This window comes from Pseudoliparis swirei, chromosome 5 (assembly GCF_029220125.1).
Source record: "Pseudoliparis swirei isolate HS2019 ecotype Mariana Trench chromosome 5, NWPU_hadal_v1, whole genome shotgun sequence".
Taxonomy (NCBI): domain Eukaryota; kingdom Metazoa; phylum Chordata; class Actinopteri; order Perciformes; family Liparidae; genus Pseudoliparis; species Pseudoliparis swirei.
In genome coordinates, this window is record NC_079392.1 from 1,711,799 (window position 1) to 1,829,298 (window position 117,500).

The 117,500-nt window shown below is 45.9% G+C and overlaps 6 protein-coding genes and 2 long non-coding RNA genes across 10 annotated transcripts in view; 6 read left to right on the forward strand and 2 right to left on the reverse strand.

Moving 5' to 3' along the window:
* Positions 1-40,129, reverse strand: part of adamts10 (ADAM metallopeptidase with thrombospondin type 1 motif, 10) — a 48,365-nt gene extending 8,236 nt beyond the window's left edge. The window contains exons 1-19 of one of the 2 annotated variants that reach the window (XM_056414940.1): positions 40,044-40,129; positions 32,876-33,253; positions 28,317-28,376; positions 25,275-25,357; positions 24,550-24,759; positions 21,884-22,052; positions 17,933-18,135; positions 16,479-16,562; positions 14,173-14,318; positions 13,269-13,312; positions 12,860-12,965; positions 12,457-12,603; positions 10,555-10,696; positions 9,844-9,951; positions 9,605-9,750; positions 9,138-9,201; positions 8,900-9,002; positions 4,443-4,576; positions 2,278-2,401 (exon numbers count right to left, since the gene is read on the reverse strand). In XM_056414940.1, the coding sequence (XP_056270915.1) occupies positions 2,278-2,401; positions 4,443-4,576; positions 8,900-9,002; positions 9,138-9,201; positions 9,605-9,750; positions 9,844-9,951; positions 10,555-10,696; positions 12,457-12,603; positions 12,860-12,965; positions 13,269-13,312; positions 14,173-14,318; positions 16,479-16,562; positions 17,933-18,135; positions 21,884-22,052; positions 24,550-24,759; positions 25,275-25,357; positions 28,317-28,376; positions 32,876-32,975 (2,173 nt within the window). In that variant the 5' untranslated portion in view covers positions 32,976-33,253; positions 40,044-40,129. Of the gene's footprint in view, positions 1-2,277; positions 2,402-4,442; positions 4,577-8,899; positions 9,003-9,137; positions 9,202-9,604; positions 9,751-9,843; positions 9,952-10,554; positions 10,697-12,456; positions 12,682-12,859; positions 12,966-13,268; positions 13,313-14,172; positions 14,319-16,478; positions 16,563-17,932; positions 18,136-21,883; positions 22,053-24,549; positions 24,760-25,274; positions 25,358-28,316; positions 28,377-32,875; positions 33,254-40,043 lie in introns of those variants that run through there. The other variant, XM_056414939.1, reaches the window with a different exon arrangement.
* On the forward strand, positions 1,084-11,675 carry LOC130194067 (uncharacterized). Its single transcript, XR_008831786.1, has 3 exons — positions 1,084-1,116; positions 1,569-1,595; positions 11,575-11,675. It is a non-coding gene; the product is annotated as an uncharacterized LOC130194067 (long non-coding RNA).
* Positions 40,130-41,136: 1,007 nt separating the features above from the next.
* LOC130194061 (tyrosine-protein kinase ZAP-70) lies at positions 41,137-59,353 on the forward strand. Of its 2 annotated transcripts, XM_056414943.1 has the most exons (13): positions 41,137-41,328; positions 48,087-48,514; positions 49,880-50,040; positions 50,141-50,279; positions 51,981-52,062; positions 52,195-52,217; positions 52,295-52,328; positions 52,896-53,058; positions 53,154-53,360; positions 54,158-54,350; positions 57,631-57,771; positions 57,850-57,962; positions 58,828-59,353. In XM_056414943.1, the coding sequence occupies exons 2-13, from the start codon at positions 48,110-48,112 to the stop codon at positions 58,934-58,936; spliced, it is 1,770 nt and encodes a 589-aa protein (XP_056270918.1). In that variant the 5' UTR covers positions 41,137-41,328; positions 48,087-48,109; the 3' UTR covers positions 58,937-59,353. The 2 variants fall into 2 exon arrangements, with proteins under 2 accessions (XP_056270918.1, XP_056270916.1); XM_056414941.1 differs by lacking the exon at positions 41,137-41,328 and having other exon boundaries at positions 47,887-48,514.
* A 960-nt stretch (positions 59,354-60,313) lies between these two features.
* Positions 60,314-65,484, forward strand: mob3a (MOB kinase activator 3A). Its single transcript, XM_056414948.1, has 5 exons — positions 60,314-60,419; positions 60,490-60,558; positions 62,133-62,702; positions 64,029-64,231; positions 64,886-65,484. Exons 3-5 carry the CDS (start codon positions 62,285-62,287, stop codon positions 64,913-64,915), a joined length of 651 nt encoding a protein of 216 aa, XP_056270923.1. The 5' UTR covers positions 60,314-60,419; positions 60,490-60,558; positions 62,133-62,284; the 3' UTR covers positions 64,916-65,484.
* A 5,127-nt stretch (positions 65,485-70,611) lies between these two features.
* LOC130194066 (uncharacterized) lies at positions 70,612-72,418 on the reverse strand. Its single transcript, XR_008831785.1, has 2 exons — positions 72,331-72,418; positions 70,612-71,260 (listed from the first exon to the last, which is right to left on the reverse strand). It is a non-coding gene; the product is annotated as an uncharacterized LOC130194066 (long non-coding RNA).
* mknk2b (MAPK interacting serine/threonine kinase 2b) lies at positions 72,356-82,135 on the forward strand. Its single transcript, XM_056414946.1, has 14 exons — positions 72,356-72,456; positions 72,920-73,122; positions 73,488-73,557; positions 73,706-73,807; positions 73,934-74,031; positions 76,080-76,159; positions 76,254-76,327; positions 76,407-76,511; positions 76,591-76,646; positions 76,756-76,851; positions 78,990-79,184; positions 79,295-79,459; positions 79,534-79,574; positions 80,051-82,135. The coding sequence occupies exons 2-14, from the start codon at positions 73,072-73,074 to the stop codon at positions 80,325-80,327; spliced, it is 1,410 nt and encodes a 469-aa protein (XP_056270921.1). The 5' UTR covers positions 72,356-72,456; positions 72,920-73,071; the 3' UTR covers positions 80,328-82,135.
* Positions 82,136-87,303: 5,168 nt separating this feature from the next.
* rexo1 (REX1, RNA exonuclease 1 homolog) lies at positions 87,304-105,597 on the forward strand. Its single transcript, XM_056415169.1, is given in 16 exon segments — positions 87,304-87,648; positions 88,373-90,003; positions 90,073-90,174; positions 90,394-90,598; positions 95,846-95,982; positions 96,281-96,393; positions 98,249-98,397; positions 98,828-98,953; positions 99,668-99,808; positions 101,252-101,365; positions 101,510-101,583; positions 102,213-102,323; positions 102,641-102,756; positions 102,838-102,976; positions 103,482-103,602; positions 104,817-105,597. Coding segments are annotated over 16 exon segments (3,576 nt in total). The 5' UTR covers positions 87,304-87,440; the 3' UTR covers positions 104,906-105,597.
* Positions 105,598-115,195: 9,598 nt separating this feature from the next.
* The window catches only part of zgc:101100 (uncharacterized protein LOC445169 homolog), a 3,836-nt gene continuing 1,531 nt past the window's right edge, over positions 115,196-117,500 (forward strand). Inside the window, exons 1-4 of the mRNA XM_056415013.1 lie at positions 115,196-115,296; positions 115,745-115,914; positions 116,282-116,505; positions 117,083-117,500. The exon at positions 117,083-117,500 is cut by the window's right edge and continues 1,531 nt beyond it. Coding sequence (XP_056270988.1) covers positions 115,196-115,296; positions 115,745-115,914; positions 116,282-116,505; positions 117,083-117,500 — 913 coding nt within the window. The remainder of the gene's footprint in view (positions 115,297-115,744; positions 115,915-116,281; positions 116,506-117,082) is intronic.

Sequence of the window (117,500 nt, forward strand, 5' to 3'; positions counted from 1 at the left end):
TGTTCTCTTTAAAAGCTCCTCTCCTCCTCTCCTCTCCTTTTTTATGTTTTACATGTTTTATATTTTACATGTTGTCTCCTTTCTATGGAGCCCGTGAAGATTAGCGGCCGCTAAGGCGTTAGCTAACGGGGTTCCAGTTAATTAACTAAGCTACAGGGTTCATCCACATGACCAATGAACAGGGTTCATCCACATGACCAATGAACAGGTTCATCCACATGACCAATGAACAGGGTTCATCCTCATGACCAATGAACAGGTTCATCCACATGACCAATGAACAGGGTTCATCCTCATGACCAATGAACAGGTTCATCCACATGACCAATGAACAGGGTTCATCCTCATGACCAATGAACAGGTTCATCCACATGACCAATGAACAGGGTTCATCCACATGACCAATGAACAGGTTCATCCACATGACCAATGAACAGGGTTCATCCACATGACCAATGAACAGGTTCATCCACATGACCAATGAACAGGGTTCATCCACATGACCAATTAACAGGGTTCATCCACATGACCAATGAACAGGTTCATCCACATGACCAATGAACAGGTTCATCCACATGACCAATGAACAGGTTCATCCTCATGACCAATGAACAGGTTCATCCTCATGACCAATGAACAGGTTCATCCACATGACCAATGAACAGGTTCATCCACATGACCAATGAACAGGTTCATCCACATGACCAATGAACAGGTTCATCCTCATGACCAATGAACAGGTTCATCCACATGACCAATGAACAGGTTCATCCACATGACCAATGAACAGGGTTCATCCACATGACCAATGAACAGGTTCATCCACATGACCAATGAACAGGTTCATCCACATGACCAATGAACAGGTTCATCCACATGACCAATGAACAGGTTCATCCACATGACCAATGAACAGGTTCATCCACATGACCAATGAACAGGTTCATCCACATGACCAATGAACAGGTTCATCCACATGACCAATGAACAGGGTTCATCCACATGACCAATGAACAGGTTCATCCACATGACCAATGAACAGGTTCATCCACATGACCAATGAACAGGTTCATCCACATGACCAATGAACAGGTTCATCACATGACCAATGAACAGGTTCATCCACATGACCAATGAACAGGTTCATCCTCATGACCAATGAACAGGTTCATCCTCATGACCAATGAACAGGTTCATCCTCATGACCAATGAACAGGTTCATCCACATGACCAATGAACAGGTTCATCCTCATGACCAATGAACAGGTTCATCCTCATGACCAATGAACAGGTTCATCCTCATGACCAATGAACAGGTTCATCCACATGACCAATGAACAGGGTTCATCCACATGACCAATGAACAGGTTCATCCTCATGACCAATGAACAGGTTCATCCTCATGACCAATGAACAGGTTCATCCTCATGACCAATGAACAGGTTCATCCACATGACCAATGAACAGGGTTCATCCACATGACCAATGAACAGGTTCATCCACATGACCAATGAACAGGTTCATCCTCATGACCAATGAACAGGTTCATCCTCATGACCAATGAACAGGGTTCATCCTCATGACCAATGAACAGGGTTCATCCTCATGACCAATGAACAGGGTTCATCCTCATGACCAATGAACAGGTTCATCCTCATGACCAATGAACAGGTTCATCCTCATGACCAATGAACAGGTTCATCCACATGACCAATGAACAGGTTCATCCTCATGACCAATGAACAGGTTCATCCTCATGACCAATGAACAGGTTCATCCTCATGACCAATGAACAGGGTTCATCCTCATGACCAATGAACAGGGTTCATCCACATGACCAATGAACAGGGTTCATCCACATGACCAATGAACCGGGTTCATCCACATGACCAAGTACTTTTCCATATGTAGCCACGCATGGTTAAACTTTCCCTTCCCAGCCATCGTGGATTATCCCGACCACTTCCCTGAGCTACTGTTGCTATGGCCACCAAACCTTTCAGTTACGGTGCGTTCACTTGCAGTGCGAAAAAACCCACAACTTGTGCCGTGTGTATGAAAGAGCGTCCGCCGGCTTATATTTAGACATTCATTTAAAAGCATATTAATTATTAGAAACTCAGCGTGTTTTGGGATTTTTTAAGGACTTTTCCAGGTCTGAAAATTCCAGGACTTTTCCAGGTTTTCCATGACCGTATGAACCCCGAAACTAACTACAAGACAACGTTGTCTCTCTCCGTGTGCAGGAGAGCTCTGAGGAGTGTCGTCGTGCTTCACCTCCTTCGGGCAGCGAGTCGTTGAAGAGGCCCTCCACCGACGTGCAGCCGCTCCCATCGCCGCCGCACAGCCGGCAGCGGTCGTCACGGACGTCCGATCCCAGGACCCGGTCGCAGCCGACGTGCTGCAGGAAGAAAAGGGTGAGAGAAGACGAGTGAGGCTGCAGGGGGGGTCACTCGGGGTCAAGGGTCACCGGCGGCAGGGCGAGCAGTGTCTGAGGGATTACCTCAAACGTCTTCCAGACTCAGATCAGATGGTGAGTCCAGATGTCAGACATAACGCTCTGAGCTGAACTCATGTCAGCATAAAGAAGGTTCTTGATGAGCGGAGCAGGTGGGTTCACGCCACGAAAGACCGAAACAGGTGTGTGTGGAACGGCGACGCTCACACACACACGTACGTCTGTGTGGCAGCTGCTTATCGTAGAGCGGGGATCACGACACTGTGATTCAGCCCCGTGGTTATGGGATGGATAACTAGTACGGGTGAGTTATTTAAAAGGGTTCAAATTATTTAAATACAGACCGCGTTTCCCGGAGCTCAGGACCAATAGCTGAATACAGAATATATATATAATATATATATATATATATATATTATATATATATTATAGATATATATATTTTTATAATATATATTATAATAAATATTATATATTATATATATTCTAGCTTTTAGTACCAGGTGCAGTGCAGCAGCCATCTGCACCACACATCTGCACCTGAACGCACCACATATTTAAATGCTTTGCGAACGAGAGAAACTGTCTGAGAACAGTCACGAGAAAAAGGAAGTGAAAGGAAGGAAATGGGAGAAAAATGAGGGGAATGGATGTAGAGAGAGAGAGAGAGAGACACACAGAGAGAGAGAGAGAGAGAGAGAGAGAGAGAGAGACAGAGAGAGACAGAGAGAGAGAGAGAGAGAGAGAGAGAGAGAGAGAGAGAGAGAGAGAGAGAGAGAGAGAGAGAGAGAGAGAGAGAGAGAGAGAGAGAGAGAGAGAGAGAGAGACAGAGAGAGAGAGAGAGAGAGAGAGAGAGAGAGAGAGAGAGAGAGAGAGAGAGACAGAGAGAGAGAGAGAGAGAGAGAGACACACAGAGAGAGAGACAGAGAGAGACACAGAGAGAGAGAGAGAGAGAGAGAGAGAGAGAGAGACAGAGAGAGAGAGACACAGAGAGAGAGAGAGAGAGAGAGAGAGAGACAGAGACAGAGACCACAGGAGCGAGTGGAAGCAGACGAACACGGAGCTGGAGGGTCAGCGGGTTCATCTGGAGCAGAACTCAGGGAGAGAAACCAGAGAGGAGAGAACAATGAGGAGATCGTGATGAACACAATCCTCTTCTTGGACCCACTTCAACACACACACACACACACACACACACACACACACACACACACACACACACACACACACACACACACACACACACACACACACACACACACACACACACACACACACACACACACACACACACACACACACACACACACACACACACACACACTAAAGAGAGAGAGATCACGGGGGGTAAAGAGCTGAAAAATAAAATACTTTGGCATCGAGAAGTGAAACCACAGAACAACAAGCTGGAGCTCATGAAGCCTCTCTCCTCTCTCCTCTGTCCTCTCTCCTCTGTCCTCTGTCCTCTGTCCTCTCTCCTCTGTCCTCTCTCCTCTGTCCTCTCTCCTCTGTCCTCTGTCCTCTGTCCTCTCTCCTCTCTCCTCTGTCCTCTGTCCTCTGTCCTCTGTCCTCTGTCCTCTGTCCTCTGTCCTCTCTCTCCTCTCTCCTCTGTCCTCTCTCCTCTGTCCTCTCTCCTCTGTCCTCTCCTCTGTCCTCTGTCCTCTGTCCTCTCTCCTCTGTCCTCTGTCCTCTCTCTCCTCTGTCCTCTGTCCTCTCTCCTCTGTCCTCTGTCCTCTGTCCTCTCTCCTCTCTCCTCTGTCCTCTCTCCTCTGTCCTCTGTCCTCTGTCCTCTCTCCTCTGTCCTCTCCTCTGTCCTCTGTCCTCTCTCCTCTGTCCTCTGTCCTCTGTCCACTCTCCTCTGTCCTCTGTCCTCTGTCCACTCTCCTCTCTCCTCTGTCCTCTGTCCTCTGTCCTCTCTCCTCTGTCCTCTCTCCTCTCTCCTCTCTCCTCTCTCCTCTGTCCTCTCTCCTCTGTCTGGTCTCACCTTACACTCCCCGTTCACGCACACGTCCAGCGAGTCGTCTCGGCACGGCGTGCCGTCCACCACGGCCGGAGCGCGCTCCGTGTAGAAGTTGTATCCCTCCGCCAGGCAGTTGAGGGAGCAGGTCTTCACCCCACCTACACACACACACACACAGACACACACAGAGACACACACACACACACAGAACTGGTGTTTATCCTTCATTCAACGAGTTGCTCCACCGGTCGAGGAGCTGTTGACATCATCTGGGATGATTGTTTATTTGTGCTGGCAGAACTGAAGCAGGTACAGTATGTACCGGGGGGGGAGAGAGGGAGAGAGGGGGAGAGAGAGAGAGGGGAGAGAAAGAGAGGGAGAGAGGGGGGGGGAGAAAGAGAGGGGGGGAGAGAGAGAGAGAGAGAGAATGTACTGGCACAGCCTGCAGACTATAAAGTGGTCAGACCATGGAAAAAACTACAATTCCCATGGTGCATAGCTTTGGCCGGCCAATCGTAGCCTGCAGCAGGGTGTGTGTGTGTGTGTGTGTGTGTGTGTGTGTGTGTGTGTGTGTGTGTGTGTGTGTGTGTGTGTGTGTGTGTGAGGGTTGAATGTGAAGACCATTAGAGTGAGAATGTGCAGCAGCTTAAAAGACAGACTGTATTGATGAACTGAGAGAGAGAGGGAGGGGGAGAGAGAGAGAGGGAGGGGGGAGAGAGAGAGAGAGGGAGAGAGAGAGAGAGAGAGATTGCGTCATGGTGAACTAAGTGAGAGGTAACCCAAAACCTAAAACTGGCAACATGGAACGTAAGAACCCTCCTGGACTCCTATGGCAGAACCGAAAGACCTCACAGAAGAACAGCACTGATTGCGGCCGAGCTGAGGCGTTACAACATCGACATCGCCGCACTTTGCGAGACCAGGCTCCTTGATGAAGGGTCGCTGATAGAGGAAGGGTCTGGTTACACCTTCTTCTGGAAAGGCTATCCCCCAGGTGGACAACATCTGCACGGTGTGGGACTGGCCATCAAGAACACACTGCTACCAAGACTCACTGAAACACCTGTGGGCATCAGTGAAAGACTGATGACCCTCCGTATCCCCTGGCGAAGAACCGCTTTGCTACACTTCTTAGTGTGTATGCGCCAACACTGCCATCCGACACTGAGGTTAAAGACTCATTCTATCAGTCACTGGATGAGGCTCTCCACTGGATCCCCAAGACCGACAAGATCCTCCTCCTTGGGGACTTCAATGCTCGTGTGGGGCAGAGTGACAGGATATGGAAAGGAGTGCTTGGCAGGCATGGTATTGGTCAGGCCAACTCAAATGGCATGAGATTACTTACTCTCTGCTCTGAGCACAACCTGACCATAACCAACACCATCTTCCAGCAAAAGACCAAATATAAAACATCATGGATGCACCCACGCTCTAAACATTGGCACCTGATTGACTATGTCATCGTGAGACGTTGTGACATCAAAGACGTTCTCATATGCCGGGCCATGAGAGGTGCAGAATGCTGGACAGACCACAGGATGATCGTGGCCAAAGTCCACATGAGCGTACGCCCCCCCATGCGGAAACGTGGGGTCAGTGTGAGACGCTTAGACTGTGCCCGTCTGAAGGATACCAGCACAAGAAATGAGTTCCGATGCTCCCTGGCTGAAAAACTTGAAGAGCTTGAACTCACCTTGAGAGGAGAGAATGACACAGACCTACAGTGGACCGCTATCAGCTCAGCCCTTCATGAAGCAGCAGCCCACACAATCGGCTATAAGACCAAAACCACCAGGACTGGTTTGACAATAACTCAGACACCATCCGTAACTCACTGAACGTCATGCACAAAGCACACCAGGCAACCCTGAAAACCCCTCATTGAGCACCGCCAGACAGCAATGGCAGAGGCGGGCGTGAAGTGCAAAAGACCCTACGGACAATGCAAAACAAGTGGTGGACAGAGAAGGCACAGGAAATCCAATCTTTCGCTGATAGAAATGATATGCATAACTTTTACAATGCAGTCAAATCTATCTACGGCCCAACAAACCACTGCATCACTCCTGTTAAAACCGCAGATGGGCTCAGAGTCCTAAAAGACCAGAGCAGTATACTGGAGAGGTGGGCTGAACATTTTAATACCCTGCTTAATCAGGACTCTAAAGCAGACCGCACCATCCTGGATCAACTGCCTGAACTTCCACCGATTGACAACCTTAACCAACCCCCGACCTGGAGGTCCTGTCAGCCGTCCGCTCTCTGAAGAACAACACGTCTCCTGGCATGGACAATATCCCTGCGGAACTGCTTCAACAGGGTGGTTACCTCTGTACAAGAGCGCTACATCAACACATCACTAAAGTATGGGCTGATGAAAACATCCCACAGCAATGGAGAGATGCCAAAATTGTCACTATATATAAAAACAAAGGTGACAAGACCATCTGTGGCAACCACAGGGGTATAGCACTCCTTGCTGTTGCTGGTAAGGTCCTGGCCAAGGTGCTGCTGCAGAGGCTACTCAACAACATCACAGAGGCATTGCTCCCAGAATCACAGTGTGGCTTTAGGAAGAACAGGAGTACAGTCGACATGGTCTTCACAGCCCGGCAGCTTCAGGAAAAGTGCAGGGAGCAACATCAAGACCTGTTTATGGCTTTTGTCGACCTCTCCAAAGCCTTCGACACTGTGCAGAGAGACCTACTGTGGGACATCCTGCTCCGCTTTGGATGCCCTAACAAGTTTGTCAACATCCTCCGACAGTTTCATGATGGTCTGAATGCTCGGGTGACAATAGGAGGACAAGAGTCTGCCTCCTTCCCCGTGTGCACAGGGGTCAGGCAGGGTGTGTACTAGCACCAGTGCTCTTTAACATCTTCCTCCTATGCATCACCCAGCTGCTCCATAAGGACATTGAGGACAACAGCGGGGTGACAGTAGTCTATCGGCTCGATGGCAACCTCTTTAACATCAGGAGGCTGCAGGCCACCACCAAGCTGCACAGAGTGAGGGTCCTTGAGCTGCAGTATGCAGATGACTGAGCTCTGGTGGCTCACACTCCACAAGACCTCCAGGCTGTCCTGGATGCAGCTGTGAAGGCTTACAGCAGGATGGGGCTGACCATCAACATCACCAAAACAGAGGTCGTCTGTCAGTGGAGCACCAACATCCCACCACGCCACCCATCTTCAGCATCAATGATAAGCATCTATCTGTAGTACCATCATTCAAATACCTCGGGAGTCTCCTCTGAGGACAATGACATCCACAATGAGGTCCAGAACAGAATCAAACAAGCACCAGCTGCCTTTGGGAGACTCAGGCGCCGGGTCTTTCAAAACAAGAACTTATACCTCCATACAAAAATCTCTGTGTATCAAGCAGTGTGCATCACCACCCTCCTGTACAGCTGTGAAGCCTGGCTCACCTCCAGCCGCCATGGGAAGGCCCTGGAGCATTTTCACATCCGCTGTCTCCAGCGAATGCTAGGAATCACTTGGCGTGACCGAGTGCCACACACCGAGATCCTCAGGAGAGCAGGCTGTAGGAGCATGGAGGCCACCATCACCCACTACCAGCTACGATGGCTGGGGCACGTTATAAGGATGCCCCTCAATCGGCTGCCTCACAAAGTGCTGTATGGCCAGCTCGCCCAAGGCCAGCGCTCTGCTGGAGGGCAGAAGAAGCGCTATAAAGACCAGATAAAAACAGCGCTAAAGAAATGTAAAATCAGACCAGGGGACCTGGAGGGCTTGGCTGCTGACCGTAACACCTGGCGTCAGATGTGCCAAGACGGGACCACAGCACTGGAGGAGGACAGGACAGCCAGGAGGCAGGAAAGAAGGCAGACAAGAAAAACAACCAAGGTTGCCAGGACCACCACTACTACATACGCATGTCCCACCTGCCACAAGACCTGTGGATCCAGGATAGGACTATACAGCCACCAGAAAACTCACCGCTGAAAGTCAGAAGTGGACGTCATCATCGGCCTCGATGGACAACTACAAGCAAGCAAGTGTGTGTGTGTGAGGGTTGAATGTGAAGACCATTAGAGTGAGAATGTGCAGCAGCTTAAAAGACAGACTGTATTGATGAACTGAGAGAGAGAGGGAGGGGGAGAGAGAGAGGGAGGGGGGAGAGAGAGAGAGAGAGAGATTGCGTCATGGTGAACTAAGTGAGAGGTACATCTGACATGACGAAGAAAAATAAATGAAAGGGGTGAGAGAGGAGTAGAGGAGTGAGAGAACAGGAGAGGGGCCGTGTGGAGGTAGTCTGTGGCTCGTTGCTATGGTAACCAGCTATCAAACGCAAACTGTTTCACTCTTCACGTCCAGCGTCGTCGTCGTGCTCATCGGGAGACACCAGTTCTCGCGGTGCATTGTGGGAATGTGTGGAGAGCATCTGCAGCAAGCACACACACACACACACACACACACACACAAACTCTCACACACACACACTCACTCACTCACCTCCTCTGTACGGCTTCCAGGTGTAAAACTTTCCCCGGAAAGAAACGCTGTCGAAGTCAGAGCACTGAGTCACCCGGAAATCCAGAGAGCCTGCAGGGCACTCCTGCAACACAGTTACACACATATGAACATATATATATATATATATATATATATATATAAACAGGCACGCAGAGTCCAAACACACAGACCTCTGCAGTAATGATACTAGTGAGTGTGTGTTGCGCTGCATACTCACGTCAATGTTGCAGGACCTGAAGCGTTTCCTCTCCCCCAGACAATACTTTCCACCAATAGTTGGCCTGAAACCACACACACACACACACACACACACACACACACACAGAGTGTAAACAGTAAACCGAAGCGATGCTCGCAGAAAAACAACACACACAAAAACACTTTTCTTGGCCTCAGATTGGGGTTCATTCTGGTTTTAATTCCAGACTCCGCCCCCAGAGGCCCCAGGGCTCTGGGGGCGGAGTCTGGTAGTTCAGGATGATTCAGACGCACAAGAGAAATGATGAACTCAGAGTTCTCAGTTTCATCAGAGAGGTGATTAAGCTGCTCCTCTGAGTCCTGATTTATACCTTCATGTTCTGAACCGCTTCATCGCTCTTTATGCAGCGTGGCAGTAGTAATAACAGTAGTAATAACAGTAGTAATAGCAGTAGCAGTACTTTAAGCCGGCTCAGGTAACCCTACCTGGGGCTGTCACAGTGCCTGAGGGACGAGGACACGCCCCCCCCACAGGTCCTGCTGCACTCCTCCCAGGGCGACCACAGCCCCCAGCCGCCGTCCACGCCCTCCGGACGGGTCCCGTACATCACACACAGCCTCTTGTAGCACCACTGCACACGCACACACACGCACACACACATAAATATACATTATTATTCCTTCATAACTCTAAACACAATAAAGTAAAAACGGTTTATATTCACCCCTTTCTCGATGGTGTTGGTCTGACAGATGGTTCCCTCTGCAGCCGGGATGCTGCTGGTGATGCAGCGGTTGCTCTTGCTCATGCACCAGAGTTCACTGCAGACCTCCTGTGTGTGTGTGTGTGTGTGTGTGTGGAGAAACAACTGGTCACACACAAGGTACAGACACACTCTCGTTCACCTTCTCTGCTGTGACAGCGATGCCTGGAACACGGGGTTGTGTGTCATGGCGTTCGCATGGAGAGTCTACGAGGCTCCAGATGTCCAGCCGCTCGACAAGTTAAACCACGCAACGAAAGTATTCACGATATTTCACGTTGTCGAGGACGACAAAAGGAGAGAAAAAATAACTATATTTGAGACACTTTGGTCCAGACTCAAACCTGCCGAATTTCAACATGTTGTCATTTTGAGTCTGTTAGCTCGATGAGGTTAGCATTCAATTTTCAATTACATTTTCAAATACATTTTAAATTTAATTTTCACTTCAGTTTATTTTGTATAGCCCAATATCCCAAATTACAAATGAGTCCAGGCTTTACAATGTGTACACATACAACATCCCTGACCTTTGACCTTTGAACAACTCAACCCAAAAAACAGAAAAAAAACTTCAGGGAAGGACCCTTCATGCGTGTTGCTCTGCTGCCGCTAACAAGAGGACCGTCAAAAGCCTGAAAGACGAGCGCGTGGGAAGCAGGAATCTCTCACCGCGTATTTACACTGTCGGGACCGGACGCCGTACTGGAAGCGGCACTGTTCGTCAGCGTCGTAGGCCTGACCCGGAGCCGTGGTGGGGTACACAAAGTCCTGCTTGGGGGGCACGTTGTTCAGGCAGGAGCCCATACCCGAGCTGAAGAAGAGACGCTTACAGTCAGGGTTCATCCACACGACCAATGAACAGGTTCATCCACACGACCAATGAACAGGTTCATCCTCATGATCAATGAACAGGTTCATCCACATGACCAATGAACAGGTTCATCCACATGACCAATGAACAGGGTTCATCCTCATGACCAATGAACAGGTTCATCCTCATGACCAATGAACAGGTTCATCCACATGACCAATGAACAGGTTCATCCACATGACCAATGAACAGGTTCATCCTCATGACCAATGAACAGGTTCATCCACATGACCAATGAACAGGTTCATCCACATGACCAATGAACAGGTTCATCCACACGACCAATGAACAGGTTCATCCACATGACCAATGAACAGCTTCATCCACACGACCAATGAACAGGTTCATCCTCATGACCAATGAACAGGTTCATCCACATGACCAATGAACAGGTTCATCCTCATGACCAATGAACAGGTTCATCCTCATGACCAATGAACAGGTTCATCCTCATGACCAATGAACAGGTTCATCCACATGACCAATGAACAGGTTCATCCTCATGACCAATGAACAGGTTCATCCTCATGACCAATGAACAGGTTCATCCACATGACCAATGAACAGGTTCATCCACATGACCAATGAACAGGTTCATCCTCATGACCAATGAACAGGTTCATCCACATGACCAATGAACAGGTTCATCCACATGACCAATGAACAGGTTCATCCTCATGACCAATGAACAGGTTCATCCTCATGACCAATGAACAGGTTCATCCACATGACCAATGAACAGGTTCATCCACATGACCAATGAACAGGGTTCATCCTCATGACCAATGAACAGGTTCATCCTCATGACCAATGAACAGGTTCATCCTCATGACCAATGAACAGGTTCATCCTCATGGCCAATGAACAGGTTCATCCACATGGCCAATGAACAGGTTCATCCTCATGACCAATGAACAGGTTCATCCTCATGACCAATGAACAGGTTCATCCCCATGACCAATGAACAGGTTCATCCACATGACCAATGAACAGGTTCATCCACATGACCAATGAACAGGTTCATCCACATGACCAATGAACAGGTTCATCCACATGACCAATGAACAGGTTCATCCCCATGACCAATGAACAGGTTCATCCACATGACCAATGAACAGGTTCATACACATGACCAATGAACAGGGTTCATCCTCATGACCAATGAACAGGTTCATCCTCATGACCAATGAACAGGTTCATCCTCATGGCCAATGAACAGGTTCATCCACATGGCCAATGAACAGGTTCATCCTCATGACCAATGAACAGGTTCATCCTCATGACCAATGAACAGGTTCATCCCCATGACCAATGAACAGGTTCATCCACATGACCAATGAACAGGTTCATCCACATGACCAATGAACAGGTTCATCCACATGACCAATGGGTTTCCAAGACTTTAAACCAAATTTTCATGACCAAATATTTTGTGACATCTCGGTACATACATGAAAAGCAAGAATTCTAAAGCAGTATAACCTTAAAAAACATAGATGAATACAACAAGAGACAATAGGTTAAATTAAAAGAATAAACATGTATGTCTTTTCAGTTAAGGTGCGTTCACTTGCAGCGTGGAAAAATGTGCGAGTATGAAAGAGCGTATGCCGGCTTATATTTAGAGCGACGATCTTCATCCAGGTGAATTCCTCTCCTCTTGAACCTCTAATAACCCAACAGTGTGTGGGGTGACTCACTCCAGGAAGCTGGTGATGTAATCGCGGCTGCAGGCGGACCAGATGAAGGGGTTGGTCTTCATGGTGATGTGGTCGGCCATCAGCTTGGCGGTCTCCTGGCTGCGCGGCCCACAGGCGTTGCCCATGCCGTCGTGGTTCATCCCAAACCTGAAGCCGGAGGAGCCGGAGACGCCGAGTCGGTTAGTGGAAGAAATCACGGCAAACCAACACCAACAGGACGGACGCCTGGGTGGTAAATATGATTATTGACTTTTAAAGTGGCAGATTTGCGAGCATTACTTCAGACTCCAGTTGGATGTGTGTTATTGTATTGTTATTGTTGTCCTCTGTGTGTTATTGTGTTGTATGGTTGTTGTTTTCCTCTGTGTGTTATTGTTGTTGTTGTTGTTGTTGTTGTCCTCACGTGTGTCCGATCTCGTGGGCGATGGTGAAGGCCGTTCCCAGGCCGATGTCCTCGTTGATGCTGCAGCTCCGCTCGGGCTCACACATCCCTCCCACAGGAGCCAGACCTGCCTCACACACACACACACACACACATAAGAATATATATATATATATATATATATACAGACTTTCCTCGAAGTCATGCTTAATTTGTATCTTCTATCCTCACTTTGGGCTGAACCGTCAAATTGTGAGGGTTCAGACTTGGTTTGAGGGTGTGTGTGTGTGTGTGTGTATGGGTTGAGGTTTGGCATTCACTCCTGAGGGTCACGTTCAGGCTCGAGGCTTTGCTTTATGTCAGCAGTGAGTACAGTAAGTACAGTGTATGTAAAGTACAAGTGTGTGTGTGTGTGTGTGTGTGTGTGTACCTAGGGTTTCACAGGGCTTGTTCTTCTGAATGCAGATGTCGTACCTGCAGACGAGATGGAGAATCAACCAGGCTGTTAATAACCAATAATAAACCATACGCTCACACTCACACACACACACACACAAGCAGAGGCAGCGCCACCTACAGACGTAATTACACTTACACATGCAAACACGTACACACACACTGGTCAGACGGACAGATATAGATTTAAAAAGAACAAAAGCAGGAGATCGCGGACGCGTCATTTTCACTCTTCTGTTCGTCGTAAAGAAACACAAGTTGTCCTTGGGACTCCTGAGGGACTCCGTGTACCGGTGACTTTTCAGTACACCCTTACACAGACTCCTGAGGGACTCCGTGTACCGGTAACTCTTTAATTCACCCTTAGCAGACTCCTGAGGGACTCCGTGTACCGGTGACTTTTCAGTACACCCTTACACAGACTCCTGAGGGACTCCGTGTACCGGTAACTCTTCTTGCAAAAAATAAATAAATGATTTCATGGACGAATTTTGGTTCTTCGATATTCGTCATTTCAGTTTAAAAAGACTCCACGTCGGGTGCGGACACATTTACCCGTCACAGCCTCCCCATATCTTTCTTTTTCTCTCGCTCTTCTCTCGGCTGCCTCGGCTCTCGTCACATCGGGACGAGATACAACCCGAGTCTCTCGGACTTGGCTTAATAAAAAAAGAACCGGTGAGGATAGAGGCTGGGAATGTTGGATTCAGCTTAAAGGAAACACCGTTTTAACCCTTTCATGACATTGCAGGGTTCGGGTAAAACAACGTCTTCATTATTAAATGACCTTTATATCTACATGAAGAAAGCTCCAGAACAGAGTCACAGTTTGTTGAACGTCTTCCTCCGGGGAGAGGAAGGCCTGTTGGCGCTCTGACCTGGTGATGAGCACCGCGGTGTCGTGGTGAGCGATGCCGTTGTCTGGGATGGCGTTACCGGAGCTGCTCCGGTGCTGGATGTTCTTCTGCCACTTACAGAAGCTGTCCAGAGACTTGCCTGCGTGGTGGTTGACCTCCAGGGTCGGCTTGAGAAGAGACAAAAGGAGAGGAAATACAGTCAAAAGCTAATATATGTATTTAAATCTTAGAACACGACACAAGGTTACAACTGAAGTAAACACACTTAATTCAACGTTATGAGGTTATCCCAGTGTGAGAGGTCCAAGGGGAGATTACAACAGCGTCGGAAATACACAAGGAAAAAAAAAAAAATGCCCCTAAGAAATATAATGATGTCACGAGGAGGGGCAGAAAATGCCCCATAATTTAGATAATTTAATAGTGTTTTGTTTTTGTTCTGTGTGGCCTATCTGTACACACAAAAATAATCAATAAATATTATTTTACATATATAAAAAAATAAAGAAATAACTTATAATTGTGAATAGTTGTTAAAAAAAATATAATAACAATAAATAACCACAAAGAAATAAGAATACATTTGAATCCGATTGTCTGATTTATGTTTTCTGTTTGTTTTTTGTTCAAAAAATCTAAGAAATCACTTTGAATCTGTAGACTACTGCCTAATAATGTTATTATTGCCTTATAGTCTTATTATTGCCTTATAGTCTTATTATTGATATCTTTATGACAATTGCTCATATACTGTGAGCCTAAATAAGTATATTTATTATTTTTGAACACAGGTTAAATGTTATTTCACAAGTTTCAAAATGTGGGGGAACGGACAAGACACTTCACCCCTAACTGGTCCTGAGGCTGAGCCATCGCCTGTGAATGGGTGTGAATGGGACTCCTGATGGGCAGGTGGCACCCTGCATGGTAGCCTCTGGCTGTATCAATGCTAACATGTCTATTTACCATTTAACACTTCATTACAAATAAACACATTTAGAGATACATGGATAGAAACTTCATTGGACACGTTTATGTTATGCATGGTGAGGAAAGCTTTCTAAACATTGGTTTCCAGACTTTTTAAAAAAAGCTCAAGAAGCCTCCCTGCAGGAATAGGCTGAAAGCGCTTTCTAGTACTATGGGAGTGCAGAGGGGAGGAGGAGGAGGAGGAGGAGGAGGAGGGAGGGTTCTCTGCCGGCCACAGCTGGCGAGAACTCGTAACCCAGGAATGCGTGTGGTGACATAACTAGTAATTGTCTCATTTCTGGGCCGGCTGCTGGCCCGGCTTTATTTTCCAGGGGCAGCTCGCCGGGTTCCAGAGACCTGGAGACCGGCAGCAGAACCTCCTCCGAAACCCGTCCCGACTTCAACCCCCATGGTCCGTAGAGAATGAAGACTGACAATAACACTTCCCACCGCTAATGATCCCGACGTTTAATTCTTCACTGACGAACAAACACGTCCAAGATGTGAATTATGGGGCTAATTTTGAGGCGGTATGAATCATAAATGTTTCCCTAATGAGACAGCCGGTAGGAAACCCCAAAGCCCACAATGCAATACTCCTTTAACTCTGCAGGATTCATGGGTCACATTGCTGGAAGCACAAACACACGTCGTCTCACCGCATGCAGCGGCACGGCGGGCTACTGGGCCAGAGACTCGTAGCCAGATGGCCCGGTGACCTCCGGCTGGTAAGGTCATGCACTTTCTTTAAGAGCCAACCCCTCTGTCCTGTGGGGAGGTTGTGGGTTCTAATTCTGCACGATGCAACCTGCACTCACTCACTTATAGGACGAGTCGACGGGAATGCCAACGATTCTATGCACAGCGCTACTTTGAGCTACATGCTAACTCTAGCATGCTATTTGAGTGTTAGCGTGCTAATTAGCACTGAGCACATAGCACAGATAGTTGTGCGGATGTTTAGCCGCTAGAGAGCAGATACTGTATCTACACGACCGGTCAAACGTTTTAGAACACCTCAATGTCTCCAGTTATTATTGTGATGTAAACACAGTTTAATTTCTCTATGTTCTCTGAATTAAAACATAGAACTAATAAACAATTGGAGGTAAAACTAATAAATCATGGAATTGTTTTGTTGAACAAAATGTCCTCTACATGTTGGACACCTTTAGCAGGTGTAACAGCCGAAATCTCTCTAATACCACACGTCCACCTTTACTCATGTCCACCTTTACTCATGTCTACATTTCCTCACTCCTCCCCCTTTTGTCTCTTTCAACACATCCACAATGTATAAAGACGGACGTCCCTGGAGCCAATCACGTGATGGGGTCCGAAGGGGACCGAGGGCTTACCTGGTCCTCCATGAGCAGGATGAGCCGCGTCACTACAACGTGGACCACGTTCCCCAGGCTAGAATCCTGGAACAGTTTGGCAACCTGACCTCCAGGGAAACAAGAAAAGACCAGTCTTAAAAACAGCTGATGCAGCAGTTACACCAGAGCTCAGAGGACAGGTCCACACTGAACCGTCATCAGAGAAGGAAAGATAAAGATGAAAGGCTTTCAAATGTATGAAAAACTACTAAATGAAAGAGCTGAGTCAGCATTTTTATGTCACGACTTTTGGCTCACGCCTCAGATTGTCACCAGAACTCTGAATCAATGTTTGTGCTTTTAGGAACTTTCTTGCGTCTCGACAAAGATTAATTTGTAAGCCAAAGCCAAATTAGAACAATTCATCTCCAAGGCGGATCAGTCTGAGGAACTTGAAGTAGATGTTGAGTTCAGGGCACCGCGGCTACCGGCGCTCATCACATCATTACAGCTGAAGCACCGACATCCAGATCTTGATCTGAGCCACAGCACCAAAGAGAAGCTGCTGGTTTCTGCAACAGCTGGTAACCCGTCATTAGGTACACTCCTCACACACGTGTGTGTGTGTGTGTGTTTAATGTGATAAACTGTGTGTGAAAAGATCCTCAGTGACACTGAGCTCCTCTCTCCTCTTTCCTCTCTCCTTATGGATGAATGTTCATCTCTCCATCACATGTTACTAACTCTGCTTTCTCCCCGGAGTCCTTGTGACTTCACGTCTCATGGTGTCATCGGACCCTATGAGACGGCATAGATCCTATCTGCTGATGGATCATCGAGGTCTGGGTCGTGGAATATGCCTACTATGAACTATTCATACACTCTGTCATATTCATTGAATGTATTTTAACTCTAAATCTGTCCTTCTGGTCACATGACATCTATTGTTCTGTCCATCCTGGAGAGGGATCCTCCTCTGTTGCTCTCCTCCAGGTTTCTTCCCTTTTTTTCCCCCTGAAGGGTTATTTGGGAGTTTTTCCTGGTCCGATGCGAGGTTTTGGGGCAGGGATGTCTATGTGTACAGATTGTAAAGCACTCCGAGACAAATTTGTAATTTGTGAAATTGGGCTATACAAATAAACTGAATTGAATTGAAATTGACAAGAAACAGGGCAGGTGATGACACACAGCCCTACCCCCCCCCCCCCCCCATGGGGGCTTCCTGCTGGGAGGAATCCAAAAAGCTCTCCAGAGCTTCACGACATGACATAAACATAAATAGTATTTCTACTTAATTTGGGTTTTTTTCCTCATATTTCTTACCATTCCTCGGCGTCTCAGTCGACCTTTCTAGAAACCAAACCCTGACCGACTGTTAGGAAAACTCCACTTTGGCGTAAAGATTTTCATAAATTAGAATTGTATTCCTTAAAAAATAACTCCCAAAACCTATTTGTTGTTGTTGCAAATACATCTTTTGTTGTGAAACTTACAATATTCATGACGGCCAGGATGTACTGCTCGATGTCGCGGCGGCCGTGGTAGCCCACCATCATCTTGTCGGCCACCACCAGCGTCTCCACGTAGCGCTCGCGGCTAACAGAGCGCTTCAGGGGCAGCTGGCCGCGGCCCACGTGGTGCGGCGGCGTCTTCAGGGTCCGCTGCCACCACGACGCGCCCTTCATCGGCTTCTCGTCTGGGGCGAGAACACGGGGACTCAGAGTAGACGGAGGAAGAACCCCAAAGATCCAACATAGGTATCCAGGGTTCATCCACATGACCAATGAACAGGTTCATCCACATGGTGACCAATGAACAGGTTCATCCACATGGTGACCAATGAACAGGTTCATCCTCATGACCAATGAACAGGGTTCATCCACATGACCAATGAACAGGTTCATCCACATGACCAATGAACAGGTTCATCCTCATGACCAATGAACAGGGTTCATCCACATGACCAATGAACAGGGTTCATCCACATGACCAATGAACAGGTTCATCCACATGACCAATGAACAGGTTCATCCACATGGTGACCAATGAACAGGTTCATCCACATGACCAATGAACAGGTTCATCCACATGACCAATGAACAGGTTCATCCACATGACCAATGAACAGGTTCATCCACATGACCAATGAACAGGTTCATTCTCATGACCAATGAACAGGTTCATCCACATGACCAATGAACAGGTTCATCCACATGACCAATGAACAGGTTCATCCACATGGTGACCAATGAACAGGTTCATCCTCATGACCAATGAACAGGTTCATCCACATGACCAATGAACAGGTTCATCCACATGACCAATGAACAGGTTCATCCACATGACCAATGAACAGGTTCATCCTCATGACCAATGAACAGGTTCATCCACATGACCAATGAACAGGTTCATCCACATGACCAATGAACAGGTTCATCCACATGACCAATGAACAGGTTCATCCACATGACCAATGAACAGGTTCATCCATGACCAATGAACAGGTTCATCTCATGACCAATGAACAGGTTCATCCACATGACCAATGAACAGGTTCATCCACATGACCAATGAACAGGTTCATCCACATGACCAATGAACAGGTTCATCCACATGACCAATGAACAGGTTCATCCTCATGACCAATGAACAGGTTCATCCACATGACCAATGAACAGGTTCATCCACATGACCAATGAACAGGTTCATCCACATGACCAATGAACAGGTTCATCCACATGACCAATGAACAGGTTCATTCTCATGACCAATGAACAGGTTCATCCACATGACCAATGAACAGGTTCATCCACATGACCAATGAACAGGTTCATCCACATGACCAATGAACAGGTTCATTCTCGTGACCAATGAACAGCAGGGCTCCAGACTGCGACCAAATGGTCGCATTTTGCGCCTAAAATTAGACACAGTGCGAGTAAATTTTTCATCAACTCGCGCATGCGCGACCAGTAAATTAGCAGATTTCTTTTTTTTGTTATTAAATATTTTTGTTGTTTACAAACTTGTTCTACACTTCAGCCCACTATAGTTAGCGGTAATGCCTGAATGACTGGTTTGCTAACCGACATTAACTCCAGAAGAAGAAGAAAGGAGACGAAAACCGAAGAAGAAGAAGGCTGGCCTGTGTGTGAGAGGGGCTAATGTGTGAAAAGAGGCGCACCGCAACGGAGACGCAACGAGGCGAGGGCCGCAGAGTGAGAGGTCCACGAGGATCCTCACCACCGAGCGGCGTCCCGTCCCCGAGTTGAATCTCTGGGTCGACTCAGCCGACTCTCACATGTCTGCCCTACAGACTGATGCTCACGGTAAACACATTCGATCGAGCGCGAGATTTTGATAACGTTAGCGGAAGGATTTAAGTGACAACATCCGGTTTTGCAAAGTTAGCGGAAAGAACCACGTGAAACAACATCCGTTTATCAAAATAAGATGTCGACAAATCATACACTAGCATATAAAAGTAAACAATGAACTGATTTTGTATCTTTATAGATAGTTTCTGAGATTTAGCTTAAATTATGCTAACATTAAAACATTGTTACTGTACCAAGGAAGAGTTTATAAAAATTAGTCAGTCTTTTGTATGTTAAGAAAAGTCCTGTATATAGATTTCCCCAAGAGTTCCAGGAAATGAATGATGCAGATGTGTTCCATACATATCTGAAATCCCCGACAATAGCAATCAAACAATTTTAATGTATCAATTAGGAAATTTTTCAAAGTAAAAGTTCTAAATGTTTAAAGAAATCGGTAATTTCTTTAATGTTTGAGTTGCTTTATATATGTATTTCCTCATAGTCCTAGGCAATAATGCTACACAATAAATAGAATGCTTCAATCAACACCGTGATCGGTGATTGGTATTATCGGATCGGCAGATACTGATTTCAGTGATCGGTGATCGGTATTATCGGTGATCGGCAGATACTGATTTCAGTGATCGGTGATCGGTATTATCGGTGATCGGCAGATACTGATTTCAGTGATCGTGATCGGCACCAAAAACCTGATCGGTGCATCTCTAGAAACCAACAAATGTTTTGATTGGCCACATCGAAGTGCAACATGCACATGCTCAAGGTATGTTTTCTCTTCAAATATGTTTAAACTCAATACAGTAACTTCTGAAGAGTTCTCTGTTGTGAATGTTTTGCAGTTCATGAAGGCAAACAGGCATAAGATTGTATATTGTCAAATTATTTATCAGTAATACAGTAAAAATGATGGGAAAACTTTGTAAGTCGATTTATAGTGTGTCAGGGTTTTTCCTGCAGAGAAAATTTGGGCGCCTAAGCCGTTTTCCCGAGCGCCTATGACAAATCCCGAGCGCCTAAGGCAAAAAAAAAGTCTGCGTTGAAAAAACAAAAAACAACTGTGTTCATCAGGTTCATGTCAGCGAATATGTTCTCAATAGTATGTTTCAAGGAGGTGTGCTCACAGCTGCTGATCACGCACTCAATAGCTCGACTGCATGAATAGAAGGTGCGCGCGTAGCGCGCAAAAAAAATTTTTGGGACCACCCAAGACCCATTTTGACCCAGGAAAAAGTGCGCCCCTAAATTTTCTGCTTGCGCCCCTAACATTTTAAGTTAGGAGCGACTGTGCTCCTAGTTAAAAAAGTTAGTCTGGAGCCCTGAACAGGTTCATCCACATGAGCAATGAACAGGTTCATCCACATGACCAATGAACAGGTTCATCCTCATGACCAATGAACAGGGTTCATCCACATGAGCAATGAACAGATTCATCCACATGACCAATGAACAGGGTTCATCCACATGACCAATGAACAGGGTTCATCCACATGACCAATGAACAGGTTCATCACATGACCAATGAACAGGTTCATCCTCATGACCAATGAACAGGTTCATCTACATGACCAATGAACAGGGTTCATCCTCATGACCAATGAACAGGTTCATCCTCATGACCAATGAACAGGTTCATCCTCATGACCAATGAACAGGTTCATCCACATGACCAATGAACAGGTTCATCTACATGACCAATGAACAGGTTCATCCTCATGACCAATGAACAGGTTCATCTACATGACCAATGAACAGGTTCATCCACATGACCAATGAACAGGTTCATCCACATGACCAATGAACAGGGTTCATCCACATGGGGACCAGTGGGTTTCCAGGACTTTTAAAACTTTCTTTTGTTTTCAGGACTTTTTAAGGCCTGGAAATAACCATTTTACGAATTCCAGAACTTTTTCCAGGTTTTCCATGACCGTACGAAACCTGCAACCCGACTCAGTCACAGCCAATCACAACTGGTAACTGGGACACAACCACAAGCTGCTGGCCACTATGCCAATAAACCAGGGACTTTTTGTTAACTCCTCCAGTATGGACCAAAACTGCTGCTCCTTAAAAAAAGACGACCAGAATAATCTGTCCTCTCACCAGTGACTCCACAGGATTGACCCTTGTACTGGTGGCGGAGCGACGAACGCTTGTAAACCACATGGGGGCGCCCCTCGGCTCTCCGCCCCCTCTCCGCCCCGGTCTGGTTATCTGGAGAGACAAGGGGTTCAATCAGGTACTCCTCTCCCCCTGCAACTATCACCCCCTGCTGCAGAGAGACAGAGACGTAGAACAGAACAGAAGAGGATGGAATGACAGGAATCATTGCTTTCATCAGTCAACAGCATCACAGACGTCAACAGTACGCACATCTCTACTTTTTAGCACAGCCACGAATACAGATCATCCCACATGCTCCGGCAATGACACAACCAACATTAATTACTTGGCAAGAACAACGAGCAACAAAGCAGGCGGGGTGGGTTAAGGTGAGGAATCAGAGGCCAGACGGCTTCGAGCCGACCTCTAGCTCTCGAGGCCGCAGAGCTTGAGCTCAGCATTTTGTTTTGTTTGTTTGAGAGGACAAAAGTGTTCAGTATTGATCAGGAAGCTTCACCTTTGGAGAGAGTTTACTGCTACAGCTACGACAAAGCCCTCTCGCTTTCGATAACAACATAAACATGAACGCACCATGACACGCCACATGGCAGTGTGAGTGCAGTGACGAAAAAACACTCATTTCATGATTAGAGATAGTTTTATATGAGAGATACGAGCCGATGATGGTGATGGTCCCACGACAGAGGGTCCTCTGTGGGACCCCTCTGAGAGGAGGATCAGGGCCCCACAGAACACACACACACACTAGAGACTTGAACTCGCAGCCCGGTGAGGACCAGACTAGGAGGTGTTGTGTGGGGACACAATTGGCACGCACACACACACACACACACACACACAAACTTGAACTCACGGACCCGTGAGGACCTGACTAGGAGGTGTTACGAGGGGACACAATTGGCACGCACACACACACACACACACACACACAAACTTGAACTCACGGACCCGTGAGGACCTGACTAGGAGGTGTTACGAGGGGACACAATTGGCACGCACACACACACACACACACACACGTGAGAGCATGAAAGAGTGTGTGAGAGTGATACACTAGCACTTCCTTTGAAATGGGTTTGAATGTGCCGGAGCGTCTCGGCTCACTGCGGCGCTTTAATCTCTTAGCGTGGTTACCGACGCTCCGCCGGACTCGCCGCCCCCCCGCTGTGCTCGCCGCCCCCAAAATGATGCATCACAATGAAGTGATCCGGTTCAGAGATTCAGGGGGCGGGGCTAACTTTGATCTCTTAGTTTTGGGGCATTAACACACCGATTACTTGGTGAGAGTGGGACATTGACCACCTTGGAAAATACTTCAAACATACAGAAGATTAAAATGTCGACAGTTTGTTCTTTCTTCCAATAATCTGCTCTGTTGACCACAGTTCAGTTAATAACCTCCTACATGTCTAAGAGAGCATGCCAGAACATGATGCATTGAGGGTTAGGAGGTAGAGATGTTACCCTTCAAAAAAAGTTCGATGAGAAAACTGTATTAATCCCACTGAAAATTCATACATACCAGAAGATGCCGAAAAAACATGAGCATCAGAAAGATGACCAATCTAAATGTAAATAAACCTAAAGGTGTTCATTAAAAATCAAACTGCTGGAACCGACAACCGTGCCCTTAACGTCGGCGACGGTTACAGAGCCGAGGCCGAGCGCTGGTTTGGCATCCCCTTTGTGCCATTGGGTAGGACAACATGAACGTCTTCGAGGAGAGACTCGGAGACACTGCCAAGTATCAGAGTCATGGAGCATCACCTCTCTCTGTGATGACCACATTATGGAAGTTAAGGTGTAAACGTTATAATAAGTAGTTTGTTTGATACGCTCTGATCACGCCGCATCGTGATGGTTAAAACACGTTTTAAACTTTTAAACAGCGTTAAAGTCGCACCAACAACTCCTAAACCGTCTTCACTGTTGAATCTTTCCCACTGTTCCCACTCCAGTAAGTCACAGTAACGGTGAATTCTTATTAATGTCTTCTTGATCGTAAAGTGCTGGTGAAAATGTGTAAATCTGAAGTAGTTGCACAATTATATTAAATGTCCTCTTCCTATGAGATTAAGAATCAAGATTCAAGGTTTTGTTTTCCATGTGTGCCTCTAGAGCAGCGGTCCAGACACATGGTCAACAGTTATTAGAAATAACACTATAATGAGAAAGAAAAAAATACAAAATATAAAGGAAAACACAATACAGAAGGTGGTAATATGTACAAGAACAATACAGGTACTCTATCTGTATAAGAAAAATAAATAAAGCACCTTTTTAAGATGAATTAGATCATTTCCTTTCAGGTAATCTTTTCCCTTTCTGAGGACCACGTTGGAGGGTTTTGTAAAATTAATAATGAATGTCTCCTGAATTGTGAAGTGAAAATGTGTAAATCTGAAGTAGTTGCAAATGATATTAAATCGACGTGTCCTCCTCCCCTTGAGCTACTACCTGTATCAGAAGTAAAGCACCTCTTGAGGATGAGTTTCCCTTTCTGAGGACCACGCTGTGGTCTGCATGAAGCCGAGTGCTCAGCTTTTATATGAACGTCATGCTTTTGATCCAGAAGTGGTGTTCCTGACCCCTCCTCTGCTGCCGCTGACCCCACCGAGTGGACATGACCTGCGGGTCAGGCTTACCAGGCCGTTGCAGTTGCTCAGGGCCACGTTGCTGGCGTGCGGCCGGTCCTGCAGGTGTCCGGCGTAGTGGCAGCGGGGCGAGTACGGGCGGCTCCAGGCCAGGCGGCCTTTCTTCCAGTACTCCACCCGGAACTGTCGCGACAGCAGGCCGCCCTGCAGCGTGAGGTTCAGCAGGAAGTTGTTGCGTGGCGTGGACAGCTGGTAGAAGAGCTGAGGGACGGGAGGAAGAGAGAGAGTTCAATAGAAGACTCATCAGAATGTAGAGGAGTCGAAAGATGGGGATAAGCAGGGTTCACTGCGTGTTGACCAACGCACAGTAGTGAGCAGTAAGAATATTGGAAGAAAATATATATATATACTTAATTATTACCTCGTATAACTTTTATTCCGTCTGTATATATTTTTATTGTATTTTTCTTACTTAAAAAAATATTTTAAAAATATCATTTTTTTCCAGATATATATATAAGAAGAAAAAAAAATTTAAGTCAGAAAAATACAATAAAAATATTAAATATATTAGTTTATTCTTTTAATTAAACTGTGTAAATAAACATATGAATATAAAATGTTCAGGACTTTTTCAAAACTTTTGGGATTTAATTTTTTGAAGGAATTTTCCAGGCCTGGAAATAAAAAGATTTTAAACTCCACGACTTTTCCCAGTTTTCCATGACCGTACGAACCCTGATTAAATGTAAGATCTATTATTTGTAAAGCATTACAGAGTCAGGCGGCCTCTCTTCGGTGCTGCGCCGCCTCCTTCTGGGGTGCTGCGGCGTGTCTCCGGCGTCCAGCGTCTCGCCATACCGGCCGAGAGTCGACAGGAAGGCAGCTGGAGGGGAAGAGATGAAGAAGAGATGAAGAAGAGGAGCGCTTGAAAAAACTAAATCAAAGTTTAATTAAGCAAGAAGGTACAAGAGGCCGTCCTGTATCGTCAATAGAGTACACCGACTCTCAACCAATCAGAAAGCTGGATTTGATCTACCCGTATTAGAACTTATATTGAAGCCCACATTTAAAAAGTTGGTGATTTAGAACCACGCGACGGGGCTGGTTCTGGACGGAGAGAGAAACCCACTTGGCGAGGAGAGGAAACTTTCAGAATTTCTGGTCCCGTTGCTGACGGGGTGCCTCCACGAGGCCAAGGGAACGTTGCCATGGCTACCCTGAAACTGTATACTTCCTGTCTGTGCCGAGGCCCGGCGGGGATTTATCACACACACACACACACACACACACACACACACACACACACACACAAACTTGAACTCACGGACCCGGTGAGGACCTGACTAGGAGGTGTTACGAGGGGACACAATTGGCACACACACACACACACACACACGTGAGAGCATGAAAGAGTGTGTGAGAGTGATACACTAGCACTTCCCTTTGAAATGGGTTTGAATGTGCCGGAGCGTCTCGGCTCACTGCGGCGCTTTAATCTCTTAGCGTGGTTACCGACGCTCCGCTGACTCGCCGCCCACAGTGCTGCCCCAAAATGATGCATCACAATGAAGTGATCCGGTTCAGAGATTCAGAAGGCGGGCTAACTTTGATCTCTAGTTTTGGGGCATTAACACACCGATTACTTGGTGAGAGTGGGACATTGACCACCTTGGAAAATACTTCAAACATACAGAAGATTAAAATGTCGACAGTTTGTTCTTTCTTCCAATAATCTGCTCTGTTGACCACAGTTCAGTTAATAACCTCCTACATGTCTAAGAGAGCATGCCAGAACATGATGCATTGAGGGTTAGGAGGTAGAGATGTTACCCTTCAAAAAAAGTTCGATGAGAAAACTGTATTAATCCCACTGAAAATTCATACATACCAGAAGATGCCGAAAAAACATGAGCATCAGAAAGATGACCAATCTAAATGTAAATAAACCTAAAGGTGTTCATTAAAAATCAAACTGCTGGAACCGACAACCGTGCCCTTAACGTCGGCGACGGTTACAGAGCCGAGGCCGAGCGCTGGTTTGGCATCCCCTTTGTGCCATTGGGTAGGACAACATGAACGTCTTCGAGGAGAGACTCGGAGACACTGCCAAGTATCAGAGTCATGGAGCATCACCTCTCTCTGTGATGACCACATTATGGAAGTTAAGGTGTAAACGTTATAATAAGTAGTTTGTTTGATACGCTCTGATCACGCCGCATCGTGATGGTTAAAACACGTTTTAAACTTTTAAACAGCGTTAAAGTCGCACCAACAACTCCTAAACCGTCTTCACTGTTGAATCTTTCCCACTGTTCCCACTCCAGTAAGTCACAGTAACGGTGAATTCTTATTAATGTCTTCTTGATCGTAAAGTGCTGGTGAAAATGTAAATCTGAAGTAGTTGCACAATTATATTAAATGTCCTCTTCCTATGAGATTAAGAATCAAGATTCAAGGTTTTGTTTTCCATGTGTGCCTCTAGAGCAGCGGTCCAGACACATGGTCAACAGTTATTAGAAATAACACTATAATGAGAAAGAAAAAAATACAAAATATAAAGGAAAACACAATACAGAAGGTGGTAATATGTACAAGAACAATACAGGTACTCTATCTGTATAAGAAAAATAAATAAAGCACCTTTTTAAGATGAATTAGATCATTTCCTTTCAGGTAATCTTTTCCCTTTCTGAGGACCACGTTGGAGGGTTTTGTAAAATTAATAATGAATGTCTCCTGAATTGTGAAGTGAAAATGTGTAAATCTGAAGTAGTTGCAAATGATATTAAATCGACGTGTCCTCCTCCCCTTGAGCTACTACCTGTATCAGAAGTAAAGCACCTCTTGAGGATGAGTTTCCCTTTCTGAGGACCACGCTGTGGTCTGCATGAAGCCGAGTGCTCAGCTTTTATATGAACGTCATGCTTTTGATCCAGAAGTGGTGTTCCTGACCCCTCCTCTGCTGCCGCTGACCCCACCGAGTGGACATGACCTGCGGGTCAGGCTTACCAGGCCGTTGCAGTTGCTCAGGGCCACGTTGCTGGCGTGCGGCCGGTCCTGCAGGTGTCCGGCGTAGTGGCAGCGGGGCGAGTACGGGCGGCTCCAGGCCAGGCGGCCTTTCTTCCAGTACTCCACCCGGAACTGTCGCGACAGCAGGCCGCCCTGCAGCGTGAGGTTCAGCAGGAAGTTGTTGCGTGGCGTGGACAGCTGGTAGAAGAGCTGAGGGACGGGAGGAAGAGAGAGAGTTCAATAGAAGACTCATCAGAATGTAGAGGAGTCGAAAGATGGGGATAAGCAGGGTTCACTGCGTGTTGACCAACGCACAGTAGTGAGCAGTAAGAATATTGGAAGAAAATATATATATATACTTAATTATTACCTCGTATAACTTTTATTCCGTCTGTATATATTTTTATTGTATTTTTCTTACTTAAAAAAATATTTTAAAAATATCATTTTTTTCCAGATATATATATAAGAAGAAAAAAAAATTTAAGTCAGAAAAATACAATAAAAATATTAAATATATTAGTTTATTCTTTTAATTAAACTGTGTAAATAAACATATGAATATAAAATGTTCAGGACTTTTTCAAAACTTTTGGGATTTAATTTTTTGAAGGAATTTTCCAGGCCTGGAAATAAAAAGATTTTAAACTCCACGACTTTTCCCAGTTTTCCATGACCGTACGAACCCTGATTAAATGTAAGATCTATTATTTGTAAAGCATTACAGAGTCAGGCGGCCCTCTCTTGATTCTGCGCGCCTCCTGGGGTCTAAGTGCTGCGTGTCTCCGTCAGCGTCGCCGTCGGCCCGGGTCCGACGCGCACCGGGATGGCGATGTCATACCGGCCGAGAGTCGACAGGAAGGCAGCTGGAGGGGAAGAGATGAAGAAGAGGAGCGCTTGAAAAAACTAAATCAAAGTTTAATTAAGCAAGAAGGTACAAGAGGCCGTCCTGTATCGTCAATAGAGTACACCGACTCTCAACCAATCAGAAAGCTGGATTTGATCTACCCGTATTAGAACTTATATTGAAGCCCACATTTAAAAAGTTGGTGATTTAGAACCACGCGACAGGGCTGGTTCTGGACGGAGAGAGAAACCCACTTGGCGAGGAGAGGAAACTTTCAGAATTTCTGGTCCCGTTGCTGACGGGGTGCCTCCACGAGGCCAAGGGAACGTTGCCATGGCTACCCTGAAACTGTATACTTCCTGTCTGTGCCGAGGCCCGGCGGGGATTTATCACACACACACACACACACACACACACACACACACACACACACACACACACACACACACACACACACACACACACACACACACACACACACACACACACACACACACACACACACACACACACACACAGCCAGCCAGCCAGCCAGCCAGCCAGCCAGCCAGCCAGCCAGCCAGCCAGCCAGCCAGCCAGCCAGACGGGGGGAAAGGTCCCCGGCAGAATGAGTCCAGTTCTCCTCAGAACCGCCTCTGGCTCGGTTGGTTGGAGCTCTTTTCTCCCACAGAGTAATTACCCAGAGTTCACAGCGGCCCGGTTCAGGCTGGCAGAACTCCGGACTGGGAACACATTTTATAGGCAGATAAAAACACTTGAACAAAACAGCGAAAGCACAATTAAAAACGCTGGTGAGGTTCTACGGGAGTTCTGACCCGGAGAGTTTACGACAACACAGACCTGGCTCTGAGTTCTACTCACGAGAACAACAACAATGACATGTACACAACAACAATGACATGTAAAGAACAACAATGACATGTAAAGAACAACAATGACATGTAAAAGTGTATATTCTTATTCTTATAAAGAACAACAATGGCCCAATGGACCAGGACCTCTTCAAAGGGTACCTGACTCAGCGGTTTTGGCCTTTTTCTATTTCACGTCAAATGTTCTTCTATCTGAATGTGTGAAAGGCGTCTCAAAGAACCTTTAAAAACATGGTTCTTTAAGAACCCTTCAAACCAGGGTTCTCTAAAGAACCATTTCCTTAAAGAGTTCTTCAAAGAACCTATAAAGGTGTCTCAAAGAACCTTCAACACATGCTTCTTTAAGGCACCATTTATGGTTCCACAAAGAACCTTTCAAACCAGGGTTCTTTAGAGAACCATGTCCTAAAAGAGTTCTTCAAAGAACCTGTAAAGGTGCCTCAAACTGAAGAATGGTTCTCCAGTAGGTGATGGTTCTTCGTAGAACCACAAAGCCTCTTAGAGAACCCTTTCAGAACCCTCATGGTTCTGTGTCCAGACCCTCACAAAGTGTCCTGAGCTTCTCATCTTTACTTCCTAACACCGGCTCAACTTCAGCCGTCCAGGAACTTTAAAGTCGTTATTTCTTCGTCGGACTCTTCTTCAGGAGCTCCGGAGCGTTTCCCTCGATGAGGAGTCGCTCGGCGAGACCGGAGAACCGCGCAGAGCGACTGAAGAGAGGCGATGATGAGGTAGAAGACAGAACTCGCCTCCGAGGAGCAGAGACCTCACAGAGTCCACCAGTGGAAACACGTCGAAGGGTTAAAGCGTGAAGAGAGGAAGAGTTTCAGAATAAGACTTTAGAGTTTTTATACCCGTTTTATAACGTTTATTCATTTATAAAGGGGATTATGACTGTTGCTACACATGCAATGTGATGATTGCTTCCCCCGTCTTCTTAACCCTGAGAGGATAGACTAGTCCACACGTTGGATAATTAACCCCTTGATGGAGTACGGTTAGACAATAGTGAAATATCTTCCTGGTCAGTGGAAATCGCGCTCGCTAAATTCAAACAGGAAGCTCTCCCTGACTAGAGAGATGTTCGATAACTCCGCCCCTCCCCCGACGTGGGTTCTGTTATCGGCCAAATGAAAATAGTTGAGAGGAAAATACTCTGGATGGAAAACGGTCCCTCCCTCCGGCCGGGACACGCCTTCATGGGGCGGCTCAGCTGAGGAAAGACTTCTAGGAGGAAGAGGAGGAGGAAGAGGGGTTGATGGTTCAGATCCAACCACAAGAGAGGGACACGGGGAAGGAGGCTCATCAGAGGCTATAATGTCTCCTCAGAAGCAGGAGGGAAGACACAGGCAAGCGTCTGTTTTTGGGGCCTTCACCAACTCCTGACAGAGATCTCTGTCTCTTGAAGTCTGTTGGGTGCTTAGAAGCTTTTCTTGTGTTCGGTGCTTAGAAGCTGTTCTTCTGTTCGGTGCTTAGAAGCTTTTCTTCTGTTGGGTGCTTAGAAGCTTTTCTTGTGTTCGGTGCTTAGAAGCTGTTCTTCTGTTCGGTGCTTAGAAGCTTTTCTTCTGTTGGGTGCTTAGAAGCTTTTCTTCTGTTGGGTGCTTAGAAGCTTTTCTTCTATTGGGTGCTTAGAAGCTTTTCTTCTGTTCGGTGCTCAGAAGCTTTTCTTCTGTTGGGTGCTTAGAAGCTTTTCTTCTATTGGGTGCTTAGAAGCTTTTCTTCGATTGGGTGCTTTAGGGGGGGGGGGGGGGGGAGCACATGGCCGTGATTTGTGGACGAAGATTTCAAGTTTAGCAGGCCCCCCCAGACCTGCATGCCCCCCCAGACCTGCAGGCCCCCCCAGACCTGCATGCCCCCCCAGACCTGCATGCCCCCCAGACCTGCATGCCCCCCAGACCTGCATGCCCCCCCAGACCTGCAGGCCCCCCCAGACCTGCATGCCCCCCCAGACCTGCATGCCCCCCCAGACCTGCATGCCCCCAGACCTGCATGCCCCTCCAGACCTTCAGGCCCCCCAGACCTGCATGCCCCCCCGACCTGCCGGCCCCCAGACCTGCATGCCCCAGACCTGCCCCCAGACCTGCATGCCCCCAGACCTGCATGCCCCCCAGACCTGCAGGCCCCCCAGACCTTCAGGCCCCCCAGACCTGCATGCCCCCCCAGACCTGCAGGCCCCCAGACCTGCATGCCCCCAGACCTTCAGGCCCCCAGAAATGCATGCCCCCGAGACCTGCAGGCCCCCAGACCTGCATGCCCCCAGACCTGCAGGCCCCCAGACCTGCATGCCCCCCAGACCTTCAGGCCCCCCAGACCTGCATGCCCCCCAGACCTTCAGGCCCCCAGACCTGCATGCCCCCAGACCTTCAGGCCCCCAGACCTGCAGGCCCCCAGACCTTCAGGCCCCCAGACCTGCATGCCCCCCAGACCTGCAGTTCCCCAGACCTTCAGGCCCCAGACCTGCATGCCTCCAGACCTTCAGGCCCCCAGACCTGCATGCCCCCAGACCTGCAGGCCCCCAGACCTTCAGGCCCCCCAGACCCGCATGCCCCCAGACCTGCAGGCCCCAGACCTTCAGGCCCCCAGACCTGCATGCCCCCAGACCTGCATGCCCCCAGACCTGCAGTTCCCCAGACCTTCAGGCCCCCAGACCTGCATGCCCCCCCAGACCTGCAGTTCCCCCAGACCTTCAGGCCCCCCAGACCTGCATGCCCCTCCAGACCTGCATGCCCCCCCAGACCTGCAGTTCCCCCAGACCTTCAGGCCCCCCAGACCTGCATGCCCCCCAGACCTGCATGCCCCTCCAGACCTGCAGTTCCCCCAGACCTTCAGGCCCCCCAGACCTGCATGCCCCCCAGACCTGCATGCCCCTCCAGACCTTCAGACCCCCCAGACCTGCATGCCCCCCAGACCTTCAGGCCCCCCAGACCTGCATGCCCCCCAGACCTGCAGGCCCCCCAGACCTTCAGGCCCCCCCAGACCCTCAGGCCCCCAGACCTGCATGCCCCCCAGACCTGCATGCCCCCCAGACCTGCAGGCCCCCCAGACCTTCACGCCCCCCCAGACCTTCAGGCCCCCCAGACCTGCATGCCCCCCAGACCTGCATGCCCCCCAGACCTTCAGGCCCCCCCAGACCTTCAGGCCCCCCAGACCTGCAGGCCTGAACTCTGTTGTCTCATTTTAGCCTACATGTGAATGACATTTCTTTTTAAACATCACAGTGACAATGAGGCGCGTGTTGTTCTTTGAATCCTTACCGTACAAATGAAATAACATTATTCATTTTTTTAAGAGGATCTCTAAACACGGCCGAGCTTCGTGAACTTTTCTTCTTCTTCTCTCTTTTCCTCGACAATGAGAAACACATTTCCTCTTGGCGCCTCGACCATGAAGACATGAGCGTGTCTCTGAGGGCGAAGGACCACAGACCAGAGAACAATGATGTTCTCCCACGATTGACTCAGACCTCAAATGCCACGCCGCTGCTGGTCATCGGGTTTATCTCCCCAACTCTGGTTTTTAAAACTCTTTTCACAAAGTGAACGGTGCGTCTAGAGATCATAATACAAGCTTCACATCGACACACTGGACGTTCTATAAAAGCCTCCTCCCCCTCCTCCCTCCCTCCTCCTCCTCCTCCTCCTCTCACCTTGTGACTGGGAGAACTCATTTCGGCTGCGACCTCCCTCGACCTCTGCGGCCGCCAGGATGACGATGCAGAGCAGCCAGGTGCTGCGTAGTGTTTCCATGGTTACTCCAGGTAGCGTTGCTATGGCAGCAGGGTTCAGTGCGGTGGTCCCCGGGCCTCCGTCCCCACATGTCTCCGGCCCCCCGGAGGCCTAGCAGTGGGACCGCTCGGGGCTCCGCTGGGCCATGGCGGCGGGACGACGGCGGCTTCACACAGACATGGCGGCCCCCCTGCGGTGATGGGCCCTGGTCCTGGTCCTGGACGAGTCTCCAGCAGCCCCAGACAGATGTCGTGAGGGGTTCTGCAGCAAGTGGCAGGTTTAGAGTCCTCTGCAGCGCTCTGGAGGAGAAGTTATTCAGAGGGGGGGGAGAAAAGATTTAGCCTCAAAAACAGGGAGGAACAAGGGATGCATAGTGAAACACAGAGAGAGAGAGAGAGAGAGAGAGCATGAGATCCCATTGACCCATGTAGTTCGGCCCCCGGTTCATATTCGGCGGCCTGCAGCTCATCAATCTTGGCTTCTTGTCGTTCACTCTGATGACCAGAGGCAACATATATATGTCTATATATATGTCTAAATATATATATATATTGACATATATTTATAGATATATGTATATCTATATATATGTCAATATATATATATATGTCTAAATATATATATATAGACATATATTTATACATATATGTATATCTATATATATGTCAATATATATATATATGTCTATATATATATATATATATATGTCTAAATATATATATATATTGACATATATTTATACATATATGTATATCTATATATATGTCAATATATATATATATATATGTCTATATATGTCTATATATATATTAGTGCTGTGAAAAATAACGCGTTAACTCAGTTAATTAAATTACAGGTTTAACTAGTTTTGGTTTTTTTACGCATTTAACGCATGCGCAGAATGAGCTTCCAGTCCGTCTGTTGTTGGTCGTCTCTCCAGCAGCATGTCATTCTGTCTCTAGTGTCGCGTTAACACGACTCCGATCTCCGTCTCGCGCGCTGCAGAGCTCGGATGCCGGCGTGTGCGCGCACATTGGGACGAAAAAAAGTCACTCTTCTCGGAGCTCTTGCCTGTCTTGAGAGCCCTGTAAATGTATATATGTGATTAATCATGATTAATCCACAGAAACCTGTGATTAACCTGATTAAAAATTGAAATCGTTTCACAGCCCTAATATATATATATGTGTCTATATATATATTGACATATATATATATGTCTATATATATATATATCTATATAGACATATTGACATATATACACATATATATGTCGATATAGATATATAGATATATTGACACATATATTCCCCCCCCCTTGGGGTTTAGCCCCCCCTTTCTTTGGATCCTACCAGCGCCCCTGGTTATAACGCGTCAATAAACAAACCCTCAGAGACTTTGTTCCTCTTTAGAGTCACCAGGATACAAAGAGAGCAGATTGAACTTTATTCCAGAACAATCCGCTGCTCAGCTTGAGGCCTCAGAGCGCCTCCTCCTCCTCATCGTATAGCAGCAGCCGGAGGGGTAACCACACTCAGTGTGATGTGACTACACACAACACACACACACACAACAACACACACAACACACACAACACATGCAACACACAACAACACACACACACAACACACACAACAACAACACACGCAACACACACACACAACAACAACACACACAACACACACACACACAACAACACACACAAGGTGTGATGTGTTGTTGCTGCAGCACTTTAATGAACTCAAGTCTTTTCCTGTGGAGGCCAGATGAGCTAATCTGGGTTAGATGTTAAACTATTAATCAAAACAGGATCGGGAGACAGGAAAGGAGACGAGGAGGAACCTAAACTACAGGCTTCCTCTAGGAGGCACACGGACCAATAAGGGATGAGTCTGGGAGGGGGAGGAGTTATAAGTATCTCTCTATTAGTCATTCCATTGCAGGAGCTAGTCGGACAACAGAGGACATGAGACAGGACGCGTCCCATGAGGAGACACTGAAGAGGTGTACATGTCCAGAGACACGGTCCTCCTCTTCTTCATCTCTTCTTCATCTGCGAAACAGAAAGTTGATCCACATGCGTGACATCACTGCAGCCTCATCTGGAGGGACGGTTCAGCCAGACGGCAGATTAAAGATCTGGGGTTCTTTGTTCATTTTCCACACGACTAAATGTTGTCGTCCAGAGCCGCAGTACCCATTACCACCACCAGGGGCAGCCACATGGGGACCAGTGAGCAGGGTTCATCCACATGACCAATGAACAGGGTTCATCCTCATGACCAATGAACAGGTTCATCCACATGACCAATGAACAGGGTTCATCCTCATGACCAATGAACAGGGTTCATCCACATGACCAATGAACAGGTTCATCCACATGACCAATGAACAGGTTCATCCTCATGACCAATGAACAGGTTCATCCTCATGACCAGTGAACAGGGTTCATCCACATGACCAATGAACAGGTTCATCCTCATGACCAATGAACAGGGTTCATCCACATGACCAATGAACAGGTTCATCCACATGACCAATGAACAGGTTCATCCTCATGACCAATGAACAGGTTCATCCACATGACCAATGAACAGGGTTCATCCACATGACCAATGAACAGGTTCATCCTCATGACCAATGAACAGGTTCATCCTCATGACCAATGAACAGGTTCATCCACATGACCAATGAACAGGTTCATCCTCATGACCAATGAACAGGTTCATCCTCATGACCAATGAACAGGTTCATCCACATGACCAATGAACAGGTTCATCCTCATGACCAATGAACAGGGTTCATCCTCATGACCAATGAACAGGTTCATCCACATGACCAATGAACAGGTTCATCCTCATGACCAATGAACAGGGTTCATCCTCATGACCAATGAACAGGTTCATCTACAGGACCAATGAACAGGTTCATCCTCAGGACCAATGAACAGGTTCATCCACATGACCAATGAACAGGTTCATCCTCATGACCAATGAACAGGTTCATCCTCATGACCAATGAACAGGTTCATCCACATGACCAATGAACAGGTTCATCCTCATGACCAGTGAACAGGTTCATCAACATGACCAATGAACAGGGTTCATCCACATGACCAATGAACAGGTTCATCCACATGACCAATGAACAGGTTCATCCACATGACCAATGAACAGGTTCATCCTCATGACCAATGAACAGGGTTCATCCACATGACCAATGAACAGGTTCATCCACATGACCAATGAACAGGGTTCATCCACATGACCAATGAACAGGTTCATCCTCATGACCAATGAACAGGTTCATCCACGTGACCAATGAACAGATTCATCCACATGACCAATGAACAGGTTCATCCTCATGACCAATGAACAGGTTCATCTACAGGACCAATGAACAGGTTCATCTACAGGACCAATGAACAGGTTCATCCTCAGGACCAATGAACAGGTTCATCCACATGACCAATGAACAGGTTCATCCTCATGACCAATGAACAGGTTCATCCTCATGACCAATGAACAGGTTCATCCACATGACCAATGAACAGGTTCATCAACATGACCAATGAACAGGGTTCATCCACATGACCAATGAACAGGTTCATCCACATGACCAATGAACAGGTTCATCCTCATGACCAATGAACAGGTTCATCCTCATGACCAATGACACAGGTTCATCCTCAGGACCAATGAACAGGTTCATCCACATGACCAATGAACAGGTTCATCCACATGACCAATAAACAGGTTCATCCTCATGACCAATAAACAGGGTTCATCCACATGACCAATGAACAGGTTCATCCTCAGGACCAATGAACAGGTTCATCCACATGACCAATGAACAGGTTCATCCTCATGACCAATGAACAGGTTCATCCACGTGACCAATGAACAGATTCATCCACATGACCAATGAACAGGTTCATCCTCAGGACCAATGAACAGGTTCATCCACATGACCAATGAACAGGGTTCATCCACATGACCAATGAACAGGTTCATCCTCATGACCAATGAACAGGTTCATCCACGTGACCAATGAACAGGTTCATCCACATGACCAATGAACAGGTACATCTACAGGACCAATGAACAGGTTCATCCTCAGGACCAATGAACAGGTTCATCCTCATGACCAATGAACAGGTTCATCTACAGGACCAATGAACAGGTTCATCCTCAGGACCAATGAACAGGGTTCATCCATATGACCAATGAACAGGTTCATCCACATGAGACAATAGTTTGATTAAAAGAATAAATATTGATATCAATGTTTATTCTTTTAATGAAACTGTGTAAATGAACATAATGAATATAACATCATTTCCAGGACTCTTCCCAGGTTTTCCATGAGCGTAGGAGCCTGGAACACAGATCCAGGATCAGTGGTCAGGACTCGTATATTCTGGTGCTCTTCTCTTCTCTTGGAGTTTCCTGGCTCTGGTTTGAATGTGTCAGCAAAAAAAAAAAAAAGCCCCAACCCCTTACTACCCTGCAGTAAAGTCTGCCCACCCAGCTCCCCCCCCCCCCCCCATGCCGTCTGAGGAGAGCGAGACGCCACACGGGCCCAGATGGCTGGCGGCTAACCAACTGCAGCCAAAGGTAATCGGAAGCAGATGGGGAAACCTTTTGGTTGGGGGAGACAAGTTGCCTCCTCAAAAAAAGAAAAGGGAGGAAAAAGAAACGAGCGCGAAGCCCGAGGGGGAATGAAAAGAGAGAGAGAGAGAGCGGAGGTGAAGCTTCTCTCTCTCTTTCTGGTGAGAGTGAACACGCCGAGCTGGAGAGGAGAGACGAGTCTTAAATCACCTCAGCCCGCCGAGGAAGAGGTAGAGCAGGAGGGAGGAGGAGGAGGAACTCTGAGGGGTCTTTGCTGCAGCTTCCCCTCATACGTGGAACAACTGAAGTCTCTCAAGTCAAAACCTCCCCTCCATTTTTTGTATTACTTCTTCTTCTGCTCGATTCAATGTGCGGGTTATTAAACTCGTGGCGTGGATTTATACGACTACCGCTAAACTCTCCTTTTTGATTATTTTAAAGAAGAGAACCCCCCCCCCCTCCCCCCATATTGTCCCTTCGAGGCGACCACGTCGTCCGGCGTCCGTGGAATGAAGGAAGAACGATGTTCGGCTTCGACGAAGCGAGAGAGAGAGAGAGAGAGAGAGAGAGAGAGAGAGAGAGAGAGAGGGGTCTGAGCCGCACGACTTCCAGTGCAAACACAACGTTTTTGCAAAAGAGAAAAGAAGGGAGGGGAGAAGAAAGAGGTGGTTGTTAACGAGAGAGAGAGAGAGAGAGAGAGGGGGGGGGGGTAATTAGGTGGGATTTTTTTTAAGGGTGGGCTCAATTTGCATCAGTAATCAAGCCGGTGGATCCAATTCTAAATCTCCCGACAGATGCACAGCGAGTTTCTCTCTTCTGAGCCGTCCTTGTCTCCAACTGTTGCCGGGCAGAACGGAGAGAGCTATCCCCAAAAGCAGCCCACTAATCAAAGCCATGTGACCGGCTCAAAGTGAAGTCTGTGTGGAGCGAACAGATGCTAAGTGTCCCTCAGCTTATAGCGTCGACTCTAGCACCCCCCCCCCCTATTCACACACACACACACACACAGTGTTTCCACTTTGATCTGGGAGTAGCTCATGAATCAGCTTTAAGTTCAGTTTATTATTCCATTAAACGGGCGGCTTCTCCTCTTGAGGCCGAGCGAGAGGTCGTCGGGGTCAAACGAGACGAGAGGTCACAAGCCACAGTTCTCTGGACACACACACTCAGGTCTTCCAATAACAGGTAAGAGCAATAACAACACAGAAGAACTGGACCAGGTTTTCTAGACTAAACTCTGCTTCTTTCGGTCCGAGTTCAGAAAGACAGAAAAAGAGAGGAAGAAAAAAGAAGGGAGAAAAAAAAAAGGAAAAGGGGGGACTGGCATTCCTTTCTCAATTTCCCCCAAATAAACAGTGTGCAGATGAAAAGTGGGAACATAAACAGGCCGAAGAAGAACCTCGGATGGGCTCCCCGAACTCTGGAAATGAGCCTCTAGAGTCTGAAACAGTGAGAGAGAGAGAGAGAGAGAGCTGACTCCACACAAAGTGGAGCCGGCGGCCCACATGGAGAGAGAGGTTTTCTGTTCTCGACTCTCATCGTCTGGATTTCATGCACTTTTTTTTTTAATCTTCTTTTTTGACTCCCAAAAAAGCCCAAAAAGTTTATAAAAATTTAATGTAAAAAAAGCAGCAAATCATTTGAGAAAGTGAACCGTGAACGGAGGGAATCCACTCGTCTTAAATCGATGTGGAAAACTAAACGTTTCAGCTTTTATCTTCTTTATCTCGTCGAACGGGGATGGATGCGTCATCGGGACGCGTCCGTCCCACATGGGGTCACCATGGTTACTGACTTTATGAAAGGGATGGCAGCCACACCTGGTCTGGTCTTACCTTACATAAAGAGGATAACTGTAACACAGATGTTCACAGAGGTTACATTCGGGGGGGAAACACACGTTTAGTTTAAGGATCGGGGGGAAACTTTAGTGAGCATAAAACCCTAAACCAGTATCCCATAATACGTCACAGTTACAGTATCTGGGATAATAATGAATGAAGCAACTCAGATGACCAACAGACAGCTGATCAGACTAATTACTGCTGTTCACTGAGTTCATCCAGCCCAGTGACGTCATCATGTTACATCAGACCACACAAAGTGAGCGTGGACTTTTTTGTTTTAAGGTATAATTCATCAATCACTGTGAAACCTGTCATGCGTTATGGATTACAGGCCAGAGCTTTAATGCATCATTAGTACAGTTGTTTTCCATTGGGAAGCTCCATGCACGCGCGCGCGCACACACACACACACACACACACACACACACACACACACACACACACACACACACACACACGGCTTCACTACCTGGACTCCACAATGAAAACGTTTTTAAACTACAGATGGTCCTCCTGCAGCAGCGTTCACGGGCATAACGTGACCGTCTGGACGCGTCGGCAGCCCGCCGCCAGTGTTTCCTCAGGCTCGTGCATGAGAGGCGCGCCGCGCACGGCCGGGCTCGCGCTCTTACCTTCCCCCGGTGTCCCGGTGCAGACGCGTCCGCGGTGAGTCGTGAGTCCCGCAGCGGAGAGGAGGCGGTGCGGCGGCGGACTGAAGAGACTCCTTCCACCTCCAGGACCAGCGCGACGTCTAGCAACTCCGACGGGGATTATCGGACTTCCGGTTTCACAACTGGCAAAATAAAAGTCGTATTTTTTTTTCTTTTTGGGGGGGGTGGTAAAATATAGAGCCCATAACTGGGAGTCCATAAACTCTCAGTCAGGCTCTTTATTTGACCCCCCCCAAAAAACCTTGAAGATATACTTTTATTTTGCTAGATATAAACCGGAAGTTAAATAATCACAGATCCCAAATCGAGATCCCAAATGAAGTGATATTAAAAACCAACCTGACCATAAACTCTCAGTTAGGCTCTTTATTTGACCCCCCAAAAAAGAAAAAGATACGACTTTTATTTTGCCCGTTGTGATTATTTGACTTCCGGTTTACAACTGGCAAAATAAATGTTGTATCTTCAAGGTTTTTTGGGGAGGGGGAATAAAGAGGTCAGGTTGTTTTTAATATCACTAGATTTGGGATCTCGATTAACTCAAACTTCGATTGTTTAACTTCCGGTTTATAACTAGCAAAATAAAAGTCCTATATATTCAAGTTTTTTTGGGGGTGTCAAAATAAATAAAAAAGCTAACTAAGAGTTTATGGTAACGTTGTTTTTAATATCACTTGATTCGGATCTCTATGTATGTTTTCATTTTAGAGAAGAGACGTCGTTATGACAAATGAGTCATCGTTTTGACCCCTTTTGACCCTTTAGGTCTGACTGAGATGGCAGAAATGTATCAGTGACACCCCGCTGCTTTTATTTTGAAGGGGCACTTTTTCCTGTCCGGTTTTCTCTCGCCTGTCGCCGTCGGACTTGATTCAGAGAGCTCTGCTGATTGGCTGCCTGGTCTACGGCCCCAAGGAAGCAGCTGCAGGGGGGGGGGGGTCTTGAGTTTGTGGGGTATTGGGGTTAGGATTGGGGGGGGGGGGGGTTCTCACCGCATCTCTGCCGTTGACACTGTGGTGGTAGTCCAGGTGTATGCGTGTGTGTCTGTGTGTGAGCGTGCGCGCTGTGTGTGTGTGTGTGTATCTGTGTGTACGTGTGTGTGTGTGTGTGTGTGTGCGTCCTGTGTGTGTGTGTGTGGTGTGTGTGTGTGTGTTTCCTCTAACCTCTTCGTCTTCCTCTCTGTCTGATCATCACATTTCTCTTTTGTCTCTAAAGTAACGACGTCGCTCTGAGAAGTGAAACTACTGTGAGTACTTTTATTGTTATATCTCTATATTTATACATATATATTTATACATATATATATATGTGTGTGTGTGTGTGTGTGTGTGTTGGTGGGTTACACAGACGTACATGTTGAAAACAAAGACGATAGAGAAGCTGCTGCTTTATAAAATTAAGACATTTAATCAAAACTGAGTCCATAAACACTAATCTGTGATATTTATATTCTTATTTCAGTAATCTGTGATTTTTATATTCTTATTTCACTAATCTGTGATATTTATATTCTTATTTCACTAATCTATGATATCTATATTCTTATTTCACTAATCTGTGATATTTATATTCTTAGTTCACTAATCTGTGATATTTATATTCTTATTTAACTAATCTTTGATATGTATATTCTTATTTCACTAATCTGTGATATCTATATTCTTATTTCATTAATCTGTGATATTTATATTCTTATTTCACTAATCTGTGATATGTATATTCTTATTCGTCCTTTTTATTTAAATTGGGTGATTTTGTATTTCCTGAGCTGTAAAAATGTCAAAGTGTGCGTTCAGATAATTCTTCATATTATTTTTGACTGATTAAACATTTACTCTATATTTAATGCTTCCTTACGATCTGATGCATGCTTTAATTTATTTTTTCCTTCCTTACTTTTTTTACTTTTTTTTTCTTGTCAAACTGTAAAACAAAAACCGAAATAAAATACTAAATACCAAAAATAAAAGTGTGTATGCTCCACCGGATAGATGTTTACAAAAGTTAAGATTACATATAATAAATAAATAAACTTTCAGATAGAAACCCATAAATGTGAAGGAGGTCTTTGATCTCCTTTGACTTTACTTTGTATTTTTAATCCCTATAAAGTATATCTCCAAAAAAATGGAAAAGAAGGATTTATGCACAACAAAGTGCTTTATTAACAAAGTGTGAGAGTTTCCAGAACATTAGAAATTTACATGAATCTTCAGATTATGATAATAATAATAATGTCAGCCGGCATGTTGTCTTATGTTTTGCCTTTGATGAACACAAGTGGAACAATTGGTGCTCGTGAATGTCAGATAATATATTTAATGTATTTTTGTTGTTGTGCGATTTGAAAAAAAAAGGCAGATTTTGTTCTGGATTATTTTAATCTGAATCGTGGGAAAAGAACACTTAAAAAAACAGTTTATTTTAATGCCTTTGTTTCCATAAATGAGGAAGTTTTGCTTCAGTTTGCAGCGTTTCGAGCTTCTTGTTACGTCGATTTATCATCCTGATGCTGAGTAACATGAGGTCAAGCTAACGTCAAGCTAACGTCAAGCTAACGCAACCACCAATAATCATGAACTCAAACTACTTTTAACAGCTCAAATCCCTGGACTGCTCTTGATTCAATGTGAACCACGTCATCCTCAAATAAAACCTGATGTTAGTGGCCAGAAGCTCATGAAACCGCCTCATGGTTGTTATTTACACGTCTGAGCAGAAAGAGATGAAACGTCTGCACCAATGAGGGTTTTTACTCGAGCAGACATAACGAGGTCATCACATGACCCCTACATAACGAGGTCATCACATGACCCCTACATAAAGAGGTCATCCCATGACCTCTACTTGATCCTGTAGCGTGGAGCGTGTCATGTAATATTTATAATTGGAGGGGCGGATGATCCTCTCCATGAGGGTTTGTGAGGCTGCGTCTGACCTCGGAGGTCACGCTCGAGGCTCCGTTGAGGGGCGACGTCACTGCGGTTGCCATGGTGATGAATCCCGCTGACTCTCTGTCTCCTATCGGACCACCGGCCAATTATCAGAAGTGAAATACACACTATGGTTCAAAAGTTTGGGGTCACCCTGACAGTTTGGTGTTTTCCATGAAAACTCACTTTTATTTATCAAATGAATATAAAATCTAGTCAAGACGTCGAGGAGGTTATAAATAATGATGTTTATAGTAAATATTAATGTAGTTCTTCTTGTGGCTCAAAGGAAGGCCAGTTTTATAGCTCCTCTCAGCAGCATAACTGTTTTCAGCTGCGCTCACTGAAAAAGGGTTTTAAGGGTTTTCGACCCCTCCGCTCGTCTTCTAAGGCGATAACACAATGTACCACTAGAACACTGGAGATGGGTCTCTACACACCTCTGGAGAGACTTCACTAACACCAGAGAATAGTCACTACCACATTAACTATGGAGAGAATTATGATTCATTTAATGTTATCTTCAAAAACAGTGCTTTGAAGAATAAGAACATTTCTACGTGAGCCCAAACTTCTGCCTCTATGGGAGATTTTGGCCACCATTTTGGCTAACACATTCACATTTCTCCGTTTTATTAAATTGTTGAAAAATTAAAAAATATATCTGGCGAGCAACATCCAATATTCTATTGTTTTGTTTTTCATGAACCTTAACTCTAAATGATGGTCATCAAACACACGAAATGAACACGGTAAACATTATAGCTGCTAAACGTGTTGACATGCTAGCATGACGATGTTAGCATTTGGCTAGGTGAAGTTGCTCAGAGCTGCTAGCATGGAGGTAAAGTTATAGTCTTGTTATACCAGAGCTACCAACTCTCACGGTTTCGCCGTGTGACACACGCTTTTGCATGTTTTCACACTCTCACGTCACACAACCAATTTCTCACGGCAAAAGAAATTCTGATTTTGGGCCGAGGCGCGTTGGTTTCTTTTCAAACTCCGCGACGATAGATGGCGCTAAGGAGCGCATCTATAAACCTATTCGCTGCATAGACATCCTATTTACCCCAAAGAGTCCCGGAGTCAGCAACAGAAGAAGATTTTCAAACAGACACAACGAGCAGAGACTACGGTGTGTTAATGCAGGGCTCTCAAGTGTCACGCATTGAGCGTGACAGTCACGCATTTCGGTCTTACGTCACGCACTCCCGCCACACATCGTATTTCTCACGCTGAAAAAACTCTCTGCTATTTAATGTTTTAATGTGCCGCAGCGCGCCAACATGAGCCGCGCTGCCCTCACCGTGGAGGAATCAAGCGCTCCCCTGGAGTTCTGCTGTGAGGAGCCACTTATCAGCCATCAAAAAAAAGAAATGGGCTACACAATAGCCAATCAGAAAAAAAACGTATCTGTTGTATCTGGGTAAGATTTAATCCAGCAACCAATGAAAATAAAGCATCCTGGATAGATATGTCACTCTTGCCTGTCTTCAAAACGTAAGAGCCCTGTTAATGACATGTGGTTCAATTAAGTTCTCACTCTCTTAAACTTTACATTTTTAAATAATGTGTTGTGTTTGTGCGTGTGATTTTGTGTGGTGATGTAAACTCAGCTGTCATAACAAGCAGCAGGAGAGCACCTTGTTAACCTCTTGGTATCCTGCATGCTCAAAACATCATCGCATTGTTTATTAAGGCTGCCCACAGAGCATTTATCACTTTATTTGCAGGCCTAGGAAAAGGACCCTCTCAAAAATTTTCCAAACAGCACATTGAACAAGTAAGATGTATTATAAAGAATTTAACATAAAGACAGGACATTTGTGCAATAGAATTAGGCATGTTTTTGTAAATGAGAGTAGTTTTTAAAAAACATTTAAATTCTTTAAGGTAGCAAAGATGCCTCGTAAAAGACCTTTGCCAGGCCAGAATGCAGGGTACAACATGGGTACAACATGGGTACAACATGGGTACAACATGGGGACAACATGGGTACAACGCCACATTAATTCAAATTTCCTGATATTTGAGCCACCAACGTGTGTGGCTGCGTGCGCGGCAACATTTTGGTCACCCCTGACAAAATCTCACTCCAAGGTTTTTTGAAAAGTTGGCAGCTCTGGTTATACTTTAAGTACATTTAGTTGCTATGACTTTACTTCAATGTATTTCTACGAGTGACTTGAGTGACTTTATCACATAACTATTTGACTTCACTTGGAGTTTTCACTTCTCTGCAAACACTGATATATTTAACTTTAGTTTAGCATTTAATGACATTAAATCCCACGTGAGGGGTCTCCGATGACCTGAACCACGGAGGAAGAGTTCACCTCGTCTTCTCTCTGGAAAACAAACACGTCGACGTTGGCGTGTCACTCGTCCTCCGCTTGTTGAAAACAGAGCGACTCACTTTTCTTTTTCCACGACTCACGGGGTCGCCGTCTGCAACGCATTATTTGCAAAAGTTTGTTTTTATGCACAATAAAGATCATTTTACATCGCGTTTCGCTCAGTTCCGTGATTTTAAAGCATCTTTTGAGTCGGAAAACAAGATGACGCAACCCTTTGTGGTCTGATGCCGCTGTGTCGCGCCTCGTGTTGTGTTCATAACAAGTCGAGTAGAAAAGCCCGTAGAAAGGAGATTTAGAAAAGAACACGAGCAAAAAAGTTTTTACAGGTTTTTTATTTCTATTTATTTATATGTGTTTCTTGGTGTTTCTATTAGTTTCTATTTCTATTTTAGTTCAAATCTTTTTCCTACTTTTTTTCAAATTTTCTTCATACTTCTTTTAATTTTTCTTATATATATTGATTTTTTAGATGTTATGAAAATTCTCAAATTCTCACATATGAGAAGTTGGAACCAAATGTTGGCTAAATGTCTAATAAATGACTTAATTACATCATAAAAATAATAATATTAAGTTATGTTAGTAATGACATTGTCTGTAACTAATCAATAAAACAACGGTAAATATCTTGGAAGCACAACTAAATATAACCGTAACACAACAACAACAACAACGAGAACCTAAACAAAGTATTTTAAGGAAGTTTATTGTCTATGAAAGTGAATGAAGTGCAGCAGCAACAGGTAAAAACATTAAGACATTCTTATTCAAAACAAGACATCAAAGAAAATATATATATATAAAAAATAAAAAATAAAAATCGAAACCAATAGAAACAACAAGAAAAACATCTAAATAAATATTTATAAAAAATAAATAAACAAAAATTGGAAAAAAATAAGAACAAAATTGAAATATAAAGAAAATGGACTAAAATAGAAAAATATATAATATATTAAGAGTCACCTAAATTGAACTCTACTGAAATATCTTTAATGAACCAGAAGGGGATGAGGTCCCAGTTGGTCCGTAGAAGGTTGCAGGTGAGTCCACGTGGTCGGCCTGGAGGTCTTTGTTGTGGGGCCTGGAGGTCTTTGTTGTGGGGGCTGGAGGTCTTTGTTGTGGGGCCCTGTGTGTCTTGTGGCATCCAGTGGGGGTCCACTGTGGCTGTGGGCATCGACGCCGCGCCGTAGCCAGGAAGCTGAGGTTTGGACTCGCTTTGTTTCTTTCTTCTTTCTACGACTTTAAATTGAAGTGTTAGATATAAAAGTTATTTGACTTTTTCAGAAAAAACTTTAAATTGTTTAGTCGATTAAATGTGGGTGGGAGCTTCTGTGACTCATGAAAATAACTTAAAACACTTAAAACCTTGAGTTACGTTAAATAGTTAACCCTTGTGTTGCCTTAGGGTCATTTTGACCCGAATCAATATTACACCCTCCCCCCGCCTTAGGATTAATTTGACCCCATTCAATGTTTAATGTCGGTGTTCTTTCGGTAGTCAACAAACAAACATAAAGTGCCTCACACTTAAACTTGGAAAACAATATTAATTCTAATAATTTTCTGGAGGTTTTAATTGCTGGCGTCAAATTGAACCCAAAGGGTAAAATATGTTAGTAAATATAAAGGTAACAGGAGGGTGAAACATTGAATCGGGTCAAAATGACCCAAAGGCGGGGGGAGGGTGTAATATTGAGTCGGGTCAAAATGACCCTAAGGCAACACAAGGGTTAAATGGTTGATTAATCTTTTCCATAACTCATCATTTCAACAAAACAGGGAATATCTCAGACTTTTTAACTTCCATAAAGAAGAAAACATAAAGAAACCCCCATCGACGTGCGTCTGCATATTGAGACGATCACAAAGGAAAGCGTACAACCGTCTCTGAAGCAGAGGAACGTTCTAGAAGCCAAAACAACACCTGCTCAACGGAAGAAGAGCAGGAAGCTGCCGCGAGGGCGGACTGCAGCTTCCTGTTGTGGCTTCTTGTCACCGGCGTGTTCGTCTGCAGCGCCGCCGCGTGCTAACACATCCTCGTGATGTCTGAGGCCCTCACAGTCCGAGTAGAGCTGACGAGCCTCACGAGGAGAAAGAGGAGAAGACTGGGGAGGCTCCCGGTGATAAACTCTTCACATTGAATGTTGTACATGTTCTCAAACTGTATTTCCATGAAGATCCTAATTAGTAATTCAGTAGATGAGAAATTGTGTTTAATGAGCAGACAGTGGAGGGGAGGTTGGGGCTAAAATGCTGAAAGGCTAGGAGTCCCATTATGCTTTTGAAATAGCATATTCTTCATAGATAAAAAAGAATATGACATTTAAATATGAATGTAATTTTATTGATTTATTTCCGTTTATATTTATTTATTTATTTCCATATATTTTCATTAATTTTCAATCATTTAATTTGGTTTCTAATTATTTCTATATATATATATATATATATATCTTTCTTTTTCTATTTGTATAGAAATAGATAGAATTACATTTACATTTATTTCTATTAATTTTTAAATGTCTTGTTCCTTTATTTATCTCTCTAATTAACTTCCACCATCTACACATCCATGGGAGGTCGAGGCTAAAAGGCTGAAAGGTCAGAGGTCACAGGCTGTGACCGTAGGCACAGGAATAGCGTGTTCCTAAAAACGTTTTTAATGTTGCCTCAACGCTTTGCCTTTTTATCTCCGTCTCCGCCTCCAGCTCTGCTCTCCCCGGTCGTCACCATGTCCCTCGACCCGGCGGCCGACCTTCCGTTCTACTACGGCAGCGTGAGCCGGGCGGAGGCCGAGCGGCACCTGAAGCTGGCCGGCATGGCCGACGGGCTCTTCCTGCTGCGGCGCTGCCTGCGCAGCCTGGGCGGCTACGTGCTGTCCGCCGTGTGGAGCCTGCAGTTCCACCACTACCCCGTGGAGAAGCGACTCGACGGGACATACTGCCTGTCGGGGGGGAGGCCTCACTGCGGCCCCGCGGAGCTCTGCGAGTTCTACGGCAGGGACCCCGACGGGCTGGCGGGCGCCCTGAGGAAACCCTGCCGGCGCTCCCCGGACGCCGCGGTGCGCGCCGGTGTGTTCGACAGCCTGAGAGACAACATGCTGCGGGAGTACGTGAAGCAGACCTGGAACCTGGAGGTGAGGCCGTAGTGCTCTGTGTAGTACGACCCCGTAGTGTACGACCCCGTAGTGCCCTCTGTAGTACGACCCCGTAGTGTACGACCCCGTAGTGCCCTCTGTAGTACGACCCCGTAGTGTACGACCCCGTAGTGCCCTCTGTAGTACGACCCCGTAGTGTACGACCCCGTAGTGTACGACCCCGTAGTGCCCTCTGTAGTACGACCCCGTAGTGTACGACCCCGTAGTGCCCTCTGTAGTACGACCCCGTAGTGTACGACACCGTAGTGTACGACCCCGTAGTGCTCTCTGTAGTACGACCCCGTAGTGCCCTCTGTAGTACGACCCCGTAGTGCCCTCTGTAGTACGACCCCGTAGTGTACGACCCCGTAGTGCCCTCTGTAGTACGACCCCGTAGTGCCCTCTGTAGTACAACCCCGTAGTGTACGACCCCGTAGTGCCCTCTGTAGTACGACCCCGTAGTGTACGACCCGTGAGTGTACGACCCGTAGTGCCCTCTGTAGTACGACCCGTAGTGTACGACCCGTAGTGCCCTCTGTAGTACGACCCGTAGTGTACGACACCGTAGTGTACGACCCCGTAGTGCCCTCTGTAGTACGACCCCGTAGTGTACGACCCCGTAGTGCCCTCTGTAGTACGACACCGTAGTGTACGACCCCGTAGTGCTCTCTGTAGTACGACCCCGTAGTGCCCTCTGTAGTACGACCCCGTAGTGCCCTCTGTAGTACGACCCCGTAGTGTACGACCCCGTAGTGCCCTCTGTAGTACGACCCCGTAGTGTACGACCCCGTAGTGCCCTCTGTAGTACGACCCCGTAGTGTACGACCCCGTAGTGTACGACCCCGTAGTGCCCTCTGTAGTACGACCCCGTAGTGCTCTCTGTAGTACGACCCCGTAGTGTACGACCCCGTAGTGCTCTCTGTAGTACGACCCCGTAGTGTACGACCCCGTAGTGCCCTCTGTAGTACGACCCCGTAGTGTACGACCCCGTAGTGCTCTCTGTAGTACGACCCCGTAGTGCCCTCTGTAGTACGACCCCGTAGTGTACGACCCCGTAGTGCCCTCTGTAGTACGACCCCGTAGTGTACGACCCCGTAGTGCCCTCTGTAGTACGACCCCGTAGTGTACGACCCCGTAGTGCCCTCTGTAGTACGACCCCGTAGTGTACGACCCCGTAGTGCCCTCTGTAGTACGACCCCGTAGTGCTCTCTGTAGTACACTCTTACAGACTTTGCTGAATGCATTTGTGCATCTTTGGATCTTGAACCATGCAAAAATATATATATTTTAAATGTGTGTTATTATTTATATGTATTTAATTTATTACTTTATTGTGATCTGTCTGGTTCCTCATGAGCTGCTCAGGGAGAAGCCATGGAGCAGGCCATCATCAGCCAGGCTCCTCAGCTCGAGAAGCTGATCGCCACCACGGCCCACGAGAAGATGCCCTGGTACCACGGCCGAGTCGCCCGGCAGGAAGCGGTACGCCGGCTTCACTCCGGAGCGCAGCCGGACGGAAAGTTCCTGTAAGTGGCTCGAGGTGACGTGTGTTTTGGATGGGAAAGTTCAAAGGTCAATGTTTTTTTATTTTTAAAGCAACTCTGTTTTGTTGTTGTTGTTCCTCAGAGTGAGAGACAGACAGGAGTCGGGTAGCTTCGCTCTCTCCATGGTGTACGGGAAGACCGTGTACCACTACCAAATCCTCCTGGACAAGTCGGGGAAACACTCGATGCCGGAGGGAACCAAGTTTGACACCATCTGGCAGGTCGGCCCTCCGCCATCGAGCTCCTTCTCTTCTCGCGTTATCTCGTGGTTACGTTGAAGTTGAAGGATGGCCTTAAAACAAGAGTTTCTTTTGAGGCACATCCACTACACTGTGTTTTTCATGAGCTCATTCAGTGAGACTTAGGAGGCCTCGGTGTTCCACTGAGCGACTGAGAAGGTCTTTAGAGACTTAGGATGCCTCGGTGTTCCACTGAGCGACTTTAGAGAGACTTAGGAGGCCTCGTTGTTCCACTGAGCGACTTTAGAGAGACTTAGGATGCCTCGGTGTTCCACTGAGCGACTTTAGAGAGACTTAGGAGGCCTCGGTGTTCCACTGAGCGACTTTAGAGAGACTTAGGAGGCCTCGTTGTTCCACTGAGCGTCTTTAGAGAGACTTAGGAGGCCTCGGTGTTCCACTGAGCGACTTTAGAGAGACTTAGGAGGCCTCGTTGTTCCACTGAGCGACTTTAGAGAGACTTAGGATGCCTCGGTGTTCCACTGAGCGACTTTAGAGAGACTTAGGAGGCCTCGGTGTTCCACTGAGCGACTTTAGAGAGACTTAGGAGGCCTCGTTGTTCCACTGAGCGTCTTTAGAGAGACTTAGGAGGCCTCGGTGTTCCACTGAGCGACTTTAGAGAGACTTAGGAGGCCTCGTTGTTCCACTGAGCGTCTTTAGAGACTTAGGATGCCTCGGTGTTCTACTGAGCGACTTTAGAGAGACTTAGGAGGCCTCTGTGTTCCACTGAGCGACTTTAGAGGGACTTAGGAGGCCTCGTTGTTCCACTGAGCGACTTTAGAGAGACTTAGGAGGCCTCTGTGTTCCACTGAGCGACTTTAGAGGGACTTAGGAGGCCTCGGTGTTCCACTGAGCGACTTTAGAGAGACTTAGGAGGCCTCGTTGTTCCACTGAGCGTCTTTAGAGTGACTTAGGAGGCCTCGGTGTTCCACTGAGCGTCTTTAGAGAGACTTAGGATGCCTCGGTGTTCCACTGAACGACTTTAGAGAGACTTAGGAGGCCTCGGTGTTCCACTGAGCGACTTTAGAGAGACTTAGGAGGCCTCGTTGTTCCACTGAGCGTCTTTAGAGAGACTTAGGAGGCCTCGGTGTTCCACTGAGCGACTTTAGAGAGACTTAGGAGGCCTCGTTGTTCCACTGAGCGACTTTAGAGAGACTTAGGATGCCTCGTTGTTCCACTGAGCGTCTTTAGAGAGACTTAGGAGGCCTCGGTGTTCCACTGAGCGACTTTAGAGAGACTTAGGAGGCCTCTGTGTTCCACTGAGCGACTTTAGAGGGACTTAGGAGGCCTCGTTGTTCCACTGAGCGACTTTAGAGAGACTTAGGAGGCCTCTGTGTTCCACTGAGCGACTTTAGAGGGACTTAGGAGGCCTCGGTGTTCCACTGAGCGACTTTAGAGAGACTTAGGATGCCTCGGTGTTCCACTGAGCGACTTTAGAGTGACTTAGGAGGCCTCGGTGTTCCACTGAGCGTCTTTAGAGAGACTTAGGATGCCTCGGTGTTCCACTGAACGACTGAGAAGGCCTTCTGAGAGACTCAGGTTTGTTCGTGGGTGTGTTTCTTGTCTGTTGTGTCTGCTTCTTGTCTGTATGACTTGTTGGTGGCATACGAGTCCCCCATGTGGATTAATAAAGTGCTCTATCTCTCTTCTTTGCCCTAACACGTGTTTTTATGTCCATCTCTCCAGCTGGTGGAGTACCTGAAGATGAAAGCTGACGGCCTGGTGACTCATCTCGGAGAGGCTTGTGTTAACGGGAAAGCTGCTGCAAGTACTGAACCTCTTGTTTCTCTCTACATTATTCACTCACATATGAGTTTCCTGTTTTCTTTGAAACATTCAAAATGGTCTTAACACCTCCGACTGGAATAGTTTGTTAAAGTCCGATGTTCTGATCTTTCAGAGACACCCAGCCTTCCTGGACCTGTGAGTACTGACGACATCCTGCTCTGTTGAAGGGACTCTTTCTTTCTCTGAGATTCATTTGAACGTTTCTGTTTCAGAGGCGGACCAATGGATACACAGCGCCCCCTCAAGGTCAGACCCTGAAGTGCAGGCAGACACACACACACACAGATTGACCTAAACGGAAGAAGAAAGTAGGCTACATAAAAACAGCAAAACACTAAATTATACAATCGGTGGGTTCGGGGTAGGAAATATTCAGATTACTTTACTTTACTAAAGTTAGTAATATGGCAATTTCAAAATACTCAAAGGAGAAGACTTTCATTTAAAATCTCACTTAAGTAAAAAGTACAAAAGTTTGAAGAAGTTCAAACTGTGTCAAAAGTAAATTATATTATAGTATAATAACACAACAACATTATAAAGTATAACATATTATATATTGTTATTTATGGTTTGTAACAATGCAGATTCATGAATTAAGAAAAGTATAAGTAAAGTATTCAGTAACGTCAAAAGTAAATCCTGAAGCAAAGTACACGTACCTGAAAACTGTAAGTACTTTACACAAGTACACACTATCACTGGAGTGTTTCTCCCTTTGTTTAACAGCAGAGACAGAAACATCTGTGTTTGTTGTGTTTGCACCTCGATGCTCGTCAGCGTTTTCACAGCCGTCCTCCATGTCTCCTGCAGAGCGCGAGCTTCTGCCCATGGACTGCGACGGGTTCAACCCGTACCACAACCCCAGCGAAGGGAGGAGGTTCCACATCCAGAGGAGCCGGCTGCTCATCGACGAGGTGGAGCTCGGCTCCGGGAACTTTGGCTGCGTCAAGAAAGGAGTCCTGATGACCGAGTCGTGAGGACCGGACCGTCTCCAGAACATCAAGTCTGGCCTCCAGACGCCAGACGTTCGACCTAAAACTATCGTTCTGTGTTCCTCCCTCCTCTCAGGGGCCAGATCGACGTGGCCGTCAAAGTCCTGAAGAACGACAACGAGACGCTGGTGAGGGAGGAGATGCTGAGGGAGGCGGAGATCATGCACCAGCTGAGCAACCCCTTCATCGTGCGCATGCTGGGCCTGTGCCACGCCGAGAGCCTCATGCTGGTCATGGAGATGGCCGCCGCCGGGCCGCTCAACAAGTACCTGTCCTCCAACAAGTCAGTTACACTTTCATCACAAACACCGTCACTGTGTTTGACCCACCAGGGACACGTCACTGTGTCTGACCCACCAGGGACACGTCACTGTGTCTGACCCACCAGGGACACGTCACTGTGTTTGACCCACCAGGGACACGTCACTGTGTCTGACCCACCAGGGACACGTCACTGTGTCTGACCCACCAGGGACACGTCACTGTGTTTCTGACCCACCAGGGACACGTCACTGTGTTTCTGACCCACCAGGGACACGTCACTGTATTTCTGACCCACCAGGGACACGTCACTGTGTTTGACCCACCAGGAACACGTCACTGTGTTTCTGACCCACCAGGGACACATCACTGTGTTTGACCCACCAGGAACACGTCACTGTGTTTGACCCACCAGGGACACGTCACTGTGTTTGACCCACCAGGGACACGTCACTGTGTTTCTGACCCACCAGGGACACGTCACTGTATTTCTGACCCACCAGGGACACGTCACTGTGTTTGACCCACCAGGGATACGTCACTGTGTTTGACCCACCAGGGACACGTCACTGTGTTTCTGACCCACCAGGGACACGTCACTGTGTTTGACCCACCAGGGACACGTCACTGTGTTTGACCCACCAGGGACACGTCACTGTATTTCTGACCCACCAGGGACACGTCACTGTGTTTGACCCACCAGGGACACGTCACTGTGTTTGACCCACCAGGGACACGTCACTGTATTTCTGACCCACCAGGGACACGTCACTGTGTTTGACCCACCAGGGACACGTCACTGTATTTCTGACCCACCAGGGACACCGTCACCGTGGAGAACATCATGGGCCTGATGCACCAGGTGTCGATGGGCATGAAGTATCTGGAGGAGAAGAACTTTGTGCACAGAGACCTGGCGGCTCGTAACGTTCTGCTGGTCAAAAAACAGTTTGCCAAAATCAGTGACTTTGGGCTCTCCAAGGCCCTCGGGGTCGACGACAACTATTACAAGGTATGTCAAGCATATCTTCAATTAATTGCTATATTAGATGTCAACAATAGATGTCATGTGACCAGATGAACAATAGATGTCATGTGACCAGATGAACAATAGATGTCATGTGACCAGATGAACAATAGATGTCATGTGACTAGATGAACAATAGATGTCATGTGACCAGATGAACAATCGATGTCACGTGACCAGATGAACAATAGATGTCACGTGACCAGATGAACAATAGATGTAATGTGACTAGATGAACAATAGATGTCATGTGACTAGATGAACAATAGATGTCATGTGACCAGGTGAACAATAGATGTCACGTGACCAGATGAACAATAGATGTCATGTGACCAGATGAACAATAGATGTCATGTGACCAGATGATCAATAGATGTCATGTGACCAGATGAACAATAGATGTCATGTGACCAGATGAACAATAGATGTCATGTGACTAGATGAACAATAGATGTCATGTGACCAGATGAACAATAGATGTCACGTGACCAGATGAACAATAGATGTCACGTGACCAGATGAACAATAGATGTCATGTGACCAGATGAACAATAGATGTCATGTGACCAGATGAACAATAGATGTCATGTGACCAGATGAACAATAGATGTCACGTGACCAGATGAACAATAGATGTCATGTGACCAGATGAACAATAGATGTCATGTGACCAGATGAACAATAGATGTCATGTGACCAGGTGAACAATAGATGTCATGTGACCAGATGAACAATAGATGTCATGTGACTAGATGAACAATAGATGTCATGTGACCAGATGAACAATCGATGTCACGTGACCAGATGAACAATAGATGTCATGTGACCAGATGAACAATAGATGTCATGTGACTAGATGAACAATAGATGTCATGTGACTAGATGAACAATAGATGTCATGTGACCAGGTGAACAATAGATGTCACGTGACCAGATGAACAATAGATGTCATGTGACCAGATGAACAATAGATGTCATGTGACTAGATGAACAATAGATGTGATGTGACCAGATGAACAATCGATGTCATGTGACCAGATGAACAATAGATGTCACGTGACCAGATGAACAATAGATGTCACGTGACCAGATGAACAATAGATGTCATGTGACCAGATGAACAATAGATGTCATGTGACCAGATGAACAATAGATGTCACGTGACCAGATGAACAATAGATGTCATGTGACCAGATGAACAATAGATGTCATGTGACCAGATGAACAATAGATGTCATGTGACCAGATGAACAATAGATGTCATGTGACCAGATGAACAATAGATGTCATGTGACCAGATGAACAATAGATGTCACGTGACCAGATGAACAATAGATGTCATGTGACCAGATGAACAATAGATGTCATGTGACCAGATGAACAATAGATGTCATGTGACCAGATGAACAATAGATGTCATGTGACCAGATGAACAATAGATGTCACGTGACCAGATGAACAATAGATGTCATGTGACCAGATGAACAATAGATGTCATGTGACCAGATGAACAATAGATGTCATGTGACCAGATGAACAATAGATGTCATGTGACCAGATGAACAATAGATGTCATGTGACCAGATGAACAATAGATGTCATGTGACCAGATGAACAATAGATGTCACGTGACCAGATGAACAATAGATGTCATGTGACCAGATGAACAATAGATGTCATGTGACCAGATGAACAATAGATGTCATGTGACCAGATGAACAATAGATGTCATGAGACCAGATGAACAATAGATGTCATGTGACCAGATGAACAATAGATGTCATGTGACCAGATGAACAATAGATGTCATGTGACCAGATGAACAATAGATGTCATGTGACCAGATGAACAATAGATGTCATGAGACCAGATGAACAATAGATGTCATGTGACCAGATGAACAATAGATGTCATGTGACCAGATGAACAATAGATGTCATGAGACCAGATGAACAATAGATGTCATGTGACCAGATGAACAATAGATGTCATGAGACCAGATGAACAATAGATGTCATGTGACCAGATGAACAATAGATGTCATGTGACCAGATGAACAATAGATGTCATGTGACCAGATGAACAATAGATGTCATGTGACCAGATGAACAATAGATGTCATGTGACCAGATGAACAATAGATGTCATGTGACCAGATGAACAATAGATGTCATGTGACCAGATGAACAATAGATGTCATGAGACCAGATGAACAATAGATGTCATGTGACCAGATGAACAATAGATGTCATGTGACCAGGTGAACAATAGATGTCATGTGACCAGATGAACAATAGAGGTCATGTGACCAGATGAACAATAGATGTCATGAGACCAGGTGAACAATAGATGTCATGTGACTAGATGAACAATAGATGTCATGAGACCAGATGGACAATAGATGTCATGTGACCAGGTGAACAATAGATGTCATGTGACCAGATGAACAATAGATGTCATGTGACCAGGTGAACAATAGATGTCATGTGACCAGATGAACAATAGATGTCATGTGACCAGATGAACAATATATGTCATGTGACCAGGTGAACAATAGATGTCACGTGACCAGATGAACAATAGATGTCATGAGACCAGATGAACAATAGATGTCATGTGACCAGGTGAACAATAGATGTCATGTGACCAGATGAACAATAGATGTCATGAGACCAGATGAACAATAGATGTCACGTGACCAGAGTTACAGGCTTACAACACAGTCAATGAATATGACAGAATGTATGAATAATTCGGAGTCTGGATCACGATCTAGAAAGTTCCAGGGATTCCAGACTCCGAGGGAATGATATGCGACTGAACATGTTGTATAATTCAAAAATACTTTCATTGTTTGAGAAATGTTCCCGTTGCAAACCCCAAATATAAACCTGACATGTATATGAATTAACACTCAGCATTAATTTAAATAATATAGGCCTGCTCTCTTTTTTATTTTTTTAAGGGAGTTTTAGTTTGTCTGGATTTATAGATAAATATAGAACTTGTTCATAGTTGTACATTAATATGTTAGTCAAATATAAAATAATCTTATATGGAGTGGTTACAATATGTATCGTTAATTGATAGATTATTTAATGTTACAACTAATAACTCAATAATTGCATAAAAAAATGCCCTTGAACCAATGTGGCGGCCTCCTCCGCCCATCCTCACCCCCTGGCCCCGCCCCCTCAAACACATGCTGCTGAGGTCGTGACCTCTGAAGCTGCCGTGTTGCTTCCTGTCGCGTTGTGTCCTCCAGGCTCGCACCGCCGGTAAATGGCCTCTGAAGTGGTACGCGCCGGAATGCATCAACTTCCACAAGTTCTCCAGTAAGAGTGACGTGTGGAGCTTCGGCGTGACCCTGTGGGAGGCCTTCACCTACGGGGGGAAACCCTACAAGGTGAGCCACGGCGTCCTGCAGCCAAGGCCTCCGTCGGCCGCGCTCGCCGGCTTCAATGACGGACGTGGTTGTGTCTAGAAAATGAAAGGACCGGAGGTGATGCGCTTCATCGAGGGCGGCAGCCGCATGGAGCGGCCGGCGGCGTGCCCGGAGACGACGTACGGCGTGATGAGGGAGTGCTGGACGTACAAGTAGGAACCGACCGGCTGGCTGGCGCCACGCGCCGCTGGCAAGACAAATACAACACACAATAAAGCATCACACACACACACTCATGGAAACAGGTATTATGTAATGTTTTACAAAGTGTACGTTTAAAGTCCCTCAGAGGAAGGAATGTTTAAAAAGTCAATATATGCACACAGAACCATGAAGGTGGCATCTGGAACCGACAAGGGTTCTTCAGACTGAAGAAGAACCATTTCTAACCTTTTCCTGAAAGAGTTCTTCAAAGAACCTATAAAGGTGTCTCAAAAAACTTCAACACAAGATTCTTTAAGGCACCATATCTGGTTCCACAAAGAACCTTTCACACCAGGGTTCTTCAAGGAACCATTTTCTGAAAAAGAGTTCTTCAAAGATCCTATGAAGTTGTCTCAAAGAACCTTCAACAAATGGTTCTTTAAGGCACCATATCTTGTTCCACAAAGAACCTTTTAAACCAGGGTTCTTTAAAGAACCATTTCCTTAAAGAGTTCTTCAAAGAAGAAAAAAATGGTTCTTCTTCAGTAGGTGATGGTTCTTCAGTAGGTGATGGTTCTTCGTAGAACCACAAAGCCTTTTAAAATCCATGGTTCTTTAGAGAATCCTGGTTTCAAATGTTCTAAGTAGAACCAGAAATGGTTCTTCTATGGCGTGACTCTGAAGAACCAGTTCCAGAGGGTTCCTTCATGGTTCTGTGTGTATGGAGAACATTGTTTTCCTCGGTCAGAGAAACAGAAGTAAAGACCAAAGAGCGTGTTGATAAGTTACGTTTGAGGTTCCCTCAGACTCGTTGGGATCGCCTTCCTCTCGCCGTGACCTTCCACCGCCGCTCTGCTCCTCCTCCCTCGCCAGGCACGACGAGCGTCCTGACTTCAGGACGGTGGAGGAGGCCATGAGGTCTCACTACTACTCCATGTCCAGCCGGGCCGAGCCCGAGGGAGCCGGGGAGTCCCCGCAGTAGACAAGGATCATTCTGTCTGCTGCACAAAGCGTCTTTCAGCCGGCGCCGGAACAAAGAGCTCCTCATGAGCTCCGAGTTCTGCTGCAGGGAAACGACCTGAAGGAGATCTGAGAACCGGAATGAAGTCTGTCTGCATGGGAGGAACATCTAGATCTGTCTGTCTGTCTGTCTCTATCCATCCATCCATCCATCCATTCATCTATCCATCTATCCATCAATCTATCTATCTATCTATCTATCTATCTATCTATCTATCTCTATCTCTATCTATCTCTCTCTCTCTCTCTCTCTCTATCTATCATGGTTTGAATATTTAGAGTCATCCTCCCTGTAATTGGAGTATCTGGATCATGTAAAAGTGTTTTTCTTTTTTTAGGCCAAACCAAATATAAGTAGAAATAAACTGATGGACCTGTCGACACTTTATTGATTTTCTTTTAACATTCCTTGTGAAGTCAGTGATCAAAGATACGATTTGGTGAAAGAAACGTTTCTACATTTCAAGAAGAAATAAATATACATGTTTTTGTGTAGGACCAGTAAAGAATACAAAGTACAATCAGTAAAGAATAAAAAGGGCAATATGTAATTAAATATATTTTGTTATATTTGTATTACATATTAATATATATCAATACATATTTTTGAAATATTTGTATTACATATTCATATATTAATAAATATTTTTGAAATATTTGTTTTACATATTCATATATATTAATAAATATGTGTACAATATATTTATTACATATTAATTTTAAATAATATACAGGACTTTAAAGACAGACTCCCATCAACTTACAGTCACGTGCTGTTCAGAGGAAGTGCTCGTGAGTTGCCGGGCAGCAACTGAAGGGCACGAGGAACCCGGAAGTTGATGGATTAGTCAAAAATAACGGCGTAAGGTTTTTACAGAGTAAAACATCAGACATTCAAATGGATCACCAATGAATAACAATACAAGTCATGCACTTAATAGTCGTAATAGTTTATTTAAGTAATAAAAACACAGATGCAGTTCAGTGTTAAATTATAATGAAGATGTAAAAAATAATAATAATAAACTAATTTAAAAAGTTAAATTGGTATTTTCCTGCTTTTTTAAGTGCATATAATAAGCAGCACATCAGTACTTCAACACTGACATTTTAGTAACTAACCTTTTTATCTCATTTAATGGATATAGATGTATGTATATATATATATATGTAGATATAATTTTAAATAATATTGTGGAAATAAAAGCAGTGAGGCCGTTGCTTTGAACATAATCCGTTTAATCTTATTATTTCAGGTCTTATTTATTTCTACTTATCACTGAATACGTGTTGCATTACGTCTCACTGGTACATTATTTTGAAGGGTCCGACCGGAAGCTGCCGCCAACGTCTCTAAACTCGACCCTGCTGTACTTTTCGTCTCGCGGGGAGGAGTCAGACGAGAGTTTCTTTATTAAAAGTGACATGTCATATCAACATTAACGGTAATTATCCAACATGTGTGTTTTCCATAATGTCGTCCGTGCGCGTTGTTGACGTACAGCTGTCGTTTAGGTGAATCTGAGAATCTTCGACAGAAGGAAAAAGATCGAAGGAAACTGACGGAACAGGAAGGCGGAACAAGTAAGTTCGTGAAAGTGTATTTTTGTAACGGCGCTATTTCCTCTGAGATAACCGATATTTCACACGGTTATTATTAAAGATAATATGTGAATTACGTGTGAATAACGCGGGTGTACTCCTGTGTTTGTTGGCTTTTTGTTCTCGCAAAGCAACAAGTCCTACCGCAGCTAGCTCGTCACGTAACAACGTAAACTTCGTGCCCCCCCCCCCCCCGTTTTTGTTTTAATCTCTTAGCTTTTACGTTATAAATTGTGCTTAAAAAACGATATAACGTCTGCACTATTCCACCGATAAAAGCGCCGATATTTGGATAAAAAAAGGTGCAAACCATCGCGTTAACGGCCCGTTATGTTAGCACGCGGCCGGTTTTAGGGTGTGACGTCATTCCGCAGATTCTCGGTTTCCACGACGGGATTTGAGTGAAAAGCCGAAACGGTGAAATGAGTCATGTGAGGTTTCCTCTGTGAAGCTGCTGCGAGGCTCAGGCTTGTTCTCCTCGCAGTCCGCGTCGCCTTCGGGGAGTTTGAGGCTTTTTCTCACGATGGAAGTGAGTTAAAAATTAAAAAACAACGCAGTGAAAACACGAGATCCCGCGTGTGAGTTCTTGTCCCAGACGTGCGTGACTTCCTCTTGACGCGCAGCCCCTGATCCTGTGAGGATTATCATGATTTATATGCTGCGACCAGAAGGTTTATTCTCCTGCTGCCACACCGAGGCCGTGACGACGGAGGGCCGAGGACACAGACGCTATTGTTGTGTAACTTTACCAGCCATGCTCCTGATGTGTCACATGCTTCATACGATTGTAATATAGCTGAACACTATTGCTCTATATACACATCAATAAAAAACAGGAATTTATATTCGTTAAATGTGTTTCTGCATTAAAAGGTGACACTTGAATTGAACTCAAGTTGCTGAGCACCATTTATTATAAGAGATAAAGAGGTTTTTATTGTCATTCTTGTTATTTTTTTAAATTTTAAATGTATTTAACCAGGAAATGCCTCATTGAGATTAAAACATCTCCTTTACAATAGAGTCCTGGCCGAGAGAGCAGCAGTAGCACATTGCACAAAGTTTAAGACAATACAACTTAAAACAGTGACAGACAATATAAAAATAAAAACATATTTTTGTTTTAGATCACAGCATGAATAAAACTAAGACTCAAGTCATCATAACCCAGTTCACACCGGAGCACACGCCTCAGTCAGAGAACATCCACAACCAGATGAACCTCCCTCACTCTTTGAATCTATTTTAAAACCCCGAGAGAGGGACCCGGTTCCTGGGGTCAGTCTGCAGCTCCAAGCCGCCGGAGCAGCAGACCTAAAACCTCTTTTCCCATTTCTAGATGGCGTTAGGGACAACGCTCTTTAGTTTGGGGGCCCACATGTTGATCGTAGATAACAATGTGTATGCATTAATTTGTGTAATTTTGAGTCAGGAAAGCGATGTTTAAGTCAGGCCTGACGTGGTGGTTCCCCTAAAATCAGACTTGACTGAAACTATGCACGGTAATAAACATTTACTCATCTAACTCTGTCCCTTTCTCTCCCTCCTTAACGCAGATTTGCAGAGCGAGTGGAAACACAAAGCCCAAAAGAGTCCGCAAGACAACACTTCTGCCCCGGTTTGTTGACACGACCTTTTGACTGTAAATAATTCACCAGACGGCTTTCAAACTAAAAGAAAACTTGCCCCGGCGCCACCGCACGCAACCATGTCCATGGCCCTGAAACAAGTCTTCAACAAAGACAGGACATTCCGGCCCAAGCGCAAGTTCGAGCCGGGCACGCAGCGCTTCGACCTCCACAAGAAGGCGCAGGCGTCCCTGAACGCCGGGCTGGACCTGAAGCAGGCGGTGCAGCTGCCGCACGGCGAGGACCTCAACGACTGGGTGGCGGTGCACGTGGTGGACTTCTTCAACCGCATCAACCTCATCTACGGCACCGTCAGCGACTCCTGCACCGACCAGATCTGCCCCGTCATGTCCGGCGGGCCCAAGTACGAGTACCGCTGGCAGGACGAGCACAAGTACAAGAGGCCCACGGCGCTGTCGGCGCCCAAGTACATGAGCCTGCTCATGGACTGGATCGAGGTGCAGATCAACAACGAGAACATCTTCCCCACCAACGTAGGTGAGTGTTGAGCTTCAGGCGAGAAGAAGGCTTTTGGGTTTTTTAACCGCCCCGTGTGGAGATCCAGTTCAGTGGCTCCTGTAGAAGAAGAGAAACCGTCCTCGTGGTCCGCCTGAACACCCAGAAGCAGCTTTCCTGGACATGTCCGTGTGCTCAGACATGGAGTTTGACCCGGTTCCACGTGCACGCTCTCGTCGTACATGCATGTTATTGTCAAATAGTAGGATGAATACTAAACAAAGACACTGAAGACAACAGAAGAGCAACATGTATGTAGATAGAACAACAGTGACACTGAATTGAGGATTTAAGATAGTGAAAGTAGTGCATCAGGCAGTCAACCCACCACCCATTGATAATAATGTATACACACACATCACCAATACGGCCGTTACCTTCATTGTTAATAAAGCTATTTCACTTAATTATTTACTACATAAAAGGTCACAATATAATCAGTCCAATGTCGAGTCAACTTTATGTGTTATTGCACAGTTAATACACAATAAACACAATGTTGCTGACAGTCAAACCCCCAGCAGGGTTTAATTTATAAGTTAATGAACAACATACAGTTATGCTCATATTTTAGATTTCCTTCTTAATGTTTAATTTATTTATTTTGGTGTTAAATAGTGATTTATTTAGGTTTTCTTGTATATTATACACAGGAACATATATATATATATTATATCAGTCTTGGGTTGAAAGGGTCATAACTGAGGGACATCTGCAACATAAACACTTTATTTTGAAAGGGTGAAGTCAGGAACCTATAACGTGCACATTTTATTGAGTTATTACTTTACTTCTATTATTTATCTTTCTTTCTATGGACGAATCATTTCAGTCACATCAAAGCCCCAAAAATACAAAAACACTTCAATGACTTAACGTTTAATTAATACAAATAAAAGTATAGGAACAGAGTGAAGGCGTCTAACGATCTGAAGACAGTAGATGTTTGATATTTAATCTGCGAGGCCACATTCACTAGATTAGACGTTTTTCTCTCCGTCTGAATAACTACAAAACATCCAAATTAATGGATTTATAAAAATGTGTCTCACAATGTACAGAAACGACCTCAGGATCAGATTAAAATATGACTGAATGAGTGAAACGCAATGAATCAGCTGCTGGGGAACATCACTGTCCACCACGCCGTGTACCGGGGACTTTTTAGGATGCAGCTGCTAAAAAACCCTTTGAAGAGTCGAGTTATATTCTTTCTTTCAATCATTTTATTTAAAGTTTTTACAAGCTACACTTTAACAACAACAACAAATAAATACAAATGACCCCCCCCCCCCTGTCTGTCTCCAGGTACGCCGTTCCCCAAGACCTTCATGCAGGTGGCCAAGAAGATCCTGTCCCGCCTGTTCCGGGTGTTCGTCCACGTCTACATCCACCACTTCGACCGGGTCAGCCAGATGGGCGCCGAGGCCCACGTCAACACCTGCTACAAGCACTTCTACTACTTCGTCACGGAGTTCCACCTCACGGACCACAAGGAGCTGGAGCCGCTGGTGAGGGGGTCTCTGAGGAGCTGGAGGAGGGGGTGGTCTCACAAGGAGCTGGAGCCGCTGGTGAGGGGGGGGGGGTCTCACAAGGAGCTGGAGGAGGGGGGTGTGGTCTCACAAGGAGCTGGAGCCGCTGGTGAGGGGGGGGGGTCTCACAAGGAGCTGGAGGAGGGGGGGGGTGGTCTCACAAGGAGCTGGAGCCGCTGGTGAGGGGGGTCTCAAGGAGCTGGAGGAGGGGGTGGTCTCACAAGGAGCTGGAGCCGCTGGTGAGGGGGGGGGGGGGTGGTCTCACAAGGAGCTGGAGCCGCTGGTGAGGGGGGGGGTCTCACAAGGAGCTGGAGGAGGGGGGGGGGTCTCATGAAAATTTCTCGTATTTTATAAAATATTCTCGTATTTCATGTAAAATTCCCATATTTTATTAAAACATTTAATAAAAATTTCTCATTTCATGACAATTTAATTACAATTTAATTTAAATTTCTCATATTTAATAAAAAATTTATGACAAATGTTCATATTTCATGACAATTTAATGTATCATATTTGATAGATTGCAAAGCATGACAATGCAAAGTGTGTTGCTACACAGGTGTACTCATGGTGCACTTTCCCTCTCTCCCCCTCCCTCTCCGCTCTGTGCTCTGCTCGTCGTGTCTGCAGAAGGAGATGACCTCCCGGATGTGTCACTGAGGAGCTCGCTGGGGGAACGCGCTCCGTCCTTCTAGAAGACAGCAGAACAAGTTAAAAGAGCAAAAGAGTCTATTTTTATATTTAAGTCGTGATATCTATTCCAGCCGTGTGAGGCGTCCTGTTCCTTTAAGAAAGGTTTTAACATGTTATCGCAGTATTAAAAGGTATCATACATACATTTATATATATATCTTTGTGTTGATGTTTTTTTTCCTATTTTATTTGAATCTCAAATCATTCCAGGATGCTTTTTTTTTTGTCTAAAATTATCTTGAAATTCTTTTATGATGTTTTTTCTTACCGTCCATCTATAAATCACGATGTTGGAGATGATCCTCTACTCTGTGTATAACTTTAATTTGGCTATCAATCAGTATTTTATGAACTTTGAATAATGTTTCTTTTCCTTTCATCAGGCAGATAAAGTTTAATGTTCACATGTTACAAGATTTTTTTGTTTGTTTCCGGGAGTATTTTCTGTATTTTGGAGAACTTTCATGAATTTAAATAAACTGTATACAAGTTGTACACATTTATAAATAAACTAAGAGGAGAGTGATGGCCTTAAAGGTGACGTCATCAAGTCTTTGTCACTCGAAGCTTCTCAGACGACCCGCCTGCAGCCGTCACACGTTGAACTGTCCACCAGGTGGCGCCACACACCAGAACCCCCTTAGAGTGAGAAAATAATCCTCCAGGTTAATGTTGTTAGCATTATGCAATCTGTCCCAGTTATTGTCATGCAGAGGGGGCGGAGCCTCTGCATCTGATTTGGGGTAATGGTGTTATTAAACCGGTTATGTAAGAAACGGACGGAACCGGATGAAGAGACTTCCTGTTTGAGGTTTAAGAATTATCACTCATAAAGAATTATGAAACAATGCAGCACGAAACATCCATATGGGTAATAAGTGTTCTGACCCAAATAATAATAATATTACTCATCAGTAAAAGTCCTGCATTAAGAATTATACTTCAAAAACATGTAATAAAGTATCATGGCCTCTTCTAGAGGGCACATGTTTACTCAGCAGGAAAATAAAATACCACGAGAGGAACTGAATATAAACAACAAACCAACATGATGTAACTATCACAACAACAACAAACCAACATGATGTAACTATCACAACAACAAACCAACATGATGTAACTATCACAATAACAAACCAACATGATGTAACTATCACAACAACAAACCAACATGATGTAACTATCACAATAACAAACCAACATGATGTAACTATCACAACAACAAACCAACATGATGTAACTATCACAATAACAACAAACCAACATGATGTAACTATCACAACAACAACAAATCAACATGATGTAACTATCACAACAACAAACCAACATGATGTAACTCACAACAACAAACCAACATGATGTAACTATCACAATAACAACAAACCAACATGATGTAACTATCACAATAACAACAAACCAACATGATGTAACTATCACAACAACAACAAATCAACATGATGTAACTATCACAACAACAAACCAACATGATGTAACTATCACAACAACAACAAACCAACATGATGTAACTATCACAACAACAACAAATCAACATGATGTAACTATCACAACAACAAACCAACATGATGTAACTATCACAACAACAAACCAACATGATGTAACTATCACAACAACAAACCAACATGATGTAACTATCACAACAACAACAAACCAACATGATGTAACTATCACAATAACAACAAACCAACATGATGTAACTATCACAACAACAACAAACCAACATGATGTAACTATCACAATAACAACAAACCAACATGATGTAACTATCACAACAACAACAAATCAACATGATGTAACTATCACAACAACAAACCAACATGATGTAACTATCACAACAACAAACCAACATGATGTAACTATCACAATAACAACAAACCAACATGATGTAACTATCACAATAACAAACCAACATGATGTAACTATCACAACAACAAACCAACATGATGTAACTATCACAACAACAACAAACCAACATGATGTAACTATCACAATAACAACAAACCAACATGATGTAACTATCACAACAACAACAAACCAACATGATGTAACTATCACAACAACAAACCAACATGATGTAACTATCACAACAACAACAAACCAACATGATGTAACTATCACAATAACAACAAACCAACATGATGTAACTATCACAATAACAAACCAATATGATGTAACTATCACAACAACAAACCAACATGATGTAACTATCACAATAACAACAAACCAACATGATGTAACTATCACAACAACAACAAACCAACATGATGTAACTATCACAATAACAACAAACCAACATGATGTAACTATCACAACAACAAACCAACATGATGTAACTATCACAACAACAACAAACCAACATGATGTAACTATCACAATAACAACAAACCAACATGATGTAACTATCACAACAACAAACCAACATGATGTAACTATCACAATAACAACAAACCAACATGATGTAACTATCACAACAAATCAACATGATGTAACTATCACAACAACAAACCAATATGATGTAACTATCACAACAACAAACCAACATGATGTAACTATCACAACAACAAACCAACATGATGTAACTATCACAATAACAAACCAATATGATGTAACTATCACAACAACAAACCAACATGATGTAACTATCACAACAACAACAAACCAACATGATGTAACTATCACAATCACAAACCAATATGATGTAACTATCACAATAACAACAAACCAACATGATGTAACTATCACAATAACAAACCAATATGATGTAACTATCACAACAACAACAAACCAACATTATGTAACTATAACAACAACAAACCAACATTATGTAACTATCACAACAAACCAACATGATGTAACTATCACAATAACAACAAACCAACATGATGTAACTATCACAACAACAAACCAACATTATGTAACTATCACAACAACAACAAACCAACATGATGTAACTATCACAATAACAAACCAATATGATGTAACTATCACAATAACAACAAACCAGCATGATGTAACTATCACAATAACAAACCAATATGATGTAACTATCACAACAACAACAAACCAACATGATGTAACTATCACAATAACAACAAACCAACATGATGTAACTATCACAACAACAACAACAAACCAACATTATGTAACTATCACAACAAACCAACATGATGTAACTATCACAATAACAACAAACCAACATGATGTAACTATCACAACAACAAACCAACATTATGTAACTATCACAACAACAACAAACCAACATGATGTAACTATCACAATAACAAACCAACATTATGTAACTACCACAACAACAACAACAAACCAACATGATATAACTATCACAACAACAAACCAACATGATGTAACTATCACAACAACAAACCAACATGATGTAACTATCACAACAACAACAACAAACCAACATGATGTAACTATCACAATAACAACAAACCAACATGATGTAACTATCACAACAACAACAACAACAAACCAACATGATGTAACTATCACAACAACAAACCAACATGATGTAACTATCACAATAACAACAAACCAACATGATGTAACTATCACAATAACAAACCAATATGATGTAACTATCACAATAACAACAAACCAACATGATGTAACTATCACAACAACAACAAACCAACATGATGTAACTATCACAACAACAAACCAACATGATGTAACTATCACAACAACAACAAACCAACATGATGTAACTATCACAACAACAAACCAACATGATGTAACTATCACAATAACAACAAACCAACATGATGTAACTATCACAATAACAACAAACCAACATTATGTAACTACCACAACAACAACAAACCAACATGATGTAACTATCACAATAACAACAAACCAACATTATGTAACTATCACAATAAAAACAAACCAACATTATGTAACTATCACAACAACAACAAACCAACATGATGTAACTATCACAACAACAACAAACCAACATTATGTAACTATCACAATAACAACAAACCAACATTATGTAACTATCACAACAACAACAACAAACCAACATGATGTAACTTTCAGGCCCAATAACATCAGCCGCTCACACACAACCTTGTTGTCCTGCTGGTCCTGATCCTCTTACAGGATTGGCCTTCCTCTCAGAGGAGTCTCCTCCTCCTCCTCTTTCTCACCTCCCCGCTGTGGCTCCTCCTCCTCCTCCTCCTCTTCACTGTGGGCCCTCCGCACCTCCCTTCCTCTACTGGAATGTACCAGCCTCCAGGAGGGGCTGCAGAACCAGAAGGAAAGTACTGGAAAGAGGCCGAGCTCAAAGGGGGCGGGACTTCAGCCCGCCGCAACCAATCGGACGCGTCTAAACGTGTGCCAGGGTTTACACAGCCATGTCTGCCCGTTGTGTTGATGCTACAGTGAGATCATTAGCACATATAAATAAAGAGAGGGGGGGACCACACACACACCCTTAAGTGAGGCGTGTGTGTCCTCCTCTTCCTCCTGTCAAGATGCCAGGAGGAAGAGGAGGACACACAAGTTACAGTGAGATGAGGACATATTCAAGAGGAGGGGCCAGTGGAAGTTAACTCCACCTCATAACTCACCTCATGCCCCCCCATCCTCCTTCTCTGCAGACATGTCCCTCCTTGTGGGTGACTTTAGTGCAGCAGTGATGATTTATGACAGGGAAACTTACCGAGAGTTTCGTGGGGATGACCAAACATCCCATAATCGTGTCTCTTTAACGCAGAAATATATCAAAATAAACAAAAGGTCAAACTGTTTTCCAAAGTTGTAATGAAACTCCACCCTCGGTGACTCTGAGGATCCTCCTGAGGAACAGAGTGAGGCCGGGACACCTAACGCAAATACTTCTTCTTCTTCTTAAGTTTGACTTGTTTTCCTCCAGAATGGAAGCTGAACTCGTTTCGTGGAATCTGGCCCTGGGAAGGTTTTCTGAGAACGTGTTTGCTCAGCGGCCTCGGGGCAGAGCCCGGTAACCGTGTGCGGCGGCTTCCTGCACGCGCCGCGCTCCACGTGGGTCAGGAGGTCACGCCATCAACACATCAATCACAAATAACTCAACAAAACATTTTTGGTGTTTATTTTTTACGATACAGTCACAGAGCTGGAGGCGCCCACGATGTGAGGAGAGCAGCATTTCGGGGCTTTCATTACCCCCTTAAACTAAACCATTTACACTTATATAATAAGTAGCTTCAGGGTTTATGACAGTATCATATAAAAATATATATAAATATATATATATATAAATGAATAAATATATATAAATATATATATATAAATATATATATGTAAATATATATATATAAATAAATAAATAAATATATATAAATGAATAAATATACATAAATATATATATATAAATATATAAATATAAATAAATACATTTATATATATATAAATATATATAAATATAAATAAAAAACTATATAATTAAATATACATGTATATAAATATATAAATAAATATATAAATACATTTATATATAAATAAATAAATATATATATAAATATATATATAAATAAATATATATATAAATAAATGTATATAAATAAATATATATATATATATATTATCTCGCTCTCCTTTAAAGCTACATGTTGCTGAGAGAAGTATTAAAACACAATATATTGGTTGTTTATTCTAAATATATTGTTCTGTACTTTTCTCATTCGTGATTCTTGTGTCTCAGGAACATTTTGGGAGCTTGGCTGTAGAGTTTAAAGTTTAAGGTTTTATCAATTTCAACAATGTCTTTGATGCACCGCAGGAATTTATGCTGAGCGGCCCAAAAGAGCTGGTGGGGAAAGATTTAGTGTTCAGTTCAAATAACATAAAAAGTGCAGCTCACTGTACTGGAAATACAGTAAATGACACTATATGACACTATATGCTCGTGCTATGCATTACACACAGTGGGAATGACAGATAACAACAGCTTCATACAGCATGGAGAATGACCTCTGAACTCAAGAGTCCTCTTAACTCTCCTGGTTGACGGCCTCTTGCATCAGCAGGAGGTTGTCTCCACCTGAAGTTATTACCCGGGCAGCCTTCCCTCCTTCTCTTTGACCGATAGTCACTCAGACGCGCCCCTTGCACTTCGACATCAGATCTTGTTTTCCTGCCACCACCATGTGCTCCCAGCGGCGTACACTTGCGTAATGTTTGCTATCATTTGGCTTATGTTTTAAGGGTAGTTGAAAAGGAGGAGGAGGAAGACGAGGAGGAGGAGGAGGAGGAGAGTCAGGAAGCCTCCGGTCACAAGACAGTTGAGTCCTGAAAACAATACGCAGACGGTTAGAACTTGCACATCTTTGATACACAATACATGACATCCAGAGCAAGTGGACACGGGGTTCTGTGCAGCGATAAATAGTTAACCAAACAAATCAGAGAGGACGTTTGACCCCATAAAGCACTTATTTGCATATGATGCAACATGTAGTCATTTTGTAATATCTGCATCTGGCCTTAATGAAGAGGATTCTTGTAAACAGGATGAACTCGTTCATAAGAGATGAAGGGTTATGTCACGTGACCACATCCCTCTGATCTCTGGAAACACTGAATGGATTAGTCATGCCTGTGGCAATGTAGCGTTGGCATTTCATAATTAGCAGATGGGTGAGGAAGACGCACATTTCTTCATCAGCAGAGGGGATTTCTTTCATTATCACAACCGTGAGACAGACACCTTGTCTCAACAGCCTCCCTTTGGGCTCTGTTTGCCCTGTAACACTCCACAAAAGATTTGTGCGCGCGCGTGTATGTGTGTGTAAAATTCTCCACTTCTTATACAGAAGGAGGTGGAAAACTCTTTCTTCCATCGTAAAAGCTGGATAACTTGTAGCTCCCCTTTAACGTGGCCTTGACGTGCAGCACAAAGTTAAACTAACTAAATATAAACCTCCATTGGAGGTCTTTCTTGCCGGAACACCGTGTGGACGTGCACGTACACGCCGTGTCTCTCTTCTATACACTTTACGGTAAAGCCCATCGAACAAAACAAGAGTTCACCGGCTGCGTTCCATTTCGCGAGTGTTCCCATCTGTGTTTCCCGGATGTACGGTCATATATTCGCCGACGCCCATATTAAACCGTTTATATAGCATTACTTTACGATGTTATTTCTTATTATATTACTTATATACCAAGTCGGGCAGCTATAAAATACGTCTGACTTCGAGAAGTAGTAAAAGTGTGGCAGAAAGACGAAATGGGACGCAGCCGCCCTATCCGTTGACAAGAGAGAGCACGTGACGCTCCGCTGTGTTGACGCAGTGTTGCGGGGGGCGGAGTCAGAGGCGGAGTCAGGGGCGGAGTCAACGGGCAGGTTATAAAAGCACCTCCGCGGCTGCTCCATCGCCACAGTCCACGCACTCACGTCCCCCGGCGCCCGTCCTCTCTGCGGCGTGAAGCAGCGGGTCTGGAGCAACGACGCCAACACTGGAGCTATAAATACGAACAACGGGGTGAGTTCACAAACAAATGAGAGTTTTAGGATCGCTGGCGTCCATTTTTATCCGTCTTGTTTTTGACAGTTTAAAAAAATTGTAACAGTTTTCTCTCGCGTGACGTCACTGGCGCCGCGGTGTTATCTTAACGGTCGCTTTAATGACCGCAGCGGCCTACCCGCCGTTGGGTTTAGACCTTTTTAACAATAAAAAAACGTCGTATTTTACCCAAATTCTCAGAGTAAGGAGTGTTTCAACGGCTGTAACTTGGCTGACTTAACATGGCGCTGTAACGGCAGCTAGCTGCGTTAGCTTAGCTGGTGTTGCACCCCTGGTTGTTCTTATTGCCTGTGACTCATCTCAGTTCGCGTTATATGAGGATAAGCATCTATTTTAAACGTGGGGACGCTGTGGTGTGTGTGTGTACGTCGGTATTCCTCATGTGGCCCGTAACGCGGCTGTGTGTGTGTTCTGTCCACAGGGCTCCCGTAGAAAACGCCGCAGCAACCGGACCAGAGAGCGCAGTGACCTCTCTCGCTCCATCTCTCTCTGGAACTACTTGTAAATTTATATCCCCCCTAAAAAGGACCACTGCCGCCGCATATCTGCCACAGAAAAAAAATCCTCTCAAAAATGGTGCAAAATAAGATCACCGAAGTCACAGAATTCCACCGCTCCTTCAAGGTGAGCTTCAGATAGTTGAGGATTAAAAATAATAAAATGCAGAGTTGCCACCATCATGGAGCCTTTTGGGAAAGCTCTCTAATCGGAGCCCATTTATGAGAGGACTTCACCTCGCTATATATAAACGCATCTGTTGCTCTCCCACGGCTCATGGCTGCACGTGCAGTAATGAAAGAGTGACATGATATGATGGCTTTTGCATCACTCTGGACTCGTGCATCAAATGTTGCTGAGTTGTTTAAAAGGTTTCCCCAACTATCAACTTTCAGCTTAAGGATGAGAGGGAACCAGAGATCAATAAGTCTATTATTGTGTTATGTATGTTTCTAACTTTTAACAAGCACATTTAAAAATTTTTTTTCCAGGGCCAAAATCCCTCTGAATCTGACGACCTGATGGATTCGGCATTTAATTTTGATTCCGACCCGAGACATGGTGAGTGCTTTTGACTTTAGTGTTTTTGTAATCTGTGAAGTTAGTCAAACTATTCCACAATGCTTTGGTGCCAAGAAGGACCCAGTTCAGTCACTGCGTCTGTCTTTGCCACATGATGATGATGATGAAGGCCCATGTGATTTGACAGACATGCCCTCCAGCCAGCCTATTGACATCCCTGATGCCAAGAAGAGAATCAAGAAGAAAAAGCGTTGCCGGGCAACTGACAGTTTCTCTGGACGATTCGAGGGTAAAAAGCTTTTATATCTATCATTCTGGAGGAGAAGCGACATCATTAAACAGCGTATGTCGCATATATAAATGTATATAAATAGTAATATATATTAATATTATAACACCTGCACCTCTGCTACAGATGTCTACAGGCTACATGAGGAGGTGCTTGGAGAGGGGGCTTATGCCATAGTGCAAACGTGCTTCAACCTCATCACCAACAAAGAGTATGCGGTCAAGGTAAAAGACAAACCTTTAACTCTCGTTGCGTGTGAAGACGTTCAGATTCTTGCAGCTCGGTGCTTCGGTCTCACGGGGCTGTGAATGTCGTCGTGGCACCGGCCTGTTTGTCAGCGGACTGATGAAATGCCGTTGTGTGTCCATGTTGACTAGTTTCTCTGGTCACGCTTTAGAGATCTTGTTTAGCAGAAGGATATTTTCCTCTTCCTAAAGTGGAAGCCTGCAGGCGTCATCCTTGTTGTGCTACACTCCCCTTGTTTCCCTGAGTGTGCAACACTAGCTGCTGCTACACACTTCCCTTCAATGTTTTTACAGACGGCCAGCCAATCACAGAGCTGGGAGGGATACACCCACCCCCTTTTTCTTTATCCCATTGCCACCAGAGGCGTTGTGAGAACATAATGTCCTGGTTACTGTGCCAAACACAACTCGCACAGATCGGAGGGGGGGGGGGGGTGACCCAGTGTTTACACGGCGTTTACACGGCTTTGTTCTCCTTCTCAGTAGTTTGGGTCCAATATTTGACTTCTAGGAAGTTCCATTTTTTTATAGGTTTTTATATATTCTGTTCACTTCCTACTTTTTAGTAGGCAAAAAATAAAATATATTAAAGCAGAACGATGGCTCTTTTTTCTTTTCTTGGCCCAACCCACTAATTCTGGGCATGGACAACAAAGCATTGTTGTAAACTTTAAAATGTTTTAGCAGTTGACTTCTGTTTAAAGTTGGCTCGGCTCTTAATACTCCAGAGGAATCTGAGCGCATGTCATGGGACTCTGACCCGCTGGTGCTGCCCCAGGGGCGGTCCTGGAGGTCATGTAGGAGTCTGAGGGGGGGGGGGCAGCTACCAGATGTCCTGTCGCTCCCCTCCCCCTCCAGACTGGGGGGGGGGGGTCCGCTCGGCTCCCAACAAAAGCTTCAGAGCACCAGGAGTGAGCCGAGCCCTCACAGCCTCCTTCGTGAAGTTTATGATTTCCCAACCCGAGGTCTAGTGAGCATGACTCGGTGGGCTTTTGTTTTGCAGGAGTTTGTTGATTCTGATCTTTTAGTTGTGATAAACAACCATAAAGCTTCTGCTTTAATAACCATAAAGCTTCTACTTCATAACCATAAAGCTTCTACTTAATAACCATAAAGCTTCTACTTTAATAACATGAAGCTTCTGCTTTAATAACCCACGTGTGTTGCTGCTGCTGACGTTTCTCTTGTATCTGCGTGTTGTGATCAGAGCTGTTTGTTCTGCTGACTCGGCGTGTAGCGGAGCACTGTCTATTAATCACACGCACCAGGAAGAGAGCCGTGCTCGGCCTCAGGCATACGATGCCCGCGCTCTGGAACGTCCGCCGTGCTCGTTGGTGTCGGCGGTCGGCCGCCTCCCTCTCGGCGGGCGCCGTGCAGCTGGTGGCCTCGTGGCGCTTCAGTTCCAGGCAGCACAAAGTTATATTTAGTGATCCTTTTTGTCATTTATCGTAAACGGTTTCTGGTGTGTGACGTGACGTGTGTATGTGACGATGACCAGTAGTCAGCGCGGCGCTTTTGACTATTAAACGTTACGCCTCACTAAGCTGAAGCGGGGGGCTTATCTGTGTGCCTTAAACATTACATGGTCATACATTAGGGGCGGCTTTAGCTCAGTGGGGTAAGAGGGCCGTCCTTCAACCGCAAGGTCGTGGGTTCGATCCCCGCTCTCCCCATTAGCTGCAAGTCGAAGTGTCCTTGAGAAAGGCACTGAACCCCCAGTTGCTTCCCGGGCGCTTCACCGCAGCCCACTGCTCCTTAATAACTAAGGATGGGTTAAATGCAGAGAACTAATTTCCCCTTGGGGATTAATAAAAGTGTATATTTAATTTATTTAATTTAATCTCTACATTTATTACAATCATAGATCACGCACCAACCACTTGGTAAACAATCTTTGATGACAGGAATTAGAATGTGAACCTCTGCTACGTTCTCCAGAGCTGTTCTTCCTCCTGCCGAGGACGACGCGTGAGACTCGCCCCCCGTTGAAAGCCTTTGAGGTGACTCGTCTGAACGTTCTGTTGCAGATCATCGAGAAGAGACCCGGCCACAGCCGCAGCCGCGTGTTCCGGGAGGTGGAGATGCTCTACCAGTGCCAGGGCCACAGGTGAGCCGACTCGCCCCCCCACCCCGATGCACGCTCTCTCTCTCTCTCTGGCGGCGGCTCTCAGCGCGCTCTCTCTCTCTCTCTCATTCTGCAGCAACATCCTGGAGCTGGTGGAGTTCTTCGAAGAGGAAGACAAATTCTACCTGGTGTTTGAAAAGCTCCGAGGAGGTTTGTGAATTCCATCCTGCGTGAGGCGATCGTTTCCTCGTCCTTCTGTTCTTACTCATTACGTTTCCCTCGTCTTTAGGCTCCATCTTGGCGCACATTCACCGGAGACGGCACTTCAGCGAGCAGGAAGCCGGGGGCGTCGTGCAGGACATCGCCAGCGCGCTCGATTTCCTGCATAACAAGGGCAAGGACACTTGTTACTGCTCCTCGTGAATACACAGAGTCCCCACGAGTCCTTGTTTAAAACTTGTTCCTCTCTCTAGGCATGGCGCACAGAGACCTGAAGCCTGAGAACATTCTCTGCAAGAGTGCAGACAAGGTGAGTTTACACGGTCCACTGAGGTCAAAGGTCACCCATAATAAGATGACGTGGTGATGACTCGTCATTCTGGCTTCATCCAATGATTCTGAACTCTTTCATCGGTCAGATTTCTCCGGTGAAGATCTGTGACTTCGACCTGGGCAGCGGGATCAAGCTGAACAGCGACAGCTCGCCCATCTCCACCCCGGAGCTGCTCACGCCGGTAAGACCTGCGCACCGGGCTCTTGTTTCGGCTGCCGCGCGGGGGACACGCTTTCCCACAATGCACTGGGGTGGCCGAGACGGTCGGTCAGGCGGCAGCTCTCTGGTCGGACGACGCGCTGCGAGGTCGTTCGGCGTCGGGCTCTTTATCCGAGATGTGGCGCGTCGCCTCCTCGGTGTCCCGTCGGTCCACTCTTACCTCGCCTCTCGTCACGCGACGCCGAACGCCAACTTCCTGTCTGCTTATCGGTGGCGAGTATTGAATCCCAAGAGTTTAGGGGTTGTGATTGTTTAGCTCGACAAAGAAAACCCTCATGAACGGGGAGGGGGCGTGGTTAAAGTTGAACATGGGTAACGTTTCTGTGTCAAAACGTGCTGTCTGGGGAGGGAAGAGGGGGGGGAGACAAACCAGAGCAGGTGATGGATACCTGCAGGAATGTGAGGGGGGTCTACCCTGTAACTTCAGCTTCCATTGGAACTCTAGGACTCTTGAATGAGACGGGTTGAGACGTCGTACCTTCAGCCGACTTCATGAGTGTGCGCCTCATTTATTTGATATCCGGTCCTTGTTATGGCCGTTTATGTTTTCACGTGCAAGGACCATTTGTCATGGTGAGACGATAAACAACAACACTGTGCAAGAATATAAATGTAAGATGAAGTGCACTCAGACGGTGTGTAAAACAAACGGTGTGCCCCAACACAGTCTGTATAACTGTGGATTACATCTTTATTATTTCATCCTGAAGTTGTTGAACATAACAAACTTTCAGTGGATTAAAGTTTCCGCCTGAGAGCTCAACGTGATTCCTCCTCGCCGGCCGGGGCATCGTGACTCTTCCAAGGCCGAGTCTTGTGTGTGAAGTTACAATAAAACAACACAGCGACTCTTTATTTCCTTTTTTCCCTCCTCTCCCTGTGGAAAGAGAAACCTCCTCCTCCAGCGGCCCGGCCACGCTCTCTTTATGCTTGTTATACAAAGGCATGTTCTAGAAACTGTCGGTCTTCCTCCCTTATACCTAGCAACTGCGACGCCATTGGCCGGCTCGGGGGGAGGGGGGAGGGTACGTGGGCGGGGCCAATGCGTGTCCGCTCATGCGCCATGGCTTGTTTTCTCTCTGCCCCCTGATCACGGGGAACAATGTCGTCTGATTCTCGTCTCGCTGTTGCCCAACACTCGCTGCCCACATTCCTGCAGTTGCGCAACATGTTGTGGTTCTGATCCAGGTGTGTGTTGCACCGTCTGGGGATGTTTTTATGACGTGGAGGTTTACTCTGGCTGCTCGGTAGTACTCTGGGCCCTTTCTAGGAAAGACAGTTTTTACTCAACTGTTCATGGTAACGTCTCCTCTGCTCCACATGAACTAAACCAGAACTAAACCAGAACCAAACCGCCTGCAGCAAGAGCCGCTCGGCCGGTTGGAAGCGGATCGAGGCTCCGCCTCTCGGCTCAGATTTTAGGTGCAGAAGACAGAAGCAGCTTTGTTTGAGATTCCTGTGCAGCAGAATGCATAAAGGCCGTGGAGGAGGAGGAGCTGGCAGGTGGTGGGAGGAGCTGGGACAACAGCTGCCGGCTGAATGTAAACATGCCCACCGAGGGGAGGATGTAGGTCAGGATGCAGAGCGCCGCCGCTATAAGAATAGGACCTCAAAGAATCCAACAAGACGTGTTCTCCTAATGGAGCGTTCTGATTGGATGACCAACGCGTCCGGCTGCTAGAGTATTTACATCATTGTTTGTCTTGTTGCATAACGGTGTTGGCTCCTCCCCTCTCTCTCTCCGCTCGCTGTTTGGCCTCATTTCTTTCTCGGCTGCATAACAAGCTGCCGGCGTCACCGAGCCGACCTTTGCCCTCTGCTCACCCGGTGTGTGTACGGCAGCCTGCGTCCTCATAGCTCCGCCCCCAATATGCAGCTGTACACGGCGTTCCCGTTCACACTTCCTCCAGCGCCGTGAGGAAAGCTGTGAAGCTCCATTTAAAAAATAATGTTTGACTGCACATGAGCGTGTGACGGTCCCATGGTGGGGGGGGAGGAGCCTAAGAGAAGGCCCTAAAGCGCCGCCACCACGAGCTGTCAGCTGAACGAAGGCGTGTGTGTGGCTGTCGGCTAACACACTCGTGTCCGCTCGGTTCGCAGTGCGGCTCGGCAGAGTACATGGCGCCCGAGGTGGTGGAGGCCTTCAGCGAGGAGGCCACGATCTACGACAAGCGCTGTGACCTCTGGAGCCTGGGGGTCATCCTCTACATCATGCTGAGCGGCTACCCGCCATTCGTGGGCCGCTGCGGGGGCGGCTGTGGCTGGGAGCTGGGGGAGCCCTGCCACACCTGCCAGGTAGGAATCTGACTCCTGTTCATTGGTCATGAGGATGAACCTGTTCATTGGTCATGAGGATGAACCCTGTTCATTGGTCATGTGGATGAACCTGTTCGTGTCTCTTCTAGAACACGCTGTTCGAGAGCATCCAGGAGGGGAAGTACTCGTTCCCGGAGAAGGACTGGGCTCACATCTCCTCCAGCGCCAAAGACCTCATCTCCAGACTTCTGGTTCGGGACGCCAAGAAGCGGCTGAGCGCCCGACAGGTGCTGCAGCACACCTGGGTCCAGGGGGTGAGTCTCCGCACGCCGCTCCGCGCCTCGAGGGTCGGGTCGTGAGTTCTGACCTTTAACTCTTTGTCATTCAGGGAGCTTCTGACGCGCTGTCCACCTCCATCCTGCACCAGAGGTGAGGCCTTCAGCTTTAATGTCCTCACCTGGAGGATTCACCTGTGACAGGAGGACCGTCAGAGGAGGACGTGTCCTTACAGGGCATTTAAACAAATATGTGAAACATTTAACCTTTGTTCAAAAATAATAAATATATTTATTTAGGCTGACAGGATATGAGCAACTGTCATAAAGACTATTAGACACTAATAAGACTATTAGAAACTAATAAGACTTAGACACTAATAAGACTATTAGACAATAGTCTACAGATTTAAAGTGTTTTCTTAGATTTATTAACCAAAAACAAACCAAAAAAATTAATTTAGACAATCTTTTTTAATTATATATAATTCAAAATTATATTTATTGATTTAAAAAAAAACAAATTAACAAAACTCTATTAAATTATTAGAGGACATAATGTGTCATGTTCCGCCTCCTCGGTGTCTCAGCGTTGACCTTTGACCCCACGCTGACCCCCGTCTCCTTCAGGACCGGCAGCGCCAGGGATCTGACGTTCTTCGCCGGCAAGGCCATGGCGGTGAACCGGCAGCTGGCGGAGCAGGACGGCATCCAGGACCAGCGGCAGCAGGAAGTCCCGCTCGTGGTCGCGGCCGCCGGCTCCTCCGGGCGCCTCTCCCTGCTCTCCGCATCGCGGCTGGCCCGGCGCCGGCAGCACGGCGGCAGCCAGCGGGCCGAGGGCGCCGTGTCCGCCGCCGAGCTGCGCCAGCTGCTGGCCCCGCTGGTCATCGTGGGGGACTGCGCCTGAAACCGCCGAGCGCCCCCACCGCCCGGTTAAGATCCAGGATGACTCGCCCCGCCCCCTCCCGCTGGCCCGGGCTCCTCGGGGAGATGCTGCTCGCCCCCCTTCCTCTAAAATGCCTTCTGCCCCGCTGCAGCTCTTCTGAAGCACAGCCGCCCGAGGTCGTTCCGCATAGCAACTCACGGGGGGGGGGGGGGAGGGGGAGGCCAATTTATCTTTATTTTTGGGGGGGATAAATGTTAATTTGTTTTCTTCATAAAACTCAGTTTCTGCTTTTTCTTGTAAACTGAGTTCAGAACCAAAGGCCAACTGGACCCACTGTGAATCAAGTCATCTGGAATGTCTCCTGAGTGTGGATGCAACGACCCATCTGCACATCGGTACACGCTTATGCAAAATGAAGATGAACCTGCCCGTCTCTCCCTAGGGGGTGAGGGTCGGGGGAGGGGCTGTGAGCCGGTGCGGTCCATTAACATGGCTGGGGACTCCGGAGCTTCACCCCCCCACACTGAGGAGCCTCTTCTGGATATCAGAGACACTCGTCCAGCTTGGTGACGGCGCCGTAATGCTCTGAGAGCCGGTGGTGTCGGTACCAGCCGGCCAGCATCACTACGTCACATGACCACGCGCCAAATCAGCTGCTCGTCGGTCCAGTTGGATGTGAGGTGAACCGGGTCTTGTTTTCATGTGAAGAGCTGGTGAGTTTCCCTCGAGCCAAACGGAACCTTTAGTTCTCTTTTTCTGTCTCCACACTTTATTTGATGTGTTGACCTTTTGATGAAGGTTGAAACTCCTCCTTCTTTTTAGTGTTCCGAAGGGAACATGCCGCGTCGGCCATCGCCCCAAATATTCTGTGTTTTTGTTTTTGACGCACTTCAAAATATTAAATTCTCATGAAAACGACGCAGTTGCGATTTTTCTAAGAAATAACCTAAAGGAAGAAACATTCCACAACGACGAACGTCTTCCACATGCAGCTCACTCTGGTCAGGGCTCCGTCATCGTGCCACACCATTCAAGTTCTATGGTCGTTAATACGCGATATATATATATATTCTTTGTTTTCCGTGTCGAGCTGTTTTCCCTCTGTGGTTTTTGGGAGGAGTTGTTTTCTCTGGAGCGCCGCGGTGAAGCAGATCTCCGTTGTTGTTGTTTTGGGTTCTGCTTGGCCTCGTGGTGCCGGCCCGGTTCACAAAGAGCTTCAGGACTCTGGGCCTCCGGGCCTCGTCTCTCATTCTGCTGACGGAGACGCGTTTGGGGCTTTATGTCTTATAATAAGACTTTATTTTGTGTAAGCGGCCGTTTCTCAAGCGGCGTGAAGCTGGCGAGGCGGTTTGTGGGTCTTGATGTAGTTTTCTCCCCGCTCTTCCATTTCCTGAGGAGTTCTCCTGACCGTCTCCACTCGGCATGGCGGTAGCTTTTTGGACTCCTTTTATTGGCGGGGGGGGGAGAAAGTTATATCATCAAACGCCTTCTTTGATTTTTATATTCTCCGTCCTTTTTTTTGAAGGCAGTGTTCAAATCCCCGGCGTCGACCTCCTGACCCGAATGTACCGACCAGCAGATCAAATGTTTCTACGTGCTTCATGAACACTGTTGTGGGAGTATTCTTTATTTTCGTTTTTGTGACACTTGTCTGACCCCTCCCCCCCAAGCCCATTTAAAAACAAATACATTACTTTAAATACAAAAGAAACCCTATTTTTGATTTAAGATAAGCACTTTACTGCAGCGGCTCGCCTCACTTCGGGACTCGCTGCAGGATTTTGTATGTTTTCTACAAAACAAATGCAATAAAATGCTTTTGAACTACATTCAGCTTGTGTGTTTTTCTTCTTTTAAAGGGAGACTTCCCCTCCGCTGCACCACGTGTCGTTAACCCTTTATCTGCCGAGGTGGAGCCGCCTCATGCCTTCCGTAAACCTCGGGAACGCCCGATGGCTCGCGCGTCATTGGCTGTTGAACATGAGGTCGATGTGAAGGTGTTTCACCTCGTGGGGTCATGAGCTGTATGGAGGACTCAAAATGACTTAAGTATAAATAAATAAATAAATAAATGCATGAATAAATACAAGAATGAATGAATAAATGCTTAAATAAATGTATAAATAAATAAATAAATACAAGAATAAATGTATAAATACATAAATAAATACAGCAATTAATATATATAAGTTATAACTCAACAGGACATCATTAAATAAATGTATTTCTTCATTTATTTATGTGTGACATTTACGTGTCCGTATATTCAAAATGAGCTGGGTCCGAACTCATTGTTGAACAGGATTGGTCAAGTCAGGGAGCAAGACAAGCAATCGAATCCCTCACTTGGATGATCTGTCGAACAGCGTTTATTATGCATTCTTGTCTGTACATTCTAAATACTACTGTTGAGTCACGGAATGTAATTTAAGGATGTTTTCAGCCGAGAAGTTAGTTAAGCATCAAATCTGTGGTGGGTTTATTATCGATCAGTCTAATAAAGATATGTGACGGAGATTTGAGTCCTGCTCATCGGACATCTGAGCTCCAGGCGCCGGGCGCTCAGCGCGCTGTGCGCCGCCCGAGAGAAGCCTGATGATCAGAGACTTTTTAATGCTCCGCTGGCTCTGACTGTCTCCTCCGGGCGGCTAAATATAATATATAATTAGTTTTGAGGATCTAAAGAGCACAACGAGTTTATTATTTACTAAAAGATAACGTTACGTCAATTTGACTGAGGGTTAAGATTCATAACTTCATATTGTAGCGACCCCTGGGTCAAGGAAACGAGACGAGTATATTATTTATTATATTATTATGTAGCCCCAACAGTGAAGTGAACACACCATTCTATTCCCTCTGTAAAAATTTTTTTTATAGATAATTAAAAATAAAATTGCGCAAGAACAGTTGATGTGGTGACGTCACAAGACCAGAAAGACCGTCCCAGGTCCTCGAGAGTCTGGACCAAAAAAGACTCTCAGACCAGACTCAGAAAAAACACGAGTCTGTACTCAGTGTTCTTGGAATTGATAAACGGCTGAAGTCAAAAAGCTGTCGAGGCTAACTTCTGCTAACGGTGAGCTGAGCGAGTCAACTTCAGCGTCATGTGCCAGGCAGAAATAGTAGAGCACAACACACCAGGTGCATCACACTCCTGTGACCAATCATGCTTTAGACAGAGGTTCGGACCGCCCAGCTCATTTGAATATACGGACACGTAATCACATAAATAAATGAAGAAATACGTGTGGACACATAAATAGATAAATAAATAAATGAAGAAATACAGAAATGCAGAAATATATTTATTTAATGATGTCTTGTTGATTTATAACTTATATTTATTCATTCCTGTATTTATTTATTTATACATTTATTTATTTATTTATACATTTATTTATTTATTTATACATTTATTTAAGCATTTATTTATTCATTTATACATTTATTTAAGCATTTATTTATTTATTCTTGTATTTATTCATGCATTCATTTATTTATTTATTTATACTTAAGTCATTTTAAGTCCTCCAGGGGTCACCAGTCTGATGCAACCTGCTGCAAGAGCTGCAGCACCTCAAAGTGACTCGTGAGTCGGCTGAACGACGGCGTGTTTCACTCTGAAGTGAAACTCCATAAATGTGAAGAGACTCGTTATGGAAACGAGGGTGAAGAGCTCGGGACCCAGAGTCGAGCTTTATTTCTTATTAGTTGTCATGCACACTTATTATTTCATATTTTAGTCTATTCAATCTTAAACAATCCAACACTCAATATGAACTATTAAATATAGAAAATCTTCACATTGTAACAGCAGCTAGAACATTTAATTTCTTTTAATGCGATTAAAATGTAAATTAATGAATTATCTAAAACAGTGAACATGTTTATATTTTAGGTGTTATAGTTTTACAATCACATTTTTATTTGAGGATTTATCATAACATTTGTTTTTTAAGTTTTAATAACACTTGTATTTTAAGCTTTAACATATTTGTTTAAGTTTTACCATAACATTTGTATTTGCTGCCATTAAAATGTAAAACACACAAACACCATATTGCATAACTTCTATTTCAACATTGCAAACGTCACAAGGAAGGAGGAAATATGAAATGATGCAACGGCAGAGGAGTCACTGCACACGAGTGGGGCGCCCTCTAGAGGACACTTCCCATGATGCACCACGCTGCGGAGAGGACACTTCCCATGATGCACCACGCTGTGGAGAGGACACTTCCCGTGATGCATCGAGGATCACGAGATTCTAGCTTGGATGAAGTAAAATCACGAGTTGTAAGAAAAGTGTAAAACTAATTTAATTATATTAGTGATGAACTGACCGGAATACAAATCACAGTAAAATAAAGTTTAAAAAAAGGAAATAAATACCAATGAACTTTATAGAATAACTTTAATTTCTGTCTTAACTCATATGACCAAATGTTTTGGGAGTGTTCAGCAGCTGCTTTGTTGTCTAAGAGGAACAGTGAGTTCACTGCCTCAGTTAACATGTTATTGGTTTAAATCGGGTCAAACTCATGTTCACCGTGGGTCACATCAACATTATGGCCGCCTCTTAAAGGGCCAGTGTACCTGAAACCCACCGAACATATTGTTAAATAAGTCTTTGCATTTGATTATTCATTTGAGTGTAGAAATATGGTACATAAAAACATTAAATTTGAAACCTTCAAAATAAAAGCACAGGATATTTTGCATAAAAGTCTTGAAGAAAAGATGATCATGTGTCTTTCAATCCTTCAGGGGCCACACAAAATGACGTGGTGGGCCGGATTCGGCCTGCGGGCCTTGTGTTTGACACCCGTGGTTTAAATTATAAAATGGTTGAGACGCTGTTCAGCGTCTGGGCTGCAGCCGATCCACAAACCGCCCTGAAGTCATCCAGATCTGGTTACCTGGGTTCTTCTCATCTGTGTCTCTCTGACAGCAGACACAGGTGTCACTAATGAGACCTCCCTCCTCGTTATGCACTCATCAGGTGATCCGTCACACCTGTGTGTTCCTCAAAGACGTTTTAATTAAATGGACCGTGTGTTTTAATCATCAATGTTTTCTTTTTCTTTTATTGTCTGCTTTGTGTTGTTGTTGTAAAGGACCAAACAGGTGACATAAGCACACGCTTTATTAAAATAAAACATTTACATTTCTACACTAATAGCAGCACAAAAACACCTGTTATCCAAAAGGACTAAAGTTATATACCAGGGTTTATAAGAGAAATCTTTTGATTTATATCTCGTTTTTAAACAATCTAACTAGAGTAGAAAATAGCAATATATATATATACATATATATATATTTCTATATATATATACACATACATATATTTGAATATATAAATATATATTTAAATATATATGTATATTTAAATATATGTATATATGTAAATATATACATATACACACATATATATGTATATTTAAATATATGTATATATATTTATATATTTAAATATATGTAAATATATACATATATATATATATTTAAATATATATTTATATTCATTTATATATACATATATATGTATATTTAAATATATATATAACACAATGATTATGCCTCCATTAAAACATAAACATTTAACAATCCAATTGACCCCTCGATACTGAACAGGACCTTTCTGAGGTTGTTTGTGACTGTTGATCCCCAGCTGAGAGCCAATCATGACGTCATTGATTACCTCACCTGAGCCTCATGACGATCAGGACGAGGGTCACATGGTCTGATGGGAACAAAAAGCCTGAGCATGAGGGTCCGGCCGGAGGTCGGTGGGATCGAGGAGCATTTAGAAGTTTACATGTTTTTATTCCGTCTCACCTCTCAGGACATCAGGAACAAAGGAGGTACGGTTGGTAGAATGGAGAAATACAAAAGTGGTACAGTTGTAACTATTTTCTCTAATTAACTATATGTTTAATTATTTAAAATGTGCTTATTTCACCTGAGAACTTTTAACAAATATGAGCTTATGTGTTCTAAACTTCTGTGTGAGCTGTGACTTCATGGATTAAAACTTATAAATTTGATGTTTTTAGGGATCGTGTTTCATTTGCAGCTCTAGTTATAGTCGAGGCAAATCTATTGTACTTTTGGAAAATCTCGGCAATGAAAGGCAAATGAGTAAAAAAAAAAAAAAAGAGGGAAAAATGTCTTAACATAAAAGTGCATATATAAATTTTTCCACAGATGTTTTGACGGAATTTAACAATTTTGGAAGATCTCAACATGATTTTTGTTCTCATTGCTGCATGTTTGTCCAACTGGATTTAACCAAATGACATGTAGTCTTGTCTTTGTTGCAGTGCTAATGTTTTCTTGTCTTGCAGGCTGCTCGTGTGCATCACCGGCTCATGAAAACAACTTTACTGAGGAACAGTTGAAAAAGGATCCAGCTGGCTCCCAACGGATGATTCAGTTATATTAATGTCCCCTGTTGTTGTAAATAAAGGCACTGTGACCGTGGGCCTCTGAGTAGCAGCCTCTCTGCAGAGTTAATAAACACCTGTGCTTCATTCTGACATGTCAACAACGTCCAGGCCTCCTGTCCGATAATGAGAGCACCCTCAGGCCTCCATCTTTTGCACCGTTTAACAACTTTAAAGACCACGTGCACGGATCATTGTGAAATAAAAGAATACTGAACACGTGTCCTACTTATTTGGCGAAGCTGACTTGAGCCTCGACGTCATAATGTGGTGCCCTCATGACGTAATGTGACTCTGGTTAGCGAGAACCGCTAACGAGATCTGAATGAAGTGAAGGCACGTCCATCGATTAACTATAAACTAAATGTCTACGTCGCTTTAAGAGGTATTTGATTTAAAGTTTACATTTATTTGGCTAACTATTGCCCGGCTTTGGGGCTCCAGTGAGACTAGTAACGTTACGGCCGCCTGGACGTTTACCCTCCATGACGTCAGCCAAAGCGACGCGCGTGAGTTCTCGCGAGAGTTCCCGTCTCCCGAATCAATCCAACATGGCGCCGTAGGGACGTTGTTATTGTTCAGTCGCTTCTTCCCCAGCTCTCTCTCTGCTCTCCGACGGAACACTCCGCGGACAGGCGGCCGGGCCGTGTTCGCGCGGGCATGAGAGAGACGTCCGGGCACAATGTTGAGATCAACCGGCTTCTTCCGAGGCATCGACTGCCCGTTCTACCCGGAGAACAGCGAGGGCAAAGGGGGCAGGAACGGGTGTAACAGACCGTACTGCCACTTCAGGCACAGCCAGCAGCGGCGGCCGTCCTACGGGAGCCCGGCGGCGGCGGCGGCGGCGGCGGAGGGGCCGAAGAAAAGAGACCTCCATCCCGGGAAGAAAGGTGCCCAGTTCCCTTCTCGTGAATCCTCGCGTCGCCTCGGCTGTCGCAGCTCACGGTGTGGAGGGAAGTCATGGCCACAAAGAAATGCCCCACACTTCCCCCAGCACGTCACTTACCCTCCCCAAACAACAAAGGAAGTGTCAAAGCAACAGACGTAAAGTATCAAGAGTTACTTCTACCTTATACTATCTACATGATTATCTAACGTTAGATGCCAAACAATGCACCAGATCATGTCATAATAATCTAATAATGAACACAATACATCAGAAAGAAAAGTTCACTGAACTAAAAAGGCTTTTAAGAATATATATTTATTATCCCCCATAACTTTAACATAAACACGTTAACTGAGATAATAAAATCTATAATCTTCCACCGTGGACCACGTTGTTGTAGTTGCTTATTGTAATACGCTGGATGTTTTTTTAAAGGTCAAGTCGGCCAATACTAATTCTCAAATATTCTAAATGCTAACAATGTGTATATTGGGCTGCAGAGCTTCAGATTGTGTGAGGGTGAATGTAACTTAAAGGAGAAATGTTTAATTTTCTAATTACAGTGATGAAAAAATGATGTAATGTGCTTAAAAATGTCAACATCGGGAAAAAGACGAGAGCTTCCCGAGTGGACGCTCCTCAAAAAGCAAGCAAGTGAACCTTTTTTATGATTATTTCACTGGTAAATCTCCAAAGGCTTCTTCTTGTGTGCTGTGTTCCTGCAGAACAAGGTTACGACCCCTTCAACCCGGAGGTCGTGAGACCCCAAGCGCAGGAGAATGGGACGTCCTCTGACTCGGGCGACCTCAGCGGCGCTCTGGACATGGTCAACAAGGCCATCGAGGAGGTCCGCGGCGAGGTGGAGCGGGAGAAGAGGAAGCTCTCCCGCATCGGGGACGAGCCGTACGACCCCGGCCAGAGGAAAAAAGCGTCTTCGCCGAAAGCCGTTAAGAGCAAGAAAAAGCCAGCGTCGCACATGGCGTACGACCCCGGCAGCTACCAGATGACGTCCGGAGGTTACAACCCGACGCCCGGCTGCAGTAAGTACACGCTGGATGCAGACGCCGCCGGGAACAACAGCAGCTCCATGGAATACGTTCCCACGGCGGTGAGAAAGCCTTTGTCCCGGAAACACGCGCCGTCCCCTCCCCCGAGTCCGAAGTACTCCAGCAGCACGTCCTCCCCGAAGGTCAAATACACGCTGGACAACTCAAAGCCCTCCACGGACATGGAGTACGACCCGCTGTCCAACTACTCGGCGGGAATCGCGGCGAAGAGCAAGAAGGAGCGCGGCGGCGGCGGGAAAGACGTCAAGACGGACGGGAGGAAGACGCTCAAGCTGCCGCCGTACATCGACCCCAAGAAGTACACGTTCTCCGAGTCCGACGGGGAGAGCTCCGGGACGGAGTACCGGCCCTACCTGCTCAGCAGCCTCCAGCAGAGGAAAGGCCACCGGGGGGCGCCGTGGAGCGGCGTGGGGAAGGAGAAAGAAAAGGAGGCTTCGGAGGAGGAGGAGAAGAAGAAGGTGGCGGGGGGGGCCGGTCACACGAGTCGTGAGAAAAGCGGCAAATTTGAGAACGCGGTCGGAAAGGTCGCCAACAAAACAAGCGGCGGCGGCGGCCGAGACAAAGGGTCGACGAAGACCTCCAACAAGGACTACGCGAAGAAGGAGAACAAGAGTCACGGGAAGAGAGACGAGAGGAACAACGCCGCCGGCAAGACGCCCGATAAAGACAACAAGAGATCAGAGGAAAAGATCAAACGGGAGGAGAAAGTCAAAATGGACTCGAGCAAACGAGAGAAGGAGGCAGGAAACGGTGCGAGGGAGAGCAAGAAAGCCAAGATCCTCGAGAAGGGGAGGAGCAAGGAGAGCAACGGCCGACCGGAGGGCAGGAGGAGAGAAAAGGAGGTGAAGAAGACGAGCAAGAGCAGTTCGAGCGTCGGCGTGAAGGGGGGCGCCGCACACGGGAAAGACCGAGCGAAGCCCGACGCGAGCTCGGCCAATGGGAAGAGGCGAGGGGAGAAGCGGCGGAGCGCCAGTCTCAGTCACGCCGATCTGTTTGGAGACGAGAGCCCGGAGGAGGCCGCCGCCGACGAGGAAGACGAGGAAGAGGAAGTGCTGGTGAGGAAGTCTGCGGACGCGTTGAAGAGAGGGAACAAGAGGAAAGCGTCGGAGCTGACGCCCTCTTCCTCCGACGAGGAGGAGGAGGAGGAGGAGGAGGCGGGTCACGCCGACTTCGACTTCTCGGGTTTCCAGGACCTGGACCTGGACTCTGACCCCATGGAGGAGTGCCTGAGGATCTTCAACGAGTCCAAAGACGTGAGGACGGAGGACAAGGGCAGGCAGCTCAAACAGGTGTGTGTGTGTGTGTGTGTGTGTGTGTGTTTTGTCGGCGTTTACACGGTATATCTGTTTTCCCTTCAGCCCTCGCGGCTCTCGGAGGAGGAGGGCGGTGCCGAGGCGGCGCTGACCACGCTGTTCCCCGGCCAGAAGAAGAGAGTCTCGCACTGCGGCGCCAGAGGAAGCGTGAGTCTGTCCTCGTCATGTCACGACGTCACCTGCCTGGTGTCTGTGCTTCTATGATGTCATCAGGAGGGACGGGGGGGCGGCACAGAATAATCACAGACTCTATTTCTCGTCGGGGGAAGCCAAAGAATAACTTCAGCCGAACTTCTGTAACTTCTGTGTGTGTGTGGATACCTTCCTGGTGGATGGGTGTGTGTGTGTGTGTGTGTGTGTGTCCAGTCCGACCCTCCGTCGGCGGCGTGGCCCAACAAGAGGCTCTCGGCCCAGGAGGTCTGCTACCGGCGGCTGCAGACGGCTCAGCAGCAGGCGGCTCAGCTCTCGGCCCACGTGACCTCTCAGAGCTCCTCTTCCTCCTCCTCCTCTTCCTGCTCGGGGGAGAGGAGGAGACTCGCCCACCGGCCTCAGGCCACGCCCTCCAGAACCGGTATGGGGGACTCCCGGGTCAGGGTACCACTGCTGAGCTATGTGCTACAGTAGAACTGTGTGTGTGTGGATACCTTCATAGTGTGTGTGTGTGTGTGGATACCTACATGGTGTGTGTGTGTGTGTGTGTGTGGGGATACCTTCATGGTGTGTGTGTGTGGGGATACCTACATGGTGTGTGTGTGTGTGTGTGTGTGGGGATACCTACATGGTGTGTGTGTGTGTGTGTGTGTGGGGATACCTTCATGGTGTGTGTGTGTGTGTGTGTGTGGGGATACCTTCATGGTGTGTGTGTGTGTGTGTGTGGATACCTTCATGGTGTGTGTGTGTGTGTGTGTGTGTGTGTGTGTGTGTGGGGATACCTACATGGTGTGTGTGTGTGTGTGTGTGTGTGGGGATACCTACATGGTGTGTGTGTGTGTGTGGATACCTTCATGGTGTGTGTGTGTGTGGATACCTTCATGGTGTGTGTGTGTGGGGATACCTTTATGGTGTGTGTGTGTGTGTGTGTGTGTGTGGATACCTTCATGGTGTGTGTGTGTGTGTGTGTGGACACCTTCATGGTGTGTGTGTGTGTGTGGATACCTTCATGGTGTGTGTGTGTGTGTGGATACCTTCATGGTGTGTGTGTGTGTGTGTGTGGACACCTTCATGGTGTGTGTGTGTGTGTGTGGATACCTTCATGGTGTGTGTGTGTGTGTGTGGATACCTTCATGGTGTGTGTGTGTGTGTGTGTGTGTGTGTGGATACCTTCATGGTGTGTGTGTGTGTGTGTGGATACCTTCATGGTGTGTGTGTGTGTGTGTGTGTGGATACCTTCATGGTGTGTGTGTGTGTGTGGATACCTTCATGGTGTGTGTGTGTGTGTGTGGATACCTTCATGGTGTGTGTGTGTGTGTGTGGATACCTTCATGGTGTGTGTGTGTGTGTGGATACCTTCATGGTGTGTGTGTGTGTGTGTGTGTGGATACCTTCATGGTGTGTGTGTGTGTGTGTGGATACCTTCATGGTGTGTGTGTGTGTGTGTGGGGATACCTTCATGGTGTGTGTGTGTGTGTGTGTGGACACCTTCATGGTGTGTGTGTGTGTGTGTGGATACCTTCATGGTGTGTGTGTGTGTGTGTGTGTGTGTGTGGACACCTTCATGGTGTGTGTGTGTGTGTGTGTGTGGATACCTTCATGGTGTGTGTGTGTGTGTGGATACCTTCATGGTGTGTGTGTGTGTGTGTGTGTGTGGATACCTTCATGGTGTGTGTGTGTGTGTGTGTGGATACCTTCATGGTGTGTGTGTGTGTGTGTGTGTGTGGATACCTTCATGGTGTGTGTGTGTGTGTGTGGATACCTTCATGGTGTGTGTGTGTGTGTGTGTGTGTGGACACCTTCATGGTGTGTGTGTGTGTGTGTGGGGATACCTTCATGGTGTGTGTGTGTGTGTGTGTGTGTGTGGATACCTTCATGGTGTGTGTGTGTGTGTGTGTGTGTGTGTGTGTGTGTGTGTGTGTGTGTGTGTGTGTGTGTGTGTGGATACCTTCATGGTGTGTGTGTGTGTGGATACCTTCATGGTGTGTGTGTGTGTGTGTGGGGATACCTTCATGGTGTGTGTGTGTGTGTGTGTGTGTCATGGTGTGTGTGTGTGTGTGTGTGTGTGTGTGTGTGTGTGTGTGTGTGTGTGTGTGTGTGTGTGTGTGTGTGTGTGTGTGTGTGTGTGTGTGTGTGGATACCTTCATGGTGTGTGTGTGTGTGTGTGGGGATTCAAGATTCAAGATTCAAGATGTTTTATTTGTCACATACACACACAGGGTGTGCAGTGAAATGAAAGTGGCAATGCTCAGCAGGAATGTGCAAGGGCAACAAGTACACACTATTTACAAATAAAAACAACACAATATTTACAGTAAGTGTGTGTGTGTGTGTGTGTGTGTGTGTGTGTGCCTAAGAGGGGCAGTTGTGTGGGTCTATGTGGGGGTCCTGGTGAGGTCGGAGTTCACAATCCTGATGGCCTGAGGAAAGAAACTCCGTCTCAGTCTCTCTGTTCTTGCAGCGTGACTACGGAGGCGCCTGCCTGACCGCAGCAGCTGAAACAGTCTGTTGTTGGGGTGGTGAGGATCCTTCATGATCCTGCCGGCTCTGGTTCTGCACCTCCTGGTGTACAAGTCCTGCAGGGTGGGAGTGTAGTTCAATAGTGCGTTCAGCCGAACGCACTACTCTCTGCAGAGCCTTCCTGTCCTGAGCGGAGCAGTTGCCAAACCAGGCTGTGATGCTTCCTGTCAGGACGCCTCTACAGCTCCAGAGTAGAAGGACTGAAGGATCCTCTGGGAAACTTTAAATTTCCTCAGCTGCCTGAGGTGGTAGAGGCGCTGCCTTGCCTTTCTCACCAGAGTGTCTGTGTTCGTTGACCATGTCAGATCCTCGGTGATGTGGACTCCCAGGTATTTATACCGCTCACCCTCTCCACAGTAGTCCTGTTAATCCCCAGTGGTGAGTACGTCCTCTGTTGTTGTACCCTCCTAAAGTCCACAATCAGCTCCTTAGTTTTGGTGACATTCATGATGAGGCTGTTGTCCCGGCACCAGAGTGACAGATCAGCAACTTCCTCCAGGTAGGCCTTCTCGTTGTCGGAGATCAGGCCCACCACCACTGTGTCATCCGCAAACTTGATGATGGTGTTGGAGCTGAACCTGGCCACACAGTCATGTGTGTACAGGGAGTACAGTAGGGGCTGAGGACGCAACCCTAGGGGGATCCTGTGTTCAGGGTGAGGGATTTGGAGGTGTGTCTGCCCACCCTGACCACCTGTGGCCTGGCGGTCAGGAAGTCCAGGATCCAAGCACACAGGGGTGTTCAGTCCCAGCTCAATCAGCTTGCCGGCCAGTCTGGAGGGACTATGGTGTTGAAAGCTGAACTATAATCAATGAACAGCAGTCTCACATAGCCCCCTCTCTGGCTGTCCAGATGAGAGAGTGTGGTGTGCAGTACCTGGGAGACAGCATCATCCGTGGATCTGTTTGGGCGATAAGCAAACTGCAGCGGGTCCATGGAGGAGGGAGGAAGGCGCAGATGTAGTCCTTTATCAGCCTCTCAGCATTTCATGACCACCGAGGTGAGGGCCACCGGTCGGTAGTCATTCATACATGCTGGAGAAGCATTCTTGGGCACAGGGACAATAGTGGATCTCTTGAAGCAGGCGGGGACCACGGACTCAGCCAGGAGAGGTTGAATATTGTGGTGAACACTGGAGCTAGCTGGTTAGCACAGGTCTTCAGTACTCGCCCAGATATGCCATCTGGACCTGCAGCTTTCCTGGTGTTCACCCTCAACAGAGCCCTCCTCACACTGTGCTCGGTCACAGAGAGTGTGTGTTCATCCCCAGCGGTAGAACTCACCTCGGCTACGCTAACGGTGTTGTTGTTAGCCGGCGAGCTAGTGCTGTTGTTGCTAGCCTCAAACCGTGCATAAAATGAGTTCAGGTCGTCCGCTAGGGATGCGTCGGCACTCACCATAGCGCGGGGTCTGCTCTGGTAGTCTGTGATAGTCCGTAGCCCCTGCCATAGGCGCCTGGTGTCGCGCTGCTCCATCTGTGATTCCACTCTGTCTCTGTACTTCCTCTTGGCCTCCTTCACCGCCCTCCTCAGTGCATAGACCGCTGCCTTGTACTCGTCCATGTTGCCGGATACAAGACCGGAGTTATAGGCAGCAGTACGGGCGTTCACAGCTTCACGGATGGATCTATCAACCCACGGCTTTTGGTTAGGAAAGACCCTAACTTTTACCGTGGGGACGATGGTGTCCGTTAGCGTTGCTATGAGGCTCATTGCTACTTCCAAGAACTCGCTGACGCCACTGGAACTGGATTGGATCATGTCCCAGTCGACGACACGCAGAGCGCCCTGTAGCTCAGCCTCTGATTGGTCAGACCACCGCTTCACGTTCCTCGTCACTACCGCTTCCGCGCGATCTTTGCGGTATCCCGGAAGCAGAAAAATGGCGGCATGGTCTGATTTCGAATGGAGGAGAGAGACAGCCTTGTAGCCTCTCTTGAATGGCGTATAGCAGTGGTCCAACGTTCTTTCCCCTCTGGTAGCACACGTAATGTGCTGGTGAAAGTTCGGCATGACTTTTTTTAGGTTAGCCTTATTAAAGTCCCCAGCCACCACCACAGCCGCGTCGGGATACTTGTTCTGATGCCGACATAACACATCATGTAGGTCCGATAGTGCTACGTCGGTGTCCGCTTGTGGTGGAATGTAGACGGCTGTGGTGATGACCGAGCTGAACTCCCGGGGAAGGTAGAATGGACGGCATGAGATCGTCAGATGTTCCAGGTTCGTGAGCAGGAACGAAAGAGTCTTAATGTTCTTGGGGTCGCACCACATGTTGTTCGTCATGAAGCAAACCCTCCACCCTTAGATTTACCAGACTCTTCCGTTCTGTCTGCACGGAAAACAGAGAAGGACTCGGTTGGGCATATGACTCGATCCGCACCAGCGGTTCAGCCATGTTTCCGTCAGACAAAAGATATTACAATCCCGCATGTCCCGTTGGAATCTGATTCTTGCCTAATATCATCCATCTTATTTTCCAGAGACTGGACGTTAGCAAGAAGGATGCTGGGCAGAGGTGGGCGGTGGGCTTGAACTCTCAGTCTGTTCCAATTCGCTCCGTTTCCCTCGATGTTTTCGTCGTCTCCCGTAGTAGCGGCTCCACTGTTGTTGATGTGGTTCGCTCACGATCTCTGCCGGCCACGCTGGATCGATGGAAAAAGTGGACAAAAACCCTTGTTTTGCGCAAAAGTTTATGTCCAAAAGTGTGCTGTGGTCGTATGCTGTTAGTGCCGATGTGTTTGTGGCAAAGAAAACATTAAAAATAAACACAAAAACTAAAAGAGCGCACAATCTCCGCGGAGCTACCTCGACGGCGTCTGGACACAGCCGCGCCATACCTTCATGGTGTGTGTGTGTGTGTGTGTGGATACCTTCATGGTGTGTGTGTGTGTGTGGATACCTTCATGGTGTGTGTGTGTGTGGATACCTTCATGGTGTGTGTGTGTGTGGGGATACCTTCATGGTGTGTGTGTGTGTGTGTGTGGGGATACCTTCATGGTGTGTGTGTGTGTGTGTGGGGATACCTTCATGGTGTGTGTGTGTGTGTGTGTGGATACCTTCATGGTGTGTGTGTGTGTGTGGGGATACCTTCATGGTGTGTGTGTGTGTGTGTGTGGATACCTTCATGGTGTGTGTGTGTGTGTCAGGTCCTGCGGTGGCCAGTAGGCTGGCCTCCTCCAGCCGGACCCAGCAGACCATCAAGGCCCAGACCACCGCCGGCATCCTGCCCAAGACCATGTCCACGGTCCTGCAGAGGAGGGTGGCCCACACCCCCACCATGAAGGTACACACACACACACACACACACCATGAAGGTATCTACACACACACACACACACACACACACACCATGAAGGTACACACACACACCCACCATGAAGGTACACACACACACACACACACCATGAAGGTATCTATACACATACACACACACCATGAAGGTATCTACACACATACACACACCATGAAGGTATCTACACACATACACACACCATGAAGGTATCTACACACACACACATGTTACTTGTCGTCTGAGCGTGTCTCCTCGTGACCTTGAGCCTCTGCCCCCCCCCCCCCCTCAGAGCGGCTCCATGACGCGGCCCACCATCCCCATCGAGTTCGGGGCCAAAGTTCCGAACAACGTCCGCCAGCGCTACCTCCATACCTTCATCGACGAGTGCGTCAAGTTCTGCCCGTCGACGCCGCCGCCGAGGTGAGAGAGAGAGGTCAGACCAGATGAATATGTCATGTGATCAGATGATCAATAGATGTATAGATGTCATGAACAGATGATGTCATGTGACCAGATGAACAATAGATGTCATGTGATCAGATGAACAATAGATGTCATGTGACCAGGTGAACAATAGATGTCATGTGACCAGATGAACAATAGATGTCATGTGACCAGATGAACAATAGATGTCATGTGACCAGGTGAACAATAGATGTCATGTGACCAGATGAACAATAGATGTCATGTGACCAGATGAACAATAGATGTCATGTGACCAGATGAACAATAGATGTCATGTGACCAGGATGAACAATAGATGTCATGTGACCAGATGAACAATAGATGTCATGTGACCAGGTGAACAATAGATGTCATGTGACCAGGTGAACAATAGATGTCATGTGACCAGATGAACAATAGATGTCATGTGACCAGATGAACAATAGATGTCATGTGACCAGATGAACAATAGATGTCATGTGACCAGATGAACAATAGATGTCATGTGACCAGATGAACAATAGATGTCATGTGACCAGGTGAACAATAGATGTCATGTGACCAGATGAACAATAGATGTCATGTGACCAGATGAACAATAGATGTCATGTGACCAGATGAACAATAGATGTCATGTGACCAGGTGAACAATAGATGTCATGTGACCAGATGAACAATAGATGTCATGTGACCAGATGAACAATAGATGTCATGTGACCAGATGAACAATAGATGTCATGTGACCAGATGAACAATAGATGTCATGTGACCAGATGAACAATAGATGTCATGTGACCAGGTGAACAATAGATGTCATGTGACCAGATGAACAATAGATGTCATGTGACCAGATGAACAATAGATGTCATGTGACCAGATGAACAATAGATGTCATGTGACCAGGTGAACAATAGATGTCATGTGACCAGATGAACAATAGATGTCATGTGACCAGGTGAACAATAGATGTCATGTGACCAGATGAACAATAGATGTCATGTGACCAGATGAACAATAGATGTCATGTGACCAGGTGAACAATAGATGTCATGTGACCAGATGAACAATAGATGTCATGTGACCAGATGAACAATAGATGTCATGTGACCAGATGAACAATAGATGTCATGTGACCAGGTGAACAATAGATGTCATGTGACCAGATGAACAATAGATGTCATGTGACCAGGTGATCAATAGATGTCATGTGACCAGGTGATCAATAGATGTCATGTGACCAGGTGATCAATAGATGTCATGTGACCAGGTGATCAATAGATGTCATGTGACCAGGTGATCAATAGATGTCATGTGACCAGGTGATCAATAGATGTCATGTGACCAGGTGAACAATAGATGTCATGTGACCAGATGAACAATAGATGTCATGTGACCAGGTGAACAATAGATGTCATGTGACCAGATGAACAATAGATGTCATGTGACCAGATGAACAATAGATGTCATGTGACCAGATGAACAATAGATGTCATGTGACCAGATGAACAATAGATGTCATGTGACCAGATGAACAATAGATGTCATGTGACCAGATGATCAATAGATGTCATGTGACCAGATGAACAATAGATGTCATGTGACCAGATGAACAATAGATGTCATGTGACCAGATGAACAATAGATGTCATGTGACCAGATGAACAATAGATGTCATGTGACCAGATGAACAATAGATGTCATGTGACCAGGTGATCAATAGATGTCATGTGACCAGGTGATCAATAGATGTCATGTGACCAGGTGATCAATAGATGTCATGTGACCAGGTGATCAATAGATGTCATGTGACCAGGTGATCAATAGATGTTGTGTCTCAGGCGCTGGACGAGGAGAAGCTGGTGTATTCTCGCAGCAGCAGTAAGAACATCTACCTCAATGTGGCCGTCAACACTCTGAAGAAACTCCGGAGCAGGAGCACTTCCTGTCCCGCGCCTGCACCCAGTAAGCCACGCCCCCTGCCCCCCCCCCCAGCGTAACACACAGTCGACACACATATGATGCACATGAAGAAGAATCCACACAGAGTTAAGACTCAGTGGTAACGTGTGTTTGTTTGTGTTTGTTTGTTTGTGCGTGTTTTTGTTTGTGTGTTTGTGTTTGTTTGTGTGTGTGTTTATGTTTGTGTGTTTATGTTTGTTTGTGTATGTGTGTGTGTTTGTGTGTGCATGTGTTTGTGTGTATCTGTGTTTGTGTAAGCGTGTGTTTGTGTGTGTGTATATTTGTTTGTGTGTGTGTTTATGTTTGTGTTTGTTTGTTTGTGTGTTTATGTTTGTTTGTGTTTGTTTGTGTGTGTGCATGTGTTTGTGTAAGCGTGTGTTTGTGTGTGTGTGTGTGTGTGTATATTTGTTTGTGTGTGTGTGTTTCTCTGCAGAGGATCCGGGGTCAGGGGCCAACAAGCGGGTCCAGTCCCATGAGGAGGTCCTCGGAGGCCGAGCTGCCGCCACCACGAGTTTCACCGTCAACCGGATGGGCAAACAGCTGGAGGAGAAACTCACCGGTGAGACAGATTTATTTATTTATATTTATTTTACGTCATTTCCATTTTTCTCTCGTTCTGTTTCTATCTTCAAGTCACCTGATAAAATCAAAATAGAGGAAACTGAAGAAACCTTTAGTTGACGTTAGCAGACACACAACCATGTGACCTCCACCAGGTTCACCTGGCGTCAGAGGAACTTCACTTGTAATATAATCATTATTAAAATACAAACAGAGCTCATACAAAACGGCTCCATCGATAATTATTATTTGATGGATAATAATAAATATTCTTTAATTGTACCCGTGTTGAAAACATCCGGTTCAAACAGGACGTCAACATGATAATTTATTATTATTTATTTTATTTGGGAGTTGTTCCTGATCCGATGTGATGTTTTGGGACAGGGATGTCTATGTGTACAGATTGTAAAGCACTCTGAGGCAAATTTGTAATTTGTAAAATTGGGCTATACAAAAAAACTGAATTGAATTGAATTGAAAAATTAAATTGAATTGAATTAAATTACCTGGATGGACTGGCGGCCTGTCCAGGGTGTCCCTGCCTTCGCCCTATGTCAGCTGGGATCCGGCGCCCCCGCGACCCTAATGAGGATAAGCGGTATTGATAATGGATTAATTAAATAACGACCTTAATAAATCAGTCACGAGTTGAACTGCGTCGTGAGTCTTTGTCCCAGCGCCGTCGTTATGATTGGTCGTCTCCCTGCAGGCGCCACGCTGTTCCGGAAGCTGAGCTCCTACCTGCTGACGGAGGAGCAGCTGCAGGACAACGGATACCCGAGGACCAACCCGGAGGCCCCGGGCAAGGCCGCCATCTTCAACCAGCCGGAGAGGAAGCCCGTCACGGACCGTGAGGATTACAACGAATAAAATATATAACTATAAACTATGTTCACACGCACGAGATCTCACTGGTCACCGTGTGGATGAACCTGTTCATTGGTCATGAGGATGAACCTGTTCATTGGTCATGTGGATGAACCTGTTCATTGGTCATGAGGATGAACCTGTTCATTGGTCATGAGGATGAACCTGTTCATTGGTCATGAGGATGAACCTGTTCATTGGTCATGTGGATGAACCTGTTCATTGGTCATGAGGATGAACCTGTTCATTGGTCATGTGGATGAACCTGTTCATTGGTCATGAGGATGAACCTGTTCATTGGTCATGAGGATGAACCTGTTCATTGGTCATGTGGATGAACCTGTTCATTGGTCATGAGGATGAACCTGTTCATTGGTCATGTGGATGAACCTGTTCATTGGTCATGAGGATGAACCTGTTCATTGGTCATGAGGATGAACCTGTTCATTGGTCATGTGGATGAACCTGTTCATTGGTCATGAGGATGAACCTGTTCATTGGTCATGTGGATGAACCTGTTCATTGGTCATGTGGATGAACCTGTTCATTGGTCATGAGGATGAACCTGTTCATTGGTCATGGGGATGAACCTGTTCATTGGTCATGAGGATGAACCTGTTCATTGGTCATGTGGATGAACCTGTTCATTGGTCATGTGGATGAACCTGTTCATTGGTCATGTGGATGAACCTGTTCATTGGTCATGTGGATGAACCTGTTCATTGGTCATGTGGATGAACCTGTTCATTGGTCATGAGGATGAACCTGTTCATTGGTCATGAGGATGAACCTGTTCATTGGTCATGAGGATGAACCTGTTCATTGGTCATGTGGATGAACCTGTTCATTGGTCATGAGGATGAACCTGTTCATTGGTCATGAGGATGAACCTGTTCATTGGTCATGAGGATGAACCTGTTCATTGGTCATGAGGATGAACCTGTTCATTGGTCATGAGGATGAACCTGTTCATTGGTCATGAGGATGAACCTGTTCATTGGTCATGAGGATGAACCTGTTCATTGTGGATGAACCTGTTCTTTGGTCATGAGGATGAACCTGTTCATTGGTCATGAGGATGAACCTGTTCATTGGTCATGTGGATGAACCTGTTCATTGGTCATGGATGAACCTGTTCATTGGTCATGTGGATGAACCTGTTCATTGGTCATGTGGATGAACCTGTTCATTGGTCATGTGGATGAACCTGTTCATTGGTCATGTGGATGAACCTGTTCATTGGTCATGTGGATGAACCTGTTCATTGGTCATGTGGATGAACCTGTTCATTGGTCATGTGGATGAACCTGTTCATTGGTCATGAGGATGAACCTGTTCATTGGTCATGTGGATGAACCCTGTTCATTGGTCGTGTGGACTAACCTGTTCATTGGTCGTGTGGACTAACCTGTCCTCTGATGTCCAGCCCTGAATAAGGTGTGCTGCCGCTGTGGAGCTGAGTATCGGATCAATCTGAACGGCAGCTGTGTCCGGAGAGAGGAGTGCTGCTTCCACTGGGGGCGATTGCGTAAGAATAAAGGTACGGCTCATTTTTATGACATTATAAAGACGCATATTGTTCTATTTTATATCTTGTAATTCATCCCGCCACATGTAACTCCTCTCTCCTCTCTCCTGTCTCCTCTCTCCTCTTCTCTCTCCTCTGTTCATTGTTCCTCGCCAGTCGTTGGCGGCTGGGAGACGAACTACAGCTGCTGCGCCGCCTCCATCGGGGTCCCGGGGTGCCAAGTTTGCAAAGTATTATTCTTTTAATCTCTTTACGTGTTAAAATATAATATAAAATATAACGTATATATATAATATATATAATATATAATATAACGTATAATATATAATATTATATAAATAGAATATATAATAGAATATAAAATATAACTTATAATATATACTATTATATATATATATAATATAAAATATAACGTGTAATATATAATATTATATAAATATAATAGAATATAAAATATAACGTATAATATTATATAAATTAAATATATAATAGAATATAAAATATAACATATAATACTATAAAAATAAAACGTATAATATATTATATAAATAGAATATATAATAGAATATAAAATATAACGTATAATATTATATAAATAGAATATAAAATATAACATATAATACTATATAAATAGAATATATTATATAATATAACGTGTAATATAAAATATAACGTACAGCCAGTCACGAGATGTTAACTCTTCTTTTGTTTAGTTTTTCTCAGAATTCAGTGTTTTGTGTGACGTTCAAGCACTTTGCTCACGTGTGTTCAAGTCATGTTCTGCAGGTTTTATGAATATTTATTTATATATATATATTTACATACATCCCCAGAGTGTAATCCGTGTCTCTCCCCTCAGCAACACGTCCAGGACGGCCGTAAAGAGTCGTTCGATGGCTTCGTCACCACGTTCAGTAAAGCTCTCCCACCGGACGGCAACGGGGGGGTGTTCGCTCTGGACTGTGAGATGGTGAGGCCTTCAAGGACCCTCGTGTGTCTCGTGGTTTGAGAATATTGATTTATCATTTTACAACTGATGCTGGAAGGAAAACACAAGACTAAAGTCAACGTCATCTTTATTGGGACTTTTCCATTTGTGGAAACATACAGATCAGAAGTGTGTTTGTCTCTTGTCCGACAACAAGAGTAATAAGAGTATTAAAGTAATAAAGTAAGACGGGGCCAGTGCTTCTACAGGCGCCGCCATCTTGAATTAATAATGCGTGACGACCTCTTATTCCATTTCCTCGTGTCAGTCATGTGACCTCGTTGCTCCGCCCCTCTCAGTGCTACACCAAGCAGGGCCTGGAGCTGACCCGGGTCACCGTCATCGACTCGGAGCTGAAGGTCATCTACGACACGTTCGTGAAGCCCGACAGCAAAGTGGTCGACTACAACACGCGGTGAGCGGCGGCCGGCGCGCTCGGCGTGTCTTTCACGGTTTTATATCTTCAGAAACTATAAATCTCAAACGCGTTGTTCAGGTTTTCCGGCGTGACGGAGGAGGACCTGGAGAGCGCCAGCATCACCCTGAGGGACGTCCAGGCCGTGCTGCTCAGCATGTTCAGGGCCGAGTCCATCCTCATCGGACACAGCCTGGAGAGCGACCTGCTGGCCCTGAAGGTACCACGGCTCCTCACTCGCGTCTTTTAATGAGACGATGCATTCAATGGCAGATGTTCCTCTGCCGCCTGGGGAGCAACACAGAGGTCACAGAGAGTTTACACCTTTATTATAAGCAGGCACGATTCATACTTATTATACAAATATAGATGATAGACTAGATTCAACTTTAAGTAAATATAGATACGAATACTCTAATGTCTAATATATATATGTATAAATATACAGTCTTACCTAACTGATGAACCGGATGGAGTGAACTGACTGTTGGGTCAACAAGTAGAAGAAGTCTCGCGTTTCCTAATTCTTTAATAAATCAACCAAAATGATCCACAGCTTCAGCAACATGCACATTCAGTAACGTTCGAGAAGCTGAAACTCAAGGAAGTCCTCTCCTCTGTGTTTCCTGCGGTGACCGTGACATTAAAGACAAAGAGTTGTTTGTAGAGACGATGTTTCTGGGCTGGAATCTAAACCCTTTTCCTGTGACCGTCTTCTCTCTCAGCTCATCCACAGCGTGGTGGTGGACACGGCCATCGTGTTCCCTCACCGCCTCGGCCTGCCCTACAAACGGGCCCTGAGGAACCTGATGTCCGAGCACCTCAAACGCATCATCCAGGACAACGGTGGGGAAATAATCACACAGAGCTGTTATAGACGGTTTATTTTATTTATTTTATTTATTTTATATTTACATTTTAAATTGTAATTATTCTTATATTTACATTTTAATATTTTTTTTTATTATTTTCCTTTTTTTAAAAATGTTTTAATTTGTAGTTATTGTGCTGACATTAGTTTATTCATTTAAAATATCATATTGTAAGTATCAATACATGTTATGTGACGAATGATGCTCTGTTACACTAACAGGCCCTCATCATCACATGATCTCCATTTGTAATCAACTCGTGTCAACAACAACAACAGATGAACTGATCAGTCAACATCAGTAAATCTTTATTTGTTGAGCCCATTTTGATTGAATTACAGCCAAAGATTCAGAACTGTAGTAAAAGTGTCAAGTAACAGGAAATATAAATACTTAAGTCCTGCAGAATTATACTTAAGTACAGTTCTCGCGTGTACTCTCGACCACTTCCTGTCTCCCACTTCCTGTCTCCCACTTCCTGTCTCCCACTTCCTGTATCCCACTTCCTGTATCTTGTGTTTGTCTTCCGTCAGCTGGCAAAATAATGGCTCTGAAGCCTGGCTGCACTACCTCTGGTCACCAGCAGGTGTCACTGTCGCCTCAACGCCGTTAAAACACAGATTTACTGAAATGCCTCAAAGTTTTATAAAGTCTTGTTTCTCCTGAGGTATTATGGTCTGTTTAGGGTATTATGGTCTGTTGAGGGTATTATGGTCTGTTGAGGGTATTATGGTCTGTTGAGGGTATTATGGTCTGTTGAGGGTATTATGGTCTGTTTAGGGTATTATGGTCTGTTGAGGGTATTATGGTCTGTTTAGGGTATTATGGTCTGTTTACGGTATTATGGTCTGTTGAGGGTATTATGGTCTGTTGAGGTTCCTGCTTTAGAGGACTAACCCGCGTGGCCGGTCCTTCCTCGTTCCCTCCTCTTCACACCCTTAGACTCCTAGACGTGACCTTCCTGACCTGTAGAATATACACTTTTATTAATCCCCAAGGGGAAATTAGTTCTCTGCATTTAACCCATCCTTAGTTATTAAGGAGCAGTGGGCTGCGGTGAAGCGCCCGGGAAGCAACTGGGGGTTCAGCGCCTTGCTCAAGGACACTTCGACTTGCAAGGGGTCCGTGTCTCACGTTAACCGTCCGTGTCTCACGTTAACCGACCCTCGTGTCTCCCGGTGTCTCCAGTGGACGGCCACGACTCCAGTGAGGACGCGTCCGCCTGCCTGGAGCTGATGTTCTGGAAGATCAAGGAGGACGCCAAGGTCAAAAGATGACCTCCGACCCCTCTGCTCCACTTCCTGTCTTCAAGTTGGGGGGGGGCAGATGTTCAGGTCCCAGTGTCGGCGGAGGGGGCGGGGCTTGTGGCCCCCTGCTGTACTGCCAGTCCCTTCATAAGCAATAGAAGCCCAGAGGCCACGTCTGTATTTCACTCTGTAAATAATGCCCCTTGTGGTCGTTCTGAGAAGTGTCTCTTTTTTTTTTTTTTTTTTTTTTTTTTTTAAAGCCTCAAAGAATTTAATAATCACCCTTTTCTATAGAAGAAGATTTGATATCACGTCCGGCTGATTTGCACTACGCTCGCGTCGTCTTAACCGCTAACCAATCACAGGCCGCCTGCTCTCAGCCCGGAGCGTCTCATTGGTCGACCGATCCCGTAACACGGGATCTCGTCCGCTCGCTCCTCATTGGTCGAGGCGGTGACGGACGTCTCCGTGTTGGAGCTCCTCCTCCTCAGCGGCTCTCGTGACGACCGCGGCGTCGCCGTGACGACGAGTTTGTTCCTCCGTAAAGACTCAAGTGGGCGGAGCTAGTCGTGGTTATTAATGACTGAGTTCCATGTCTGGTTTTATGTTGAAAGACTGAATAATATTTGGTGCTGTACAGACTCCGTGTTCCTCTTTTGTATTTGTTCATTTATTTTGGTTGTTTATCTTTTTGTATTAAAAGATAATAGTTACAAAAAGAAGGAGAAGAAGAAGAAGAGTCTGTTTTCATGTCACACAGTACAGACGTTTCAGTATTTATAGACTTCTGCACTACATCTCCTCTCCTCTTCCCTATGTCTCCTCTTTCCTATGTCGTCTCCTCTTCCCTATGTCTCTTTCCTATGTTGTCTCCTCTTCCCTCTCCTCTTTCCTATGTGGTCTCCTTTTCCCTCCTCTATGTCGTCTCCTCTTCCCTCCTCTATGTCGTCTCCTCTTCCCTCTCTAAGTCGTCTCCTCTTCCCTCCTCTATGTCGTCTCCTCTTCCCTCCTCTAAGTCGTCTCCTCTTCCCTCCTCTAAGTCGTCTCCTCTCCTATAGTCTCCTCTTCCTATGTCGCTCTCTTCCCTCCTCTCATGTCTCCTCTTCCTCTCGTCTCCTCTTCCCTCTATGTCGTCTCCTCTTCCCATGTCTCCTCTTCCTAAGTCGTCTCCTCTTCCCCTCCTCTTGTCGTCTCCTCTTCCTCTCTCTCTATGTCTCCTCTTCCCTCCTCTAAGTGTCTCCTTCTCTCCTCTCCCTCTTCCTCTAAGTCGTCTCCTCTTCCCTTCCTCTAAGTTGTCTCCTCTTCCCTCCTCTAGTCGTCTCCTCTTCCTAAGTCGTCTCCTCTTCCCTCTCCTCTAAGTCGTCTCCTCTTCCTCCTCTATGTCTCCTCTTCTCTCCTCTAAGTCATCTCCTCTTCCTAAGTCGTCTCCTCTTCCTCTCCTCTAAGTCATCTCCTCTTCCCTCTTCCTCTCCTCTAAGTCGTCTCCTCTTCCCTATCGTCTCCTCTTCCCTAAGTCGCCTCTCTCTAGTCTCCTCTTCCTCTCCCTCTTCCCTAAGTCGTCTCCTCTCCTCCTCTCTTCTTCCTAAGTCATCTCCTCTTCCTCGTCTCCTCTTCCCTAATGTCGTCTCCTCTTCCTCTCCTCTAAGTCGTCTCCTCTTCCTAAGTCGTCTCTCCTCTATGTCGTCTCCTCTTCCCTAAGTCTCCTCTCCCTATGTCTCCTCTTCCCTCCTCTAAGTCGTCTCCTCTCTCCTCTTCCTGTCTCCTCTTCCTCCTATGTCGTCTCCTCTTCCCTAAGTCGTCTCTCTTCCTCTCTCCATGTCTCCTCTTCCTCTCTCTCTCCTATGTCGTCTCCTCTCCTCTATGTCTCCTCTTCCCTCCTCTATGTCGTCTCCTCTTCCTCTCCTCTAAGTGTCTCCTCTTCCTAAGTCGTCTCCTCTTCCCTCTCCTCTAAGTCGTCTCCTCCTCTCTTCCTCTAAGTCGTCTCCTCTTCCTCTCCTCTAAGTCGTCTCCTCTTCCTCTAAGTCGTCTCCTCTTCCTCTCCTCTAAGTCGTCTCCTCTTCCCTCCTCTATGTGTCTCCTCTTCCTCTCCTCTTCCCTAAGTCGTCTCCTCCTCTTCCCTCTCCTCTCTAAGTCGTCTCCTCTTCCTCTCCTCTTCCTAAGTCGTCTCCTCTTCCCTATGTCTCCTCTTGTCTCCTCTTCCCTCCTCCTCTCCTCTTCCCTAAGTCCTCCTCTCTCCTATGTCGCTCCTCTTCCCTCCTCTATGTCGTCTCCTCTTCCTCCTCTCCTCTTCCCTAAGTCGTCTCCTCTTCCCTCTCCTCTAAGTCTCCTCTTCCCTAAGTCTCCTCTTCCCTCTCCTCTTCCTAAGTCGTCTCCTCTTCCCTCTCCTCTAAGTCGTCTCCTCTTCCCCTATCGCTCCTCTTCCTCTCCTCTAAGTTGTCTCCTCTTCCTCTCCTCTAAGTCGTCTCCTCTTCCCTATGTCTCCTCTTCCTCTCCTTAAGTCGTCTCCTCTTCCCTCTCCTCTAATGTCTCCTCTTCCCTAAGTCTCCTCTTCCTAGTCTCCTCTCCTCTTCCTCTCTGTCTCCTCTTCCCTCCTCTATGTCGTCCTCTTCCTCTCCTCTAGTCGTCTCCTCTTCCTCTCCTCTAGTCGTCTCCTCTCCCTCTCCTCTTCCTAAGTCGTCTCCTCTTCCCTCTCGTCTCCTCTTCCCTCTCTCCCCTAAGTCGTCTCCTCTTCCCTCTCCTCTAAGTCGTCTCCTCTTCCCTCTCCTCTTCCCTAAGTCGTCTCCTCTTCCCTCTCCTCTAAGTTGTCTCCTCTTCCCTATGTCGTCTCCTCTTCCCTCCTCTATGTCGTCTCCTCTATGTTGTCTCCTCTTCCCTCTCCTCTATGTCGTCTCCTCTTCCCTCTCCTCTAAGTCGTCTCCTCTTCCCTCTCCTCTTCCCTAAGTCGTCTCCTCTTCCCTAAGTCGTCTCCTCTTCCCTCTCCTCTAAGTTGTCTCCTCTTCCCTCCTCTATGTCGTCTCCTCTTCCCTCCTCTATGTCATCTCCTCTTCCCTCTCCTCTAAGTCGTCTCCTCTTCCCTCCTCTATGTCGTCTCCTATTCCCTCTCCTCTAAGTCGTCTCCTCTTCCCTCTCCTCTTCCCTAAGTCGTCTCCTCTTCCCTCCTCTATGTCGTCTCCTCTTCCCTCTCCTCTAAGTCGTCTCCTCTTCCCTCTCCTCTAAGTCGTCTCCTCTTCCCTATGTCGTCTCCTCTTCCCTCCTCTATGTCGTCTCCTCTTCCCTAAGTCATCTCCTCTTCCCTCTCCTCTTCCCTAAGTCATCTCTTCCCTCTCCTCTAAGTCGTCTCCTCTTCCCTCCTCTATGTCGTCTCCTCTTCCCTAAGTCCTCTTCCTCTTCCTCTCCCTAAGTCGTCTCCTCTTCCCTATGTCGTCTCTTCCCTCTCCTCTTCCCTAAGTCGTCTCTTCCTCTCCTATGTCGTCTCCCTCTCCTCTTAAGTCTCCTCTTCCCTCTCCTCCATGTCTCCTCTTCCCTATGTCGTCTCCTCTTCCCTGTCGTCTCCTCTTCCCTATGTCGTCTCCTCTTCCCTCCTCTATGTCATCTCCTCTTCCCTCTCCTCTATGTCGTCTCCTCTTCCCTCTCCTCTAAGTTGTCTCCTCTTCCTTCTCCTCTTCCCTAAGTCGTCTCCTCTTCCCTCTCCTCTAAGTCGTCTCCTCTTCCCTATGTCGTCTCCTCTTTCCTCTATGTCATCTCTTCCCTCCTCTATGTCGTCTCCTCTTCCCTCTCCTCTAAGTCGTCTCCTCTTCCCTCTCCTCTATGTCGTCTCCTCTTCCCTCTCCTCTAAGTCGTCTCCTCTTCCCTCTCTTCCCTAAGTCGTCTCCTCTTCCCTCTATGTCGTCTCCTCTTCCCTCTCCTCTTCCCTAAGTCGTCTCCTCTTCCCTCTCCTCTAAGTCGTCTCCTCTTCCCTCCTCTATGTTGTCTCCTCTTCCCTCTCCTCTAAGTCGTCTCCTCTTCCCTAAGTCGTCTCCTCTTCCCTCTATGTCTCCTCTTCCCTCCTCTATGTCGTCTCCTCTTCCCTCTCCTCTAAGTCATCTGCTCTTCCCTCTCCTCTTCCCTAAGTCGTCTCCTCTTCCCTCTCCTCTTCCCTAAGTCGTCTCCTCTTCCCTCTCCTCTAAGTCGTCTCCTCTTCCCTATGTCGTCTCCTCTTACCTCCTCTATGTCGTCTCCTCCTCCCTCTCCTCTATGTTGTCTCCTCTTCCCTCTCCTCTAAGTCGTCTCCTCTTCCCTCTCCTCTTCCCTAAGTCGTCTCCTCTTCCCTCCTCTATGTCGTCTCCTCTTCCCTCTCCTCTAAGTCGTCTCCTCTTCCCTCTCCTCTTCCCTAAGTCGTCTCCTCTTCCCTATGTCGTCTCCTCTTCCCTCCTCTATGTCGTCTCCTCTTCCCTCTCCACGTCTCCTCTCCCTCCTATGTCGTCTCCTCTTCCCTCTCCTCTAAGTCGTCTCCTCTTCCCTCTCCTCTTCCCTAAGTCATCTCTTCCCTCTCCTCTAAGTCGTCTCCTCTTCCCTATGTCGTCTCCTCTTCCCTCCTCTGTCGTCTCCTCTTCCTCTCCTCTAAGTCGTCTCCTCTTCCCTCCTCTATGTCGTCTCCTCTTCCCTCTCCTCTTCCCTAAGTCGTCTCCTCTTCCCTCTCCTCTAAGTCGTCTCCTCTTCCCTATGTCGTCTCCTCTTCCCTCCTCTATGTCGTCTCCTCTTCCCTCTCCTCTAAGTCGTCTCCTCTTCCCTCTATGTCGTCTCCTCTTCCCTCTCCTCTAAGTCGTCTCCTCTTCCCTCTCCTCTTCCCTAAGTCGTCTCCTCTTCCCTCTCCTCTAAGTCGTCTCCTCTTCCCTCCTCTATGTCGTCTCCTCTTCCCTAAGTCGTCTCCTCTTCCCTCTCCTCTTCCCTAAGTCGTCTCCTCTTCCCTATGTCGTCTCTTCCCTCTCCTCTTCCCTAAGTCGTCTCTTCCCTCTCCTCCATGTCTCCTCTTCCCTATGTCGTCTCCTCTTCCCTCTCCTCCATGTCTCCTCTTCCCTAAGTCGTCTCCTCTTCCCTATGTCGTCTCCTCTTCCCTATGTTGTCTCCTCTTCCCTCCTCTATGTCATCTCCTCTTCCCTCTCCTCTATGTCGTCTCCTCTTCCCTCTTCCCTAAGTTGTCTCCTCTTCCCTCTCCTCTAAGTCGTCTCCTCTTCCCTATGTCGTCTCCTCTTTCCTCTATGTCGTCTCTTCCCTCCTCTATGTCGTCTCCTCTTCCCTCTCCTCTAAGTCGTCTCCTCTTCCCTCTCCTCTATGTCGTCTCCTCTTCCCTCTCCTCTAAGTCGTTTCCTCTTCCCTCTCTTCCCTAAGTCGTCTCCTCTTCCCTCTATGTCGTCTCCTCTTCCCTCTCCTCTTCCCTAAGTCGTCTCCTCTTCCCTCTCCTCTAAGTCGTCTCCTCTTCCCTCCTCTATGTCGTCTCCTCTTCCCTCCTCTATGTTGTCTCCTCTTCCCTCTCCTCTAAGTCGTCTCCTCTTCCCTAAGTCGTCGCCTCTTCCCCCCTCTATGTCGTCTCCTCTTCCCTCCTCTATGTCGTCTCCTCTTCCCTCTCCTCTAAGTCATCTGCTCTTCCCTCTCCTCTTCCCTAAGTCGTCTCCTCTTCCCTCTCCTCTAAGTCGTCTCCTCTTCACTATGTCGTCTCCTCTTACCTCCTCTATGTCGTCTCCTCCTCCCTCTCCTCTATGTTGTCTCCTCTTCCCTCTCCTCTTCCCTAAGTCGTCTCCTCTTCCCTCCTCTATGTTGTCTCCTCTTCCCTCTCCTCTAAGTCGTCTCCTCTTCCCTCTCCTCTTCCCTAAGTCGTCTCCTCTTCCCTATGTCGTCTCCTCTTCCCTCCTCTATGTCATCTCCTCTTCCCTCTCCTCTAAGTCGTCTCCTCTTCCCTCTCCACGTCGTCTCCTCTTCCCTAAGTCGTCTCCTCTTCCCTCCTCTATGTCGTCTCCTCTTCCCTAAGTCTCCTCTTCCCTCTCCTCTAAGTCGTCTCCTCTTCCCTATGTCGTCTCCTCTTCCCTCCTCTGTCGTCTCCTCTTCCCTCTCCTCTAAGTCGTCTCCTCTTCCCTCCTCTATGTCGTCTCCTCTTCCCTCTCCTCTTCCCTAAGTCGTCTCCTCTTCCCTCTCCTCTAAGTCGTCTCCTCTTCCCTCCTCTATGTCGTCTCCTCTTCCCTCTCCTCTAAGTCGTCTCCTCTTCCCTCTATGTCGTCTCCTCTTCCCTCTCCTCTAAGTCGTCTCCTCTTCCCTCTCCTCTAAGTAGTCTCCTCTTCCCTCTCCTCTTCCCTCCTCTATGTCGTCTCCTCTTCCCTATCCTCTTCCCTAAGTCGTTTCCTCTTCCCTCTCCTCTAAGTCGTCTCCTCTTCCCTATGTCGTCTCCTCTTCCCTCCTCTATGTCGTCTCCTCTTCCCTCTCCTCTAAGTCGTCTCCTCTTCCCTCCTCTATGTCGTCTCCTCTTCCCTCTCCTCTTCCCTAAGTCGTCTCCTCTTCCCTCTCCTCCATGTCTCCTCTTTCCCTATGTTGTCTCCTCTTCCCTCTCCTCCATGTCTCCTCTTCCCTAAGTCGTCTCCTCTTCCCTATGTCGTCTCCTCTTCCCTAAGTCATCTCCTCTTCCCTATGTCGTCTCCTCTTCCCTCTCCTCCATGTCTCCTCTTCCCTATGTCGTCTCCTCTTCCGTCTCCTCTGAACATGTGGAGCGACGCAGCTTATAGGGTCGTCTTCATTATCAAATCGATCAGTGCCCCCCCCCCCCCCTGTGATCACCCAGAGTCGCTGGGGGGGGGGGGGCTGCAAACAAACACTTCAACAATTAACCTGCCACTAGAAGTTATTGATTAGAAGAACCTAAAGTGTGTGTGTGTGAGTGTATGAGTGTGTGAGAGAGTGTGTGTTCTCTGTCTCGCTTGATTTCGGGGCTTAAGGAGAACGATTGACCCGCCGCTCGCTCGCCTCCCAGAGGTCAAAGGTCACACGGCCGATCGATTCCCTCCTGGAAGAAATCTCTCCCCCCCCCTCTCCTCTCTCGTCTCCGTCCCATCACCCCTGAAGGCCCCCCGGTTGTGCTCGGCCAATCGATGGCCTCCGTTGGGGTAACTGACAACGACAAAGCTTCGATCCTCATTTACACTATCGACGAGTCATAAAGAACGCTTCAGCTTAACACGGCGTGAAGTTAAAGATTGAAGTTAAAGCGTGAACTTTGGGGGCGGAGCTCTCTAAACATCTGTTAAACAGACTTTAACACATAAAAGAAGATAAAGGAAGAACATGAAGCGCCTCCAGTCTTTATTTACTCCTCACTTAAATGTCCTTAATAAACTATTTAAATGAATCATAATCATAATAAATGATAAATGTTGTATTGAGTCTGGAGCTGAACGTTTGAGTTATTATTAATTAGCAAAATCCTGACGATGACTTTTGATCAGATTGTTCGACGGTTTAAATTAATCGTCATTTTTTTGCAAAAATCCAAATCAAATGTTCCAGCTTGTGAAGTGATGACATCAGCTGCTGTTTGTTTGTTGTTATTTACTGTAGTCTCCTCTAATACTGAACTACTTATTAATAAAACAATATATTTAGGTTATGGACTGTTTGGCTTTTTAAAGAAAATAATCGGCAGATTAAATGTTAAAAAGCCAAAATATTGTCAATTTGTTTGTTTTTCTTATTTGGTATAAAGTTAGGGATCCTTTTTTTTTTTACCCCAAAAAATAATGTACGTCACATCTTTTGGTTCTTCTGATAAGTTACTCTTATTTAATTATAACTTCCAACTTCTTAATTATAACGCTCTTAATGGTCGGCGCTGTTTATCCGTTTCATTTAGTAACGTAGTAATAAAACATGTTTTTAATAACTCATTAAGGACACACACACACACACTCACTTAGAACTCTTTAACTAAGAGGCTTTTTAACAATTAATTCTTCAGTTTCCAGTGTTAATTTATGATGAATATCCCTCATAGAACACAAACTAGTCAAAGGATCACGAGTTCTCTTCATGTCTTCAAACTGGATCAATAAATGAAGTATTTAACATTTTTAATGAAGATATCTGAGGAATAAATTCAGCTCAAGAACAATAAGAGATATTATGAACTCTAATAACTTGTAATACTTCCTGTTATTTCCCCTCCGGTGGGACGAAGACGTCTCGACAATCGCTCGCTGCAACTTCCCTTCCCCCTGCACACAGGAGCACGAAGGTTTCCCCTGGAACCATATATGGTTCTTCAGAGTGATGCCATAGAAGAACCATTTATGGTTCCTCAAAGAACCTTTCAAACCAGGGTTCTGCAAAGAACCATGTCCTTAAAGAGTTCTTCAAAGATCCTATAAAGGTGTCTCAAAGAACCTTTAAGAAATGGTTCTTTAAGGCACCATTTCCATGGTTCTCCAATAGGTGATGGTTCTCCGTAGAACCACAAAGCCGTCTAAAGAACCCTTTAAGAGTTCTGTGTGGAGTTCAGACCGTAGAAGGAACAGGGTGATGTTCACCTGGCGGTCTGGATGGTGGAGGAGGTGAAGGCCATAGAAGGGGAAACGAGGGGGGGGGGGTCACACATACACACACACACACACACACACACACACACACAAGCCCCCTCTTTGTGTGCCTCTAATCCCCCCAGCCAACACAGCTTTGGCCGGTTTCATCATGAAGTGCCATGAAATAACTTCTTCTCCTCCTTCTCTCTCTCTCTCCACTTAATCTCTTTAATCCGGAGAGCCGCGGAGACAAAGACCTCTGGGGCCTAATCCTGGAGCCCTGAGAGGGGCCGGGGGCCGAGCCTCTTCTAAATGACTTATTTCTATCTGACACTAATGGAGCTTGACAGCCAAGAATGGAGAGAAAGGAGGAGAGGAAAAAAAAAATAGAAAACGTGAAGAAGAAGAAAAAAGACGACAAACATTTTCTCTTATTTCTGGAATCTGATCCGTTTGAGAAGTGAAGAAGAAATGTGTAAACAACAAGACGTCTCACGTGTTCATCTGGGACAACAACAACAACAACAACAACATCGTCTTCATCAGCTGCAGGATGAACTGTTATTGATGTTGAAGATGAAGATGAAGATGAGGGAAGCAACTCCGAGTCACGCAACAAGTTGAATTTAAACATGAATAAACTGGAACCTTCAGTAAATAAAAGTACCCGTGTCTCGACGTGTTTTATTGAGTTTAAATTGTTTGTCTAGGAAATTAGATTATTAAATATTATCCTTAAAGTAGAAATAGTAGAAATACAGAATGGCCCATTTCAGTATAATATTATATTATATATAAAGTATAATATTATATGATGAATAAAGTATAATATTATATGTATTGATGCATTAATGTGTTCAGAACAGTTTTTTGAAGTAGTATATAATACTTAATAATGTAGTTTAGAGTGATGTCATTTATTCTTTGCATTATTGTAAAACAAGTATTCTAATGACCAAGATGGAGCTTTAACTCACATGATCATATTAAAGCTTTATAAACATGACATCATAGTTCATAAGCTTTACAGACCAAATCTGAATCTATAAATGAATAAATAAAGCTGTGAGATAAATGTAAACATTACTTTAAGAATGAAATATAAAGTGGAATAATTCACTCTTTTAAAATCATTGTTTAAAAGTCAGTGTAAAATCTAATAAATGTATTAAAACACATTAAACTGTAACTATAACTCCAGCAATCAGTACAACAGTTGGAATATTATAAAGTAGAAGTTATCATTGTTGACAAAAAACAAATATATATATATATATAAAAGTGAAAGGCCTTATAGCTGCATTACAGTTAATGTGACATGATGTGTAATAATAACTTGATATAATGAAGATCATTGTATAGAATGACGTCACTAGCGGTATAAAGTGTTTAATACTCAACACTGTGACGACAGTTAGTTTCTACACTCTGGGAGAAGTGAAGGTGATAATGACGTCATGTCGCGTTCAAGTGTCTCCCTGTTCTCTGATCTTCTGAAAGCTCTCCGAGGAGCTTCAGATTAACTTCACACGGGGACAGTTTATGGGCAAAATATGGTCCCGGTTAGAAAACAAGGCCCCCAGAGAAAAGAGGAGATTAGCCCCGCGCATTGTTTTAATTGTTTAACGGGCTCGTTTATCGGGGATCCTGGGCACACATCCCCAAGTTCAATAGTTTCACCAACAAAAAACTTGGGCCCCCCCCTCTAATCCCGACTAAAACCTTCTTTCTATTGGCTGATGGCGCAGGGGAGTCTGGGTAAATGCTTCTTAAATGCTGGAGGCTGATGGTCTCTGAGAACCAGAGAGCTGGTGCTGGAGGACTGAAGGGACCCGGACTAAAGGACTGGACCCAGACCGGACCGGACCCTCGCGCGCTGGACCTCAGGTAAGACCCCTAGACAGTGAAGATGTTAACCACGTGGTCACCTCTGAGAGAAGCTGAGTGTGTTCGTATGATGGTATAACACATCTGTTGTTGTTGTTGTTGTTGTTGTTGTTGGAGTTTAACATGCTCTTTTTATGGAAATAAGATGCATAAGACGTGTCAGGTGTGTTTCTTCTGGTAGATGACATCACGATGTTTATCAGATGTGTTTATAGTTGGTTTCTGATTCCAAGAATGTAAAAATGAACCAATAAAAACATCTTTATTTACTCATTCTGTAATAATCACTCCTCATAACCTTCATAACAGCCACCTGTTTATCTATGGAATATATTTCAGGGCCATTCCAGTTTAAAGTACTCGGCCTGAGGCTGGAGAGTACTCTGAGTACTCTGAGTACTCTGAGTACTCTGTGTACTAATACACAGTTCATCCGTGTCTCCTCCAGACTCCACATGGACTCGCTGCGCTGCGCTGCGTCTCGCGGCGTGTTCCCCCTCCACGGTGCGCATGCGCTGCTCGACCTGCACCGGCAGATGGCGGAGCAGTACCACGTGTTCTCCGCGGCCGCCGGCGGGCCCGCCGCGCACGCGCTGTCTGTGGCGGAGAGGCTGGCAGGTACGAGGGTCGCCCCGGTGACCGAGGGTCAATACAAAACAACAACATAGAAACATCCAAAACAACAACATAGAAATATCCAAAACAATAACATAGAAATGTAGAGAACAACAACATAGAAATATCCAAAACAATAACATAGAAATGTAGAGAACAACAAAATAGAAATATGCAAAACAATAGCATATAAATGTGAAAACAACAACATAGAAATATGCAAAACAACAACACAGAAATATGCAAAACAATAACATAGAAATATGCAAAACAACAACATAGAAATATGCGAAACAATAACATATACATATGCAAAACAATAGCATATCAATGTGAAAACAACAACATAGAAATGTGTGAGCAAACCAAGGAGCCCGGAGCTGCTGTCTGCTCACTGTGTTGTGTCTCGGCCAATCAGAGCTCATCCTGGAGGTTCGCTATGGCAACCAGCAGCAGCCGCGGCGCAGCCGCACGGCCTTCAGCGCGCAGCAGCTGCGCTCTCTGGAGGAGACGTTCCGCCGGACGCACTACCCCGACGGCGGCACCAGAGAGCGGCTGGCGCTCTGCGTCCAGCTGCCGGAGGCCCGCATCCAGGTGAGAGCAGCGGGCTGCAACTCTGGTATTGAACGGCTGCGTTTAACTTATGATCATTAATACTTTAGTGGGACTTTAATGAGAGAAAATGCGCCATATGAATCTTGATAACACAAATATACAAATATACTCCTTATTCATACAATCTATATGTGCACATATATGGGTCGCTTGAATCAGATTATCTATCTATCTATATATCCATATATATACCTATCTACCTATCTGTACAAATATATATATATATTTATCTGATAACAACAATTTGTTTCTTTTTCAATTTCTCAAATGGAAAAAAAAAATCTTACCTACGTCCACATACATTTGTCATTTACTCTCTCTCTCCCTCTCCCTCTCTTTCTCTCTCTCTCTCTTTCTCTCTCTCTCTCTCTCTCTCTCTCTCTCTCTCTCTCTCTCTCTCTCTCTCTCTCTCTCTCTCTCTCTTTCTCTCTCTCCCTCTCCCTCTCTTTCTCTCTCTCCTTCTCTCTCTCTCTCTCTCTCTCTCTCTCTCTCTCTCTCTCTCTCTCTCTCTCTCTCTCTCTCTCTCTCTCTCTCTCTCTCCCTCTCTCTCATCCAGGTGTGGTTCAAGAACAGGAGGGCAAAGTTCCGTAAAGGTCAGCGCTGCTCTCCTCCGCCCAGAGACCGGAGTCTGGAGGAGGCCACAGGCTGCAGTACCGAGGTGGGCCAGGAGGACGTCACGGGGCCCGAGGACCAACGGGATGTCACCGCATCACCCACCGACGGCCCCTCCCTCTGCCCTCCTCCTCCTCCTCCTCCTCCTGGAGTGGATGAAACGAGGGATGCGTGCCCCCCTCCAGACTCTGACGCTGTGTGCTGCCCCCTCAGACTTCCCTCTACTCCTCCTCCTCCTCCTCCTCCTCCGCGGTTCTCCTTCGTGACGGAGGAGCCCCCCCGCCCGCCCCCCGCCCGGCTCGCCCTTTTCCCGCTGCTCTGGCCCGTGGCGCGGCGGCGCGGTTCCTCCCTGGAGGTGCAAC

Excerpts from the sequence above, each read along its gene's own strand:
- LOC130194061 (XM_056414941.1), top strand. The coding sequence starts at position 48,041 with ATGTTGCCTCAACGCTTTGCCTTTTTATCTCCGTCTCCGCCTCCAGCT. Across the intron at positions 48,515-49,879 it reads AGCAGACCTGGAACCTGGAG|GGAGAAGCCATGGAGCAGGC; the intron begins GTGAGGCCGTAG and ends TGAGCTGCTCAG. Across the intron at positions 57,963-58,827 it reads AGGGAGTGCTGGACGTACAA|GCACGACGAGCGTCCTGACT; the intron begins GTAGGAACCGAC and ends CTCCCTCGCCAG.
- mknk2b (XM_056414946.1), top strand. The coding sequence starts at position 73,072 with ATGGTGCAAAATAAGATCACCGAAGTCACAGAATTCCACCGCTCCTTC. Across the intron at positions 73,558-73,705 it reads TGATTCCGACCCGAGACATG|ACATGCCCTCCAGCCAGCCT; the intron begins GTGAGTGCTTTT and ends GTGATTTGACAG. Across the intron at positions 79,575-80,050 it reads ACCTCCATCCTGCACCAGAG|GACCGGCAGCGCCAGGGATC; the intron begins GTGAGGCCTTCA and ends CGTCTCCTTCAG.
- mob3a (XM_056414948.1), top strand. The coding sequence starts at position 62,285 with ATGTCCATGGCCCTGAAACAAGTCTTCAACAAAGACAGGACATTCCGG. Across the intron at positions 62,703-64,028 it reads CATCTTCCCCACCAACGTAG|GTACGCCGTTCCCCAAGACC; the intron begins GTGAGTGTTGAG and ends GTCTGTCTCCAG. Across the intron at positions 64,232-64,885 it reads ACAAGGAGCTGGAGCCGCTG|AAGGAGATGACCTCCCGGAT; the intron begins GTGAGGGGGTCT and ends TCGTGTCTGCAG.